The 144,179-nt window shown below is 38.9% G+C and overlaps 2 protein-coding genes and 2 long non-coding RNA genes across 4 annotated transcripts; 2 read left to right on the top strand and 2 right to left on the bottom strand.

Moving 5' to 3' along the window:
- Nucleotides 1–39,856: 39,856 nt before the first annotated feature.
- LOC119780618 lies at nt 39,857–40,857 on the bottom strand. The gene is made up of 3 exons (XR_005280428.1): nt 40,496–40,857; nt 40,116–40,164; nt 39,857–40,022 (listed from the first exon to the last, which is right to left on the bottom strand). It is a non-coding gene; the product is annotated as an uncharacterized LOC119780618 (long non-coding RNA).
- A 5,834-nt stretch (nt 40,858–46,691) lies between these two features.
- LOC119780617 lies at nt 46,692–49,541 on the bottom strand. Its single transcript, XR_005280427.1, has 3 exons — nt 49,412–49,541; nt 49,087–49,160; nt 46,692–47,247 (listed from the first exon to the last, which is right to left on the bottom strand). It is a non-coding gene; the product is annotated as an uncharacterized LOC119780617 (long non-coding RNA).
- Nucleotides 49,542–64,876: 15,335 nt separating this feature from the next.
- gsx2 (GS homeobox 2) lies at nt 64,877–65,912 on the top strand. The gene is made up of 2 exons (XM_038280699.1): nt 64,877–65,400; nt 65,549–65,912. The coding sequence occupies exons 1-2, from the start codon at nt 65,025–65,027 to the stop codon at nt 65,890–65,892; spliced, it is 720 nt and encodes a 239-aa protein (XP_038136627.1). The 5' UTR covers nt 64,877–65,024; the 3' UTR covers nt 65,893–65,912.
- A 6,474-nt stretch (nt 65,913–72,386) lies between these two features.
- On the top strand, nt 72,387–92,749 carry pdgfra (platelet-derived growth factor receptor, alpha polypeptide). Its single transcript, XM_038280693.1, has 29 exons — nt 72,387–72,598; nt 75,015–75,090; nt 75,171–75,422; nt 75,911–76,162; nt 76,808–76,947; nt 77,980–78,142; nt 78,554–78,746; nt 79,210–79,325; nt 79,424–79,714; nt 79,799–80,056; nt 80,172–80,296; nt 80,406–80,574; nt 80,684–80,873; nt 80,981–81,096; nt 81,233–81,359; nt 81,446–81,642; nt 82,373–82,467; nt 82,694–82,826; nt 83,080–83,184; nt 83,951–84,061; nt 84,440–84,593; nt 86,418–86,578; nt 86,851–86,966; nt 87,437–87,559; nt 87,652–87,763; nt 89,037–89,136; nt 89,299–89,404; nt 90,133–90,368; nt 90,473–92,749. Exons 2-29 carry the CDS (start codon nt 75,033–75,035, stop codon nt 90,618–90,620), a joined length of 4,347 nt encoding a protein of 1,448 aa, XP_038136621.1. The 5' UTR covers nt 72,387–72,598; nt 75,015–75,032; the 3' UTR covers nt 90,621–92,749.
- Nucleotides 92,750–144,179: the final 51,430 nt, after the last annotated feature.

Here is a 144,179-nt window from a genome sequence, read left to right on the forward strand (position 1 = left end):
ATTTTTTTCTTATGACTAAATTACAGACTTCATAGTGTTAGATAAAACATAGTTATATATCATAGCTTGGTTTTATGTTTATATTTTTTTCATTGGCTTATCGATATGAGTGCTGATCTAAAAAAAAAAGATAAACACAATGAATCCCTCAGGAATCTGAAGATCCTACAGATACACCTGGCCAGAGCGCAACTAATGGACATAACAGTCAAGTATACCCCACAAAGCAAGAGACAATGGCTGACTCATGACATAATATACAGACATCTGCAGAGTATGCGCCAAAAGGTACTGCTGCAGATTCTTATATATTTTTATGAACTAATGATTCTTTTCTTTTATACAGACAGCAATAAAAAAACAGCTTGTCATCCTTCAGGGCTACACTGGAGAACATCAGCATCATTCATAGTGTCAGTCCTTTCTGCAGAACTTTCAGCTACCATTCTGCATTTTGCTGCAATAATAATGTATTCAAAAAGTAATTAGATTTGTCGACATTAACTTATTCTTTGTCATTTTAACGCAGAAATTTATGGTGGCAAATCAAGCTTGAAATTAACTGCTGTTCTGCCCTCAAAACGACTGAAATAAAAGAGGAAGTAATGGCAAAGCCTGGAAGGAGGCATATTTTTTTGTTGGATCTTTTCTTGAGGAACATTTATTTCACAATGCCAGGAAACTGACAATAACTAGAACCTGATTTAAAGATCAGATACATGTGAAAGTAAAATTAAAGTAAAAAAAGAAAAGCTTTGCTTCATTCATTCTCTGCGGGAAACCGCAGCAGGAATTTTCAAAAGTAGATAAATTCTACTATATGTTAAAGAATATGTCTAAATCACTTCTGCTTTAAGCTGGGAAGTGAATTTTAAAATCTTCATGTTTTGCGTTGGATTCTATTGCATCTTACAAGATAAATAAGAATCAATCTCCATTTTTCTGTAGAAGTTTAATCCTGGCTTAACATGAAAGACTAGAAATCTGTGCAGGTTATGTCACACTCACTGACTACTGCAAATAAGTCCAAGTCCCTCTTGATCATGCAAGGACAAGAGCCTGAAGATATTGCATGAACAGACAAATGGACATTTAACACTGTTTAGTGCAGGGGTCACCAGCACCGTGCCTGCATGCACTAAGGGGCCTTTCAAGACCACATTGGGGCCCTCAGCATCTTCTAAAAATGGATCAACTCACCAATATTCCAAGGTTTAAATTTTATTTTATTCTGTTGCTCATGTGTTTTAATCATTTGTAGAGCATTTCATTATATTAATCTTATAAAGCATTTGTAGAGATTTCAAAATGACATTTAGAAATGAAACAATAAAAAAAAGTTGAATATGCATGAAGTTTGGATAAACGCTGACCCCTCCAGCTCACAGGTCATTTTTGGTGGCCCATCTAATGACTCAGTCACCATGAAGTAGTCCTCAGCCTTATAAAGGTTGATGACTCCTTGTTTAGAGTTTTGGTAGGACTGGAGCCTTCCTAGAAGCAGTTAGTCACGCTTGATCAAGTTTCAAATTCATCACAGGGCAAACAAGGAGGTAGACTAATGGGACATTTGACAAGCATGTAAGAGCTTGCTTGACACAGAGAATTGTCTTTCTAATAAAAAAATGTCCTTACAGTCAGGCTCAAAACAATAGGACCAGTATTCAAGGTGCAAAGAGAGTTAGATTTATTAAAACATTAATTAAAGATGGAACTGCAGTGAACAGTGTATGAGGCAGGAACCTCTGGTCTTATGGTTTAGTCCAAGCTCAGGGGATGAGATTGGTTCCAGCTGGTTGGCTGCCAATGAGACCTGGCGGGTGCGGTCCAGAGGGTCCCAGGTGCTTGTGTCTCAGAGGTCGAAGGATATGCAGAAAATCAGAACCAAGCAGACGAAGAACGGCAGGATAATCTGGAGGGCGAAGCCAAAGCCGGTGTCAAAGACGTGCTCGGTAGTCAGAGCCAGGACATCAGAGGTGCAAATAGGTGAAGAAGGGACATTTGGAACATGGGAAACAGTTCCAGGGTCATTTAACAGACAGGCAGGAATCTGGCAGGAGTCTAAAGACAGGTCAGGCAAACAGATCAGAATGGGGACAGGCAGACTCGGAAGTCCAGAGACAGAACGGGTCATGATCAGGCAATCAGAAAACACTCAGGAATGCCAGAGAACTCTCACCACAGGCTTCAATAATCTAGCACTGATGGCTGTTTAGAGGCTGAAACAGGTAGATCAGATGAGCCATAATGAGAAGTGGTGGGAGCTAGGCAGGTGAATCGAATGAGTAATCAAACCAGACTTCAGCGCCAAGATCATGACACCTTATATTAGAGGAAGACAGAGGTGTGTTAAGCTCAGCTAACTATTCTATCATCTTTAAACAACTCTGAACTTTCTGTGACAGGATGAGATCAGCTGCTGACCCCAACACATTTTAATCATCATTCAGTCCTTCGTTATCCTGTTTTATGATATACTAAATGTTCTTGTTGTTAGGTACTTATTGCTCAACCATAATTTTGTAATCCATAATCCATTTTAAAGTGTTTAAACAAGAAACCATCTGTCCTGAAAAAGAACAGACTTGGATGGTTAGATTGTATGAAGTGTGATTAAACATTAATGTGGCTTTAATAATATGTGAGGCAAAATACTCTCAACTTTTGCAAAAACTGTTTCTTTAAAATGCATAGGATGGCCCATTGGGTCTTTATTGAGAAGGATCTATGTAATTTTCAAGAGGATGTAAATGTTTTAGTAAGCTGACCAGAGGGCAGTCTTTGACACTCCATCTTAAATGAGCTTCAGGTCAGAGAAGGGTGTTTGAGCGTGTTGCGGTTCCTTAATCATGTAGTGCAACTTGTATTTCAAACATACTCTCCCTATGCTTCAACCATGTTAAAAACCTGCTGTTATTCAAACAAATGAGAAACAAATATGTTCTAGAAATGTTTATTTAAAGTTTTTTATAAATACTCTTGGCTTGTGTATTTCTCTACCAAGTTTGGCTAAAGAAAAAGTGACTGAACCGATGTAAACTCTGCTTGCAGACTAATTGAATTATAAATACCTTAATTAGTTACAGTCTGTTGATGTTCATATAACAGATTATGGTTTTAGTTAGCACAGGCTGGAGGAAAAGTCTGACATGAATATCAGAGTAATCTTATACCTTTTCCGAGTTTAACTCATTGTAATTTTGCATGAACTTATTATACAACTGAAAAAAACGCCCAAAACCAGCTCAGGTGCTCTTATTTAATTTATGTAATCATATCAGTGAGTGCTCCTGGTATTTACTCTTTGCTTGAATAAAAGGTAAAAATTGGACACTGCACTCAAAGAAAAGAGCTGGGTAGTCCAAAGAAGATAGAGATCTACACTCCTCAAAAGTTCTTTACAGGTTTAGATTCTGACATAATCCACTATGGTTTATTAAATTCACCCATGCCATCACATTAATAAGGTCAGGATGAAAAACCCATATTTCATCATCAGATTAAAGGAACAAGAAACAAGTATTTAATTAAAAAAAGAAAGAGAGTCATCCTTGAACCTCAACCAAAATGTCCTGTTTCCCAACTTACAATCCAAATGCCTTACAGAGAGACGTTTCTTCAGGAGAGGAGACCGAATGGGACACATTTGTTTCAGAAGATGGAGAAGTCTACGTGACTTTTGAACTGATACATTCTGTCTGTAAAATAGTTATATCAGTGAAAGTGTATAGAGAAACCTGTAAAATGCTTAATGATGTGACTGGACAAAGATTCAATTCCAACAGATAGATTTTAATATGCTGGGGTACCTTAAACACATATCAGTGGTACATCACATAAACATTTGAGGCAGTTTAGTGTGTGACATTGTGAGATATAGACGATTCACAATAAAGGAATAAAACCCCTGTTTAATTTTGCATCTTTAAAAATCACAGCTGAATGTTTTGTTATCATTTTATCCTTTCAATATTTTAAAGAGCAGTGGAGGTTGGATCTATGCTGGAAGTTTTGTTTTAAAACAGAAAGGGAAAAAGAAATATCTCACAACTCACAGCCCTGAAAGATGTAACACACACTCTAGAAACAGACAGATGTAAACAAAAAATGGATTAGTTTAAAGAGAGCACTCACACAAGCTATCTATGTTAATTAGAGAAAAACTCTAATCTAATTTTGGAAAAATCTTCTTTGCTGTTAAATCCCCTGATTAGTAGTGTTTATATTCCCAGTAATGCATAAGGGGGGGTGCTGATAATAATGAGAAGACACCTCAGTTAGCTCCTCATGCACACATCACATGCTGCTGCATGCCTGTAACCGTCAGGGCTGCTGTAGCCCTGCTCCACATGATGTAACAGCTCAGCTGAAATACCATCCCAATAGAAAGCCAGGCAGCAAACAAAGAGCCCCAACCCCAAAACAAACCTTAAATATTGATAGCTTACTTACATAAGGCACCAGTGGGAGAGAAGCAGACACGTGCCTGAAGAGTTTCTAAGACAGTTGCTTGAATAAAGTCTTTATGAATATTTCTATAGTTGAAATGCCAGACTCATTATTATCTCTCATGCATTCTATGATTTCTCTGTTGTGCTCTTGTTGACACGGCTGGGGTGTGGATGGAATTTGACAATTATTTCTACACTGTCAACTCCTTTCATCTTCATTTTTGCTTTTAAAGGAGAAGAAATCTAAACCAAAATCGCTGTTTATTAGGAAGGTGAGGCGGGGTACATATCACAGGAAGCATTTCATTTTGCCAGACGGAAAAGTTACTTCGAATCTGCAGATGTCTTAAATATTTATACAAGGAGCAGTCTTTTTTTTTTTTTTTTTTTCCTGGTTTCCTCTCTTTTAAGCTGTGGAATGGTTTATATCCTTTCTCTAGGGCAAACCATCAGGGACACATTCTGAACAGTTTTATTACAACTATCAGGGTAACCCAAATATTATTTTAAAGGGAAGGGCTAAAACCTGATGTCCCGTTTTTAGGGGGGACCTCCAGAGGGTTCAGATATTAGGCAGACTAGACCAATATTATTGCTGTAATGTACATGTTTTGATTATTGAGTGCATTTTTCTCCAAACATTTGCAAAAGTATTCACTGAATGGCATCCGATGCTTTCAGTTCATGGTCTTAGCAGGGACGGTTAATTGTCAGCAGTTGCATGATTAGCATCTCTTAAGTTTCTTTAGATATTTATGGTTTTTAGAGGAGGAATCCAGTTTCCCTTTGAAACATTTGTGCTTTTGACCAAAATCTCCAAACCCCTATGAATTAGTGTTTTGTGTTCATTCTTTTCTTGTGTGATTGGCTGTAACAGTTCTCACTCCTGAGAGGCTCACTGATGCGCCCCTGAATCTGATCTGTGATTGGACGGTCAAACATGCTGAAATCAGTTACATTAAAAACTACTTGCATCCCCCATACTTCTGAAATCAAAATTTCATCAATGTTTGTGTTCAGTGCTTTTGAAAGTATTCATACATGACGTTTATTTCATATTAATGTTGCTTCTGGAAATATTTAGGCATTGACTAACACAAAGTAGTGTATGAATGTGAAGGGGCTTGAAAATAATGAAGTTATCAAAATATATATCAAAAAAGTCTTAAGTATTAAAAGTGTTTCTCTTTTGTGATTCGTGTCTACTGCTTTTGCTTGGATAAAAACTAAATATTTTAAACATTCTCCTTTGTAAAAATAGCTCATGTTCAGTGTGGATGGACCAAATAGACTTTTTGTGAATACCAACTTTTTGGACTAGCCTTTGACTATGGTATTTAGCTACCTCATGTCTTGCCTGATGAATGATCTACTCTTCTGGTCTGTATGTTTAGCAGCAACTTAACCTTATCTTGCTGGTGTTGCAAATATGCAACACTCATTTAGATTTCCTTCAGATTTCCAAAGTCAGGGATATTATTTTAAAAACAAACAATACTAAAAACGGCACTTTTCTTGTCTGCCCCGGTCTTCAAGAAAGTGTTTGGTATTCTCTAAAAGAAACAACTACAACTCTGAGGTGTTCATATAATAACTTTGTTTGTATTAAGGCTGCAGCATACAAAGGTAGACTCTTCTTACTGTAGTTGTTACATGAATTTTATAGGATATAATGATTTTATCATTTTATCATTTAAAGGCTTTAATAAAAAAAAAAAAAAAATAATATATATACGTATATATATATATATATATATATATATATATATATATATATATATATATATATATATATATATATATATATATATATATATATATATATATATATATATATATATATATATATATATATATATATATTTATTTATTTATTTATTTATTTATTTATTTATTTATTTATATATATATATAAGGTCTTGGTCTGCCTTGAAACTTGCAGCTTAGCTTTATTTATGACCTGCTCCATTTTGTTAACATGATCATCTTCCAAATCATTTATAACAAATATTTTTACTCAATGTCTTTTTTTTTATAACAAATATTTTTACTCGATGTCTTTTTTTACTCAGTGTCTTTTTTTTGTATAGCAACATTGATAACACATTCACTGCAGAACATAACATTTTATAGATTTTACAATAACCATCATATGCACCATTTATAACAGATAGTTTATTTATGTTTGATTAATTTATCAACTGCATCTTAACCTCTTATAAAAGGGCAGTAGATCATGTTATAAGGTATTAAGCCCACTACTGTTAGGTTAGGGTCAGGGTAAGTCGAACATGATAAAAATAAGGGCTAGGTTCAGGTTTAAAGTCAACTATGGTTAGCGCTAAACTAACATGGCAGGCAAATATGATCTATTTACCTTTTTTAAGTTTACTGTTTAGATGCAGTGTATAAATGGGTATCAAACAGCTCCAAACCTTTTCTGCATGAAAGTTCTTTGGCTTTGTCGTTGTGTGAATGTGTCCTCTGAGTTAGTGGTAATTCAGCATCATCAGTTTCTGAACTTCGTTTCCATTTGTTTACCAAGCCCTCGGAAAAAAAAGCCTTCCTGCTGTTAATGAAACACCTCCGTGGCAGTTTTCTTAATCAGTCTCTGATTATTTTATCAACGGCAATCAACCTGCTACTTCCTACACAAAGAGGTGAAAATTAGGAGACTACATATAACGACTGTCTGTGTTTACCAGGTCAGCTGGAGAAAAAGATACACTGCCATCTGCACCTCAGGGATAATTCGATTTGCCCTGACATGCTGAATTACCCTGTGACAGCCTGTCCATTTTATTTGCTAATTAAATTCAGAGTCATTTAACACTCAGGCTTTGATGGCAAAGCACAAAGCGGATGGCTCACCTGACTGAAGGCTCCTCTCTGGGTTACGGTTTGCCGCCGTGTGGACATGACGGGGGTAGGCCATCTTCATATCCTCAGAAAGACTTTGACCATTTAGACCTTGACACATAGAATAACTGCCTGTGGAATAGAAACATATACTGACCACATTTATGGTGTCAATGACACAACAGGACAAGTCGAGTTCAAAAGAAAGGTTTTTATTCAATTGAGTGTAAAAGACATACATAGCCTAAAAGAGTTCGCCCAACCAGTCCACATGTTTTTGTGGATCTGAAGAAGGCATTTGACCATGTCCCTAATGGTGCCCTGTGTAAGGGGGTTATGGGGTCCGGGGCCCTCTGTTAAGGGCTATCTGTTCTCTGTATGGCAACAGCAGGAGCTTGGTTCGCATTGTTGGCAGTAAGTTAGACCTGTTCCCAGTGCATGTTGGTCTCCACCAGGGCTGCCCTTTGTCCCCATTTCTGTTCATTACATTTATGGACAGAATTTCTAGGTGCAGCCAGGGACCGGAGGGTGTCCGGTTTGGCAACCTCAGAATATCATCTCTACTGTTTGCAGATGAAGTTGTCCTGTTGGCTTCATCAAACCAGGACCTTCAGCGTGTAGCAGAGGTCCAGGAGGAACTTGGAGTAGAGTTGTTGCTCCTGCACATCGATAGGAGCCAGCTGAGGTGGCTTAGGCATCTGTTCCGGATGCATCCTTGTCTCCTCCTTCGGGAGGTGTCCCAGGCATGTCCTATTGGGAGGAGGCCTCGTGGAAGGCCCAGGACACAGTGAAGGGACTGTGTCTCTGACCTGGCCTGGTGTCGCCTCAGGGTCCCCTGCAGCAGCTGGAGGAGGTTTGTGTGGATCGGGAAGTCTGGGCATCTCTGCTTAGACTGCTGCTTCTGCGACCCAGTCCTGAAAATAGATGGATGGAAAGATGGATGGATGGATGATTACATTATATAACCTAAGCTTATTATACGGTGATATAATTTTACTCTGGGTCAACAGGACAAAAGAAAAGAGTCAGAGAAAACCAAAAAAAGTCAGGGATGAGGCATTATATTTTAAGCATAAAGACATAAACATAATTTTCTCTACTGAAAGTGTTTATTATTGAACACTGGACTAATGGGTCTCTTGCTCAGTGGAGAGCAACAGATAAAAGGCTTAATTTACCAACATTAGTCTGCCAGATGAAAATATTTTCTTCACATGTGGACTAAATGGCCTCAAAGATAACACTACAGGGTAATGAAACAAAGAATATTTAGATAATAAGTTTGATAAAAATGTTTATAATCTCAGCATAATTAAAACATGTTGCTACAGAGTTTGCTTTCTAAGATTTAAGGTAATAAAATTATATCAGTTTCTTTCTCAGAAATAAAGAACTACAGTTCCTACAGAGTTGAACACTTTAATTAGTCTGTAAAACTTCAAGATGCCATTGGAATAAATAAATAAATTCAGGAGTAATGAGAAATTGTGCCATAAAAAATCAAAACTTCATGTGACCAGGCAACAGACCCCAAATGTTTGAAAACCCTAAAAACATCACTGTAACAGATAATCAACTCTCTGTTGTCCATATAATTTCAAGAGTGAAACTTCCTTTAGCGAAAAAGATCATGCCGGACCATTTGTCACATATATGTATCTTGATCAACAAGCTGTTTGAGTAATAAGAATATAGTGGAAGTCCATTATCATTAATGTCTGTATGCCTGCCTGTCAAGTACAGCCAATTATTATAGACACTATGTATACATTTGAGCTGCTGTGGGACTGAGTTATAAAAATATTTTAATCAGATCCAGGGTTGCAGTGTATCAAACAGAACCACCACATTACCGTCTACGTGGAAGGATGTCAGCTGAGGATATGAGGGGCCGTTTAGCGTGGTTTTTGACCAAACTAAATAATGCAGCTGTGTATAGAGATATTGTTGCATAGGTCATAAACCGCATCCTCATATTTTAGGCTGTATAAATCTTTGATTCATCTGAAAATTTAAAAAGTGCATCCTATATTTTTGCTTGTTTGGTGAAAGATAGTTATATTACATGGATGAAGAGCAACATATATATGAATTCCCTTGGAAATTAAAGATTTGTTCCACTCATAAATCATAAACAATAGTGTGTAACTATACATCTGTCGATAAGGAAGGTCTGAACCTGTTTCAATTGAAACATCTAGGAATTATTTAAATTGACTTCTAGATATCTTATTCATACCAAAAAAATTGCGTTATACCTGCTTTATAAGGTATCATTTATTTCTATTTTTCTAATAAAAGTAAAATTCACTTTAAATTGTCTTACCCCATTTTAGCACAACAGCATTTTGTTGATATGTAAATGAAAATGATTATTACACATTGAAAAAAATTTCAACCTGCTGACATTGATATTCTGATCAAGGCTTTCTTCCTAAAAGTCCCAATTTCCCTTTTCTCCTTATTCACCATTTTTTTTCTGTCCTAGTTGATGTTTTTCAAACCCAAAGCCCCCTCCTCTGAGCTTTCCAGTAGACTAATATTTGTCTTTCCACCTCCTCCTACTCTGCGAACATCTGGTCTCGGGGTATTTGAAGTAACACAAACTTCCTTGGCAAGCCTTCACATCTTTTGATTACTGCGTACATGACCATCAGTAGTTTACCATGACCATAAACAATCTCCTTTGACCACAAACACAGCCTAAGCCTCAGCTGACTGTAGATGATGGTATGCAAAAATATTTGTCAGATGGAGATACTCTTGCTGTTGTGTAGCATCTCCTACCTTGATTGTAAATCTAAACATTTGCAACATGTACAAGACTTAAACACCTTTCTATGTCCTGATTATTTTAAATCACTGAGGCTAACTTTAAATAGTTGTTCCTGAATAAATCCCCTGAGTTTTTTGGATGGTCTACAGGGGGTTGATGTGTCTGCAGCCCTTGGGAATAATTGGACTGATTTGAACGGAGGAGGAAATGAAAAACATACCACATTTTGCAGCCTGTTTTTGTTCATGTTTTGCTTCTGTATCCAAGGTAGCTTTCTGGGAAATGGAACAGGGTAACATGAAATAGATGGTTTAAATTCTGCATTTTACACAGTCAAAGCTTGAATAGCCTTTTTTCTCAAAAGTGATGGAATTCATTACAGCTCTGGCTCACCGCTCTGATTGAAGTCTCTTAGTCGCAATAGGCCTTACCGCCTCTCTCTGAGCCAGGGTCAGAAAAAGCCAGCAAACTAATCAGGTGGCATTGAGGAGGAAAGAAGTGTTCAATCAAGACTCCGTCACGTTACTCTCTGTAGTTCAGGAGACAGTGGATATCATGAGCTTTTATAAAATGTTAGTGTGAATCAAAGGGAGGGAAGCCGGTAGGGGTGTGTTCATGCACAGACATGGAAGTCATGGAAATCTAAAGTTATTGATGCAGTGAAACACAGCTAGGTGAGTTTTAATCGACATCCTATCTCATATCTGCTGTGGGTCCTCGTGGTCTCAATCATGCATTACTTTCCAATGTATCTGATACTGTAGTAAATGCAACCTGACCTTTCTCTAAGTCTGACTGCCATAGTTTTTTTGAATATCCTTTGATTAGAGCATTACAATTTTATTGCACAGAGGGTTCACTGCTAGAATGTATGTTACTTGCATAGATTCCGTTTACTTAAGTTAGAAATAAACTTACTTAATGTTAACCAATGCAGTAACTAGACTTATATTGGTTTGACACTGTTCAAAGAATTCAATTATGAACTCAAATTGGTAAGCAAATTAAAACGTATTAGGGAAAAGAAAACGTTTGGAAAAGTAATGCTCAACAGTAATATTCATTTTATATAATGTTGGTGTGTAAAGTAATTGACAGGATTGTTTCCAAATAGCTGTGCTCCTATAAATGGTTAACAGCTTTTGTAAAGTTTTCCACCAGATACTCTTACTAAAAAAAACTGGTATTTGAATCCAGGTCCCCTGCATCACAGTCACAGACTCAAACCACTAGAACAGTAATGCAACAGGAATTATATCTTTATGTTACAAGCTTTGTGACATTTAAGAAATATTCAGCAAAGTATGCAAAAACCTACATAACGTTTGAACAATAAAGCATAATGTAATTTTGGAAAAGTAAATGTGGTAATAATTTTTTGTATAAACTTTCTCCAATGCTAACTAATAATTTTTGATTTTTCCATTGAAATTTAGACTTAAGATGTTGACATAATATGATAAAACCTACATGAAGTTGTTACATTGTTTAGTATTTTTTTCTATTCATTGATCAGCTCACATATATGATAAGCAGGATGTTGAATAAGCAATAAAGATGTAGTAAGAAGGATGTTTGCTTTATTTGTGATGCTGTAGAAGAAATGTCCCTTTGTCTCTGTAGATGGCAGTGTAGCACAGATTTATGGCTGCACTGTGAGTATGACTCCACAGATCAATCCCTTTGATGGAACAGTTCATTGTTCTAATGGAGTACCAGCATTTATTATAATATGTTTTCTTCACTATGGGATGCATCTTAAATACTGAAATAAAATAAAATGTAGGACTAGTTGGATTTTAGATAATTGGCAGTTTTTATCAATATGTGCCGGAAATACCTTCTGAGCATTTTATATTGGATTGGCAAAGAGCAGCATAGAGTTCCTCAATCGGCGCTCAGGTAAAAAAGCAAGCTCTTTGAGTAAAAATAAACTCTCCTCTGTTTTAATTTGATTCCATGTTCTCTGTACATAAATACCTGTTCATTACAGAGACAGAGGCCTCACTGTGAAGAACTGATGTGCACTCAAACCTAGGTAGAGGCAGAGGGAGAAGGCTGCAGGAAGGGGATGAAACACAGAATAAAGCTGCAGATTAGAGCAAAAATGGTGAGGGGAATTGTAAATTTAGCAGATATAGCGTTGATAAAGTGGAGGTTGGATGAGAGGAATGCTCACAGGAAGGGCTTTGACGGGTTTGCAGTGTTGCAAAGGGAGTGAATGGATTGTATGTTGAAAGAAGGAGACGGATGTGACCCAGCGGTTCCCTGTGGGGTCCATAGGGGCTGAGGGTGTCTTTGCTTGCGTTCTTGCCTGCTGTCAGGCCTCTTGCTCCGTCGCCCTCTGCTCTTTTTCAACATCTGGAGCCTGTTTAGCATCACAAACACTGGAGCCCCAGCCATGACAAGTCTGCTGAGACTGGCTTTTTCTGAACTTTTTTTACAGGGTGAAAGAATTGAAGTTGCAGCATTTCTCTGTGATTTCACACTATTTATGCTGGCCCCTCCCCATCTTCATAGCATTTATTGTAGTAATCATTTTTAATCTTGTTTCTCTAAATCAGCAGGCCTTCCTGTGCTAACCTCAAACTGCTAAATCATGTTTGAGTAAAAGCTTTGGTATTTTCACTGGAAGAAAATTTGCTGCTTTAATGGACAACACTTCCAGGAAGGTATGCATCACTGTGGGGCGCCTTGACGATCTCAATTAACAACCCTGTTGTAATGTTTGCAGATGCTGCAGTGCACAAACTTTAACAGCTTAATGCTGTTTCTGGTTGGTCTTACTGGTTGTCAACATGGATGAGTCAGGTTTTACTCTGAACATTTTACATAAGCTGAAAACCGCAACCAATTTGTAGGTATGCATGTGTTTGTGTTTACCCGCCCCCTGTGGGTAAAGGATTAGAGGTGAGCAAACACCTCTGTTAAAGTCTTTAACACTCTCCCAGTGATGACGGATTTCCATGCTGCTCTGTTGGAAGATGAGCCCGCCATTCATTTTCTGTGGTCAGTGACATGACCTCTGCCTGGCTGGCCTGGTCCATCCCTTAATGGCTCTTCCTGGGAACCAGTCCTTCAGTTCACTGCATTGGTCCAGGGTTTATGGATCTCCTTTAGGTGAAGAAGGGATACAACATGAGCATGGTTTTGAAGGTGAGGAAGGCCAGACAGCTTTGATTGTAGCTTTTACATCTGATCGTGCTGAAAACGGGTATTTTGATATAAATAAATATAAAGCAAACATGTGCTGCTAGTTAAGCTTCTATTTTTTTATGCATTTATGGTAGCTTTTCTAGAGAAATCTTTAGGCAAATTGCCAACAAAGTTTCCATGGTATACATTTTCTGCACGCAGCTGAACTACAGTATGCTTATGTGTATTGTGTGTATACAAACAGAAGGGGGTCTACGTGGGAGAGGGGAGGGAGTTACTGGGCACCAGGCCTGTAACAGTAAAACATTTCAGAGGCCATTCGTCAACATCCTAATGACTTCAGCAGACGAGGTCTGGATTTCGGCTTTTCCCCACCGCCGACACCAACAGCCATAAAACACTACTTGTTTGGAATACAAAACATAGATCCTGAGGATATGAACAGTAACGGTGTGGCTAACAAGCTATTTGGAAGTCTTTCCCCAACATGTTGTCTTAAGATAAAACATTTTTCAGAAATGGCATCAGTGGTTACAACAGGTTACAACAGATATGTATATATATATATACAGATATATATATATATATATATATATATATATATATATATATATATATATATATATATATATATATACAGATATATATATATATATATATATATATATATATATATACATATATAAACTAAATACACTCACCGGCCACTTTATTAGGTACCCCATTTTAGTATAGGGTTGGACCCCCTTTTGCCTTCAGAACTGCCTCAATTCTTTGTGGCATAGATTCAACAAGGTGCTGGAAACATTCCTCAGGGAGTTTGCTCCATATTGACATGATGGCATCACACAGTTGCCGCAGATTTGTCGGCTGCACATCCATGATGCGAATCTCCCGTTCCACCACATCCCAAAGATGCTCTATTGGATTGAGATCTGGTGACTGTGGAGGCCATTTGAGTACAGTTAACTCATTGTCATGTTCAAGAAACCAGTCTGAGATGATTCCAGCTTTGTGACATGGCACATTATCCTGCTGAAAGTAGCCATCAGAAGTTGGGTACATTGTGGTCATAAAGGGATGGACATGGTCAGCAACAATACTCAGGTAGGCTGTGGCGTTGCAACGATGCTCAATTGGTACCAAGGGGCCCAAAGAGTGCCAAGAAAATATTCCCCACACCCTGACACCACCACCACCAGCCTGAACCGTTGATACAAGGCAGGATGGATCCATGCTTTCAAGTTGTAGACGCCAAATTCTGACCCCACCATCCGAATGTCGCAGCAGAAATCAAGACTCATCAGACCAGGCAACGTTTTTCCAATCTTCTATTGTCCAATTTCGATGAGCTTGTGCAAATTGCAGCCTCAGTTTCCTGTTCTTAGCTGAAAGGAGTGGCACCCGGTGTGGTCATCTGCTGCTGTAGCCCATCTGCCTCAAAGTTCGACGTACTGTGCGTTCAGAGTTGCTCTTCTGCCCACCTTGGTTGTAACGGGTGGTTATTTGAGTCACTGTTGCCCTTCTATCAGCTCGAACCAGTCTGGCCATTCTCCTCTGACCTCTGGCATCAACAAGGCATTTCCGCCCACAGAACTGCCGCTCACTGGATGTTTTTTCTTTTTCGGACCATTCTCTGTAAACCCTAGAGATTGTTGTGCGTTAAAATCCCAGTAGATCAGCAGTTTCTGAAATACTCAGACCAGCCCTTCTGGCACCAACAATCATGCCACGTTCAAAGTCACTCAAATCACCTTTCTTCCCCATACTGATGCTCGGTTTGAACTGCAGGAGATTTTCTTGACCATGTCTACATGCCTAAATGCACTGAGTTGCCGCCATGTGATTGGCTGCATAGAAATTAATTGTTAACGAGCAGTTGGACAGGTGTACCTAATAAAGTGGCCGGTGAGTGTATATATATACATATATAAACTAAATATAAAGCCTTAATTAGTGCAACTGAAGAAACCAATCCAAAGCAGAGAGAGGTGGAGAGTGGCATCAAAGCTGGATTGTCGCAAGATCTGAGTAGAATGTAGAACTCAACTCAGTTCATAAACATATCAATCTGGCAACTGCCAGGTTAAAGGGACAGTACTAAGCAACTAAGTGAGGAACTAAACACAAAGGTTTGAACCTATATGACAAGACCCTGAGAATAATAATGCACCACTTTAGTTAAACTTTAGTTTTGCCGCCCATGATAAACTTAGATCATTTGTGGGCATGACGGACAGTTATGTCATCCTAATATTTTTTTCAGTATGCAGATAGTAAGTGCAAGACACTCAATAAACTGTATCCTACAAAATGTTGCATTTACCCAACACTTAATTATTGTGATATTACCGGTACATGTATTTGGTTATTTTGACTGACAAGTGCTTTGTGTCTTTTGATCCCACACACAAGATCATTAACAATTGTTGGGAGCTGGAGAAAATCCCATCTTTCTCCAGCAGAGTCCGCCGTGGATCCTCTTAGGGAGCCTCCTGCACAGGTGCAGCTCATCAAGACCATCAGAGGATCCACTACATAAGCTGTCTTCAGACCTTACCTCAACGCCGCAGTGTTGTTCCAGTTGGTCAGCGCTAAAGCCTTGCTCCTTGTGAATCTCCATGACCTTGAATCCAGAAAGGATTCTAACTTCTCTCTCTGTGTTCCCAGGAAACCCGAGTCTCTTCTGTGAAAGCTCTTGGAGAGCTAACCTGCCGAGCCGACCCTCTGAGCCAAACCCTGAAGACTTTCTGAGAAATCCCAAGCAGCTCAGGACTAGAGCTGGAAGAACCAAACTAAGGTCTGTCCAAGCTAGACGTGAGACGCTGAAGCAGCTACGGACTCTGCTGATGAACTCTTCTCCAGAACCAACAGAAACTCCCCCAAGGAGAATTACTCAAGAACCCTCAAGGTACTATCTAAGCTCACTTGAAAACCAAGCCCTGCCAGCAGTTCATAACAGCTCTGTCTCTCACGCAGACTCCAGTGAAACCAGGACCCAGGCCCGAACCAGATCCCAGTTCATATTGTGTTGTGCTTAATAAACTGTTGAACTTTTATCTTCGTGTCCGCCTTGTGGTGTTCTGCATAACTGGGTCTCCATTTGAGAACCCATCATGACAGAACACTGCGGCCAAACTCAAGGCCCAGCAGAACATCTCCGTCAACTACTGGAGGAGCGGGATGCCCAAATCCACAGACAAGTCCAAACACTGAGTGAGTTAAATGCTCGCATTGATTTCCAGGATCATCTTGTCCATAATTTCTCCAGTCGTTTGAACAATGCTAACGCTATCCCTCCACAACAACCATTTCCGGGTCCAGTCCCTCCCCCGAGGTCACAACCTGTGACGTCATCAGAGTTCCGCCCTAGTCTCCCAGAGAAATTCTCCGGTAACATGAAAGACTGTAAAGGTTTTTTATTCCAATGCCGTTTGATTTTCATGAACTCCCCTGATAGTTTTCCCTCGGACCACAAGAAAATAACTTTTGTTCTCTCTCAGCTGACAGGAAGAGCCTTGGAATGGGCTCAGGCCAGATTTGCCTCCGACGATAGCTTAAACTGCTATTTCTCCGACTTCATTTCAGAATTTAACCAGGTATTCAACCAAGAAACTGACCAAACAATTGATTCCAGAGCTCTTTTCAACTTAAAACAGGGAAATTCTTCGGTGGCTGAATTCTCAGTTAACTTCCGGGTTAAGGCGGCAGCTTCCGGATGGAACCAAAGCGCCCTGAAAGGAGCCTTTTTCATGGCATTAAACGAACAGATCAAAGATAAACTCGCAACCCTCGACGAACCTGCCTCCCTCGAAGATTTAATTCGCCTCTCCATCAGACTAGATAATAGAATTCGAGCCAGAAACAGTTCTAAGAAGCAGAGTAATTTTTCTCCTGCCTCACCTAACGTGACTGTTGGTTCTCCCTCCACAGAGCAGATGCCCACTCAGAGGTCTAAGCCCCAGTCTCTACCATTGCCTGTCCAGGCCTCTCATTCGGGCGAAAGGGTTTTCGAACCTATGCAGATGGGACACACCAGGCTCACTCCAGAGGAGAGACAGAGGCGTTTTCTAAGTAGACTATGTATCTACTGTGGTGAGAGTGGACACTTCATCGCCTCCTGCCCGGCAAGATCAAGTGGCCGGGGCCCGCCAGAGGATCTGAGGAGTCTGGCGGGCCAAATAAACACAAAAAAATCTCCTCGTTTGATGCTTCCAGCCACCCTGTTCTGTGATAACCAGAGTCTTTCTTTTTCCGCCTTCATCGACTCAGGCTGTGAGTGTAATTTAATAGACTCTAACCTCGTCCAGCAACTTCACATAAAGACCGTTCCCCTCTCCCAGCCTCTCAGTGTTTCAGCCATCGACGGAAAAAGACTCCTACGTGTAACCCATCAAACCCAGCCCCTCGAGCTACTTCTATCAGGTAACCACCGAGAGACAATAACCTTCTTTGTTTTTCCCTCTGCATGTTCCCCATTGGTCCTCGGGTTTGAGTGGTTGGAGAAGCATAATCCTCACATTAACTGGACTAAACGTCTCCTGGAATCATGGTCCACTACGTGCCACGAAACATGCCTTCGTTCAGCTGCCCCTATGGTGGGGCCTCCTATTGGTGGGGGGGAGATGGACTCTCCTGACCTTTCTTCAGTTCCCTCTGAGTATCACGACTTAGCCCCTGTCTTCAGCAAGGTCAGTGCTACGTCCCTACCTCCACACAGACCATATGATTGCGCCATTGAGCTTTTACCTGGCGCTCCTCTTCCAAGCAGCAGACTGTATAACATTTCCAAGCCTGAAAGAGAAACTATGGAGAAATACATCAATGAATCATTAGCTGCTGGAATTATTGGTCCTTCTTCCTCTCCGCTGGGTGCAGGGTTCTTCTTCGTGGGCAAGAAGGATGGTTCCCTGAGGCCATGCATTGATTATCGGGGTTTAAACCAGATCACAATTAAAAATAAATACCCTCTGCCTCTTCTTGCTTCTGCTTTTGAACCTGTGCAGGGAGCTACAGTGTTTACTAAGTTGGACTTAAGAAACGCTTATCATCTTCTGAGGATACGAGAGGGCGATGAATGGAAGACTGCCTTTAAGACTCCTTTGGGTCAATTCGAATATCTGGTAATGCCCTTTGGTTTAACCAATGCACCTGCCTGTTTTCAGGCCCTAGTAAACGATGTTCTCAGAGATTTCCTCAACGTGTTTGTTTTTGTGTACATTGATGATATTCTCATTTATTCCAAGGACCTCAATGAACACAAGAGACATGTTCGCCTTGTCTTACAGAGACTACTGGAAAATAAGCTGTTCGTGAAAGCCGAGAAGTGCGAATTCCATCAACCGTCAGTCACCTTTTTGGGGTTTGTGCTCGAGGGCGGTCAGGTAAAACCTTCTGAGGATAAGATCAAAGCTGTTTAAGACTGGCCAGTCCCTGAGAACCGAAAACAGCTACAGAGGTTTCTAGGATTCGCTAACTTCTATCGACGTTTCATAAGAAACTACAGTCAAACCGCCCTTCCATTAACCTCTCTCACCTCCATCAAACGAACTTTTCAGTGGACCCCTGAGGCTCAAGCAGCATTTGAAAAACTAAAATCATTGTTTTCCAGAGCTCCTGTTCTCATCCAACCTGATCCAGCAAAACAGTTCATCCTAGAGGTGGATGCTTCTGACTCCGGAGTTGGAGCAGTTCTCTCCCAGAGGCTCGATTCTGATCAAAAGATTCACCCCTGTGCTTTCTTCTCCCGTAGGCTTTCCTCAGCTGAACAGAATTATGACGTGGGCGACCGTGAGCTCCTGGCTATTAAGCTGGCGTTGGAGGAATGGAGGCATTGGCTGGAGGGAGCTGAGCATCCAGTTCTTGTGTGGACAGACCACAAGAATCTGGCTCACATCCAGTCAACTAAACAGGCAAATCCTCGCCAATCCAGGTGGTCAATCTTCTTCTCACGTTTCAACCTTATCATCTCCTACAGACCCGGATCCAAGAACGTGAAGCCCGATTCTCTCTCTCGTCTCTACTCTGTGGATCATCCTGAGACACCTGAACCCATCCTCCCAGCTTCATGTACCATTGGAGTGGTCAACTGGGAGATATCGAACCTCATCAACTCGGCCCTAGCCACTGAACCAGACCCAGGTACCGGTCCTCCTAACCGCACATATGTCCCATCTTCAGTCAGGTCCCGTCTCATCCAGTGGATGCACGCCGCCAAATTCACCGCTCATCCAGGAGTGAGTAGGACTATAGCTCTCATCTCCAGACGCTTCTGGTGGCCCAAACTCCACAGAGACGTTAAGGAGTATGTGTTGGCTTGCCCCACCTGTGCCCGCAACAAAGCCTCACACCAACCTCCTTCTGGCCTGCTTCAACCACTTCCTGTTCCCTCGCGCCCATGGTCTCATATAGCTATAGATTTTGTCACCGGCCTCCCTGTCTCCCGAGGTATGTCCACTATTTTAACCATTGTTGATCGTTTCTCGAAGTCCTGCCATCTGGTTCCCCTCAGGAAACTTCCCACGGCCTTCCAGACTGCTCAGCTATTAATAAAACATGTTTTCCGGCTTCATGGCATCCCCCAGGAGATCCTATCGGACAGAGGTCCACAATTCATTTCGCAGGTATGGAAGGCCTTCTGTTCTGCTCTCGGCTGCAAACCATCTCTCACTTCAGGTTACCATCCTCAATCAAACGGCCAGACAGAACGCATGAACCAGCAACTGGAATCCACCCTCCGCTGTCTCACTTCCAACAACCCTGTGGATTGGAGTCAATACCTCCCGTGGATAGAATATGCCCATAACTCTCTCCGTTCTGCATCCACTGGACAGTCCCCGTTCCAGGTCAGTCTCGGTTACCAACCACCTCTTTTCCCTGCAGATGAGAGAGAGATATCGGTGCTGTCCGTTAACCATCACATCCGTCGCTGCCAGAGGATATGGAGGGAAACAATCGCCACACTCAACCGGTCAACCGAGTCTGTCAAGCGTTTTGCTGACGCCAAGAGACGTCCCGCCCCTGAGTATTCCGTGGGCCAAGAAGTTTGGCTCTCCACTCGAGAAATCCCCCTCAAGGGGATGTCTCGAAAGCTCTCCCCGAGATTCATTGGTCCTTTCAAGATTTCACGCATCATCAACCCTTCCTCTGTCCGTCTGCAACTTCCCCAGTCCCTCCGTATCCATCCCACTTTCCATGTTTCCCAGATCAAACCTGTTTCCTCGAGCCCCCTGTGCCCTCCGTCCGACTCCCCACCACCCACCCTGGAGGTCGATGGCCATCCGGCCTTCACGGTGCGCCGCATCGTAGACTCCCGTCGACGAGGTCGCGGATGGCAGTACCTCGTCGACTGGGAGGGCTACGGGCCTGAAGATCGTCAGTGGGTCCCAGGCTCGTACATCCTCGATCCCACACTCATTGAGGAGTACGAGCGTTCCTGTCCGTCCACTTCCTCCGGACCGCCAAGGGGCGGTCGTTGAGGGGGGGGTACTGTTGGGAGCTGGAGAAAATCCCATCTTTCTCCAGCAGAGTCCGCCGTGGATCCTCTGAGGGAGCCTCCTGCACAGGTGCAGCTCATCAAGACCATCAGAGGATCCACTACATAAGCTGTCTTCAGACCTTACCTCAACGCCGCAGTGTTGTTCCAGTTGGTCAGCGCTAAAGCCTTGCTCCTTGTGAATCTCCATGACCTTGAATCCAGAAAGGATTCTAACTTCTCTCTCTGTGTTCCCAGGAAACCCGAGTCTCTTCTGTGAAAGCTCTTGGAGAGCTAACCTGCCGAGCCGACCCTCTGAGCCAAACCCTGAAGACTTTCTGAGAAATCCCAAGCAGCTCAGGACTAGAGCTGGAAGAACCAAACTAAGGTCTGTCCAAGCTAGACGTGAGACGCTGAAGCAGCTACGGTCTCTGCTGATGAACTCTTCTCCAGAACCAACAGAAACTCCCCCAAGGAGAATTACTCAAGAACCCTCAAGGTACTATCTAAGCTCACTTGAAAACCAAGCCCTGCCAGCAGTTCATAACAGCTCTGTCTCTCACGCAGACTCCAGTGAAACCAGGACCCAGGCCCGAACCAGATCCCAGTTCATATTGTGTTGTGCTTAATAAACTGTTGAACTTTTATCTTCGTGTCCGCCTTGTGGTGTTCTGCATAACTGGGTCTCCATTTGAGAACCCATCATGACAACAATGTAATATCTAGATCCCCCTTTACTGGTTTGTTAAGCTCTGGCTATTGCATAAGTATTACCCCAATGCATTTACCTCATCTTGACCCATCCCCTTCATTAATTCATTTTTGATAAAGCTTATAGTTAGGGTGGCTCAGGTTATCCTGAGCTATCTCTATAGTTATGCTGCTATAGGCTTAGACTTTTGGAGGACATAGGGACCCCCATTTCATCATTCTGCTTCATTCTCTCTCTGTTCTCCTATTCTGCAGAATCTGTTAGTTCAATCTCTAACCTTCTGCTCTCTCTGCTTTTCCTCAGAGTAGCTTTGCCTCGTCTGTTCCTGTTTGGCTGTGACGTCATCCTGGAAAAAAACATCAGCTGTGCTGCTTCTAACAACACCCTTGTTAATAGATGTTGGAGATCGGCCTGTTTTCCAGTGTGGTCCTGTTTCTCTGACCGTGACTGAGTGGATGTGCTCTCTTCGTCCTCTGACATGGGAGCTGCCTTGGAGCTCGTCTGCCTGGCTGTGTGTTTCCTGGACGGGGCCGCCTTTTACAGCTGCTTTTTGTATCTCTGCTTCTGTCTCCTTGAACCCCAGTCGGCCTCGGCAGATGGCCGCTCACACTGAGCCTGGTTCTGCTGGAGGTTTCTTCCTGTTAAAAGGGAGTTTTTCCTCTCCACTGTCGCTACAAGCATGCTTAGTGTGGGGGATTGTATTTGAGTCAATGAGTCAATGCAATCAACTGGTTTTCCTTAGATAGAAAACTTTGTATCAATTTGACTGTATGATCTGGTTGAACTGTAAAGTGCCTTGAGATGACATGTGTTGTGAATTTGGCGCTATATAAATAAACTGAATTGAATTGAATTGAATTAAGTGTCGAGGTTAGGTTAAATTAGGTTAGGGAAAGACTCCTCCCCATGACAGGAAAGGCGGACACCTTTTCATGACATTCTTCTATTAAGAAGTGCTATCTGCAAGTTATCTAATGTTAAAACTGAGATAAAGCACATGATGGAAAAACTTCAAGGTGAGTTTATAACTACATATCATGAGTGGTCTTCATGAAAACATGAAGAAGAACATGTTTTTTGGCGATTTGAAGAAATTATCATTGACTGATGACAAGTTCTGCCAACTAATGGTTTTAATCAGCTAGCAGAGCAAGAGGTTAAAAGAAATTACAGTCTTTTTTTATAACTATGTGCCTCTGAGGTTAAGGTCATTTATTGCATTTCTCCATCTACCTTTATAGGCCACCACCTCAGGAGCCTTTACAGGCCATGGGCCACAAGGCTTCACCATGGAAACAGCCCTGCAAGAGGGGGTGGGGAGGTGCAGACATGTGAGCACACATCTGAAAATTAAGAAAATGCTTTTCAGCACTGTTGAAAGAGAGAGGGAAAGTAAAAATAGAGCTGAATTTGGGTAATTGAAACGTTCCACAGAAGCTGGATCTTTTGCTTTCTTGTTTCTTGCTCATGTCAGTGTTTTTCTAGATCTTACTTTACATCTAATATCAAGCATCACCTTATTGTTCCTTACTTCTTTGGAATATTTAAAAGTGAGAGAACAAATACTTTAACAATATAATTTTACAGCTTAATTGTTTCCGGTTGATTAGTCCCTTGCAGAGCTACACTAATCTTAACTCCTTAATATAAAGACAAATAATGACATACAGCCATATGTAATTGCAACTGTTGTCAATTACCTTAGTTTGTTACAGAAATCGATGATCAGTGTCACATGATGAAAGCATTCACAGTAAAGTCCAGAGTAATGAAAAGTATAAATCTAAAAAGATTATGCTTGTATGCCTACAGTTAAGTCAACTGTAACATACTGTAGATCCTACCAGATTTACAACTACATTAGGCATGAGTTGTGAAAGCTTATTACCAGCACAGTGAAAACAGTTGCTAGTATTTTTCCCCTGCAGCTAGAAGTCCTGGACTTGATTATTGGGCCTGAGCCACTCTGAGGAGAGTTTCCATGTTCTTCTTGTGAATGACCAGATAAACTCAGTAAACAAATCCCCAAAACATACATGTTTTCATACTGGCCTCTCTGATGTGTGAGTTAGGGGATGGATGTTTGACTGTTTGTCTCTACTCTCATCCAGAGTGTGTAAGTAGATTGCAAATGTGTGTACATCGTCCACTTTTGAGCATCCTTACATTGGAATTGTGAGTGCCTATGTGTGTGCACACATGAGCGTGGAGATGTGTGATTGTAATTTTGTGTATGTTTATCATTTAGTTTGGAGTTGCTCCCTTTCCTGGATTTATTCCAGTCCAGAATCACAGACCAAATTGGATGGAATCTGCAGATGAAGATGCTTTCTCACAGTGCCTATCAAGAACTGCCTATATCCACAGGAGTCACCTAATGTTACACATAAATGTGCACAAATTTATTGTTTTTGTATAACATATGCCAATCTACCATATAAATGTAATGGACTGTTATGTATGAATAGAAGCCTTTCTGTTTAAGACACTTCTGACGGGTTCTCATGACACCTCTTTAACTTCTTTAATGAAATCAAACATGCACCAGGTGATAGGAAAGTGTTGGAATTTGCAGAGTGATGTGATTTCCTTTGTCAAGGGTAGTAAATAAAGACATGGGGGTGAAAAGGAAACACAACAGAAACACCAATGTGTATTAGTTTTAATAGATTTTTCTTTTTATTCTTTATGTTTCTTGGGGCAGAAGAGAACTCCAAACAAATGAAAGGTCACATAGAAACTCAGAAAGCAAAAATCAAAACAATATTTTAGGACTAAAGTTGAAAAAAGAAAAAATCAATATCTTAACACATTAAAAAAAACCATTTAACTCTTTAAAGATTAAGAAAAGAAGTTAGCTGAACCAATGTTTCAGTAAAGGAAATAGCTAACATCAGTATTTTACTATTATTAAGCATTTAAACTAGTATGATGCATTTACATTAAATTAATGAAAGGTCTGTTTATTGATCTGTTAAGTGATATCTTGGTTGGTCGTTAGGGAAAAAACAAATAAGCTAAACTTCAAATGCTGTTTGAAGTTGTGTAATAGTTTGAATTATCCTATTTGGTTTCAGCTGAAAAAGTTTTCTCCAACTTAGTCTGTCAGGGTGGTGGCAGTCGGGCGAAAGGTGGGGTTCACCCTGAATTAGTTGCCAGTCTGACACAGGGCAACAGAGAGACACACAAAGACAACTATGCACACACGCACTCACACCTAAGGATAATTTAGAGAAGCTAATAAACCTACCAGCCATGTTTGGACTGTGGAATGTGGGAGGAAGCCGCAGTAACCTGAGAGAACCCATGCACATACAGGGAGAACATGCAAACTCCAGGCCAGAATCTGAACCAGCTCTTAATTAATGAAAGAGACAGTTGAGAAAAAAATCAGCAGTAGCTATATTTAGCAGACGAACTATTACAACTTCTTCCCCACTGCCATCAGAAAGCTGAACTGTTGAGAAAACTCTCAGTTACGTCACCGACTACGCATCACACTGATAACACCAAACCAAAACATTACATATTTGCACCATATATGTTTAATGCTCTTAACTTCCATATCAATTTTTTTTGCACCATGTTTTTTCTCCTACACTGTTAACATTTAATCACTGCTGCACTTTAAGAAATGGAAATGTCATGGGAGCTGTATACACTCTCATTTTGTATACACTCTGTGTATACAAAGTTGTCTATGTCTCTAAGTCATAATTTAAGAAGTCTAAAACAGGCTACCCTAAATGTATTTATTTTTTTTCCTGATTGCAAATTATTCGTAATACCATGCAAATTTGATAGTACTGTATCGTAAGGGTAATGTGAGAGAGTAGAATTATAATTTGCTCGATCCCTTACACATCCCCTATAGATAATGTGAGTTTTTTTTTTTATTTGCAGTCCAATTTTGGTTTTTCATATCTGTTTTGGAAATCAACAACTACCTTTAAAAACTTTGACTTTTTCCATAGAATAGTGCGCAGTAGCTACTCTAACACACAGATAAGACTGACAGACTCATGGTTGTTGTTTTAGATGCACTCAGTGAATAAACAGTCCCTGAGTTACACCCCTAGGTCAGAGAAAGACATCGTATTGTCACTGAGCTGGTAAATGAAACTCTTTTGCTTTTCTCTCAGAAACAATTTAACGACTCACTGACCACACTTCTCGTCCAGCCAACAAAAGGTGTTGTAGCTCCAGTCCTTCAGCAAAAACAGCAGAGAGGAATGCCATTCATAGGTGTTACTACAAACCCATTCTGCAGTTTTAATTTTGAGTCTGTGTATATATATTAAATTGTTCAGATATGCAAGAACTATTAAATGCATGTTTTTCCACACAACAGAGTTAGAGGGCAGTGTTCGTCTGTTTCAAAGGATCTAGAATTATCAGATGGAATGTGAAAGAAATAAAACTGCATCAGCCCTAGTTTCCAAATCATGTGCTGTTATTAAGAGAGTCACACAAACATAGATTATACCAGAAATTATAACTATCAAAAGCAAACTATAAGATCATTCAAGTTTGGAGCCAAAGGAAGTGTGAACAATACTCTTTTTGGGGTTTGTATCTCGACAGCACTTTGGTGATCCTAAGGGGGATTCTTAGCAGTAATTGGTGCTCTAACACTTTTGTCTCCTCTGAAGAGACACATTGAGAGCATCTTGAGAATAGTCCTAAGTGCATCTGTCTCTCTTGAGGAGTCAAGAATAGCGAACGTCTTGAAAACAGTCTTATTTACCCAGGGAGTTTGGGTCTTCACCAAACTCTCTGCTTTAAGTTCAGGACTTTGGAGCTAAAACACTTTGTACTTTGATCTTAAGAAATATGAAAAAAAAAAAAAAAAAAAAAGTGTGCTGGATGGATAAAAATGCCATTAGTTTAACCTTAATGGTTGCTGTTTCTCTTATTGTTAGACGTGGTTTTTGTTAAAAATCTATGATTTCAGCCGACTTTTAGAACCAAAAAAAACATCAGGTCTCACTTTCTGTTATAATTTTTTGCTGTTGAAGATCTAAATACTCTAATCTAATATTACCTTGTATTTTTCAATCTCGGTAAATTTCTTAACTGTTTTCTATCCTTGCAATAAAATATTGTATTTATTGGATTTTTCCACTTTTGTCAACAACGACAAACAACTCTAACAAATTTATCTGTACTTTATATAGTTAGACCTCCCAACAGTATGATGCCTCCATGTTTTACCATCCGGATGATGATTTAAATGTGATTTGAAATTGTAATTTTGTTACAAACATTGCATTTTGTATGTTATCCAGTAGGTTTGAATGTAGTCCCATCTGCCCAGATCGCCCCTCTGCCCCTTCATGTGCTCTTTATTACTTGCATTCCTTGAAGGCTGATATATGGGCTGCAGACTAACAGTTGTCTTGTCAACAGTTTATGACACCTGAGCTTACTGTATATCTCTTCCGCCTCCAGAAACATGGCATAGCTGCTTCCTAAATGAATTGATTAATAGAATTTCTTCCTGGCAAGGGTTTATTCACTAATTGGTTAACTCATGAATGTAGCTGGTCAAACTATTTTTAATTTGCTGTGACTAAATATTACAGTTGGTTTTGTCTTAGTAAAATAAAATACATTAAAAGCTTTGAATTTAGAGGACAAGGGTTAAACAGCTCGAGGAGTGTGAGTTTACAGGCAGTGTGTATTAAAAATTTAAATTGGCAACCTATTTATTTAAACAAAACAGAAACATTTTCTTTTCCCTCAATCAAACCTACATATATCTTTTAATACCTCACTGAAAAAGTTTACCTTTTGGTGGTCATTTAAACCAACAACAAGAGTGATTTACCAAGATGCTTGGACATGCACTGCAGGCCTTTCTAAAGGCAGACTGGGCAGCAGACAGGACGCTGGCCAGGCCTGTGTTGTCAAAGGCAGCAGACTAAACAGTAAACAGACACCTCACAGGGCAGAGTCAGAGTTTAGTTCAGCTGTCATAGACTCAGAGAAAACAAACAGATAGTCATGTTTTCCACAAAGCAACAACATCATAATCTCTCATAGTTAAGGCAAAATGTACAAAAAAAGGCGCTTGTATGAAGAAGCATTTTTCTGGTTGTTTTAATTACACAGCGATGAATGGCACAATGACAATATCTATAAGACGCATATCTAATTGTGCTCAGTGCTTCTGTGTAATTTGTGAATGTGAGATCTTTCTGTGGAGCCTCTGTGGTGCCGGGTGTACAATAGGAGAATCCGGCTTTATAGCGGGAACCTCTCTTTGGGCTTTGGCCCACTGCCAACACTCGGGCTGTTGGTTTAGCCATTGATCCCTGGAAGTGGCAGTGGAGGCTTGAGGCCACCACATTGGTGTTCATATAAATCACAGGATATGGTTGTTTTTAGTGCGGTTGACCCCCCTCCCTTCCCTATCTCTACAATCCCTGAAAAAGCTGAGACGCTTATTACAAAGGCTGAAAATAATCTTCAGTCTTCAAATAAGGCCAGCAGGCCACAACACAGATCGGCATATTTAATGCTTCTTTGGTCTCTGTAATGTTTGTCAGTCTCAAGCTCGGTGCTGTACAAATAAATTGAGTCCTTTTAACTCTCATCCATTCATCTACAAACCTCCCACACAGTTGCATTTACAGACAGGCAGGCGGGAACAAACGCAGAGGACCTTCAAATAGCTGTTAGGACTCATGTTCTTTAATCAGAGGCAGGCTAATTATTACTAAGACAGCTACTGGGAGAGATCATCAACTGTTGTTCACATATAGTTTTATTAACACTGCTGGCTAAATTAAGGACTGGATTGCATATTGAGGTGCAAAGACAAGTGATTTTACAGTTTTTCAAATATAAAAAATATAAAAATTGTGAAAGTTTTTTTGGAGCACCTTTGTCCTCAGTTACAGCTGTAAGTCTTTATGGAAATGTCTCCACCTGCTTTGCAGATCTATAGACTGAAACACTTCCCCATGTTTCTCTGCTAAATCAAAGCCCAGTTAAACTAAGTGGAGAACAACTTTGAAGTCTTTCAACACCTTCTAAATTGGATATAGGCTTAATTTTTACTTATTCTAACACTTTCTTTTATACCTGAATATCTATTGTATCTCTAGGTGGATAATTTTCCTGCTTGAGGCTGAACCTCCACTGCAGCTTCAAGTCTTTGCAACTTTGGGGAATTTCTTTTTTCTGGACTACGCTGTTTTATGGAAGTCTCCTATAATTTCTGAGCAGCCTCCCATTCTTGCAGATGAAAATCACAAAAGCATGTTTATTCTCGGAGACATATAATACCCAGTCTCATTTAACTATGAAACCTTCTTTCATCCTTTGTTATCTCTCCAACATGGGTTGTGGTAAACTGTTAATCCCAGTAGACATTTTTAAAACAGTTTTCTTCTTGCCAATCTTCCATGAAGACCAGAAATGTGGAGAGCATGACAAATAATCTACCTTCTTTAGTACAGATTACCCTGCTTTAGTTGTGGAAGGGGCCTAAAGGGGAACTTTTAGATTTTGTTATGGTGTATAATTCAAATAAAACACAATAAATTTATGGGGTTGGACAAAATATGAAAAACATCAGTCTGAATACTTTTCCAAGGCATTGAATGCAGACAGTTATACCAAAATGGAATCCTCTATTTCTGGATAATGCTCGGTTAATTATAGTAAGAGCTTTTTCTGTCTTTTAATTAATTAGAAAAGAAGTCTACTGTTGTCAGCCTTTGGCATGTAGGCATTTTGAAAACCCATATTTCCATAATCGGTAAGATGAAAACACTTCAAATTCCAAAGTTAAACACTGAAATTTGTTAGAAGATAAAAAGGAAATTTTGTCTCATGCCCAGAGGCTTATCCTTCTAGCTGTGGAGTTTTCGCTGTGTGAGGGCAACAGATACACCACCCACAGCCCCACCTTCGCTGTAATGAAAAGTGTTATGAATGTATGTGCCCTAATTCTCTTCCACTAATGTCTGTGGGTGGCAAAATTAGGGTGGGCTGTGCTGAGGCCACTTAAATGGGAAACCGTGTCCAGTTTAACTGGTCTACTCTAAGCCGATTTTTTAAGGTCACATTGGCATCAATGGGGGATTAGTTTGGTTCAGATCAATGTCTGATTGGGATCTTTCTCTCTGCCATTGCCTCCCTCTGTCCTGGGAGAATGCAGCCAAAGTCTTGCGATTTGTACTTGGGGAGAAGAAAGGTTCTCCCCTCCCATGGAGGACAAAGACACACATTAGCTCAGTTTTGCAGTTTTTTTCTCCTCCAGCAGCAAAGCTCCTAGTCAATAGGATCAAACGTATGAAGACATGACCGTTGATGGCACCCCATTGCAGCTGCTGCAGCTACTGTTGCACTGCATGTGTGAATGTGTCAGATACATGCATGCATGCGCATACTGTATGTGTCACTGTAAGTAAAGAGGAAAAACAGATGGCTTTACCACTAAGTGTACGCATATGTTGCAAATGTATGGCGGTAAACATTTCTTAGCATGTGTGAGGAACGAGCTCTGGAAAACTGATGACCACATTCGTGAAATGTTTGTCATGTTTCCCACTGGAGTCAAATTAGTTTTATTTCAGTTCCACAAACAAGCATGCAGTTTATACATTTAGAAACGTAGCTTGTTTGTAAAGTACCACTAAACCAGTGTTGTATATAGTTAGAAATAATGAGCGTTTCAATCCCCTTAAACCACTAAATTTGGTATATTTTATTGGGATGTTTAGCTGACACATGTTGAAAGAAGCAATACATTTTTGTTGTTGTTATTTTAAGGCAGGGGGAATATATTAATTTCCCTATTTACTTTGATGCCCCTAAATAAAATCCATCTGAAACTATTGCCATATGTGTAACTGTGTGTAGTAATAAGGTCAGGGGTTTGTTTGGAAACTTTGAGAACAGAAAGCATCATGACAACCAAGAAACACAGAAGGTAGGCAGGGTTTAAGTTGTCAATAAGAAAAACAAAAAAAAATATGGTAATGATACTATATTCAAAGCTTTTTAAATTGCTCTTTTAATAGATCTGTTTTGTCCATCACAAGCAAATACACTACTACATGAAGAATAAACCAGGACACAGTGGATAACTCTGCAGAGATTAACTGTCCCACAAATATGACCTTTATCGGAGAGGGGCAAAATGAAATACATCATGAAGAATGCAACATCAGATATTTATTTTGCAGATTGTCATGAAAGATCAAATAAGTCTTCCAGGCTGTAAAAGTGGCTGAAAAGTTCACTATAATGCATTACTCTGAGGCAACTTTAAAACAAAGTGATGTATGCTGTGTGTATAATTCTCTCTGTAGGTTCAGGAAAGTGGAGTAAAGTCAAGGAGAAGATAGATGGAGCTAAATATTGGGTCATCATGGATCAAAACCCGTTTAGCCAAGTTCACATTGTACAATGACAACATCTTTTATCATGAAAAGTAATCTTTGCTCAAAGATTAAATCTGGGATCAAGTGTTCAAAAATTTTTCTTGATATCCAGACAAAAAATCATCCAAAGAAAAACATTTTTAAGCTCATTCAAACAAATGGAAAGGTATTGACTACAAATGCCATATTGTTGAAAGAAACAGAAAATTATTTTAAAAATCTTTTTTCGAATCTGGTAATTCATCCTGACACAATACAATTCTTTCCAAAAATTTTTGAAAGAAAGTTCTGAAGAAAGTAGTTCCTGTGAAGGCCTTATTAAAGAAGAAGAAATCATGGAAGCTATTAAGTCTTTTCATCCAGGAAAACCCACAGGATTAGATGGAATACCTATTGAGGTTTATCAGGTATTTTATGAGGTTAAGAAACCACTACTGGCTAGTTTTAATTATTCATATAAAACAGTGTTTTTGTCAAACACTCAAACAGAAGGTCTTATTTCCTTGTTATTGAAGCAGGAAGCAAATGGCCAGTATAAAAACCCAGCATATTAAAGAAATTGGTGACCAATAACGCTTCAATGTTATGATGCTAAGATCCCGGCAACGTGTTTCGCTATACAACTTAAGTCTGTTTTACCAAATATTTACCAAGACCAATAAGGTTTCTTACAAGGAAGAAATATAGGAAATAATATTAGACAATTATTGGAAATCATAGAAAATTATAACATGGAAAATAAAAAAGGATTAATTTTTGTTGCTGATTTGGAGAAGGTTTTTGACAAAATTAACTTCGATTTTATATGTAAAAGCTTAGCTTTTTTCAAGTTAGGCGACTTAATATTACACTGGATAAAGACGTTGTATAACAAAACTAACTGTAAAATTATAAATAATGGACACATCTATGGGACAATACCTTTTGCCATGAAATTATTAGCAATTAAAGTCAGACTGAAAAAAAATATTGAAGGGCTCATGAATAATAATATTGAAATTAAAATAATAATGTATTCGGATGATACAAGTTTCTTCATTAGTCACATTCCCTATTGTTTACAGAACCTTATAAATCTTTTGGACATATTTTGAGAGCAATCTGGGCTTAAACTTAACTATGATACATGTAAAATATTAAGGATTGGAAGTTTAAAGAAAACATCCTTTCAAATTAAATTTAAAGTGCCTGTCTAGTGGACAGATGGACCAGTTTACATACAGTACCTGGCGTTGTGATCCCAGAGAATCTGGAAGACGTAAATTCAGTAAATGATGATAATATTCTAAGAAAGCTGGATACATTTTTGCAATTATGGAAAGGGAAATATTTAACCTTGTATGGTAAAATATCTCTTGTTAATTCTTTAATTACTTCTCAATTTGTTCATTTATTTCTGTCTTTACCAGCTCAATCCCACTTTTTCTTAAAGTTTTATTAACAGTAAATCTTTGTTTTATGTGGGAAGGCATGCCAGAAAAGATAAAAAGAAAAGTTTTTTTACAATGAATATAAATATGGGGGTTTGAAACTCCTCAATCTTGAAGCTATGTGTTTGTCTTTGAAAGCATTAATTGTTCCAAAGATGTACACAAACAATAAGTGGTACACAAGTGTCTTATTGGGTCTTGTATAACCTGTATTGTATCATAAGAAATTGTATCCTTTTTTAAAAGTGGTGCCTTCCCATTTTACATATGTAGAGAGGCTGCTGAGAAACATTTCAGGGTTCATAAAGGAAATAATCCATTCATGGTGGTGCTTTCAATTTTATGTACCAGAAAAAAGAGATGAAATTTTACAGCAGATATTATGGATGAATTCCAATATACTAATAGATGGACAGCCTTTATTTTGGAAAAGCATGTTTGAAAGAGGAGTTATCTTTGTTAATGACATTATTAATGAGAATGGTAAAATTATGGAGTATGAGGAATTTAGAATTATATATGGTGATGCTTGTTCAAACTTTTCTTTTAACTCACTAGAGTAACTGGAAAAAATAATTAACAATGGAAGTGCTAAGCTATATGTTTGTAAACCTCCAATAAGAAACTTTAATAGGCAAAAGGGAATCAAAATAAATAGAAACATATAGAAATTCTATTTAATAAAAAAAAAAAAAAATCACTGATGGTTGCCCAATATAACACATTTGGAAAATTGGAGGACTACTTTGACTGCCTGCTACCCTGGGATAAAACATTTAAATTAATTTATAAAACTACTGTTGATGTGCAAAATCTTTATTTTCAAAATTAAAATATACAATTTCTTACCCACTGGAAAAATGTTAAAGCTATGAGAGTCAAATGATTTCCGTTTCTGTTGTCAGGAGTCTGAATCCACCCTGCATTTGTTTTGGTATTGTCATATAGTGTCTCTATTTTGGGTTGAAGTTGAAAAAATGTGTTTAAGGATTGGTCTGTCTATGAAGCTTAATGTGGTTTCTGTTTTCTGGGAGAGTTTATCAACAGTCACGACTTAGTTAATTTAATCATTGTACTTGGTGAAAGGTTTATCTTTAAAGCCAAAAATAGATTTTCACTTGGTACAAATTTCTTGAAAGCATTTATTCAGCATTATTTAATTTTAGAAAGTTATATGGTTGAAACCGATGATGAAGCGAAAATTTAAAAAATGATGGGAAGTTCTCCAATGTTTATTCTGAAAATATAATTTGTGAACGAATGAATGGGTGAATGAATGTGAATGAGTGTGAGGGGAGGGAGTGTGGGAGGGAGGCTTTTGGGTTGGTGTATTATCTCTATAAATGTATGCTGTGTTGGCTCTTTCTATACACAAGGTGACCTAAAAAAGTATCAAACTGTTTCCATAATTTCTGGGAAAATGTAGCCCTGTCATTACTGCTGCAACCGACTTCTGATCCTTGTCACTTTTTGCAGGACCTCACTTACAGATGATTCTTTTCTGTTGTCCTTTTCCTACTGCAATTGGAATTTTAACATATAAAACTTCACCTTATTTTCTTGTTTTCATTTTGCCTAATCTGCTAATGGAAGTCTTTGGTATAATTATGTTGCAGCAATAAGTCTGATGTTTAAGTTTTTTTCCGCTGTGCAGTATGACAGAAGTTTCCATTTTGTCAACCTTACACAGTGGGACATGTTAAGTCTTGTGATTTTATAATTTACACAGTGTGATCCAGAATTTAGAGGCTGCAAAATAAAACAGAACCAGTTAAGATAAAGTAACATGAGCGAGCTGTCTTAATATTATGAGATTGTGATTAATTATTGCATTGCTTATTTAAAATCGCTGCTTAGCTACTGTTTTACCAAAAGTTTAAATCATGAAAAAAATATTCTTGTGACAGTGAAAGACATATATATTTTTGTCTGCTACTTGTTACAGCTCAATGTATCATTATCCAATCAAACAAAAAATCTACTAAGCAAGCAAGGCAGACCATAATTTGTAGAAGCTGTCAAGTGGTCTGTAATTAACCTTTTCTGTTGCCATTATCTTTTAGATATCAAACAAAAACAGAGAATGTTTATCATGACTTTTTTTTTTTGGCACTGTTGATATAGGCAGTGCAGAAGGGCTTAAATTGAAAAAAAAATCCAGCAATAAGATTAAAATAAACATTCTAGACCAAAAAAAAATGAAGTATTTATGAGTGACATATTAATGAAATGCTGAATTTTCTAACATCTCAAAAGCCTTGTAGAAGACCTTTTCCCATGCACATTAGCATGCAATTCTTGTATTTGCTAGCACAACCATCTCAAATTACTGATTCAAGTGTACTACAAGAGTCTTGAGCCCATTTCTGTTACTGCAACACAATGGCCTCCCCTCCTTTTTGGATGAAGTCTATTGAAATCCTAAGCAGCTGAGAGTGTTTTCTGTTCTAAGTACACTGATGATGGTTAGCTGAGTGAGGGTCGCAGGTCAGAGGTCATTCGGAGTCCTGGTGCAGAGGATGCTTAATTGACTTAGGAGCAACAATCTCAAACAGGCACCTTTAACAGCAGTCTCTCTCATCAGCATGTGCGCTTAATCTAAGACACTGAAGTAAGCATAAAAACCAAGGCAGCAGGACTAGGAAACAACAGCAACTTCACTTCTGCAGTTGATGGTAATCCAAAATGTAAAACTGGCAACAGGTGATGGAACTTCCATATCTAAAAGAGAAATAAAATTCAACTTCATCAATTCAATTTAGTTTATTTTTATAACTCCAGTTCACAACACATAATCTCAAGGCACTTTACAGAGACATTTCAAACAAATTATACAGTCAAATTGGTTAAAAGTTTCTATCAAGGAAAACTAGCTGATTGCATTGACTCATTGACTTACAAGACACACTCCATCTTGATAACTTTGCAGCAATGATATCAGATGGTATTTGTTTTGCTAAGCAGCAATCCTTCACACCGAGCATGCATGCAGTGACAGTGGAGAAAAAAATGGCCCTTATAACAGTAAGAAACCTTAAGCAGCACCAGGCTCAGTGTGAGCAGCCATTAGACAGACAGACAGACAGACAGACAGACAGACAGACAGACAGACAGACAGACAGACAGACAGACAGACAGACAGACAGACAGACAGATAGATAGATAGATAGATAGATAGATAGATAGAGATGTCCATTCATGATTGTTCCTTATGTTCCTAACAGAGCACTTCGCTCTCAATCTGAAGGTTTACTAATGGTTCCTAGAATTTCTAAAAGTAGAATGGGAGGCAGATCTTTTAGTTATCAAGCTCCTCTCCTGTGGAACCAACTACCAATTTTAGTCCATGAGGCAGACACCCTGTCTACTTTTAAAGCTAGGCTTAAAACTTTCCTTTTTGATAAAGCTTATAGTTAGGGTGGCTCAGGTTATCCTGAGTTATCTCTATAGTTATGCTGCTATAGGCTTAGACTTCTGGAGGACATAGGGACCCCTTTTTCATCATTCTGCTTCATTCTTTCTCTGTTCTCCTATTCTGCAGAATCTGTTAGTTCAATCTCTAACGTTCTGCTCTCTCTGCTTTTCCTCAGAGTAGCTTTGCCTCGTCTGTTCCTGTTTGGCTGTGACGTCATCCTGGAAAGAAACATCAGTTGTGCTGCTTCCACCAACACCCTTGTTTATAGATGTTGGAGATCGGCCTGTTTTCCAGTGTGGTCCTGTTTCTCTGACCGTGACTGAGTGGATGTGCTCTCTTCGTCCTCTGGCATGGAAGCTCGCTCGGAGCTCATCTGCCTGGCTGTGTGTTTCCAGGACGGGGCCGCCTTTTACAGCTGCTTTTTGTGTCTCTGCTTCTGTCTCCTTGAATCCCAGTCGGCCTCGGCAGATGGCCGCTCGCACTGAGCCTGGTTCTGCTGGAGGTTTCTTCCTGTTAAAAGGGAGTTTTTTTCTCTCCACTGTCGCTACAAGCATGCTTAGTGTGAGGGATTGTATATGAGTCAATGAGTCAATGCAATCAACTGGTTTTCCTTAGATAGAAAACTTTGTATCAATTTGACTGTATGATCTGGTTGAACTGTAAAGTGCCTTGAGATGACATGTGTTGTGAATTTGGCGCTATATAAATAAACTGAATTGAATTGAATGTATGGAGTAACGAAAATAAAACAGTTGGACCACAGCCTGAAACTGATGATACCTCAGTTTAGCTTCAAAGGCAGTTCTCTACAAATGGGTTTTTAACTTTGACTCAAAGAACTCTGGCTTTCAGGGCTTTTCCAGTCTACTGAAAGTTTGTACTAGATCAGTGCTGAATGCTGCTTCTCCATGTTTGGTTCTAGGTCTGGGTGTACAAAGTAGGCTGGAAGTAGAACACCTGAGAAAGTAGAGCACATCACTCCGGTTCTAAAGTCCTTACACTGGCTCCCTGTATCTCAGAGAATAGACTTTAAAATACTTCTGTTAGTCTATAAATCTCTGAATGGCTTAGCACCTAAATGCATCACAGACTTGCTATCAGTGTATCAACCCTCCAGACCACTCAGGTCTTCTGGCTCCAGCCTGCTCTGCATACCTAGAACCAGAACTAAACATGGAGAAGCAGCATTTAGTTCCTATGCTCCACTTATCTGGAACAAACTTCCAGAAAACTGTAAAAGTGCGGAAAGCCTGAGTTCCTTTAAATCAAGACTAAAAACACATTTGTTTAGGATTGCCTTCGACTATTCTAGTTAAACAGTTCAACAAAAACATGTTTTCTTTAATCCAACTGTTTTTAATATTGTTTTTTTGTTTCTGCATTTTTTATTTTATTTATTTATTTATTTCTTTTTTGTTTTTTATTTATTTTTTTTATTTTATTTTTTTTCCTACTTGCTTTGATTCTGTTTTATCTTCCTGTATTTTAATCATGTAAAGCACTTTGCATTGTCTTTGTACTAAATTGTGCTATACAAATAAATTTGCCTTGCCTTGAGTGATCTGAGAGGTTGATACACTAACAACAAATATCTTATGTATTGAGGTGCTGATCCATTCAGTGATTTATAGACTAACTGAAGGATTTTAAAGTCTATTCTCTTATTGAAGATGTAAAACATCCTTGGAAAAAAATATTTAAAAAAATATAAAGTGGAGCTTGTGAAAGTCCATGAATTGAGCTTGTGTCTGTATGTCCAAGTAAGGGTTTGGGGTGGAGTTATTTTTGTTACATGGCAGGGACAGGGTAAGCCTAATGTCCTAGGGAAATCCTAGTTTTGGAGACTTACAGGTAGATTTAGAGACAGATTTATTTTGTCAATTTGTACACACAAGAAATTTCGTTTAAAAAAAACTCTAGACGAGTTCATTTTTTAAAATGCAGCCTTTAAAACAGTAATAAATACATAAAAAAATAGTAATATAAACATATTTCTGTATATTTACAGTTCTAAAATTATTTTTTTTATAAATAAAATAACCAATTTTACACAACATTTTCAGCAGTCTAATGGCAGTGGGGAAGAAACTGAATAGGTACTAATCGGGACTACTTAACTGGTCCAAAGATGATCTTAGTGGGTTTGGTGTTAGGGTTAGGTCTGAGGAGCTCAATTCAAGTTAGGGTTAGGAATATGTTAGTGATGGTTAGGGTGAGGGTCTGGGTTAGGCAATAGAAATGAATGGAAGTCATGGAATGGTGTGTGTGGGGGGTGGTATGTGAAGGTGAGAGTGAATAGCTGCAGGAGGGAGACTGCATGTGTAGTCTCCATGTGTATCTAAGGCCCCGTCCACACGAAGCCAAAACGAACACGAAACGCTGATATTTTCCAAAACGTTTGCCGTAAAGACGGAGACGTAAAATAAATGTGAGCGTCCACACGAATGCATGAAAACGCTGCAAAATGTATGCCAGGCCTGTAAGTGGCGCTGTGGTGCCAAAGCAAAAATAAGCGACGAAATGTTGGGCATGTGCACTAATATTTATACATGGTTGCCCTGCGGCTCCATTTTCGTGGTGAAGTGAAATTCAGGTGCTGAACTATGTCGTCGATATTGCTCTGTTCTTCCTGGAGATATTCCAGAAGAAGAAGATTCTGTTGTAAGCCCGACAGCAGGGTGAGTAGCATTAGCAACGGCGCCATTGTTGTTGTGATACTGGTCGCGCATGCGTGTGTAGAGGCGACGCTATGACGCATGCGTGTAAAAAAAAATATGCGGTTAGGGCGTAAAGATGGAAATGCGAAAACGGCGTTTCAGAATCTTCCCACTCTGAAGGCTGAATAAAAAAATGATCGTTTACAGACCCCCGAAACGCCGGCTTCGTGTGGATGAGAGGCTGGTTTGGTGAAAAATGTGTGCGTTTAGGCCAGGGTTCATCTTCGTGTGGACGGGGCCTAAACCTCACTCCTAGTGGGGGTTGAGGGGGTTGGAGGTGTGAGAGTCTGACAGCAGGGGGGGGACTGTCTTCACAGTTTCAGTGAAAAGAAAGATTTTTAAGTCTCTTTGATTTAAGACATCAGAACCATTTTCCCGGTGAAGGTCAGGCAGTTTATCTTCCTTACAAAATTTTACCTATATCAGTTCTTCTCTCTGAGCTTTGATTTATAATTATTAAAATAAATATTCAAACTTATTTCACAGAAGTAACTAATACATCCAGTGAATGTTATTTCAATGTAACTTTAAAATGTGGCGACAATGTTTATAGTGTTTCGCCGACATTCTCCTGACCCCTGTGTTCTTATCCATCCCTGATCCATCTTCTGTGGCTGAATCATGGAAAAAGTTTTTCTCACCCAACCAGTGTGTTGTATGGCACTCCCAATATAAAGAAGTATTCCTGTACTATCAGTGGTAAAACAAAGACAAAATACAACAGTTTGTATCTGCTTTTCAGGTTGTCTTTGGCTAGAAGCTCAATGTAGAAAGAAAGGAAGACACAATAAAAAACAACATCATGAAAACAGAAATTAGTGCAAACAATTAAATTTGTCAATAATTTGTTGATTATTGTCATAGGCCTACACTAATATGTACTACATGTACATACTGCCCATGATTTATATATCTCTTTAGAAAAAAACTACATAACTGTTTATAAAAAAAAAAAACAATGTCAATTTTCTAGTTAAATAATTTTGTACTTAAACCAAGATGGACAAACATGCTTCAAAAAAAGATATTTTTGAATTAATAGTGAGATATTGTGCTTTCCTTATATGTTAATTATGTAAAAAAAAAAAAAAAAAAAAAAAGAATCTGTTCCTCCCCCACCAGACTCCCTTTTTTCCTCCAAGCTTGGATCCTCTAGGAACAGCAACTTCCAAACAGCCCACCCCGCAAATTAACAAAGACAAGATACCAGAAGCAAAATAATGTTATATTTCAACTTCAAAACCCTTGATAACATTTTTTGAAGCAAAGAGAAAATGCAAAATTACATACAGTGGAGGAAGAAAAAAAATTAAATGGTCATTTTTGATGGGTAAGAGGGGGGTTGGGGTTTCCCCTACACAGAGATATTTCAAAGGATACGCAACAATTAAGGAGAAAAATAAGAGAAATTTTGGTATTTGCCTAAACACAGGAAGGGAACACTATACAATGGAGTAAATGTTGAGGTTGTCAGGGTACGGAGTGGGGCAGTATTCTGCCATGTGCATCCGTCTAACAGTGGATGGTGCTGCAACTGGGGCTCCTTCTTCTTTTGCCATGGCTGCAGGAGCGTAGTTCCTTGTAGCTCTGGCTGTAGCCCCTCAAGTCAGGCCAGCTTCGTCTATAAGGAAGACCTGAACAGAGGGAAAACATGTGTGGCACAAACTTAATAAATGTGGTGGGTGCTCCACTGATTTCACCGTAACTATGTCTGGAGTTTGTGAGACCTCTGCTGCTCCATGGATAATCTGCCTGCAGCCTTTTGTCATCATGATTCTTTTGGAAAACACAGAGAGGTTTAATGTCTACAGCTATGCAGGGGGAAATGACATTTGTATGTACGTAAGTAAAAAACGTATAAATCACTGAAATACAGTGGAGCAAAAGTGTATTTAGTCAGCCACTGATTGCACAACTTTAGAAAAATGAGAGGGTTCTCTAAGTGTTAATCATTCACTTCAACTCCGAGCAGTGATGTTTATGAGCTGTTGCTAGGCAACAAAAATTTCAACTCCCTATACAAATTTTCTATGAGGTCTTTTTAATCACGCTTTGAGGTTAAATGCAAAATACTGGACGTATTGGTCCAAAATATATCACCACTGACCTTTAGAGCACTGGAGGCATGTTCTCTGGAGCAATGAATAATTTCTCCAATCAAATCTCCAATTGAATTCATTTCGTTCAATTTGCATGTTTTCTAAGCCATAATAAGGCTTTGTTGAGCTACTCTATAAAGCCTGGAACTCAATGCTAATGCTCCCGGGGACTCCGGCATTGCGATGGCTGGGGCAACTTCCTCTGGGCTGTCTCTCCTCCTCCCTTGGTTGGGGTTGGATTTCCTGGGTTGGCCCCTCCTTGGTGCCTTTGCTCTTTGGGTCCCTTTGGGCGTCTGGGGCTTTGGGTCTCCCGGCGCTGGACTCAGTGTTCTCAGGGGCGCCTCTTTGGCTCTCCACAACCAATATTGAGCATTTTTCCTTTGGATAAACTTTACATGCACAAGTGCACTCTCACAAATAACTACAGGTGCTTGGTTCTGGGTACTTAGAGATTCAGATCTATACAGAGGCCCATATTCTTATCTTCAGGTAACACAGAGCACATGTCAGATTAAATAATACTACTTATACTTCAGCGATAGTATCTAGGTTTTACTTTATTGTATGTCTCATACCATGTCCGTTAGTTGTGCTGTTCTTTTTACATCTCTTTGCGGGTGATGAAGCAGACTGAAAATGTTTCATCATTATCTCCCTTTTATCTCCTCTTTCTTTCATCATTTCTCCTTTTTTTCTGTTTTTCCTCTACTGTTATACAAAACGTCTTCAAACCAAGTCCAGTGGACTGTTTTTTAAAATTTTACGGAATGACTATGACCTGGATGACTGAGAATCTTCACCAGCATGTGAAACATCTTCAAACATTGAAAACAAAGTCCAGTGGTTGACTTTTCCATTTGTGGAGTTCTCGATGACTAATTTTAACAGACCAAAAGGTTTTTTTTTATCTTAAATGCAAACTGAGGATGTAGGTTTTTATAGTTTTTAAACAATTATGGTACATGACATAATTCCAGTCCTCTTGAGTCAAAACCTAAAAAAAAACAGACAGACAGACAGACAGACAGACAGACAGATAGATTTAACTTCATGTCAGAGCCTGACCTGCAACACAGTGACCGAGCACCAGAGGAGGGAGTCAAAGTTCTTTCTTGGATCAACAGGGTTCAAGTGCAAATCTTAAACCTGCAGCTGAAAAGGTTCATGCCTAAAACGCTGCTGGGACACACCAGATGGAAGTGAAATTAACTCATCCATCTTATACTAGACTTAGCAATATGTGTTAGTGTATTACCTGTACTGTAGATGAAAATCCCATAGAAGACCAGCAAGAAGAGCACAGCCACATCCTTTATGACCTTGTTCAGCACCAGCAGCTGTCTCTGAAGGAAAGAAATAGAATAGGCAAGCCGTCATTAGTAGGAGATAAAAAACTCTTGCTGGAAATTCTGTTTTGCTCTCGCCATTGATTGTCTTCTAATGTTCTGCTTGAAACGGAGATTCCACCTGCAACACAAAATAACAAATTAAAACCCGTAACACGTGTCTTTTATTAATGCTACAACAAATACTAATGAATAGTTTATGATTCATCAATCAAACAAATTAGTATAGACTGTAACAGAGTATGAAACCCTGACATTATTTTAAAAAAGAAATCATGATAATTTCATTTTTAAAATTCATTGAATTAAAATCGTAAAAAAATGTTTTATTATAGGTAATTATTGATTTGATATATTATCTAACACATCATATATGCACTGATCTATTTCCATAATTTGAAATAAATATTATCTATGCAAATAAATCAAAGATTATCAAGTTAATGATTTATCTAATTTAATTGGTTAATAGGTTGTTTTAATTCTTGTGTGATCTTTTGAGATGTTGGGGAGAAACCCAGGGAAATTATATACTCATGAATAACTACCTTTATTGACTGCATATTTTCCAGCAGAGTTAATTTAGCCCAAAGAACGAAGGAGGGTTCTTACTGGGGGATGTTCTCTTCAAAAAAACAGCGACAGTGCAAGTGCCCCCGCCCACAGCTGGATTCCAATGTTGGCAAATGTGTAGAGGATGAACCAAAACACGAAGATGTTTGCAAGCATGGGCAGGATTTTACACAGAATGGACAACTGCCTGCGCATCTCTATTGAGGGAAAAACAACATGGATGGATGGATGGATTTTTCCCCATCTTCATTACCATTTCCATCACGAAATAGGCAAACACACCCAAAGCTGCATTCTGGGTGGAAACAAGGAAAATCACATTTTTACTGAGAGAGAATATAGTTCATGTTTACTTGCGGCTTCAAAACTTCAGACTTCAGCAAAGTCAATCAATAAAACCAGGAGGGAGACACAGTTGAACCAAGTATAAAAAGTTAAGAGTAAAACAGGCTGAATATATAAAGTACAACTGAGTTTTAGGCTCACCCTGTGGATAAAAGTTTGAGAGAGGATTAGTCGGAAAAATTGAGATATAAATTTGACACAGGTCTGACATGAAATTGGTTTTTAGTTACATCATATCTCTACTTAGGATTTGAGCTATATACCAATTTAACACAGAGCTCAGGGAAATCACTGTAAACCAATGTGGACAAGGTCCGTCGATGCTGCTGCTTTCCTTGTCCTGCCGTCTCGTGCACTGCTTAGGCTCTTCCATCCTCTGTCCCAGTCACGGTCACAGACAGCTAAGTAGAAAGGGACTTCACTCTCCTTTAGTAGAAGAAATGTCTTACTGCTTTCGGTGTTCTAAATCTGGTGTTGTTTTAAATGCCATGGGGACACAAATCGATACTGCCGCTTTATTAATCCCACTGCTGCTTTTCTATGATTCATACTCATGATTCTGAAATAAACTCTTGAAGCTTTAATGCTAGTTTTATTAAATATTTGTACTCATGTGCTGATATATCTTAATGCATAAGCCTCTATACAACCACAATACATCTGTAACCATAAAACAAAACAAATACACATTCTTTGGTGTAAGCATAATATGCTTTTTTTAGTTATCTGGACAGACAATTTTAGTTTCTTTAAAAGAAACACAAATTCCTATTGCATCTTGTTACTGAATTGAACTTACTAAATTGAAAATAACTAATAAAATTAAAAACATCTTTGTGCCTTTGTTTTTAAATACTCTGTTCAGAATAAACAATTCTTTGAAAATAGATAATTTCCTACATTAAATGCGGCCTTGGTGAACCCCTCCTTCAGTCCCACGCATACACTGTCACTCAAAATAGTTTTATTTTTTAAAGTCGTAGGGAAACTGTTCCAACCGTTGCATTTCCGAATTCTCCCGAGTGAATAAAGTGAATATGATTGGTCGTTTATCAAGGGGGCGGTATTGTTGTGGTGGAAGGTTTGCAAGCTTTTTGGTTGTGGCTGGTTTGTCGGAAGCGTCTTGCTAACCAGTTAGCAACTTATTGCTAGTAGGTTACCAATGGGAAATTACATTTCAATAAATTTAAATATGACTTCCCTACGACTTTGAATACCAGAGCTATCTAAAGTAAAGCAGTTTTGCACTGCATGTTATTTTTCAATTCTTGAAAAATAAAAGCATTTTCTCCAATGTTATATTTTTAGATCTTCTTCACCTCAGAAATCCTATCTGGACAAAACGTTTGCATATTTAAACATTTTTCCTGCATTAGTTTTATTTTATACTTTATGTAATTTTAAAAATGATAATTTTACACTTTTACTTTAGTAAAATGCTTAATTGGATACTGTAACTTCTAAAAAGCCCGGTAAACAGTAAGAGTTAAACTTCTAGTTGAGTAATATAGATTGATACTTTTGACACCTCTGCTTAGGAGTTGTTATTGGTGAAACGTGAAGGGAACATGAATATGATAACATGAAATACTACTAGAGCCTGAGCTAGAAAATAGAGTGTAAAAGAAGCTTCTACGTCTCTATCACAAACTGAACTACCTAATTTGGTCTGCAATCTGCTGGGATTATTTTACTCAGTGAGGGTAATAATATGTTTGTTTTGCTCATGGGTTTGGTTTGGATACGAAAAGGAAAGACTGACAGTGCACCTGTGGGCTGCTTGTAAAGGGGTGACCCTAAAAAGAAAGAAGGGGAAGAAGAGGGGGGAGCAGCTAGCCGAGAGGTTCCTTAGCTCTGCAAACCACTTCAGTTCTCACTTGAGTGCCTCTCTTTAGGCCTTAACCCAAACGGACCCCAACCTTACCGTTTCAGATTCAAATTCCTCCACTCAGCTAGACCCCGTCCTTCCCCTCCCTCCCCCAGTGCTCGGCACACACCAAGGGGCATTCAAAACGCATTAACACCAAATCAATGGGAAACAGTAAAAAAGCAAAGAAAAAAAAAGGGAAGAAAAGAGAAAAATCTCCTTAGCAACATAATCTAGACGGGCTGACGAGGAGAGAGGTGAAAGAGAAGGGGTGTGTAAAGGGGGGTGGCTTTTAGGAGGGAAAGACGAACTGAACACAAAAGCTGGGCACACATACAGAAACAAAATTGAAAATTAACACAGAAGAAACTGTTCCTTTTTTCATGGGAACACAATCAGCTACATTAAACCCCGGAGCCAGGCCCCTCCTCTCTGCCTGGACTCTCTCTAGGTGGTGGCTGGAAGCTCCTGTGGCTCTCTTCTTTATTTCAGGCCATTCCAGCTTTAGAAAACTTAATGTGATCTGTGGCATTTTATCTGTTTTGACCACATTTGGCTGTGTGTAAAATCTCCAATGCACTGCTAATAAAAAGGAAGCATCAAACATTTTTTTCATGGCAAACTGTTCCACCTCATCAATAAGTGGAAGTAAAAGATGATAATTGCAGTACAAAATATTCACAAACCTTTATTTTTTTTTTAACATTTTGTAACCCTAAAACCACAAACTGCTATACACAAAGTAGTGCATGGTTGTAAATGAGAAGAAAATGCATTTGCAATTTTTGAATATTTTGAAAAAAAAAACAATAGAAAATTGAGGATCAAATTTGTATTCAATTCCTTTACTCCAATACCTCTTAATAAAGGCAAACACAACCCGTTGCATTAAGAAAACACCAAATCAGTACATTAAGTCAGAATATCTGTGTTTCTGTCAAGTGTTAGAAGTCTGATATAGAACAAAAGAGAAAAAGGAATATAAAGGATATAAAACAAGGATATAAACCAGAGGAACCAGTAGATGGGTCTGAAATGAGAGATGATTTAAGGATGATTGTTCAGTCATTATGCAGCCAAGAGGATCTGTAGAACTGTAACAGATTATGTAACAGGTGGAGAGATCAGCATCTCTCGTCTGGAACTCTTTTGACAGCATACCTGGAGTTGCATACTACAAATATTTCCTTTATTGAAGAGAAGAAAGAAGAAATCTATAAAATCTCCTGTTAGCAGATTGCCACAAACCATACAATGAACATTTTCCTGCCACATTTTGTTTTGATGCTACACATCTTGATACATTTTTATTAGAACATTGTGTGTGGTGGTGAGCTTAACTTGTTTTACAAAAGCATTTTAATCAGCTAAGAATCAGCTATAAATTAAATTAGCGTTGTTCGAAACAGCAAACATATGGAGAAGGTGCTTTACTGGGCACCTAAGTTTGAGCAAAACTGTACTGTTCACCCATCCAAACCACTGGATTCAGGTTTCCCAATCAATTCCACACCCACAGCTTACCTCGACCTACTTTGTAAAAGAAGGGGTCGCTAATAGAAACTAAGTGAATACCAGAATGATAGTTATGGGATACCACCTGGACAGATGATACATTCATTAAAATGTCCTTCATATTTAAAGTAAACTAAATATTCCAACAAAGTTAGAGCGATCAAAGAAATTAAGCCACAGAGGTTAGGACTAGTGTTGCCATTTTTTGGCCTCGATACCTGGCTGTGCAGTATTGGCCGATACCGATACCATCTGTTTGAAATTGATGTGTGTGTGTATTTATGAAGAACTGCATACCACTTGGATGTAAAATAATTGCCATTATGACTTTGTCAAGCTGATGCCTACCTTTGTGAAGCAGGAAAAAGACTAATACAAAGTGAATCCAGTAGAACTTTTTATTGCCTACCTGGAATGGGTGACAATAGTTGAATAAACCTTTGGCTCTCAAAATGGAATTGGTGCCCTATTTGTTGGTACTCGCCGATACTGATGCCACCATTTTTGTGCTAGATCGGGGCCCTGCCTTATATTGGTATGGGTGCAATACTGGTTAGACAAAGTCACAGATTGCCACCAAAGGTGCAGAGGCAAGCTTGATGTGTTCTTCAGATTACTTAAAAACTAGTGCAGAGGCAGCATAAATGAATTGGTTTCTCTTACCAAGCTTCTGTATCCAAGCCATATAATAAATGCAATGCAAATCATTTGGGTGCTCTTATGCCTGACTAAAATGTACACTGTGTAAAGTTGCATGACTGCACTCCAGAGCAAAAAGTGACAAGGACAGGGATGAATGAAATTAACTGGTCTGCAATATTGCGAGCTATGCCCCATAAAAGTAATTTTTGATGGATAAAGCAGAGCTTTTAACCGCAAAAATTGGACCTCTAGAATTACATTATGATACGTGACGTGAACACTAACTACTATTTGTTGTGGAAAGCTTTTAGAAAACTAAAGTATATAATTTCTCACGTTGGGATAACATTATACTTAACCTTGAGAATTAAAAATGTCACAATGTGATCTCCCTGGATGAGGTTTGTGTGGATCAGGAAGTCTGGGCATCCCTGCTTAGACTGCTGCCTCCGTGACACAACCGAGGATAAACCTGAAGAAAATGGAAGGGAAATAAACAATCATATGTGAGTAAAAGTAGACAAGGAAGTACATTTAGAAATATAATGCACATTGCAAAAACAATAAGCAAAGAAAATCAGACTGAAATATCATTCAGAGACATACCCCAAAACCCTGTAGCAACTACAGAAATAATCCACAAGGAAACTAGAAAAGGCCTGTTCTTTTATAGAGCCTTTTTTAATTCACAGGACTCCAAAACGCCATATACTGCAATCAGTTATTCAACTATTGATGAAAACATTTTCACACCAATGGTGGATGCTAGCTGCATTTTAGCCACTGCTGCCATGGGGCTCACTGACCGAAGCAAGACTGCCGTGAAGAGGTACCACTGGACCCTCTGACCAGCAGCAGTAAACAATGTGGGTGAAGTTTCTCACCCATGGACACATCATCCGACCCAAAGAGCACTATCTTCTGTATGGATCATTTCCCTTTCGTTTTGTATTCATGTCAAGCTGCTTGTCGGTCTATGACCTAAAATTCTATTAAATTAACATAGATGTACTCTTAAAATGTGACAAAATGTGAAACATTTTCTCAAGGTACTGCAGACACTTTAAAGCTGAAGCTGTTCCTGGGAATCCTCCTGTTAGATTGCACATGTTTGCAGACCACAAACACTAAAAGCTGTCTCTTCCAGCCTCTAGGTAAACACGTAATCTGGTCCTAATGAACTCCACGTCTGGGTTTGTTCAAGAACAATATAGGAGTTCTCAAGAGATAAGGCCAGTCTTTGTTTGCTCTGACAGCTCAAACACTACAGTACTCACTCTTAACTAAACAAGTAAACAAATAAAAAAGATTAAAATGGAGAATTAAATTCCTTTGGAGAAGCAAATGAACTGTTAACGTTACCCAGAGAGATCATGTTGTGATAAACTGTGTATTTTGCAAGGGGCAATTAGCATTGGGCAGGAACTCTGGCCACCGGCAGCCTTGTTAATGACCCCTGACCTTGCCTACATGATCAGCCCACTGAGAGGAGGGCCTGCTTTAATTAGGAGGTCATTAAAACCCAAGCTCAGCTTACCAGAGAACCACACAAAGCCATGCAATTCTCCCACCTGCAAAAAAACTACTATATTTTTTATCAAACAACACAACATCTGAAAATTGTATTTATGTCTATAATGTCTGACTTTGCTGTAAATAACTAATAATAAAGCAAATTTTCTGTTTTGTTGCAATAGTTATGATTTATTGTGTTTTTATCAAATACATTGACAAGTAAAGCTATCTTGCCTTTTCACTACATTTTTCACTGACTGGAACATAATGTGCTCCTGGAGTAAAGCTAAAATACAGCTTGCAACTGTGATTGCATGGATAAAACATTGAAAGAAATGAGTGCTTCATGAAAGAAGAGCTAGAGTTCCCTGGCAAAGGAGAGACTAAAGAGGTGAAACAACAAAGTCGAAAGGACTATGAAGGTGGAGAAAAAAATAGATGACAAGGCAAAGAGTGATTCCAGAGGCCTTTTATTCAAGCCTCTAATTTCACACTCACACAAAGAGCTTTGGGGACGTTTCATCCTTTTCACATTTCTTCTGCGTTTGGTCAGTGTTACGCTGCAGCTCCGTATCTCCAATACGTTTGAGAGAGCACAGCCCTGAGAGAAGTCAGGTCCATTCACAGCTTTATAAATCACCTCAGCATGTGCAGACCATGGCCAATCGGCCAATTACGCCCCCCTGACACCCAGGGGCCGATAAAGAAGGCCTCGGACAATGGGATCACAGGCCAGATAAACGACCCTTTAATGAAGTCGCCCACAAAACAGGCCAAAACCGCGCGCCCGACTTACGTATTCCATCATGCCGTTGCCCTCACATTTCCTCTTGCTCAGTCTCCACGGCAGCCACAGCTGGGGAGAGGTGGCTGCAGAGAAAGAGAGGCAGAGTGAGAGAAAAAGGAGAGAAAAATGACTCTATGCTCTGACACCGCTAAGCCCCCCACCTAAGGCCCCCTTTCAGACTTTTGGCCGAACAAAAGCATCTGTTGCCATACTGTGCCGCTCAAACTCTCTCCCCCCACACCTCCTCCTCACACACTTCTTCTCCTACCAGGAGAGGAGCATAGCTGAAGTTAAAAAAGGCAGCAAAGGGCCGTATGCAGCTGAGGCTGCTCACCTTGTGGCATAAGCTATTGTGCGGCCCATTCCAGGAGCTTCTCCATCCATCTTTGTGTCTTTTAGACAAACAGAGAGAGAGGAAAACTTTGTATGATGGAGTGAGAGAGAGAGGGGCAAAGGACTGCAGCTGTGGGATGAATAGGAGAGGGAATGAAGAGATGAGGTGGGAGCGAAGAGGGGCAGCTGCAGGGTGGTCCCACCCCTCTGTCCCTTCACCTTACGAGAGTTGTTTGGCTTCTTGAGATTCAGTACACAAACAGTAATTTTGCATGAGACTTTAATGTCAGGTCGCTCTTGTAATGCAGCAGACATAACTGTTAGGATGATAGAAACAACCAAAGAATAAAAGATTTGTCTTTAAGTAAATTTCATTGCAAACAACATAAAGATTACATTTCTCACACTCCCGTATACACCCCTAAACAGCACACAGCATCAAGTTGTTCCAGTCATGTGATAGTATAATATTTTCTTCACATTTTATAACTTTGCAACAACAAATTCAAATGTATGTTGTGTGTTAGACCACTGCAAAGTAGCAAATGATAAATGTACAATCAAAGGACATGATTTCATTCTGCAAAGATTTCATTCTGTGTAAAGAAAAACTTTTTGGGTATGACTGTACTACTTACTAAGTATGTCTCATGTTAGCTAAGTATAGCTAGTAAGTATAACTGGAGTTCACTCAGATTTGATTTGAGGAAGATCTTTGAGCATCAGTTTTACAGGGTTGTTAACAAACTCAATGTGTTTTGGGTCAGAAATCTCAATATATCAAACAGATTTGTGAATTTTGGCACCTAGGTTTCCCAAGACCTCAGCTTTGTCTCTGATTAATGTTCTCCTTGACTTGTCTTTCAGTTAGCTTAATGGCCATGCCTTAAAAGATTTGATTTTGTGACATATTCTTTAACATATTGAATGATTATTGAAAAATAACATTTGAAGCATTTTGTAGTTTGATTACCTAATAACCGATGCAAACAATTCCCTCCTTGCCCTGTGTTCCTTGGTCTTCATGATGCTTTTTGTTCTCTGATTTTCCTCTACCACAAAGGAACTGTACTGATTCTGAGACCATGTAAGACAAATATCCACCTTGTTTACTAATAAATTGACTTCTCTAAGCAGGGGTTTCAAACTGGCACCAGAAAGGGCTGTGTGGCTAGTGGTTTACTTTGAAACCAAGCAATAGCACACCAGACTCCAGTCATCTCATCAAGTGAGTCCAGTGTTAACATGAAGACTTGATGAGATGAATAGAGTCTGGTGTGCTACTTTTTGATTGGAAGGAAAAACTGGTCACACTTCACTTTTTTGGAACCAGTTTGAGCAATCAGACAGACAACATCCTGCCAAAAGGTGGCTATCTCCATGGTCCCATTGCAACTTCCCAGGCCACCCCCACTCTGCAAGTCCTGACCAGCTGGCACAGTTACTGCAGTGGGATTTCCTCTTGTACCTGCACTAAGCAATGGCAGGATAGAAAACCACCAAGGTGTGTCAAAGTGAGGCAACTACGAAAAACCTGTGCAAGCCAGGTGAAGTGACCACACCAGCCAGCATCCTAGAACCCAGAGTTCAACAGGGCCAGTCAGAAATGTAGGCATGACACAGGCCTAGCATCAACTACCAGATCTCTGCTGTTCACCCCAACATTCCTAGCTACCTCCCAAGATCCTGTTATCCTATTTTAACTCATTCTAACTATTCTAAGCCATGGGCCATAATCCCATCCACATGCAAATCTCGTTGGCCCATCTATCATTCTGAGGAGACACCCCTCAACTACATATGCATGCTCCTACACAACTTTGAGCCACACCTGGCCTCAACCTGCCCTAGGTCCCTGCTTTGACCTCCCTCCACCAGCCAGGTGTTTAAGGAATCCGGGCTAAAAGGATGCAGAAGCCCACGGCTCACTTCATTATTTTACTTCACCTTACAATGATGCACTGCTGTTTGTGTGCCTTTAATAAAATATCCTAATAAGATACAATTAGGCCTGTACTGGTGACTGATTGTTAAGATCAAAATTGTTCATGACACTGGCAATTTCAGATTTTAAATCATTCTAATCAGACCTAGAGGTTTGTTTCTGAGAGATAATTGGACAAAGCAATAATAGAGCAATGTTGGTATAATACTGAATTGTTATTTCTCCTTCTCCTCATTAATATTAAAAGGGCAAATCGTTTTTCGCTTCTTGCATATAACAACTGATATTGTTTACATTTATCTTTGATATTCCGCTGTTGAGATTAAAAGACAGCTTTGTTATCACCCTAATCTTTAGTTTCCTTCATTAAAGCTTTTTATAATTCTAACTGTATTATTTTACTAAATTGTTTTAATAATTAGACCTTAATAATCCATCAAATCATAAACTTTAACCAAACTGTCTGAATTACAAAATGTTTCAGCAAAATAATGTGGGCAGGTTTTTATATAGATGGGAAAGGAAAGCTGTCCTTCACAATATGCAGAATGCGATGTGTACCAAACACTGTAAACTTTCAATGCCAATAGGTTTATTATTTATCGCGACTTACCCCCGGGTGGTGGGGGTAGCAGCTTCAGTAGGGAGAAGTCCCTCTACCCAGCCACTTGGCCCAGCTCCTCTGGGGAAACCCTAAGGGTAATATTTTGGGTTTGGGAACTGAACATTATTTTTAATACAATCATCCTCAATCCATGAAAGGTTTTACTTTATAACAGGAACAATGAAATAAAAAATAAATAAAACATTTTTTATTGTGTATTTTTTTTCCTAGTACAACCTATTTGCTTCTGATTGTAAAATTATTACTGATGTTCTTCTTGTTATATTCTGATTCTGATATACAGGATCCTACTAAAATACATTTTAATTCGACAATTTTTGGCTTTTATTTTACCACCTTTAATCATCCTTCTTGATGAGTTAATAATCATATTTATTTGCTTGTTTTTCCAGAATGTTGCATAGTTTATTTAGACATACTGACTCCATACTGTGTTTATTCTTAATTTATTTTCATGCATTACATTTGTAAAGGCATTATTCACTCAGTTGTTAGTGACATTTATAAACCCTCTTTAAATATCCTTCCAATCTGCTCTTCACCTTTACTATCTGGGAATCAGTTAACACTCCTTGCTTAAATGTGCTTTTACTTTAAAAAGAAAGTGTTTCTCCTGTTTCTAACTTTTCAGCTGGCAACCATTTATGTTTTCTGTTATTCGCCTAAAAAATTGCTATTTTTTTCAAGCGTTTGAAAGCCTTATATGTAAAGATAAATAGGAAATAAATAGTTAATGTTTACTTTTTTACGTTTTCTTAAATTCTAATTCCTCCTTATGATATTACTCAAATTTATTAATTTATTATCTTCTATCTAACCCGTATTATCTTACTATCTAACCCTACTTTTATTTTTATAAATTTGCAAAAAAACAAGACTACTTACTGACTTAGCGATCTCAGCAACAAATACAACTAATTATATAACAATGGACTTAACTAGGAAAAATGTTGACCTCTTTATTACTCGAAGGAAAAAGCCTTTCTATGTAAATATTTTAAAATCACTACGATTAAAAAAAATCGTTTTTGCTTTGTTAAAATATATATATTTTTTAAATTAAGTTCAGTTGTTTTTAAAAAATAATTGATGTGTATACTTTTATAGTATACTCTGTAAACTTTTCAGAGGTTTGTCTTTTTTGAGGCTTTTGTTATTCAGCCAATCATAAAGACACAATGGGTAATGTTAAAACTGAAATAAAAAAACATTATTTAATATTTTATTCAAGTAACTGCAATATTATTAGTACTTGATCATAACAGTTTTTTTTTTATCTACTTTGCTGATCAAAAAAATAATTTTATCTGGTTTTTAACAAGATTGAAATAGATTCTTCAATTCCTCAGAAATCAAAAGAAAATGATCTTTTAGTCGCATGCTTATCAGAGGATTCTGATGTTTTTTATGTATTTCTTGGAATGAAATTGCGAGAAAAAGATCTCTTAGAGAACTAGTTTATTTTTTTATGGTAAAATTGAAAACTTTACAGTGCTTTTGACTGAATTTGAGATTGAAGTAGCAGGTGCAAAAATGGTCTCAGGGTGAACAAAACCCTCAATTGGTTACCCTTTGCATCCATCTCTCTGAAGTAGACTAACCTCCTTCCACTTTCCTCTCTACTTTGTACGAAACGCACACTCAGGAAATTTATATAAAATCATACATTTCTAATTGGAAAACATGTTTTTTTTTTCAAGGTTACGTTTAATGTACTTAAATTGTCTTCTATTTGTATGCTGTAGATCATAGAATTTATTAGATATCCCATCAGTACAGGAGTGATAACTTTTCTTTGTCCGCACTAGCATCTCTCACACAGCAAAAACAAATTTACTCTCTCGGTTATTGTCCCGCTGCAGAATGACACTTTTAAGAGCGTGTTTAGCATTCAGGATCAGTCATTCATTCTTCCTGTCTGAGCTGGGAAATCTTTGTTTGGTCGATCCTCTTCAAAACACGAAGTGTCAGGAAGGGCGGGGGGATCGATTTGATTCTAATCGGACCATGAAAAGAACATGATCTAACTACTTTCAGAGCGGAGTATATTTAAGTCCACTCCTCTTTACACTTTCCCTCTCTCCATCTCCCCAGCCCTCCTACTTTACTCCAGGAACAATGACCCTGGTCAATTTAAAAAGCTTTGAATGTCTGGTCAATGACTTTGTGAATACAGGGGAGAAAGCTTTGGAAAGGAGAAGAGGCAGAGATGGAGTGAGGAAAATGAGGAGAAAAGAGAGAAATTGAGGGAAAAAAGGCCATAGAGCAGACATAAAAATTCCAAGAGTTGTTTAAGCGTGGGTGGGTTCATTTGCATGACAGCGCCATGTGAATGAGACTGACCTCTTGGACCGCCCCAGTGCTAGGCCGAGCTGCAGCCTGACGTGCAGGCTTTGACCCAGCTCATTGACTCTGAATAGATACTTTGTCAAAAGGGGGGACCTTGCAGCTCTCAGCCGGACGGGCATCTGCAGACCTCCTGTTTGACACCAAACTACCTCTGTTTCAATCATCGCAGTTAACACCGAGACCTGTGCACACACTTAGATGGTTACAAACAAAATTGAGTGATACCTTCCTTACAGACTTTCACTCTGATCATATGGAGGTAAAACTAGTATGTAAAAAAATGGAAAAAACACACCAAGGTCCCTTTATCCACTCTTTATTAATCACATGCATGCAAGCGCTGAATCGACAGGTGCAGCAAAGCTCTTGCACGTGCAGACCCATCAACACGCTTCACTTGATAGCTCCATGATTTACTGCAGCAGGCAGGTGAGAGGACATAGAGTGTACCAGAGGGGGTGCCTGCGCGATGTATTCTGCATACAAATCCTGGTTAGTTGCCCTCAAACTCCCCCTCGACCCCTCTCTAGGTTGTGACTCTGTGCAAACACAAAAAGCTCAGACAACCCGCAAACAGTCTCTCCTTTTATCTGGCTGGCACAGAACTGGGACGGTGGAGACAGAAGATCTTGGCCCTGACCTCAGCTGTCTCAGTGCGCTCAAAGGAAACCCACTCGAGTTGGAAACATAAACAGAGTGAAAGGAGAACTGTTAAACTTATATTAACTTACTTTGGTTCAGACAAGGAGATTGAAAAAATAAATAACAATAATAATAATAAAATAATGTGAAATTATAAGATCCTAGGTTTAAGTTTTAGTTTGAAATGTTTGAACATCGATACTGATTGTGATGACTTTGAAGCTAGAAAAACATTTTCATTCTCTCTCTAGACAACTACATCTGATAAACACATGAGTAAAGCATTTATGGAGACAGTAGCTAAAAATTTGTCATTTCCACTTGCTTCTTGAAGCATGGTAATCCCATAGATATATTTAATCTAATAGAAGTTTTTCTATTATTTCTTTTTGGTTGTTTTTATTTCTAATGCTCTTCTTTTTGTCAGTTGTTGCTATTTTTCTCCTCTTTTGTTTCATAGGTCACTCTGGTTGGTTTTGCTATAATCATTTAAACTTTAAACTCCCACTTTCGTCCCACTATTACCATAACTGTTAACTAATCTTTTACAAAACATTTTTATTTTACTTGGTTAATGATTCCCCCCCCCCAAATTATTTAAATAATCCCAAAACAGCATAGGCAGAGGTAAAAAAAAAAAAAAAAAAAAAGTGAAAATTGTCGAAGCTTTCTTTATACATCCCTGACACAAGCATAACTTGAGACTGGTGGTCTAGATTAAACATGCCAAAGGAAAACGGTTTAAAAAGTCTTAAATGAAGGTGAAATTATCAGTATTTGCATCCTTAACTCTCTTCTAGCCTGTCCAATTTGTTACTTTAATTTAATTAGGTTAGCTGTCCTTGTAGAAAAGAAAACTCAACTATTCTGCAATGGAAAAATGTATTTACTAATTTTCTGAGAAAAATTATTAATTTAGGATTTACCATACATTAGAGTATGGGGCGAGGAAAATAAATGAATAAAAGTCAGAGGAATAATATTGGTTTAAATAATTTCAGTTATTGTGTTAAAGCTGTACACAGTTTAGATAATCTATTTTAAGTTTTATTTTTCTTTTAAATCATTAATTTGTTTGTGTCCTGTACATGGAAAAGATTCCTTAGGTTGTAATCCCTTGTTTGTTCTATGAGGCGTTATTTCTACACAGGGATTGGTGCTACTTACCTCCTGAAAAGGTTTTTGTTTTAGTTACCAAACTACACCAGCAGGCACTGTACTTGCTCTCGCCTGTTAGTGTGATATCTGATGCAACAAAACAGATGTGTCCATTCCACTCAACTAATTAATCTGCAAACTAATGGACCCTAGGCTGAAGTTCAACTGAAGATACTGATTGCTCTCCTACATCTACCCGCGACAAAGCCAGTCAGCTTTGAACTACACCTCCACGAAAGCCAAATCGGCATCCAAAGTTCATAATAAAATGCCTCCAGTCCACAACTTGTCTGCTGCTTGGTACGCAGGCAGTGGTTGCGCTGTGTGACTTCATTAAGATGACCCCGTTTCAACCCACCTCCAGCCCCTCCTCCACCATCATAGCTACAACTTCATTAGAGTTTCAGTTCTCCCGGACTCTTACTGCATTCCACGTCTTATTTCAAAAGGTCTGACAGAAGACCGCCATGTTGAGCCTGGTTCTGCCAAAGGTTTCTTCCCAACGGGGAGTTTTTCTCTCCACTGTCGCTTCATGCTCATCATGGACAGGTTCTCTCAACCTGAGTTATCCAAACTGGACTTCCATCTTACAGGTCCCTGAGTGAATCTCTAGTATCAGCTCATTCAGTCCACTGGATTTCCCCATAAAGCTCAGCATACTGTCTCACTAACCAGCAGTCTACAGACTGACCAACTTAATCTATATCCACTCCACCACCAGTTTTAAGCCTGAGTGCCAAAGACTAACTGTCCTCTCTTCGTGTGAGTTTTTCAGATTGAAATGAAAACACAGAAAGAGGACAGAAAGCATAATATTTCAGAAAGCATGGTAAGATTATTGTATTAATCCACTGCCTAAGGCTTTATCATAAAAATATTAAAAACAAGTAAGTGTTGCTAGTGAAAGGTGGAATAATTAATATTTCATATTTTGCTACAGATAAAAAAGATCCTTTTGTATCATATATGTGCTAGAGAATACCAACTGAGATAAACTGCTTTCATTCTTTTCACCCATGTAATTTTTTTCTTAGATTCTGGGTTTGTTGGATGCTTGGAGTATTATAAATAATATTTTCTTTATATTTATGAAGAATATATGTAGTGTAAACAATAATTGCTTTAAACTTGGTATAAGTATCAATTAACCCCACATCTAATGCTGAAAGTCCATATGCAGTCATACTAAAATAGATCTCTATGGCCACTAAATAATGAGATAAACTTCTGTACAGAAATGGTGCAGCTTTAACATGCTTACTTATGATAGGGGCACTTTATAAATCAAGATTCAATAACATGTTGTTGATTTCTAAAATGAATTCAGATATTTTATCCCAAAACCCGGTTAAACACATGTTTGTTCAAAAATGGATACTAAAAACACTAGTATGCTGCTGCATAATGCATTTGTTCTGTTACAGTAGGTGTCATAATGAAACATCTTGCATTTCTACTTTTCTTATTAAATTGGTTTGATAATAGCACATAAAATGTCAGACTGCAATGTTAGGAGCCCTTTAATAACATCTTATTATTATTATCTAAAGATAAATATTGTAGATCAGAAATGTGAGAAAAATATCCATTTCAAGATATACTTTCTCCTGGTAACCAGAGATCTGAATAAGGTACACACAGAACCCCACAGAACCCCAGACACTAGTTGTTGTCTGTATTTTCTGTTTTTGTTAATCTGATCTATGCAAAATACATTTTTTAGAAATAACCTCAGTTTGATCATTTTTATCTTAAATTAGAAAAATAAAACAAATGAAAGCATTTATTTATGCACCATTCCCAGAATATATATATATATATATATATATATATATATATATATATATATATATATATATATATATATATATATATATATATATATATATATATATATATATATATATATATATTTTTTTTTTTTTTTTTTTTTTTTATTAGACTACATTATTACACCAAAAAATCAAGTATGGGTTTTGTGAACTGAGTCTGCCATGTTTCTTCTAAGATAACCTACTTCACATGATTTTGTAAGCTCATCTTGTTCTCTCAAAATATTGAAAATAAAAGTTTAACAATGTTTAGAACAGCTGCTAGGGAATAATCTGAAATACTGAGCCAGTTTCAAAACAGGCGAACTATAAAAAGAAGAACACAGCACTTTTTAGCAGCCTTTAAGACCAGCTTTTTTTTTTTTACAGTTATAAATATTTAGGAAGAATTAATCATATTCTCCCAAAGGCATTTTCATAGAAAATTTAGAAATAGAGAAAGATTATAATACCAGAAATTGTAACAAAGACCAAAACAGAGAGGTGGATCGATTGTTCAAATGAGATCAAATCAGGCACTGAATGCAGCCTGACAGACAGTCTGGCTTTCTATAAACATTTTTATTGAATGCATAATGGATGAGAAAGCAAGGATAATATCTCAAACAGAAAGTTAATTGGAGTGTTTGTGTGAAAAAATTGTTGGTAGAATGTAAATGCAGCAAGCAAGCACGCAATTCTGGCAAAACATTTAATCCAGATGTGATCCTCATTAAAATTACAGCAACATGTTTTAATGTCCTCTGTGGATATGGTGTCACACTAAAGCTTTCATAACCTTTGCCCTTTTTCATATTTGAGACACAGTCACCACAACTTTATTGTATTTTATTTAGACTTTATATAATCGACCAATACAATTTAATGCCATAAACTATGATTATTTCATTTTAGCCCCCTTTAGTCTGTTTCCTTAGAATAAAGTCCAGTGTCCTAACTGACAGAAATACTACAATTACTTAATTTTATTTTAATTATAATCCAGCTGTTCTGTAAAATACTTTAATCAAAGTTTACCCAAGTGACATTGTAGCTCCAAAGGGATGGCTTAGAACGAAGACTTTTCATAACAGCCCAAAGAACAGATCTAAGTACAGTTGAGCAAATATTACTTTCATGGCACACTCCAAAAGACGTATTGCAAGAAAGGCAACATCATACATTTAATTTCAATTCAATTCAGTTTATTTGTATAGCACTGAATCGCAAAAAAAGGTTATCCTAAGGCACTTTACAGAGGTCATTCAACCAGATCATCCAGTCGGATTGGTTCAAAGTTTTCTCTCTAAGAAACACCAGCTGATTGGATTGACTCATTGACTCGATGGTAATCCCTCGCACCAAGCATGCTTGGTGCATTTACCATGCATTTATAAACCATTGTCAGTTTCCTTCGTTTTAAAATTTGGTGCTGGTTATTAAATACAAATTTTTTAAAACAAGATAAAAAGTAAAACATTTCAGGGATGTAAATGCTGAAGACACATATGCACGAGGATATAAAAGAATACGATTCTGGTACGTTTTCTAAAAAGAAAGGAAACTCCCAGTATTACAACAGAGTGACTGACAGGTGTGAAAAGGTCCAGATGACATACAGATGAAAAACGTTTGGTTTGTTTGCTCTTTCACAGGCTGAAAAACAGAAGACAGAAGATGATTGCGGCCAATGTCCATTCATGGGCCTGGCTGGCGACAAAAGACGCGGCCGGACACCTATTCTAGCCTGCTTCCGCTCCAGCACACAAGCTCAATCCCTGGGATTTCCCAACCCTTTCAAGCAGGAGAAAAAGAGGCTACAATATCACATCTTTTAAAATGAGCTGGGACTGGTGTGCCCAGGGCCTCCTCTCATACCCTTTTCTTAATTTAGGTTTAACTGGAGGTCAGTAGCTCATACAAAGGCTGAAAACATTCCAGGTTTGGCTCAGCATTTACTTTTATGTGAAATAAATTCAGATGATTTTTTGCGGCTTTGGAATACTCTTCTTAAGTTAGCAGGCATCGCCCTAGTTTTCCTAAAAGGCCATTCATTAACAGAAGCAAAACAGCATCTTGATCTTCTTTGAAACCAGTGAGGGGCCCAGTAATGAGCCCTTACAGCTGATAACGAAGATGTACTGCAAAGTAAACAACAATGGGGACGCCTCTTATCTACAATACCGACAGAAACTCAAGACTCTTTGACAATTCAAGCAAGAACAGATTGAAATAAGGGCTGTTCTGAGCCATCCGTCTAATGGCATTTGCTTAGTCTTTTGGAAATAATTGGAGATATGGGGACAAATCAGTTTCAACAATAAGCTTCAATAAAGATGTTTCTCCATGAACTTTAGCATCGCAATCAGTCGGTGTTTATCTCATTTTCGGCACTCCTTGATTGTGTGAGCCATGAAGCGCAGCCTCGTATCCATGCAGCATTGAGTGTGGACGTCCAGACACACTCGTTTGGGCACGGGGGACACACTTCAGTCTGGAGTGTCTGCACTGAACGGCTATGTGAGACTGAGGAGCGTCTCTCTAATTAGAGGGAGCCTGGTGCAGGACATCTCTATAGGCCATCAACGGGGCCCTCATTGGCTTTGTTCAGAAACCTCTTCCTCCACTGACGCTGTCACTTTAGTTTTCTAAAGGGCTGAGGGCCTGGGCTCCTTAATGATGTTGTCTGCGTCCAATCACTGGAGCTGTTTGTAGAAAGATTTAAGGATATATCTGCAACAGAACAGTCCTCTGATACTAAAGAATCTCCTTCCTGATCCATGTTTTCTGCACCTTATTGATCTCAAAATACTATGAAACTCCTGGCAGGAGACATTAAAAAGACTGCTTTGTTTTTCCTTTCTACGCTGTCACAGTCTTTAACATGTAATTATTTTCAACTCAGTTTTGCATACAAACCCAATTATTCATTGTGATATAAATTAAATTCCACATTCATGGACACCGTCAGGTCCCCCAGACTCCTGCAGGATGCCATTCACAAACAAGTCTCTTTTTCTCTGCCCTGCTCTTTTCTCCTGCAGACCCCAAAATGGGGAGAAGCCGCTGCAGCTGCTGTTCACATCAAACAGATAATTGCTAATGAAAAGTCATTGCGTGACATTATGTCATCCATGGGATCATTGTTCATTCCCCCCTTTGCCACTTGAATGTATACAGAGGGTTCCATAGTGTTCTTCAGTATGTGTTGCCTGGAGACTAATAAAGGAGCAAATCATCCTCTGCACAACAATGCTAAGTTTGTAAAAAAGAAGGGCGTTTATACAAGTTAATGACGCTTGTAGAACAAACCTTTAATGGTCTTCTTCACAGTATAATATGGCATGCAATGCAAAGTGAATGGGGGGGCTTCAGCATTGCAATTTGACAACTTTGTTCCTTTTACTTCATCTAGACTCATTAACCCTCTCTGACGTTAAACCAGATACAGTGAAATGATGCCACCGTGTATAAACTCACAAATACTCTAAAAAGAATCAGTGTTTTATCATATTCTTGATCCAATTGAATTTTTTATGTTTCTGAATAGCCCAGTGATTAATTGCCCATCAACAGGGTTTGAAAAGGCGCTGAATAGTGAAGGGGAACTGTTGCACTAAAGGGTGCACAGCAGTGGAGGGGAAAGAACAGGCAAACTGAGAGTATAGGCCTCTCTGTGTTTTTTTGTTTTTTTTTGTTTGTTTTTTTTTTGTTTTATGTTTTGTTTTGTTTTTATGTTTCTGATATTCACCTCTTTTATTATTTAACATTTAAAGAGTGACTGATGGTTTACAAGCCTCATTTGTTGCACAGGCATCTTAACCAAAAGGGGGAAAACTGGAATCCTGTCAACTTGAGCAGAATAAATGGAATCAAAGGGTTTTTTTCCCCTTAAATGGACTAATTTTCTCCTTGAATTATGAAAGTAATGGCTAGGTAACAGTCTGTGCTCAGTACCCGACGGCTTAATGCCTCCTAAATCCTTCCACGTGACTCCACTAGTCTTTGCAATTAGGTCTCATTATACCCTCATAAAGGATCTCATTTGCTGGATTACTTAATAGACAATGAAATTTTATCATGCAGAATTATGAAAAAATAATATCTGAGCTTGCATGGTGTGCTGAGGGCGCGCGCCACACATCATTCCGCTCGGTTTGCTTGCTCTCCTCTCTTCATCCCCATCTGCCCCTCCTCACTTCACTTCACTCTGCAGTTCATATCTTTATCAAAAAAAACTGTGTGTCCTCCCTGTCAAACACCAAATTCACTTTATTAGAGCAATTACTGTCTATGTGACAGATATGCCCGTTTTATCTTTGGGATGGTTGGATTTTAAAGACTTTCTAATCTTTCCAGGAGTGCATCTAAAGCCACACTTGAATAAACGAACCATTGGCCTGTTAGCTCCGTTGCGATCATGAGTTTATTTTCTAATAAGGTCTTATATAATGTGGAAAAAGTATGAAACAAATTGAAATTCAAATTTGGGTTGTTCAAATTATTTTTGCACTTTTGTTCTTTCAGAGCTCAGATAAAAAGAAAAAAAAACACTTAAAGGGGAATTTGGAAGTTATTTTAATCAAATATACAGGCTTATGCATGTAGTGATCATCATGGTTAAGATATTTTTGTCTTGTAAATGCAACTTAAACATTTCATGCACAATCTAAGGGACAATGTTACCTCAGTTGTAGTTTTTCTGTTTGGTTTCTTTTAACCCTGTAGGACAAACATGTTGAAAAGAAAGAGTGGAGGCGGCTGTTTGTCAGTTAAGGAGGACCCAGCAGAGCTATCTTTTGTGAAGCAGCGGGGATCCTCAGCTTTCAGAAAACTGACTTCCCATGCTCATGATTGACGAAACTGTACACTTATTAATCAGGTCTGTTTGATTCTGATTGATCTGAAGTTGTAGGGTTTAAAGAAAGTCGATTTTGGAATAAGCAAAAGTAAATAACCGGCTAGTTTGGTTCAAAACCCAGCAAAACCACAAACATAAACTTTATGCTATAGGGTATGATTTTTGGTCGTTTTAACTCAGTTTACTCATTATGATCACAGCAACTAAATAAGATGTCCTCTATATTAAATAAAAAGTATTAAGATGGTAAAAATCAGGCTATTTGTGAGTTTATTTGAATACCAGTTAGCTGTTTTGCTGACTTTACTTTGTACAGCAACTTTTACCTGCTATGCAGTTAAAACAAGTTACAGAAAGGTAATGTTAACTATGTTCACCATTTCCACTTTGACCAAAGACTTAGTCACAATAACAATTGGGGCAGGCTCTATTTTACTATATAATTAAATCCAATGATAACTCTATATCATTTCTTAAAGCACTATCAATTTAATAATGTTCCCATTCTTAAACTAATAAAGCATAAACCAAATGATACAGAGTGGAGAGGAGATATTTTATTTGGCCTCTTTGTATCATTTTGAAAAAAAGAAAAGAAAATCGACATGTTATGAAAGCCTTGGCTCTATTTTTCAAGTTAAAACCCAAACTCAGAAATATTTAAAATCTACCCAAACGGTGTTGCAACCATTTTGTTCTTAAAACATATATAGCATTTCCATGGCAGAAGACAAATCTGTGAATAGAATCTTTGGTGGCTAAACTTTACAGAATAGCCTGCGATTTTTCAATGGAAATAATTTACTTAACTAAATATGTATTATATAAAAACAATTTTAAAAGTGGTCTGTGTCTGTCTTATTTCAAAGCTGTTTGTTTAAATCCATACATCCATCTTCTCCCACTTATTCCATCAGGATCACTGTGGGGCTGCTGCCTGTCTCCAGGAGTCTATGGGTGAGAGGTACACCTCTCCCCGTTTGTTTATATCTGTAAAATAAAAAAGGCGCAAGCTGTAATGTTTGTACAATTACAATGTCTTTTACAAGTGTAATTCCTGAATTTTGGACCTGGACCTCCTGCATCCTAAAGCCATTACCCTCTCCTCTCCTCTCCTCTCCTCTCCTCTCCTCTCCTCTCCTCTCCTCTCCTCTCCTCTCCTCTCCTCTCCTCTCCTCTCCTCTCCTCTCCTCTCCTCTCCTCTCCTCTCCTCTCCTCTCCTCTCCTCTCCTCTCCTCTCCTGCCCGGTGACCCGCCAGGGGGATTAAACTCGCTAATTATCGTCACAAGATGAGGGATTATCGCATTTCTGAAATAGCTGCCTATGTACCCCCGCACAGAGCCACCATTATAAACACTTTCTAATTGAATCCTAATCGCCGTCAAATAGCCGCGGCCCAGACTCGCCGTCGGTTCATAATTCTTTAATTGCTGGAAATGAAACCTGGACCAACCGGATTGGAAGTGTGATTATGGCTGCTGAGCAAATTAGTCCATTTATCCTTGCTTATTCATTCGATCGCATTTCGGCAAAAAGGGAGAATTGGGGAAAGTATAGATTTTGATCACAGCAGATAATACGAATTTGCCTGCAACAGTTTCATTAATCAAAACATTGTTGTTAGGATTATGTTTATTGTTTATAACAGTCTGTTATAATGTTAAGTGTTTGGATACATTTTCTGATTTAACTTAACACATTGTTCATATTTAAAAACTTTGGATGAACAAGTTTTAAAACTGTACACAGACAGACAGACAGACAGACAGACAGACAGACAGACAGACAGACAGACAGACAGACAGACAGACAGACAGACAGATAGATAGATAGATAGATAGATAGATAGATAGATAGATAGATAGATAGATAGATAGATAGATAGATGAAAAAGTGTTGCAACCTTTGCTAGAAAGTGTAACTTTAAAGTCTTATAAGCTTTTATATTTTAGACAAACGTGCTTAAAAGGTTGATTAAAAGAATGATCCTCAAACTGTGAGTTATGATGGGAGAAGTAGATCAACATCACGTGGTTTGGGTCATTGACAGCACAAACCTTTGGAGTTGGGTGCGCACGTGGGTGACGATGCAGCGCCAACCCCTCTTCGGGGTCCCTTTTGTTGAACCATCAAACATAAGCACCTTTAGAGATCCCGAGGGCTTCACATGAGAAACAGTCTTCATCCTGCGCACTGGGCGATCTCATCTCAGATGTACAGACATGTCGAGGTCTTTCTACGTTGATTCTTTGATTATCAAGGATACGGTGCGAACCGGAGCGACCGAGCATCAGACCCAGGACTTCCTGCTTCCCATCAGCGTGCACTCTCCAAGCGTAATGACGGTCACCACTCCGATGTGCCCCTCCAGGAAGAACGGGACTTTCTGCGTTTGCCCGCTGTGTGTCACATCGCACATCCAGTCTTCTCGCGGTGGTATTCCTATACTGAAGAGTCAGTTTCCAGGTATGGAGACACCGTACTGTCAAAGGCTATCGCAGCAGCAGCCTTCTGCGCTGGCGCATTCTGGACACACACCTGTCTGCACGCCCACCTTTGGCGTCACAGATCCCAGGAGATACCACTGCCTTTCCATCGGTAAGCACTTGTTTGCTTTATGGTCCAGCATACGTTAGATTAATGTATGATACACCTTTACGCAGGGGGATTGACGCGCATTAGTGTGCGTCCTCACAGAAATGACAAGTTGAACTTCCTGCTAAAAACTTTCTTTTTTATATTACAGGAGGCTCCACCGAAAACACCCACCTACAGAACGGCAAAAGGATGCGCACGGCTTTCACAAGCACGCAACTCCTGGAGCTGGAAAGGGAGTTTTCTACAAACATGTACCTGTCAAGACTTAGACGGATTGAGATCGCTACGTATCTGAACCTGTCTGAGAAGCAGGTGAAAATCTGGTTTCAGAACCGCAGAGTAAAGCACAAGAAAGAAGGTAAAGCCACGCAAAGGAGCGCGCACGGCGGCTGTAAGTGCGCCAGCACTCACACGAACTATTCCAGGTCGGAGGATGAAGAATCTTTATCTCCAGTCTCCGCATCAGAGGAGAAAGAAGTTTCACCAATATAAAAAATGAAAAAAAAAAAAAAAAAAAAAAAACTTAACTCTCCATGAGTCCCGTTACAGGCACTTACTCTGCCCCGCATGCTCCTGATGGCATTATGCAACTTCTGAGCCAATGCAAAAAAATATGGCTTCTTTCCTGCATGAAGTATTTACATTTAAAATAATTCCATATCTCAGTGAGATACTATTAACACAACCGCCTGTACTTCAGATGTTCAGTTCTTGTTAATTACCTATAATAAATGTTGTGAGTAATCACAGAACCTGCGGTGCAGCTATTGGATCAGAGAGCCTTTAAAAATAGGCCAGGTTTGAGGTGTGGACCTGTGACCTGCAGCCATTTGGTAAAAGAAAAAAAATGTGTATATCTGTATTTATTGTAATAAACAGTATGAGTTGATGACTGTGTCCGTGTACTGATTTGAAACACTGAGGCTCCACGCCTGGATCTTTTTATTTCACGCCTTCGCAGTTTGGTGCACGAGATGCTTTGGAATGGCTTTTATAGTTCACGCAAAATCTACAAAAAAATGTGGTTTCATAGACAATGACACTGATATGGTATAGGTTTTAGGAAGATCATCCTCGGAGTGGTAGCCTGGGGTTGCTTTGGTTTGGTCGGAAAGTCGAAAACCTTTCAGTTATCATCAATGACCTGGTCAGAAACTAAATAATTATTAGAATAGAATAGAATAGAATAGAATAGAATAGAATAGAATAGAATAGAATAGAATAGAATAGAATAGAATAGAATAGAATCCCTTTATTGTCCCACAATGGGGATTTTTTTTTTACAGCAGACCTTAGAAAAGTGTATAAAACTAACAGAATAAGTGATTTAAGAAAATAAACAAATAAAAATCACTGTAATGTACAGTGTTTTTTTTTTCAATATAAATCGGCCTACTCTGTATATGGAGAATAAATAATCAACAGCTGTGGACATTTTTACAGTGATGGGTATGTGAAAAATAGCAGCAACATCAGAGGTGTGCAAAAAAAGGACAGAAGTTATTTAACTGACTAAGACAGAAACTGTGCAAAAATCAGCATAAATGTAACAACTTAATGAGTTTTTTGGAAACACTGATGGTTATAGAGTCTTAGAGCAGCTGGGAGGAAGGATCTGTCTGTAAGGTAAATCATTAAGAATATAAATTTACATACATGATTTCTTAGCGTTTTCATTATAAACTATCTTTAAAAATACTTAGAAATTATAACCCAATTAAATAGCCTGGTACATACAATTACTTTTTAATAGGAAGGTACCAACAAAGATAGAGAATGAACCGACCAGTTGTTAATAAGTAATTAAGCCTTACAAAATATCCTGAATCACAAATATGCCAAAACGCACACTCTTATTATTGTTCTGTGACATAAGTAAAGAGATGGTTTTAATACAACAGAACATTCTAAATACATTAAAAGCATGTCTTGTTAAAACTCCCCCCAAAATAACTAAATGTTAACATGTTTGATATGTAGGCCAGGTCCAATATGTTCAGTATTGGGTTTTAAAAAGCTCCACGTTTTTGATTAAGCAAGACAGGATGTTAGCACAAGGTTACAGTATCTTTAAACTTTACATATTGATTGGAACAATACTTCTTCAGGTCACTAAAACAAAGACAACACATGAAGAAGAGTGAATAAATCAAACATTTCGCCCCCTTATCCACCCACCCCCACCATCAAAAAAGAAGTTACAAAGTTAATCTAAGATTATTTTCCAGCTATTTAAATTAATTTATGAAATAAATTAAAATCTAAATTGTTCAATTTAAGGATTTGTTCAAGAGTGGGCAACAAATACACTATGATATTTTGTTGAAAAAAATTTAAAATAAAAGAAATAAATGTAACAAAAGAAGAATATACTGTACACATATGTAGTCAGTGTTCTTCCATGGGTGTTTTAGTGTTTTAGCTGTGCAGGAGGGGGGTCCTAGAAATCTTCAGGACACAAACAATAAAAAAAAATTAAAAAAACGAAAAGCAAAAAACCTAAAAGCAAAAATTCCTCCACACATTAACGCATCTAGAATGGAAGGATCCTTCAGGAAGATGTAATTTTTTTTTTAGTTTACATAAGATGAAGGAACCTTTAGGAATATGTGGGGCTTTTTCAGGAATATGTGATATATTTTTATCGCTTCTGAAAAGATTTTGTCTATAGATTACAAATATAAATAAAAAAGAATAATAAAATGGAGTAAAGTAATAAACAGAACACAACTTTTAATATGAAATTAACACCAGACACAAACAAACATGCAAATTTAAAGGGACCCCAAGCTGTCTTTTGCTTGAAATGAAGAACTTTAATGAATCATTTCTTAACAATCAAATCCACATGATCTTTTACAGTGTGTGCATTTATGACTTAAAGTTAAAGCATAACACTGTAAAAAACAACTTTTTTTAAACAATTATATGTATTATTCCATACCATTACCCTTGTTTTTAGAGCATCACATTTAAATGTGCTCATAATGAACAGCTATTCCTATTAAGCTTCCATTATCAGGGTGCTGCATTAAACTGAAGGCTCATTTTATTCAGAAACATCACGCAGGATTCAATTCAAATGATCTTGCCTGTTAAACTCAAAATGGATGGATGGAGAAGGCCTAGTTGTAATTTCTCCTTAGATTTTTTTCATACAAAAGGGTACCCGATAACGCCCCTGGGGAGCAGCCAATCGTCCATTAATGTTTGCCTCTGAAAGGATTTCAGTCGTTCCAAAGCGAGTTTAATTGCGTTTTCGGTCCCACGTTGGTTGACTATGCCGCCAATGGCTGAAGCCCCAAAACGAGGATATATAGAAGTGGGCAAAGGCTTTGACAGGTTAGATTGTCCTGCCTTGGGACCCGCATTTAGCCTGGGACCCCCGACGGCTGCGTGCTCAGAGAGCTTTGAGGGACATCGACAGGGTTCCTTGGAGCCACAGAGGACGATTTAGTCACTGTTTCATTAGGCACTATTTGAACCTTTCAACTTAAAGTGAATTAAAAGGAGGCATGCTTAAATGGACTTGGGGATTACGTGGGAGGGGCCACTGGAAATTAGCGGACGCCTAATTTAACTCGTTTCTGTTGGAGTTTGGGATACATTCCTAATTGAGAGGGGAAGCAGGTGAAGTTTTGGTCCCATGCAGACCCTTTCAGAGTGCAAATAAATGGTTTTCTTTCACATCCCGCTGCTGATCGTATATTATCTGGGGAAAGCCATCTAATGAATATATATTGAACTTCCCATTAACCGAATTAAAGTTCCCTTGCAGGTGTGTTGGACCAATAGAATGGACCCGTTTTAAGATTCGCAGGACGTGACCTGGACTTTAAGGCCACCGTGAACTTAGTTTCCAGTTGGCGCTGCATTAAAATGCGCAACATTACAAAACACAAAATCTCTTTAAAACGGAATGTGCAGCAGATTATATAGAGACTTTAGAGGCAAAATCAAAGAAAAGGGATGGTTTTACCTGCCAATAAACCGAAAAATAAGCACAATATATCTCTAAAGAGGAGATGGGACGCCATAGAAAACGGGGCAATTACGCATGACAAAAGACAATTAATAAGAGCGCTTTTCAGCTGGTTGCAGCTGCTGTCTCATGCGGAGAGATGGAGGCTAGAAGAAGTTGAAGTACTGGATGGGGGGATGAGGGTAATGAGGGGGGCTGCGTTGTCCCTCCCACTACTAAGTAACGTCCATTTCTAATAGTGGGAGTCAGTGCGCTATTCCAGGGTCCAAAAATATCCATCTATCCCAGAAGCAGAATGAGAAGCAAAGGTTTTCATTAGTAGAAACTTGTCCACATATTTGCACAAACTCCAAAAAAGAACACAGTGGAAGCAGCATAATGTTTAGTGTACGAGGTTAACTTTGATTGGTTGATTTGGTTGATTTTTTCTCTCTCTCTCTATATATATATATATATATATATATATATATATATATATATATATATATACATATTTACAATAATAATTATTGTAAATATTGACAGTCTGTTGTTTAAAGTCTCATCCAGTCGGTCCATTTTGATGTGTGGTCTCCCTCTTTGGTTAGCACATCCAACTGTTTGAAGCTTTTGTAACAGTCTGTTTAAAAAAAGATTATCCTGATTATGTCTGTAAGTGGAATCAAATTAAGCTTCCTGATCCTCACACAGCATGTTATATGCGGTTGCAAACTAACACCTTTTGTGCCCCTAAAAACAAAAAGCACAAAGGAAAAAAATCTATATAGGCCTATGTTGTGGCAGTATCATACTGTGGGGTGCTTTTCTTCAGTGCAATGTCTGCTTTCTGCACAAATTCACTAACTAAGTGAATCATAAAAACATTCCCATTCACAATCGAAATGACAAAACACAATCACCTCAGTGAGACATGTTGGTAGCAAAACCACAAGGTAATTTATTTAGGACATGTCTCCACTAAATAAAACCGACCGATTAAATTAGTGCACCACTCAATAACCTAGGTGAGAGCGCTGGAACACCAGCATGACAAAAAAAAAAATAAATAAATAAAGAACAGGAGATATTATGTTTTTGCTGGAAATCAAATTGGGAACATATATTCCAAAAGTCTTCCTATGAGAAACTATCCTGGGTTCAGAACACTTTCAGAATGTCATGCTTTCTCTTCGTCGTTGTCATAATCATGAGTATGGGAAATGGGGATAGGTCTGGCCGTATTTCATAAAAATAGCCCTCTGACTTAAAACACAGGAGCGTAAGATATTTACCTGGTAAATTTTTGTTGCTGAAGTAACAAGCGTGTCATGCCAGCAATGATTGCATTAAAATATCAAGCACCACTTTTTTGTCGGTATGACTTGGACAGAGAGACAAACAGACAAGCAGGCAAGCAGGTAAGAATACTTTTGTTTTGCAGTAAACTGGTTAAGTAGGGGGGGAAAAAAAACATATTTCAGAACCAAGGACAGCTCCCACAGAGGCCCACCGCCCAAAGGTCCCATTATCATTTTATTTGAACTTTAAAACATTCCACCTTGACGCATGAACAAAACAAAATATGGGGCATGAAAAGAATTAGAATACGTTTTCAACTGTTAAAGCGGGGAATTTTTTTCTTTTTGGGTCACAAAATCATAATTTGTTGGTGGCTATTAGAGCATTTCATAATAAAATAAAAAGGCATATCGAATATATAACATCTATGTTGCTGTTAAGTTTGTCTTAAAACACAAATATATATGTATATATTATATCCAACTTTAACAACGTTATTACTGGTGAGAAGGGAGAGAGAGTTTTTTTGTGTGTGTGTGTGGAATGGCATTTGCAAATTGCTTCAAAGCCCCCTGCTGGACCGTTAATGTCATGAAAGGTCGGACACACCACTATTAGGATTTTTGACGTGGGAGCAGGAAGCTATAAATTCAGTGAGCCACGGTGATGTTTCTGGTTAAAAAAGGCACACACAGACACACAAAAAAAAAAAAAAAAAAAAGCAGAAAAGCTAAAATATATATGTATTTCTATGTATATATGTGTTGATTGTTTTGCCTTTTAATGGTTAATTGACATCAAACCACAAGCTTTATTAAGATTTTTAAACCAGGTTACCTGGATGTAATTGCTCTAAAGCGAGAGCCTAAACTTGCTTTGAGGGAAGCTGGGTCTTCCTAAGCTGAGATCCTTTGTTTGGAGAACAAGGACACTGTTCTTTCCCCTAACATGTGGAAGTAATTGCGCCAAGCGGCTGCATGGAGTGAGGTAGAAGAGGAGGAGGGGTACTGCGGAATCTGCCCCGGGGCCCTGTCCACACACACTGGTCTGATGCTCCCATTTTGTGCCAAGAGATAGGTAATTCACAGGGGCCCATTATTCCTCTGATACCCGTCAGGGAGCCCCCCCGGGGTATAGAGGGATAAGGTTTTAGAAATTGACCATACTGATGGATCTGAGCAGTAAATATGGGTCCTATTCATTTTTTGAAGCACAAGAAGAAAGAAAGACTATTCTGATGCTTCGTTTTCTTTTAATAGAAATCGAATGAAATCAATGAGAGAGGTAAGCCATTCTATGGTGGTGTATGAGCGCCCTCTGGACGAGATCAGAACCCAAATTTGGAGACACGAGAAATGTGGCTTTTTGTAACTAATCTGCTATGCAAAAGCAACAAATATGTTCTATTCTTTTCTATAACAGGAGCCAGTTTTATGAAGTCAGAAATTGGAAGAAAAAGTTGACAAAAGTATACATTATTTGTAAAAGAAACAAAAAGAAATACACATTGCAAGGTTTATCAAGACTTTTGTCTAAAAAGGTTTCGCAGACCAAGTTTTTCATAATTTTCTCTCATCTGGATAATTTTCTAGGTTTCCTCTGAAGACTCTTACTTTGAAAAGAAGTTTAGGGCTCAGAGGGGAGACTGAGGGAGAGGGGGGTGCCATTTCCTGAGAGTTATTTACTTTGAGCCAGATGATTACTTTTTTCGGGTGAGGGGGGTGGACTGTAACATTGAATCAGTTACAGGTCGCTGTAGCTGGAGCGCAGTTGTGAAGACGGCCGTGGACGCGAACAGAACAGCGCACATATGCTCTCGCAGCGCAAGATCTCTAAGGATTATAGCCGCTGCAAAGGACCCTCGCTGTGCCTTTTGGAGGAACCAATTCACTGTGGATATACTTACAAGAAAGGAATAAAAAGAGGGGATTAGGAAAGGTAATTGAAAGGTCGTCTTCCTGCACTCTCTTAAAAACTCATCCAGTTTACTTACATTTGTAAAACCTCAAGATAGAACTCTGATTCTAATTATAACATTTTAGAAAATTACTATAAATTCATAATTTGACCTTCTTTATATTTACTAATTAATTCTAAAAATAATTCATTGCAACTTGATGGTACTGCTATTTAGCATTCTGCAGGCAGTGCAAAAGTTTTGCACAGGGTATTTGCGTTAAGGATTTCATTTCAGCTAAGATTTGCGCCATATGGTCTCGCCCCTGGACACCAAGCGGTGAAGTGTCGCTCAACCTTCCGGATAAAAGCGCTCAATGTCGGCATCGCAGCTGGAGGTGTCACCTCGAAGACAGAAGGCACAATTGTTGGATGCTGCTTTGCAGTTTAATGGAAAACAAGCTGGAATTTGGGCATTACTTTTTGATTTCAACTGGTGGAATGCAGAGGAGTCAAAATGGAATACCACTGCTTGCAATGAAGTGGGAATGAGGATTTATAGCTGGATTTGATTTTGAGAAAGGAAAAAGGCCGTTTATGAGGAGACACGGCGCACTCTTCTTTTACAGCCTACTGTGGGACCATAGGTCTTTTTGTTGAATCCTCAACGCATTTGCACTAAGAAAAATCTCCAAAATCCAATCATTTTTGAAGGGGACTGTGTGGTTTTGGTACTAAATGCTGTGATGGAATTCATTTTTGATGGAATTCACTATGAACTGACCTGTTGCACAGTTTACCTTCAGCAGAGGGTACTTTTTTTTATAAGTGCAAACCATTTAGTCGCTTGCAGAGAGATTGAGAGAAACAAACAGAGGGAGATACGAGGATCTTGACCGCCTCTGCAGACGCATTTAAGCGCAATTCATAAAAGTTCCTCACCAAACTTCGCTCATATGACAAACATATATTTTTTTTTACTAAAGCCCTTTAAGATGAGGGGTGCCCATAAAAACGTCAAAGCGCATTAGGCACTTTGTTGTCGGATTCCCACGCAAATATGTCATTTTGCACTGAGTGAATGTCCTAATTATAGAGTTGACGAAGCCGCGCTGCCGATGGATTGTTCAGGCTGTTCCAACTGAGCCAGAGCAGACAACCGCAGGAAACAGTAAGAGGGAGGATAGTTTTACTTTCTGAAGAAGGCACAAAAATAAACCGGGAAAATCATAATTAGTTTATTTCAAATCGAAGTGGCCATAGTAATAGTGGAGAGCTGAAATTAAGTTTTAATGAAAACATATTTGTTGTTTAAAAGCTTCCCCGCCATGCCGACATCGGTCCAGAAACATCCAGATGTAAAAATAATTGTTTCAACACAGGCTAAATTAGGCACCTTTAAAAAAGAAGAAGAAAAAAATGTCCAGATTTATGTTTGAGTCTCTTTAAGAATATAAATGTCAGCATTTCTGTGTTAAGTCAATTGAGAAAAAGTGCAACTTCTGAAATGAAGGAGGGAAACGATAATAGATCTGGTTAAATTAGCATCTTCTCTAAAAGGTGGACTGTGTTGCCCTCTACCGGTTGCGGGAAGGAAGCGCTACGTTCTAAACTCCAATCTCACAAACCGGGGACTCTTAAAATGTTGATGGAAACATGATAAAAACAAAAAACAAAACAAGCGGCAATTAATTATCAGATTAGCTTCACTGAATAAATTCTCAATATTTCTATCATCTGGACAAAAAATATGTAAAAATATTCTCTTTGCTTTACTTTACTCTTTACTTTTTATGGTTAGTTTTGCTCTAATTCTGCTAACTTAATACACTAAACAAAGCTATTTTGTTTCTGTAACTGTCTTTAGACTTAGACAACTTTTGTCATTTTGTATACACAGTGTGTATACAAAACGAGATTTCACTTTGTGCAGATTTCAGAACATTTCCATTCTATGAAGTGCAGTAGTGATCAAATGTAAACAGTGTGGGAGAATAATAAACTGGGAAAATCATAAATATTTTCTTTCACAATTGGAGTGGCCAAAGTAATGATGGAGAGCTGAACCACTGCAACCAAATCCTGCCCTAATCTTTACGGATCTGATGTTTCAATTATGTTTTACAAAACAGATAAATCTGAAATAAAATTCTTACCGGATGACCATATTGTAGGCCTATGGATAAAGCTGTTGGTGTTCCAGGGTTTGGATATGGAATATCTAAGTCTAGGGTCTTTATACGACTGAATAAATTGTCTCCTTTTCGCTTGTCTGTCAAACCAGAGATGTTTAGGAAACACAGATATAGCCTATCTACATATATCAAAAGTTCATATACCTTATTTATTCATTTAGTTGTTAAGAATCTAGTATTGATGTACAGTTAAAGGTACCAAGATCAAGATTCAATACTCTTTATTCACTGGATAGAAATAGTTACTTTTCTTTTCTTCACAGGGGTGAACATCCATAGCCATGGATGGGATGAAGATATACCTGGTGTGTGGTGTTATCTGTGTGGGAATGGTCTCAGGTAAACTTTTATATTAGACATAGAGTAGTCCTCTACATAGTTTTGGACAATAAGTTAACATTCATTGAATTGTCTCTTAGCGATGGCTGATCTGTTCTCATCCATGGGGATGGAAGAACCAACCCGTGAGCTGGAGCCTAATTCCCTCATCAACGTCAGCTGCTCGGCTGACTCGGAAATAGTTTGGGATGCACCAGTTCTGAAAGATGCCATAATTACTTCTGACGGTTTCACCTCAACTCTCCTAATTTACAACGCTACTGTAAATCACACTGGCTATTATGAATGCAAATATGGGAGCGAACAGACGGATATCTATATATATGTCAAAGGTAAAAAAAATGGCTAAATACAAAAGGTCTTTGGATTAACACCACTTACCATGACTGTTGTACATAGCAATAGAATTAACATATTCCCGTAAAATTTAAGAAAGAGAAATTACAACAAGGATTGGAAACATTGTGACAGCCTAGTACAGGTGACATGCTTATATGAAAAAAGAGAGAAGAAAGTAAATAAGACCAAATACTTAAAAATACCAAATACGCTAGAATATAGGAATTATAGGGCTGCTTTAGAATTAGTTGTATAGTTGCGGGATTTAAAAGTGATCAGGCAATAAGAAACAAATTTATATTAAAGGACGGATGACACCAGCCTAACAAACAAGTCCTATTCCAATTAATTTGTTATCTTAGGCTATGTCTATAGAGTGAAACATGCGAAAATAATCAAACAATTAAGTTAAAGATTAAACAGTGTGAAAATTTGCACAAAAAAAACCCAACAAAAACAAAATCTCTCTGCTCATTTCTAGATCCTTCCATCCTGTTTGTCCCAGATGGACCAGAAGACTGGGTTGATGAGGGGGATGATGGTCTCGTTGCGTGCCGTACATCACAGCTGACATATCATGTTGAACTGATAAAAATCCCCAGTAAAGAGAAAATCCCGGGATTTTATGACCCCAGAATGGGGTTTATAGGTGTATCTCCTGGCAAGTATCAGTGTGAAGCCACATTAGATGGCCGGACTTTCACAAGTGCCATCTACACCGTAAGAGAAAAGAGTAAGTCAGAACCAAATCAGACACAGTCTGTCAAAGTATTTCCTACAAATTCAAAGCTTCTAGCCAGACTTTTCTGTGATATTATTAATTCTTACTTAGACAAGATATTTTTAACAATAAATACCATGCCATTGTCATTTTCTATTTATTTTTGCCATTTTGTTCAACCAAGAGCAATCCTTGATGTGCACATTAATAAATTTACAAGATATTACAAGTGTAACTTATCAGAGTTTATTTTAATTCTGCTAAGTTTTGTTTTTATAATTTTTTTTCATGTTTTAATAAAATCTCTCCGTTAAGGAAATTCACATGTATTTCGAATCTGAGCCAGATGTGAGAACACAGAGTGGGGTTTCGAAAAATCTGGCAAAAATAAAGAAAACATGGAGAATCATGGCAAAACAAAACAAGAGCAGAAAGAATACTTCAGATGTTTTTTGGCAATAACCACAATGTGATGTGTGCATTGTATTACGCCACTAAAATGAGCTTAGAATGCTTTGTTCTTCTGCATTGCGTGTCTGAGAATGAAAACAGCCATTACAATATAATAAATTTGGTCACAGTAATCAAGCTGTCGACATCTTGGTTCATGTGAGATGCCGGGTGTTGATAGCCTCTCTGTGGTGGTCCTTCCTGCAGAACCCAGTGAGGCGAATGACTTTGAAATAAAGGTCAGTGCTAGTGAAGAGACGATAAGAGTTGGGCAGCCCTTGAACATCTCCTGCATCATACCCTTGGGCCCATCCTTTCATCAGCAGTGGATCTATCTCAAAACACAGGTAAGAAATAGTTGCTTTCTATCTTTGTTCTGTATTCCTGTTTATTCAAAATTCATATTAATCTTAGTCTCTAGTTTTGTTTCCATTCCACTTGATATATACTGTAATCATTAATACATTTAGGACACATACCTTTATGTTTTCATAGAAATCTTGCTTGTCTCTTCACGGTTGCATATTTGTTAGATAATCTTTTCTTGATTGGGACATTTAAGAAAAACCCACTGTGGCAGTTAACCCAATGCCAAAGAGTCTGACAGGAAGGTTAAAGGTTCATGACTTATGGCTTAAGGAAAGGAAGCCGCTCAAAGGACGGTAAATAAGGCAATAGTTAATCCTTTGAACCTGCAGACCATGAGACCTGTTGGACGGATGCTGTCTCCACATATCATTCAGATAAACACCAGGTTTATTTCAAGGTTTTTTAGAGCATTGCACACTCACACAAAAAAGTGTTCATATCCAGTTAACCTTTTCCATTTAGTAATATTAAAGCTGCAAACTTTAGTGTACTTTAAATCCAAATGTATTTGGTACAGAGGCTCACAGGTGAATAAAGGAACATTCCTGACCTATCTGTTGTAATTCTTAGTCTTCCCGATGCTGTTGATTCTCTTAAAATAAGCTCTGCATCCTTGCATTTGTAATGTGTCAAAATATTACTGTGTTTAGGGTACACCTTTGAAGCCAGTATTTTCATTTATGTTAGTGCTGCCCAGATTCGTAAAACTTTGAGGCACATTGCTAATTCTTCGCTTCTTTTAAGCAATTTTCCAGAAAAATTGAGGTAGAAATGTACAAGGCCTGACTCCTGGCTCTGTCCTCAGGTGCAATTACAAGCTTTAAAAGGGTCAACAATCCTGATTTATCTCCTGCCCTTACAAATGTTTTAGTCATTAGCCTGGTACAGTAACTGTGTGATGGACAAAACACACCAAGCTTAAACAACCAAATATATGTTTAAACCAAATGCTTTTTTCTTGTGATTACCATGTCACTTGAGAGTTGCTTTGCATATATTTTTATCTTTAGGCTGTAAATGCATTCCGGACAGAGTTAACTCTTACGGACAAGGTCATCCACACTTTGAGTATCCCACAAGCCACGGTTAAGGACGGCGGCAGCTATGAGTGCTCGGTCAGGAATGAGGCCAGTGGAAAAGCCAAAGCGGGCAGAGTGGCTGTAACTGTGTTCGGTAAGTCTCCCTCTCCGAAGCATTCTCTAAATATTTTGAATAAGCTTCCAACGAGAGTATAATACTCTGTGCTCCATGTGGTGATTTACAATCCCTAATGTTTGATATCCTCATCATCATTCAGGTGAATTAGCGTATTCACATATGTGCACATTGTGGGTTTAGTTATGTGTGAAAGAGATTTTCTTCAATGCAACAAGAAAGCTTGAGCTCTGTTTTTAACATCATGCAGCGTGTTTTATGGGATGGTTTCAACAGATGTGTGTCAGGCCTTTATTTCACCTCAGCCCTCTCAATCACTCAGTCTCATTTTCTCCTCTGAGCCTTTTTCCATACTGACTCTGTATTGTTAGACATTTTTAGAATCAATAATCATGATTATTTGCAACTTTTTTTGCTTTGCTGTCACAGAGGATAACTCCTTTTTAACCCTGGATCCTAGAGGGATTCTGCAGACAGAGTTTGTCACAATTTTTGAAGAGACACAGTTCACAATCTACATTAATGCATACCCAACTCCTAAAGTTTCATGGATGAAAGATGACCAAGCACTAACAGAGGACTTTTACATTTTCACAAAAATGAGTCGCATTGAGGGGAATCGGTGAGTGCATAGTTTGTTTTTCTTTAATAAAATGTGCACGAGCAAGAAGCTACAAAGCTGAAATACAAAGAATGATCAATATTCCTTGAAATATTTTCACAATTTCTTCCAAAACAACCACAAACTTCTACATATTTCACTGGGGCTATATACAAGAAACCAGGTTGATCATAACTGAGGAGTAGGTTGAATGGGACAGGGGCACTCAATACAAATTTATCTAGTTAAAAAAAATGAAATTAAAATTAGGTGTTCTTTCTCTTACAAGAAAGTACTATATTGATAAAAAAATTGACAAAAGATGGGATTTGTGGTTTTAATGAAATAAAATGTGAAAAAGGTCAAGGTCAATGAATATTTAGTATGGCACTATGGATGAATATACATTCTCATCTGATTAAAATATAAATATTGTATAATTTCGTTCAACATAATTTCATCAGCTCAAATGTTTCTCACATAGGTATCAGAGCACTATAACATTCCGAGTACCTATGGAGAAGGATAATGGAAATTACACAATAACAGCCATAAGTGGCACTCAAACTGCTCACTTCTCATTTATTCTCAAAATGACAGGTAAAATAGGCAGATTGAAAAATAAATATTAGCTGGATTAATGCGTGGTTTACGATTGCTTATTTATGACTGAATTCTCAATACGTGTCCTTTTCCAGCTACCAGACTTGATATCAGACCCTCCTCCGCCCCCCTTCTGCAACCAGACCTGGAAGAAATGGTTGTTCCCCTCCACTCGTCTTTCACTTTAACATGTCGTGGAGGCACAAAACTTGTATGGGACACACCATTCCATAGGGAGGAACAATCACAGGTGGACCGCGGCGTTTTTGTCTCCACCATAACTGTGGACATAGCAACATTAATGCACACTGGTTATTACACTTGCCAATATAGTGGCAACATCACAGAGGAAGCCGAGGCAAGCAGCATTTACATCTATGTACCAGGTATGAATCTTGGATCTCTTTGCGTCTTTTGGGGTAGATTAGCTTTTTTCTCTTGTTTGAAAGACTCATTTTATCCCAACACAGATCCAGACTCTCCCTTCCTGCCAGCATACATATACCATCTGCCGCCTGAGCGAAGTGATGTTGAGATTCCATGTAGGGTGTCTGATCCCGGTGCCATAGTGACACTGGTCAATGTTGACACCAACCAACCTGTGCCTTGTATGTATGATAGTAAACAGGGCGCTTTAGGAACATTTTCTGCAGGAACTTATGTATGCAAGGCCATAATAAATGGAGAGGTGCACACCAGTGAAGAGTACATCGTCCAGGATTCAATAGGTGCGTGTCTTAGGGTTTTTGAGCTTGTAAGTTACATTTATTGTTTTTAAAATGTTCCATGTGGCTTTCTGATATCACACAAAAAAATTCAGCTGTATCAAATGCCCTGTTTCAGATATGTTGCAAGTTAAGCTCTATGCCGAAAGAACTGCTCTGCTCGTTGGAGAAACAATAACTGTCAACTGTCTGGCTCAAGGACCTTACCTACTCGAAGATAACTGGAAATACCCTGGCAAACTGGTGAGCTAATACATAAATATATAAATCCCAGTCCATTCTCCAAATATGTTACATGTTTCATGTTATGTAGGAGATATCTAAAGGTTATATAATTGTTTTTGTGTTACAGGCTAATCGTGGTACAAAAACTGTACGAGAAAGCAGGAAAGATAGAGAGATTCTGTACACCCTGACGATCCCACATGCCTCAACCAAAGACAGCGGCAACTACTCATGTTCCATTACTACTGTGGCGTCTAGAGAGACCCAGACAAAGGAAATAGCTATTCAAGTTTTTGGTATGAGTATTTAGCTTGCCTACTTCGGGTTAATATTTTTTATTTGTTATTCCGTCAAGGCTTTTTCTGAATTGGTATTTAGCATTGCTGACCACCTCTTTTTCAACAGCCGGTGAGTTTTTAACGATCAACCCGGACTTTCAGCACCACGAATCTGCAAGACTGGATGAGGTCCGGGAGTTAAGCGCTACAATATCCTCCTTTCCCGATGCCCATGTTACTTGGTTCAAGGATGGCATTCCACTCAATGATGTGACCGCTGAGTTCTCCACTAATCTGCAGAAGACAAGTGAGACAAGGTTAGTCTTTGCCAATACTAATTTAAAAGTAAACAAAGCGTTATGCAAAAATGTCTTATACTGTTTTGAGCTGCTGTGGTGAGAGACGTTTCTGTTGATTTGCACAGCTACAGAAGCGTTCTCACCCTGATCCGGGTGAGGGAGGAGGACAGTGGGAACTACACCCTGCGAGTGGAGAATGGAAACCAAAGCCATGAAGTCAGCTTACACCTGGTGGTTAAAGGTCAGGAGGAAGATGCCCTCTGACACAATAAATTGGATCTTAATGATCCAACATTAGCCACTGTTAGGGTCAATCAGATTACATCTTTTCATACACACTGATATGCCCAAACCCTGTTTTGCTCATAATTTTACAGTGCCAGCAGTCATTGTGGATCTTATGGACCTCCACCATGGTTCAGCCACAGGACAATCAGCAGTGTGCATTACCAGGGGGCAACCCACTCCCGTTGTAGAGTGGTTCATATGCAAGAACATTAAACAGTAAGAGAATTGCAATTTGTTTCCTTTTTGAATGCATGCGTGTATACCCAATGTAACCTAATAATTATTTCTTTATTTCCCTCAAGATGTGCCAATGACACGTCTTCTTGGGCGCCTCTACCCACCAACTCCACAGAGATCACGATGGAGTCGCACCTGGATGAAAAGAGCAATCTGGAGGCCCAAGTGATGTTTGGTCATCTGGAAAGCACTCTGTCAGTCCGATGCTTTACCAAGAATGAACTGGGTGTAGATAGCAGGGAGATCAAACTGGTGTCCACTGGTAAGAACTCCACTCAGTGGCTGCATACAAATGGTTTTAGATGTTCTTTTTTTGCCATTGAAATGGCCGTTCTACTGAAGAAGACAATGAATTTGTGCTTAGGCAGCTGCTATTGGTCTACAGCAGAGGTCTGCAACTTGTCTCTGCAAAATGGATCAGACAATATGGCTCTTATTAGCCTTCACTAGAATCACTAGCAAGTTGAGCAATGTTTTGAAATGCAGAGCCAATCCAAAAGTGTTTGTTTACTTTTGACTTCTTAATGAAATGTAAATACAATGTTTCCCTCTAAAAATAACACTAATTATAAGTTCATGGATTATTCCCTTTTATATATTTGTAAAGCAAAACAGTAATTAGTTTTTTAAATTAAAAACGTAACTTTTACGGTAAATGTGAACCCATTTTCTACAAGGAAAGGGTTGATAAATATTTTGACAGATAATTACGGGATCATAAACCATAGGATAAAAAAATAATACACCACAGCATGAGTTTTATACCCTTATAATCATTCCCTAATAATGCAAGTCTCTTGACTCCTCCCCGCTCCTTACCAGCATACCTTTTTGAGGGGGTGGTTGTCCAGATTCCCATGTACGGTAGTTTTAAACCCCATTTAAAGGGAATGTTTCATTGCAACACATAAGCTGTGTTTACTTTCAATCATACATGTGATGAAAAGTGTTCAGAATGTAAAAAATGCAATCACTGGCTTTCCTACAAACAGGCCCTCACCCTGAGCTGACGGTAGCTGCCGCTGTGCTGGTTCTACTGGTCATTGTCATCATCTCACTCATTGTCTTGGTTGTTATCTGGAAGCAGGTATTGTTGGAATCATTTGGCACACCTTCACTTCTCGCATGTTTATCCATTCTGTCGCTCATTTTCCATTTTTCAGCCATATGCGGTTACAGTTCAAAACCAAAATATGTTAACATGAGATTTAAATATTGTGCATCTGGTTTTGCTGCTCTGCCTGTTCAAAGATGTTCATATTATGTTTTACTTTAACAGACAATGATGAATTCATGTGTTCTCTGCCATCTAGAAACCACGGTATGAGATCCGCTGGAGGGTCATAGAATCTGTGAGTCCGGACGGCCATGAGTACATCTATGTAGATCCCATGCAGCTTCCCTACGACTCCAGATGGGAATTTCCCCGAGATAGACTTGTGCTTGGTGAGTTTAATGTTTTAGAAACATATGGTTTCCTCTGGAGATGTTGCAACTTCTGAATCTTACTCAGGCTTTGAATTGAGGCTGTGATAAGTAAGCTAGGACTGGTTGGTTACTGATGGCTTGGATTTAATTGAATCTCCCTTTCATCTATGAAAGGGAGATTCAACCACTCCAATGATGATAAAGCAGATTGTCTATGTCCCTTTCACCCTGAATAACTAATCCATACTGTACATCCTCCTGTCATTCTCAGGTCGGATCCTGGGCTCTGGAGCCTTTGGAAAGGTGGTTGAAGGCACCGCCTATGGACTCAGCTGTTCTCAGCCTGTAATGAAGGTGGCAGTGAAAATGCTGAAACGTAAGTTTAACAAACTTTTATTTAAGACATGAGGAATGCCACTGGTAGCCACTGTCTGGTTACTGCCAGCATGCTCTGGCAACAGGATTAGTCTGGAATCTTCAGCTGCTTCTGGTTTTAAGACTCTAAGGTGAACCACATTAACAAAGTAAGATTTAGCATCACTGATGAGACATTAAACAGTCCTAAAAGCAATTTTTTAAAATACTTAGATGAACTACAAATTGCCTACTTGGCTTTTCTTAATTAGCTTTGTCGACGGAGTATGATTGTAAAATACCCAACTAATAGTATTGTCTATACTTTGTGTTTTCTAACTTGATGAATTATGTTCTTTAATGGTGGCAAACTCTCAATTTGGTTACCATGTTTACAGTTCTTTTTTTCGTATCATTGTACAAATTTAAAAGGAAAAGGGAATATTGTGCATATATTCAGATCTATTATGACATATATTTTTTGGGTTTGACTTCTTTGTTAATCTGAAGTTGTCTTAAAAATACATTTTACACAATTAAAAATTTAAAGTTTCCTAGTTTACCACATGACAGTTTTCTGTTAGTCTTGCAGATTAAGTCTGTTATGTCTGTAATTTCTTTTAAGCGTAAAAAAACCCAAGCTTTTCTTAAACAAACAACCAACCAAACAATCAAAGATAAATAGTAAGAAAATTAACTGGAGGATAAGAGATGGCTGATGCATGCTTTGATGAATCCTCTGTGCTCTAACTGTTTTGTGATAGTTATGGTCCTGTGCCTTCTTTCAGCCACAGCTCGCTCCAGTGAAAAGCAGGCTCTGATGTCTGAACTGAAGATCATGACTCACCTTGGACCCCATCTCAACATTGTAAACCTTTTGGGAGCATGCACCAAGTCAGGTGATAAAAGCACACACAAAAACAGAAGTTCTTAATAAACATGCTCACTCATAGCCATAGACGTGCTCAATAATAATAGTGTAGTACAGCCATTGTTGTTTCATTTACATAAACCAGTCATCACTTTGCACAGTTTTTCCCTTAATCACGTGCATGTGCACACAAACACAAACCCATATTTGGCCATAGAAGACATTTACAGCTCTAACAGCCACAGTAAATTGACAGCTCTTGGTGGGCCTGCTATTTTAATTGGCTTTTTATGGGAAAGTAGAAGCTTGCTCTCCTGGCTGTGCTTTTAGCCTTTATGAGCCTCTGATAAGATTAGCCTGCAGACTGACGCCGATGCACGCCTTTATCTTCTGTGTTGTTTCCCAGGCCCTATCTACATTATCACTGAGTACTGCTTCCATGGTGACCTGGTCAACTATCTACACAAGAACAGGGAGAGCTTCCTCAGCTTGAGTCCTGAGAAAAACAAGAAGGAGCTGGATATCTTTGGGATCAATCCTGCAGATGAGAACAGCAGGAGGTATGGCATCCAAAGCGAATGGCCAAAAAGCTCTACATGTTTTGTTCTGACAGATAACCATGTTTAATTCCAACCACATTTACATTTTTGTATTTAATGGAAACATTTCCTAAACAGTAACATAATCACCATTTTCTCAGTGGTAACGGATATTGCCTGGCATCTTCTCCTAATCAGATCAAAGCTCGAAGGGATCTCAGCTTTCAGCCTAATGTTGTTTCTACTGAGCTACCTGTTAATTGTATCCTCCCTAGCATTCAGTGAAACATCAGCCTCGTCTTCTTTTTGAGGAGCATCTGCTGATGGATGACTCACAGTGACCACGCCTCGAAACACCATAACATGATTTAATCTTGGCTACCATGTTGGCCTCAACCACATCGCCCTCTAACCTCAGCCCTAGAAACGGGAGAACAAGTGATTACAAAAACTAATGTATACTTATTATCAGATTGATTACATTGGAAAAATATTCATACCCTTTGACCTTACCACATTTTGTCACTTTGAAACCTTTGATTTAAATATTTTTTTGCAGATTTCATATGACAGACAAAAACAAAGTAATAAATGATTGTGATGAGGAAGATAAATCAAAGATTTTTTTAAAAAGCTTTTTACATATAAAAAGGTCCTTTTTAAGTTACATAGATCCTGCATCCTTTACAATGACATCTGTAAATAAGATCCAGTGAAACCAGTTGCGTTAGATAGACAACCGATTAGTAAAAGAATCCGCTTACGCATTTTTAATCTCATCATAAGGCTACTTGTTCTACTGAGCCTCCAAGGTCTGCAAGAGAAAATGTATTCAAATAACAGAAAAAAAGTCTTGACTGATCTAAAACAGCATTAGGCAAAATAATATGGAAATTTTGTGGGACATTTTCCACCTAAACTAACAAGTCAGGCAAGGAGAACATTTAGCAGAAAATCATCCCCAAAAAGGCTCATGGTAAGTGTGGGGGAACAGCAAACACCCATAGCTCATGTGAGAGTTTCTGTCATGATAATATGTGTTGAGTGATTGAAAATTATGGCTTTCTAGGGGTGTGTAAAGGCTTAAGAACTCATGTTTTCACTTTACCAAAAGCCACATAAAACAGATAAAGCAGAACTCATTGAGGATATGCAAGAACAGTATTTGGTGGAAGAAAAAAAAACTAGCAATACCCTTGAAAACCCCATTAATCAAAGTAATGAGTTAATTTTGCTATTATAATGCTTGAGAAAAGGCTGTGAAAGTCGGGAAGATGGAGGTTGCTAAATCATAGAAGAAAACCTGTAAGAAGCGGCAGAACAATTGAATACTGAGGTGAAGATTCACCTTCCAGCAGGACAACAAACCAAATCCTAAAGAATTTGGCACAGTCTTTGGATTTAGATTAAACCTATTTGATTTGTCACAAAAGTCCAGTCAAAGTCCACAGGAAAATTAAACAAAACATATCTTGCAAGACTGAAACCTGAGATATCCTGCATCTAACATCACTGTGCATGAGCTATTTTGCAAAGACCAATTACCGTACATTTCCATCTTTAATTGACAAGAACTGCTAATGACATTCCAATAATAGACGTACATAAATGTAGTTAAAAGGTTATACCAATTATCCATTTATGCTCAATATATGTGCATACCAAATTGCTCAAATTCTTCCTGGCAAATGTTCTGGAGTCATTTTCAAGTAAAATAAATTAGGTTTGCAGCTGTAATGTAACAAAATGTATCAATATTTCTGTAAGACAATTGTTAATATATTACTTAATATTATTCAAACCTACCATCTCTAACACACCTTCCTCTTTTGTTTTTGCTTTCAGTTATGTGATTCTGTCCTTTGAGAGCAGAGGAGACTACATGGATATGAAACAGGCAGACAACACTCAGTATGTACCAATGCTGGAGATGAGCACAAACTCCAAGTACACAGACATCCATGGTCCGAACTACGACCACCCTCCATCACAGAAAGGCTCTGGCGGTACGCACTGCAGTTCTTCTGTCTCCCTCTGTCCTCAGAGTTATTGGCCTTGGTCTTGCCTTTGAGTCATTGCTGGTTAAAGGGGTACACCCTTGTCAGAATTTAGGCCTGGAAGTGGCCTGTAATTACATGGAGAAGATAATTGTAGCACTCACATAATAATGGCCAGTTTGAGAATGCCATTAAAAGCCAGGTCTTAGAAAAGTGTGCTATATTTACAACACGTAGTGAACATTTACTCATGAGCACTCACTGTGTATTTTCCAAACCAGAATCTGAGATGGACAACCTGCTGTCGGATGACACGAGTGAAGGTCTCACCACCACCGACCTGCTTAGTTTTACCTACCAGGTGGCCAAAGGAATGGAGTTTCTTGCTTCCAAAAATGTAAGCTTGAAGAAGTCAAATATTCTCCCAATCATGAGATTCTTCTCATTCCACAGGCTATAATCGCAGGTTGTTTTTGCTCTATAAGATGACTGCCAAATAAAGCGGGTGGGAACTTAGGAAAGCAGTGGTTGTATGATAAGCAGCTCCATAAAGGTTGTAGAACCCACTCAGGAGAGAGGCCAGACAACCAATATAGCAGCAGCAAAGTAAGAGCTAGAATTACCAAGCCGAGGCAAGTTGCAGCCAGAAGCTACCCGTCCAACTTCATAGTTATTATCCCTAAATATCCCAGCGGTCATGGCCTTCTTTCCAACTGCTCTGCTTGCATAAAGTTTAAACTTTATAAAGGAAAATGAAACAGTATTAAAAATGAAACTGGCTGAAAATGAAACACAGAAGTAGCCTGTGGTTGTGGGAGCAAGATGTGCTGCAGCAAACAGATGACAACAACACCTCCTTTTTGACAGTGTGTGCATCGGGATCTCGCAGCCAGGAACGTCCTTCTCTCTCAGGGCAAAATTGTCAAGATCTGTGACTTTGGGCTGGCCAGAGACATCATGCATGACAACAACTATGTCTCTAAAGGAAGCGTGAGTATCTGTTTATATTCACTACAGTAAGTCATGCAGTACTTTAATGATACCCATCTTTTAACAAAAACATCCCTTCTCTTTTGTGGCAGACCTTTTTGCCAGTGAAGTGGATGGCACCAGAAAGTATTTTTGACAACTTATACACCAGTCTTAGTGATGTTTGGTCATACGGCATACTCCTCTGGGAGATCTTCACCCTTGGTAAGTTTTTCAAGTAATTTTTCTTATAAAAGTTAACTATAGATGACAAGTGTTTTAATATAAAGGTGCTACCGTTTGGCTCCTTCTGAATATCACTGCAAATATATTTCTCAAATCAAACTGTGTTTGTTAAATAATTCCTTAAAGCAACAATATTAGTCTAACTTTCTGCCACAATAGCTTGTAAATCACAAAATAAACCAGGTTTTGCTGTCTCTTTAAAGGAATGCCCTGAATTGATAAAAAAAGAATGAAAACTATAGTAAATGACTTTACTGTTGTTCTTTATGTACAAATTCTGCTTAGTAGTTTTAAAGGCTGAAGATATCAAATAAAAAACATATAAAATTTACTTGGGTTTATTAAAAATTAAATTGGTGTTTTTAATTTATAAAAAGAGATTCAGGTATCTAGTATGGAAATTAGATACATTGGGCATAACTTCGACCACTGTATGGGGCAAAGTGCACCCATTGGTGTGTATTGGATTTGCATCAACATGCACTTCTATATTCAATATTCAAACACTGCCTTTGTTGTGTGATAGTTTGGGATGAACTGTAACGGCATAAAACTATCCCTATGTTTACATTAGGTGCTAATTTGCAAAGAAGATGGAGAGTATTCTGAATTGATGGAGATGGAAGATGGTTACCCACCAATGAACTTCCTCTCTGAACTCTATTGAATACTGTAACCTTTTGAACTTTTCTTACATACTAATGAAATGATATAGAGAATAATAATATGTTAGCAGCAAACATTATAATGACTTTTTACCTTTTTATGTGACAGTGTACTAGTAAGAAAAGAAAGATTACTGTAATGCAACCTACCCTGTCGCTCATTTGTTTTTCCAAGGTATAAATAAGATATGACATAAAAGTTTCTTTTAGCTACTTGTCAAAATAGAAAAGAACAGGAAAACATACTAGTCAATTAAAACAGATTTACATTAAGGTAATAAATAATAAAAGCTGTCAAACAAAATAATGTTCACCAGTCAGAGCCCAAACAAATAAGTTAACCTAAACATGGACAACAACAACTTGATGTGGACTAAAGTCTATTTTTTCAGCTAGATAGGTTAGGTTAGGTTTGTAAGCATGGGAAAAAATCTGCAAAACTCCTGTTGAAATACCCAGATAGTTTTTTAAATAAATCTATTTTCCTGCAATAAAAAATAAGTGAACACCGGCAAAAGTTTAACCTTTTAAAGATACTTGAGAAGAAGAGCTGTTCACACTCGTAAATAACCATGTCTTTCTACAAGGTGGCACACCGTACCCTGGGATGGTGGTAGACTCCAGTTTCTACAACAAGATCAAGAGCGGATACCGAATGTCAAAGCCTGAACATGCACCTCAAGATGTGTAAGTAACCATTCATAGGAATGCCAGTTTATCAAAACCTCCTTCTCATCTTGTAAAATAATGTTATTTCTAAGCTCCCATGTGCAGCAACTGACATGCATCACTGAAAAATGACAAGGCTTAGCTGTGCTGCCTTTTCCAGTAACGTTGTGTTCTTTTCAGGTATGAGATGATGATGAAGTGCTGGAACAGCGAGCCAGAGAAAAGGCCTTCCTTCATGGGTCTGAGTGAGAATATGGCGTCTTTGCTGCCCTCCAGCTACAAGAGAGTGAGTGTTCCTCATGACCTCTCCTATCTCCGGACTCTCAGTAATTGTAACACCTGCTTGTAAATTTTACCTCCTCATTATTTACCTATAAGTTCTGCTCTTCTATCATTTTTTTGGGTCATTTACTGGCCTTGTTACTACCAGTTTGTAGAGCAAAGTACAGGTTAAAATCCTTTTTATACTTTATATCCACTAATAAAGTAGCAGGGTAGTTATAAGCCCTTCCACATCCTCTGTGAGAGCAATGGGAGTGTTTCTGGAGGCTCTCTCCCTCCATTTGTGTAAAAGTGATTAGAGCCTTAATGCTGCAGCTGGATGGTCATAGTGGCTGGCCTCAGTCTGGGTAATGACACAGCCTTGGTTCTCGCCTCCACCACCCAGCCTTAATTAAACTTCCACACCACATATTGTGCGTCAGAACAGCTTTGCCCCTGTCCTACTCCCTCTTTTAATGGCAAGCAGTTCAGGAGCAACTGGTTTTAGCATGTTCGCCTTGGCTAGGATGTTTGGATGATTTCCAGTTTAAGTCACACCAACTGAAAAGATGATGAAATAAATAAAAATCCTCACACACCTCTCTCCTTCTTAGAACCTTATTTTCCTAATCATATGTGTACATCCCTACATCCTGTATGTGTACCGGTACATCTCTACTCTGCACCGTTTGAGATGTGATATATATTTTTTTAGTTTTGCCAACATAAGGCGTTTACTTCTTTTCTATCCAGCATTACGAGAAAGTGAACCTTGAGTTCCTGAAGAGTGACCACCCTGCTGTCACCAGAGTATGCATGGAGACTGACTCAGGCTACGTTGACATACCGTACAAGAACCAGGGCAAGCTAAAGGACAGGGAAAGCGGCTTCGACGAACAGCGACTGAGCTCAGACAGTGGCTACATTATTCCCCTCCCCGATCTGGACCCTATATCCGATGACGAGTATGGAAAAAGGAACAGACACAGGTATGCATAGTATAAAAGTTTTTAAAATATACTGATTTTTTATGGAAGTTATGTGACAAAATATTGAAAAGCTACAAATCATGTGTTGTCCTTTCCTGGTTTAGCTCTCAAACATCTGAGGAGAGCGCAATTGAGACTGGCTCAAGTAGCTCCACTTATGCTAAGCGTGAGGGTGAGAGCCTGGAGGACATCACTCTGCTGGACGAGATGTGTCTGGACTGTAACGATCTGGTGGAGGACAGCTTTCTGTGACAGCTGCCGAACCAAAGGGTGGCAATGGGTAGAGCTGCAAGGACATGGGACAGCAGAGCGAGACCTGTAAATCAGCCAAAAACTCTAGCCATGCCACTCCTTCTACAAGGACAGAACAAAACCACTTGCCAGTCTCTGTGAGTCACAGGTGACGTAAGGTACGCCCATCACTTCTCCGCGGACAAAGACCCTTTTTGGGCTGGAGATGTGGACGAGCAATAATGAAAATGGGACTGAAAGAAGGGAGGAGGCTAACGTTTGTGTTTGACCCATCCAGATCAAACAGTTTAAAAAAAAAACATCTTCATTTTATAAAGCTTTATTGTGTTGGGCATTTTTTAACTACAGTATAAGCAAGAAGGAACAAATCAAGAACTTCACAACTCTTACAATATACCACTACAAATGCACTATTATTGCTATACGATTCCATTACCAGGAACTGTATTATGAGGAAGTAAGACCTTTTACAGTTGAAGCACCTGATGCTGGCACAATCAGTAGCAAAACCTTGAGTTTAAGCACAACATTTGGACTGAGTGCATCTTTTTCTCTGTGACTACATAATGTTTTAAATAGCTAAGTACATGCAGTAGTTCAAATTTATTTTTTTACCTCACTGGTGTAAGAACATGTATTATTGTGAAACAAGCAGTTAGTAACCAATCATATCTGTCTGAATGGGCGTGAGAAGAGCTTCTTAGTTGCATTAGTCTTTGTATTGCCTGTCCACTTTGGCCCCAAAAACAAAAAAAGATCCCAGGTAAAGATCTAGCTCATATTTGACATGTGGGCATTTTTTAAATGAAGTGTGATTGTAATGTAAATAGCTCCAGAGTTGTTTTATATGAGGGAATTACTAGTTGTCTAGTATTGTATGTGAGTATAAAATAAGCTTCTATAGCGTCTTCTATGCGTCCTATAAAGTTACTGCTTTCTAGAAACACGTGTTATAGTGATGGTCCATAAAAAAACAAATTAATGTCAAAATGAAATATAAATAGGTTAGAACAAGATATGGGCTGGTTAACTCGGGGTATTTATTTCAAGCTGAAATAGATAGCATGACCTAATGGAATATGTTTAAAACAGAAAAGCAAAATTTATTTAATGTTGTTTTGATAAGTAGACATATGCCCTCCAAAAAATATCATGCCTAATTTTGTAGTAGTTTTATGCTCTTTATTGCAAAATGTCTGACAGAAAGGTATTTGGATTTAATTTAAATAATACCCACAGCTTGGAATATTTCTAAACAGACACATTACCTTACAAATCCTTTTTTTTTTGTAAGTCCGAGGAAAGTGCATTTTTCTTCCTTTAGCTTGTCGGCCTGTATTATGCAGTATTGGTTGGATAGAGGCAGTGCTGTGTTAGTAAATTCTCCAAACAACTGAGAAAACTTTTCAACACGAGCACTGTGGGCTTTAAGTTGTGGGAATTTTAACGATTGGGGAAATTTAATCTTGATATGGATAACCAGCCCATATCTTGTTAGAACATGGCTACAAAAAAAACTATATAACCTTCGTTATTTTAATGAGATGGGATAAAGTATCAGTTGCAGGCCATGCAACTGCATTTCTGGGAGCTTTACAATAAAATGGATGAAATCCAAGCGAGTGTTGGAACAAGTAAATGACGGCCAAAGACCTTTTATAATCTTTCATGTTGTTTTTTTACCTGTCTAACCATTTTGACCTTCGGCAGACTCACTCTCACCATCATGAGGCTTTACTATTAAACAGTTATTAGCTGATGTGTTGTGGTACATCTGTTACTTATACATGTGTTGCGCCGCCCCTATCTTCTCGCTTTAGAAGCTGTACTTCTGCCTCCTCTTACTGACTGTGATATAAAGTACAATCATTGATGCACTTTGCTTTTTCTTACGTGTTGCAGATGAATATGCAGGCAGAGCCTAAAATACTGTAATCTCTCTCCTAGCCTCAGATGTATAGAGCGGTGTGGATGTGATTGGCTGTGAGTGATGTGTCGGTGGGTGATGGTACTCTATCTGTAGTTAAAGATAATCACACCAAGTACGATGTTTCAATACGTTTCATTATTTGAAGTTATGTACATTCAGATGATTTATATTTCAATAAATGATTTATAATGTAAACAAATGCCATGTATTGCTTCTCTTATTATTATTAATAAATCCTATAATGTGAAATAAACAAATAGGGGTTCAGGTGTATTCGGGAGAGATAAATGTTCACTTTTATTCTCAACAATTTTTTTGCAGAAAGTGAACATTTATTGCATAGATAGATGGTTCTCATTTTTTTTTTTTTCCACAGTTTGACATTTTGTTATAGCAATATGCAGATTGATGATGGCAGAAACAGACAACCCTTGCCCATTTTTATAATCTCCTGAAAATATTAAATTTTAACACATGAATACAAATGAAGGAGACAAGCATTTTTACACTGGGGCAAAATGAATTAGTACCTGCAAAAGGTACATTCGGCATTCAAAGTAGTGGACCTTTCTGTTTGAAAATGTCTTTCAACAGTTGGAGTGTACAGTTGCAGCAGGGATTTCTATCTAACATTAATAATATGACGGACACGTTTTTTTGTTTTTGTTTTACAACTTAGAAGATTACATCCACAAGCATCATGGTCATGGACATGAACATTGACTCAAATCATGCTTTTAAAATGTTCTTTTGGAGAGGGTAAAATGAATATACATTGTGGAGCTTTAAGGACTGAAAACAAAAAGTCTTAGTGGTGTTAGCTCAAAGTTGAGCAAAATTTAGATATAGGTGCTTAAACTCTGAATTATACAGGTAAACATACCTCTGCAAGTTGCACCTTAAACAGAGAAGTTTTATAAAATGAGCAACAAGCTTTTAGGGATCATTCAAGTCTCTTGAATGAGGCATTTAGTATGACTCATTGTCCTGTTATGCACTCAACTATCTAGTAAAGTAAACAAACATTTATCAGATTAAATGCCAGAGTCATTCTAGAATGTAATCCCTCTACCAGCAGTTTTGGGATTTGTTTGCATTAATTTTCCTCTTTGAGCCTCCCGCTAAGTCCACATCTCAACCAACTGACTCAAACTGTCCCTCTCACATCAAAGGAAATTAATTACTGTAAAATGGAAGATGGTAGAATATCACTCTCCACGGTGAAGCTAGTTTGACATCAACATATTGGCTGACTGGAGCTGAGTAGGCAGTGAGTGAAAATGACATTCCTGTTTAAAAAATCACTTTGTTTGAAATTGCATCAGCAGAGGCCCCTGTTCACAATCTAGCCTTTAACTGGAGAAAGGTTTACTAATCAGATGAGACAAATATTGAGCTGTTTGACCTTAAAGACACAATTAATGAAGAGTCCATATGAGGCTTTCAAACGGTCAATATCTGACAGTAGCCTTGTAGCTACTGTCAGATATGGGGTGGTAATGTGATTCGATGTCTGTTTTACTGCTGCCGCTGAGAAAAAGCCGTTTGAAATGAAGAAGGATTAGCACCAGATACTGGAGGTGGGAAACAAAAGGATCCTAACTAAATTAACATCTCTGTTGGATAATGTCTCCCACCCCATGCATGAAGTTGTTGTAGATCTGGAGAGCTCCTTCAGTGATAGACTACTGCACTCTAAATGCACCACGGTATTTAGGGATCCTTCCTCCCAACACCTGTAAGACTCTAGAACCACCACTGTTCCCAACAACCTCAATAGGTTGTTACATTCATGCTGATTTTGCACAGTTTCTACCTTAGTCAGTTAAATAACATGCTGCTGTCATTTTGCACATCTGTGAGGTTGCTACTATTTTTTAAATATCCTTTACTGTAAAAATGTCAATAGCTGTATATTGGTTATTTATTCTCCAGGTGTACAGTATTTATATTATTAAAACTCTGTACGTCATCCTGGAAAAAAAAACATCAGCTGTGCTGCTTCTATCAACACCCTTGTTAATAGATGTTGGAGATCGGCCTGTTTTCCAGTGTGGTCCTGTTTCTCTGACCGTGACTGAGTGGATGTGCTCTCTTCGTCCTCTGGCATGGGAGCTGCCTTGGAGCTCGTCTGCCTGGCTGTGTGTTTCCTGGACGGGGCCGCCTTTTACAGCTGCTTTTTGTATCTCTGCTTCTGTCTCCTTGAACCCCAGTCGGCCTCAGCAGATGGCCGCTCACACTGAGCCTGGTTCTGCTGGAGGTTTCTTCCTGTTAAAAGGGAGTTTTTCCTCTCCACTGTCGCTACAAGCATGCTTAGTGTGGGGGATTGTATTTGAGTCAATGAGTCAATGCAATCAACCGGTTTTCCTTAGATAGAAAACTTTGTATCAATTTGACTGTATGATCTGGTTGAACTGTAAAGTGCCTTGAGATGACATGTGTTGTGAATTTGGCGCTATATAAATAAACTGAATTGAATTGAATTGAATTACAGTACAGTATTTCATTTGTGCATTTTTTTAACTCTTCACTATTATGTGATTATAGGCTATATTCTTCTATAATCTTATTGCTATTGTAAACACCAGAATTTACCCATTGTGGGACAATAAAGGGTTTTTCTTTTCTTTTTCTATTTTATTCTATGTTCAACCAGGACTGTATTTGGAGTGAATAACGTCAACAATCCTATTCTCAGCCCTACCAAAATATATAAAGCATGCACAAATGCCAGACCTCTTCCATGAAACCAACTGGATAAAGTAAACTTCAGCAATTCTGATAATAAGAGTGATCAAATAGTCAGCATTCTGGATTGTCTTCACTCTGTATTGATCAGCCTTGGTTTGAATGAATAAATGATTATATCTTTAAGAAATTCATGTCATAGAAAGGTATACGTAAACTTATGACAGAGACTTTACGCGTTTCTTTATTATGAAAGAAAAGAGGCCTTTTTTTTGGAGTAAAAACTACCTTTGATAGTTAATGCAGTTAATGCCTTATAGAGAGTTAATGCCTCACACCCGCAGAAAACAATACTTGTTATTTTCTGCTACCTCCACTAGAGGGAGGTAGCATGCAGATAATGCTTACTGTTGCTTAGAAAACCACTATGATGTTGGCAAGACACAAAGTCGAGATGAAGGAAGCAGGCATCATGGTACCTGATTCATTAAGAAAGCCCTCTTTACTTTGACTCAGCTTGCTTTGATGTGGATGCAGCAGGAGGAGGTGAACACATGAATGGGATGTAGATAGACTAACATTATACTGGCTGCTGATGTTTTCCAATATTTCAGAGCCAGAGCATGCTAGCAAGACAAATAAATATGTCTGCTTCGTTTATAAGGGATTTTTTTTTAACATAAAAAATCCTCATATATTTAATCACTCCTGCAGGTATATTTCAGCCAATTTCATTCTGTTTGAACCAGCTCTGCAATCCTAAAATTAAAACCTGTAATGATCCCACAAACATAAAAGCATCCTTTAAAACCAGATGGAACTCTTTAAAAAAGTAAATAACCAGCTTTGGCTAGAGAAACAAGTGATAATAATCGGTGGAGATCTGCCTTTAGGGTATATTTAAATGCTTTTGCTTCTGAACAAAGCAGATGAGAAGCATTAATAAATATGGAAAAGGAGGCTACGGTTTGTCTTTTATGTTTCAATACAAAAGATTGAGACATGGGTTAGAAATGGTACAACAATCTTCTCATCAGGCATCTAAGTACAAAACAAAGAAAAGTGTCTGTTCAAAAGAAACTTACTTTATTTGCTAGGGCAAAAAGAAAAGAAGTATTTTTCATCAGAATTACTGAGAAAGAAGGCGTTTCTTCTCAGAGGCATCCATAGCTGTTGGGGGGGTCCCCTCCCCTATGATGCCCCCTCCCCTATGATGTTAACAAATGTGGTATTTACTGACTTTGCTTAATGCGAGACATGCATGCAAAGTATTCCAGAGCATGCAGCAATAAAATAACCGAAACTTTTCAGAATGTTTAAGGATATATACTGTTTTCCTGCACATATACCTGATCAAATAGTTCCCATGCTTTTTCAGGAAAAACATTATTTGATTTTTGAAAAGCAGAAGTGGGGATTTCTTTTAAAAAGCTTAACTTGCATCATATAAAAGCACCTCTGTGAGCTCACAGGAAAAGCAAAATTGCTGTGGTAACATGTTTATATTAGCAATGAAAACAAAAATTATGATGTGTTTTAAACTAGAACCCTCATAATTACTGCAAAAAGTGAACAGAATTCAAGTAAATAACATATTTAAATAATTATTTTGGAACTTGATTTCCAATGATATATGATTTTTGTATCTATATATATAAGTTCTATTGTAGTATCTATTATTGTCTTATTTCAGGGGGCAAAATAATAGTTCTATGGGACAGACAACTTTTATTATTTGTTTAGATAAAGAACAAACAAAACTAAATATTTTTTGTTTTACTTATTTTTAGATTAAATGTTGCATTAATTCCGTATTCACCACTTCAGTCATACATTTAGATCAAATCCTCAATGTTAAGGATTCTATATTAATTTCTAATGGTCAGCTTTTTTGTGTATGCATGGATTTATATGTATTTTTTTTTCACCTACCAAAGCTAGAAGTACAGGCTCAAATAAACATACTTTGTATAATTCCCCATATGTACTTTTAAATAATTGTTCTTTGGGAAGTTTAAGCAAAACCACATGAGGTTTGGAGCCCTTTGCCACACCTGACTGGATATTTCTCTTGTTTTACCAGAAACAGTAGGCTTTATTGAGATTAATGCAGAAGAATCAAATTGAAGTCAGGGCCATTCCAAAAGCATAATGTTTAATCTACCGTGTCCATTCCAACACTAGTTTTTATAAGCTTTCTGGGATCATTATCCTGTCCTGAACATCAAGGTTTTACTCAGCAGTTTACCAAACTGTCTCTTTTTGATAAAAGAGAGAGATTTTCCAGCTTTTATTGTCTTTACATAGCAACAAAATGAACTCTCTGCATTTAACCCATTCCCATTGGGGAGCAGTGTGCTGCCATTGTGTGGCACCTGAGGAGCAGTTTCGGGTTAAGGGTCTTGCTTAGGGAACCCAGAGTGACAGTATGTGGGAGTGGGGCTCAAACCCAGAACCTACGGATTCCAAGCTCTATGCCCACTCCCCTCTGTCTCACAATAAACTAGTAGCAACTCATGGTTATAATAAACTGGAAATTCCCAGTCTCTGCAGAATCAATATTCATCTTGGTAAAGTTTTTTTGTGGACAGAGAGGCAAAAAATCCTATCCTGCTCCATCATGTTTGGACATTGATGAAATTTACATTACAGAGTGATGACTATCAGGCTATCCAACCTAAGCCTCGTTTGAACTTTCCAGTGTTTTGGCTGAAAATTTAATGTAATTGAATTTTCTAACAGTATAATGATCTCAAGCACTCATTAAAACTGGATCTAAAATAGAAAAGGTTGAGATCAGGAATCTGATTTGGCCCTGGCCTCAGCCCTTATGACAGACTGTGTTTGAAAACCACTCATGTGCTGGGAAACACGCATATCCAAGTTATCTCTGTTTTGATCGTTTGTATTGCAGAGCCAAATCTAATCTCTACATAAAACTGTAGCTTGAGTTCAATTTTACACTTTAAACCATTTCTTTTCAGTGGTGAATTCTTCAGTTGCCTTTCGTTGCAGTATTGAAATCAATACGTTCTTGAAATTGCAGCACAGCTCTTTATATTTGAGACATTTCTGATCAAGCAGAGAATGGTGTGCTTGAAGAAGACATCTATTCGATGTCGATAATTACTAAGAAGAATTTAGAGAAGCCAATTAACCTAGCAGTCATGTTTTTGGACTGTGGGAGGAAGCCAGAGTACCCGGTGAAAACCCACATATGCTCAGGGAGAACATGAAAACTCAATGCAGAAAGATCCCGGGCCAGGAATCGACCCTGCGACCTACTTGCTGCAAGACAGCAGTGCTACCCACTGCACGTTTTGCAGTTACACTTTTGCATATTTCTGCACGATTTCCGTTTAGGTTTTGCCAAAAGGTGAGTGTTTGTTTGAAATTTGCATTTCATGGTTTGAGACACCCCAGCTCAAAGTCCTCTTGGACTACTATTTTTAGATCTAAAACATTTTATAAATGTATACAAAGAGCTGTGTATATCAACGATTCAAATCATCAGTTCCAGCCTCACTCCTCATTGCTGTTTCCACGGAATTCAGTGGCATATGTTAAAGCTAAGCAAATCTATCCAACATCCAAACCTAGCTTGACCAATGTCCTTTAAAAGAGACCCATCTTTGTGAGAGGAGACGGACACAGCACAAAGACACACATTGTTGACTGTGTCAATATTTGTTTATTCATTAGGCTGGTGATGCACTTCACACTGTTCCCTTTATTTCCCAAGCAAATTCATAGAGCTTCTAAGGGCTCGTAAAGCCCTCCAGCAAAATGCTCTCTGCCATTGCATGTCGAAAGAACCTTATGCTCTTAAAAACAGACTATTGAGCATGTTAATGGGCTGGAACAGTTTATACAACGCAAAGATTTTTGATTGATCCTACTTTTCCACATGTTTTCTTTTAGTAAATCTTTTACCGCCATGAAAACTTAAAAAATTTTCTGACAATGTTGTCAGGAAGGTTAGGGAGCTTTTCCAGGAAAATACACAGGAGAACATTTCAAAGGTCAGGCACTGCTGGATGAGATCTTTGCAGTCTGGTTTAATTAATTCAAAATGAGTAGAACAAAACATAATTGCTATCGGGATAAGTTAATGACTATTCAGGTTCTTCCACATTAAAGTCTTGCATGCATCTTGCTCTTGAACAGGAGGCGCTGATCTCTTTCCAAAGAGTTGGTAGCATGATATTTTCTAAAAATACTTTGGTGTGCAACATTATACAATTTAACAAAAGCAAGTGGTGGTTTTGCTTCAGTATGTAAGTAAGCAAGAGTAAGACCATGTGTGGAACATATGGTACACTTTGAGAACCCCAAGGAATTTGATATGATATGACAAATAAAGATCCCTTGAACAATTTGGGAAGGCTCACCAAGACCTTACCAGAACTTAAGTCGCAAAAGAGATTGAGAGAAATTTGATTTTATAATGTTTTACTTTGCAAGAGTGAGAGGGAATCTGATTTTGTTATATTTGGCTGCAAGAGTGAGTGTGAGACAATCAAATTAGCAATCCCTTTGGTTTGTTTGATATGTAACATCAGTCTCCTTCGTGAAACCCAATGCCCTGTTGCTGTCAGTGTGGTCTCCATCCACTGCTCCTCTGGGAGATCAGGTCCAGGAGCAGTTCAAGGTTTGGACATGTCTCTTGTAAAAGATATTTACCTCTTGGCCGCCGTTTGTCCTGAATGCTGGTGTCTTGTTTCAAGTTCTCAGAGGAGCTTGCCTTGTTTGTGCTCCCCAAGCTTTTTGTTTAACAGGGGAGCATCATATCCAGATTAAAACAACATCACTGTAACAGATATAGGCATTGATCTGTCTATGTGGGACCGGACAAAAAAACAGCAGTCATGAGTTAATCGTTTTTTAAGCCAAAAGGCATTTCATATCTAACTTAGACATATAGATCATATATACTACTCACAAACCAAATACATATTGATCTCCTGGCCTCAAATTTATAGCATTGATCACATAGGCCTTGTTGTTGGGAAATTGCTGCAAGCCAGGAAAACATGTTAACTCATGACTATGAGAAGTATTTGTCTTAGGAATCATATGAGCTCCCTCCAGGCTAGGATATTTCAAGATCCCAAACAGCATTTTTAAGAATCCCTTTTGTATTTATTCTTTCAAGACAAATTCTGGTAAAATGTTTCAGCCTCAATATAATAGTCTAATACTGTCTAATACTATAACCTTATCAGATTATAAAGCTTTTAACTGACATCAAATTCCACAATCTTTAACTGCATAAAGGAGAATATCCTCTGCTTAATAAAAGCCTGAGATGTTATCCATATTTTGTGTGTATTAATATTTCCTCTTTTATCTTGGCAGCAAATATTTCCTGAGTTGATACACTCGAGGGGAAATCCAGTAAGCATAGCCCACAAGTTAATACCTGCTATTTGCCTGACACCTGGATTTAAGTTTGTTTTGTTAGTGAATCTGACCGTAAAAAAGAACTTTCACATTGTGAAAGAAATTAAGTTTAGAGTAATACACGAAACAAAATACTGCTTAACACGTTCAGTGGAATATATTAATATTTTCTTTAGCAATACAGTTCTGTGGACAGGTTTTGGGTAGTTAGCAATGTAATGCTATAAGTAGCTACAGTACTTAAAGAACTTGGAGAAAGAAAAAGATAAAGTCAGACTACTGACATGATCAAAATACAAAAGTGAGAAAGGTTGCAGCTATATGTTAAAGGTAAGATTTTATAGGTAGAGAGAGACTAAAATATTTATATGGACTTATTTGTAAATACATGGATTTATTTAGCTAGTCTTTCTGGCCAACAAAAAGTAACACTACACATTACTATCACATTCACCCAATCACACTCACTAATCCCTTCAATATATGCACAGATCCTTTTGATACGATTGAGACTCATTGCTGCAATCAAACTCACTCCCTCCTTCAACAGGGTTCCTCCACCCTCAAATCCACTGTACAATGCAATTTGATGATCTATTATAAAGATTTCAATGAAAAAGCTGACATGCACCTGTGAGACTTTTTAAAGATTATTATACAAGATAAGAAAACCTTGCTGGCCCTGGCTCCATTCTAAAGAGGTTTGAACAGCCTGGGAAAAGGTATTTCTGTTTGTCTTGGCTGAAGATGTTATTGGGTGTCATCTACTTTAGATAAGATTAAAAGAAAGTCCATTATTGTTTTTAATGCATATCATTTTAGGAATCATGATAACAAACTAAAATTTTTTTGCATGAGGACATGGAAACTGAAAAAATACTCAAAGATCATTTCAAAATTTGCATCTTTGCTTTGTCCCAAATATGTATGTCACTTTGAAATTCTGAGAATATTCCAAATGAATAAAAATGCAATATTAAATTCAGAGTAATTTGATTAGCATAAATTAAAAAATATTTCTAAATGGACTTTTTATGTAGAATGGAGATCATTGGAAGATATCTGCAGAATACACAGCATTTTAAAACTTGGTAAATCACATTCCAAGGGAGGCTCAAATTAGAACAATAAAAGGTTTCAAAATATCTTAGAAGTAAACAGCTATTAATCTCTTCCAAACACATGCTGGATGAGAGCTATCAACCGCGCTGGAGGAAACATGGCTTCATTTTGTTGGGATAAAGTCATAAAGGATTCTGAAACTTAAATCTGAGTTTGTAAGCCTACCTTACCATTTCCATACCTTTTGAAAAAATGTCCTCATCTAACCCACATAAATGGAAGACTCTGGAGACAAATGGATAAAAAGATAATAAGGTTTATTGAATATTGTACAGGTGAAGATGATCCAGTTAGAAGCAAATCGGCCCAGGATACTCTGCAGGGACAGACGGAGTAAAGTGGTGCTTGGGGTGCACTGAATGTTGATAGTAATAGTTAGCTAATGTAGTGTTGGAGACGAACCACCAGGGAGAGGTGAACTGATCCATGGATAAAGCTGTGTTTGGTAATGAAACAGAAAATCCAGATGGAGGTTTCTGTGAGGATTGGGAGGGCTGCCTGTGGATGGGGTCAGCAGAGGAAATTGAGTAACCAATTTCGGGGAACTGAACAGATTTAATGGAAGACTTAAACAAGAGATCGGCATGCGAGGAAAGTGGTGAAAACAAGAGCCTCGAAGAGAGAACCAGGAAGTAGTTAGCACTGAAGTGATTTAGCTTCTGGAAGAACTTTAGGTTAGCATACACATAATAAGGTTTATAGGTACAGGACCAGAGACCACAAAGATGCAAGTTTTCTTACAAGGAAACAATGTTTGCTGGCATCCACCATGATACCGTGGATGGTCAAAACTCATGCAAAAAAGGACAGATGATGTGCTCCTCTTAAAGCCGGAGATGATCAGATGATCAGATCCACCAGCGCAGGGCAGCAGGTGGGGGAAAATGAGGCAAGGAGCCCAACCTTGGTCTCAGGATGTCCCCTAGTGGAAACTTGTAGAGATCGTACAAACACTACCTACACCATACAATAAAGTGCCTCACATTTTTCATCAGGTAACCATTTATGGCGGTTCAATAGTTTCAATATTCTCTCAAAAGAAGTTTGTAGGGTTGTCCCTTTGATAGTCCTGGCCATCACTGCACAGACAATCCCCCTCAGGCAGGAGGCATTTCAACAGCAACATATCCACATTGCAGGCTGAGGCATTTACAGGTGCTGGTCATAAAATTAGAATATCATGAAAAGGTAGATTGATTTCAGTAATTCCATTTAAAAAGTGAAACTTGTATATTATATTCATACATTACATACAAACTCATATATTTCAGATGTTTATTTTGTTTAATTTTGATGATTACAAATGACAACAAATGAAAATCTCAAATTCATCATATCAGAAAATTAGAATATTACTGAAGACCAATAAAAACAAAGGATTTATAGAAATGTTGGCCAACTGAAAAGTATGAAAATGAAAAGTATGAGCATGTACAGCACTCAGTATTTAGTTGGGCCTCCTTTGGCCTGTATTACTGCAGCAATGCGGCGTGGCATGGAGTCGATCAGTCTGTGGCACTGCTCAGGTGTTATGATAGCCCAGGTTGCTCTAATAGTGGCTTTTAGCTCTTCTGAATTGTTGGGTCTGGTGTATTGCATCTTCTTCTTCACAATACCCCATAGATTTTCTATGGGGTTAAGGTCAGGAGAGTTTGCTGGCCAATTAAGAACAGGGATACCATGGTCCTTCAACCAGGTACTGGTAGCTTTGGCACTGTGTGCAGGTGCCAAGTCCTGTTGGAAAATGAAATCTGCATCTCCAAAAAGTTGGTCAGCTGCAGGAAGCATGAAGTGCTCTAAAACTTCCTGGTATGTGGCTGCGTTGACCCTGGACCTCAGAAAACACAATGGACCAACACCAGCAGATGACATGGCACCCCAAACCATCACTGACTGTGGAAACTTTACACTGGACTTCAAGCAACGTGGATGAAGTGCTTCTCTTCTTTTCCTATAGACTCTGGGACCTTGATTTCCAAAGGAAATGCAAAATTTACTTTCATCAGAGAACATGACTTTGGACCACTCACCAGCAGTCCAGTCCTGTTTCTCTTTAGCCCAGGCAAGACGCTTCTGACGCTGTCTGTGGTTCAAGAGTGGCTTGACACAAGGAATGCGACAGCAGAAACCCATGTCTTTCATACGTCTGTGTGTGGTGGTTCTTGAAGCACTCACTCCAGCTGCAGTCCACTCTTTGTGAATCTCCCCCACATTTTTGAATGGGTTTTGTTTCACAATCCTCTCCAGGGTGCGGTTATCTCTCTTGCTTGTACACTTTTTTCGACCACATCTTTTCCTTCCCTTCGCCTCTCTATTAATGTGCTTGGACACTGAGCTCTGTGAACAGCCAGCCTCTTTAGCGATGACCTTTTGTGTCTTGCCCTCTTTGTGCAAGGTGTCGATGGTCGTCTTTTGGACAACTGTCAAGTCAGCAGTCTTCCCCATGATTGTGTAGCCTATAGAACTAGACTGAAAGACCATTTAAAGGCTTTTGCAGGTGGTTTGAGTTAATTAGCTGATTAGAGTGTGGCACCAGGGGCCATCAATTTTGAACCTTTTCACAATATTCTAATTTTCTGATATGATGAATTTGAGATTTTCATTTGTTGTCATTTGTAATCATCAAAATTAAACAAAATAAACATCTGAAATATATGAGTTTGTATGTAATGTATGAATATAATATACAAGTTTCACTTTTTAAATGGAATTACTGAAATCAATCTACTTTTTCATGATATTCTAATTTTATGACCAGCACCTGTAATGCTCTGCATTTGCATTAACTTGCATTAGATCTTCATGTAGTCTCCTCTGCTCTACTGTTTTGAAAACATCTCCAAGGGAACCTTTTCATACCAGTAAAGTTCAAAGCCATTGAAACCACAGATACTAATATTTTATTCATCCCAGAACAAATATAGCTTTCACCTTTCAATGTCCCATACTTGTTGTTCCTTCACCAAGAACAAATGGGCATAGAGACACAAATAATGCACTGTTGTTAAATATTTTAATTTTGATGTGTCTTAGTGATCTGACTTTGGGTTAAAATAAAAAAAATCTTAAAAATAACGAGAGAAAAAAAACTTTTTTTGTCAAATACTTTGTTAAAATTAGTGTGGTTGAAAAGTTGGTATTGTAGCTTTAAAGGGCAGTAAAATAACACTGTACCTTTTAACATTATCATACATGAGTATATATCAAAAGTTGTTTTTAAAGAATAATTCTATTTGTTAAGGGAAAATAACTTTCACAACCAATCAAGGAGTAACTTACTGTATATTGATGAACTCTTCTTTGAATAATTTCTTTAACTAAGCCACACTGCAGTTTTTTTTTTTAACCTTTCTAAAAAACAACCTTTTTTTTTTAGCCATTCAGAGAGATTTAGATCACTGCTCTGCACATAACGGAAATGCATTTCAGCCAAAGGTCTTACATTGATGCTAGGGTGTTTCTTTTCAGAGTTTTCTGCGAGAGACCAGATTTCAGAATTCCACTAAACACAGCAAGTAAGTCACATATGAAGCAACAAAGCTGCGCACACCTTCATAAAGGTTTCATTTTTTTTTTTGTCTCTAGGATATTTTTACCAAATGCTTTGAGGATAGCTAGGAAGTGTTTTAGGAAATCACAAGACTTTGTAGTTTTTAACGGCCAACTTTTGTTTTTGTCTAAATTAACTTAATTCCAAAATATTTAATTTGTCCCAAAGGGAAATTAAACATATTATGTTTATGCCTATGTGTTTGATTTTCACTGCTGTTGTTAAGGATATGCTCTTTTTCGATATTTTTGCCTACTTATTGTTGTCAGAAAAGTTCTCTTTAAAGGATTGCTCAATTTGTTAAGCCTAGATGTAGCTAGTGAGATTATCCAGCTTCACCAAAACTGTACTTAATTTCACTTTAATATAAAAAGACATGCAATCAACCAAATTTTACCCCTTTTAACTTACGCTTTACCCTTTGATAAGGCACATTAAAAAGAATAAAAAGTTAAATACCACACATTTAACACATTTTCCTGATAACACATCTCTGTTGGTTCCATTTCTATCTGTCTGTTTAGCAATGGTAAGCAAATCGGGCTTAAAAACTGGTTCCTAAACCACAAACATCAGATGTGGGTTTTGAGCTGCAGATCACTGCTGTTGTTGCACATATAAATGTGGCTCTGGGCTGTCTCAGTGCTCAGCCTTGTTTGCTCCTCGACCATTTATAGCAAACAAAAAATCTATTGATGCCTCTTGCCTCCGTACTTTTACAAAAGAACATGTCCCGCGGTCTCTGTATTAACCCCATCTCCTTCCCATCAACCCCTAAAACACTCAAGTATTTTGGAAATTATGAACAGAGTGATGATTGTTTCAGTTTTTTTGTTGACTTGTTCTTAGGTCCTTGCTTTTCCCTGTTTTATACCATTTAGTCTAGAACATTATGCCTCTTTTTCCCTCTTGGCGTTTTGACCTGGATAGATCAATGTTTACTCAAAGCAATGAATATGTGTGTATGTGTTTTTTTTCCCCCATCTTGAAATCTTCTTTGTAAACAAAAGAGTTGTTGTATTTTACAGTATCTTGTGTGTCTAGTAACCGTTCATGTGGATCATGGTGCACTTGCATGCTACCCGATGACAGTAGTAGTCATGTGCTTACTGACTTATGCCCCTGGCCTGCGGATGATATCCTTCTCTTCATGTGATCAGCAATGGGCTGTAGTGAGATGTGTTTCCAGATTGTGGGCCTTAGTGGGACAGACATTATTCTTTTCATATGCCTTACTGACTAAAGCACAGTCGCCACATTATCTGATAGTGCCTTCACAAACAAGTGTAAAAGCAGAATTACTCTCAATTTTAATGCAATGCAGCAATGATTACCCTGTTGGGGGACCTAGTCTTTGCTTGCCTTCTGTCTTTCAAGCTAAACCATATTATATTTAAACTACTACTTTTGGTATTTTCCAAAATAAAAAATAATTATTTATTAAAATTGATGTATCTTGTCAGAGGCTTTTCCGTCAGCCAAAGCTTGAAAAAACAAGATTTATTACTCTGATAATGGTTAAATAACGGAATGTAGGAGAACAGAGACAAGAGCTTAAACAGGGAGATTAAATTGTAAAGAGTAGTTAAGAAAAAGTCTGATTGTTTTCGGAAAATTTTGATTTCTCTTTTAATTATATATTAATTTATCCTATTTACTCACTATAAAAGTTTTCACTTAGTTTCACTTTCAAGGCCACACAATCCTCTGTGGGTGGTGTTTGTAGACCAGACATAGCTTCTTCCCATAACAAACCAGATTATTTCTCAAGGTTTATTCAGAACATGTTACTGTTAACATAAGTGTCTGTATTTTGTTTTGACTACTTTTCCATTGTTGTAAGTAAGGGGGAACGAATGCTGCTCATGCAGAGCAGGGCAGAATGCTGTGCCATAAGGGCTGTATGATAAACTGTTCTCTCTTTGCAAAGATATGAATAAATGTGCTGACTGAGTGAAATCCATCTATCTCGGTTTATTTAACTAGGGTGAATACTTTTTTTCCCACGACACTGGTCTAAAGTGGTGATTGAAAACATTTGCACAGTTTCAAAAACTTAGCTTTATCAAGAGCACAAGTCTAAGCCAGGAGTAGATCGGCTCAATTAGCACGATCTAAACCAAAAAACCTATTAACCAAAAAACATAAATAAAATTAATAAACAGTGAACTTTGCTCACTCTTTTCAGAAAAAAACTGAAACTGTTACATAATACATGTATTTAAAGATAAATCGAATCTACCGGTATGATAAAGATGATATTGAAGTTAAATGTTCTCTCATTTTTTTCTTCTAATTTAGCTAGCACAGTGTTTAGCGCACACGATCCATGTACGGAGGCCTTATTCCTTGTTGTTGCCGACCAGGGTTCAAATTTGACCTAGGTTCTTTGCCGCATGTCTCTCCCCTTCTCTCCTACCACCTTTCCTGTCAGCCTACTGTCCAAAAAAGAGCCACTAATGCTGTAAAAACTCAAAAAAAAAAAAAAAAATCAGCTAAAGAACATTTATTGACATAAGAATTTAAATAACATGGTAGTTAGCAGCATAGGATCGAATGTAAACATTTACTTCTTGTTCTTTACAGCAGAATGGTTCCTGTCATATGCAGAAATACTCTAATGAATCTGTAGTCATGGAATGCATCAGAAATGGATAAGAAGGTATGTATGGAGAGCTGACGAACCACTTTGTGGCATGATGAAGAAACAGCCCTCTCAATCTGAATGCAAATAAAATGGGGGTGGGTTTGGTTTTAGATTTCAGAAGAAACAGGAAGAGGGAACAGAGACAAGTCAAACACGTAAATGTTGGCAAAAGACTTGACTAGAGACATAACAGTGAAGCAGTCTACAAGAAGGGTTAGAAAAAACTGTACTTTTTCAGGATGCTTGGCGTACTTTAGTGTTTGCAACTAGTTGCTGCATATCTTCAATTCATGTCTGTTTTTAGAGTGTCTCTCTTCTGCCATTATCTGTTGGAGTAGCAAAACCAGAGAAATTGATTCAAAGAGGCCCACAAGCTAATAAAGAAAACTGGCTTTATACTGGGATCTCCTCTTGAACGTCTGGAGTCTATTTTACAAAAAAACAATTCTTCATAAAATGAAAAGCATTATGGGTAATCCTGAGCATCTTCTTCATTGGACTGTTGTACAACAACCGTGACTTCAGTCACAGGCCTCTCCAGATCTACTGTAAGACCGACTACTACAGGAGATGTTTTTAGTCCAACACAGTTCATAATAAACTCTAGTTAGGATCTGTCTTAAAGAATTGTATCAAAGACCTTTAGTCACCCACTGCAATCAACAAGATACAATCACAGTAAAGAGGCCCATGAAATTGTGAGGACATCAATGTTATGAATTTCATTTAGTTGCAGTCAAGGTCCATCATGAATGTAACAGATTAACCTTTTTTTTTCTTTCTTTGTGCTTTTTGTTCAGCTATTGATTTATTTCTCCTGAGCCACTATCATCCTGTTTAAGGCTGTGAGAGGTTGGCGTACACTTTCAGCTATGCAGGCACCCTTGACAGATGTAAAAAAGTAAAAGAAAAATATGATTTGAAGCAATGCAGAGCTGTACATCTGATAATGATACAAATAATGATTTAAAGTATACTTTGGTCCAATAGCATCAAATGCTGCATTCAGACCTAACATAACTAGGATACTGGCAAGGTTGTTATTGAAAAAACATAGATATGTTATTTCTGTCCATAACCAGGTGCTCTGGTGTTTTGTAAAAGAAAATTTAAACCTTCTCGTGTCATTTATAGGTCATTGGTAAATTCTATTTAAATACATTGAGGTGAAGACTTGGAAAAGTTTGGTTTAAGAATACATCTCACAGAAGGTACCCCATAACCAGCGCCACATTTATCACAAGATTTAAAAAAAAAAAAAAAAAAAAAAAAAACTGAATAAAAGTAAAGTCTTCTGAAAACATTTAGTTGGAATAAAACCCAGCAAAAAGATAAAAGATTTAAAGTTGAACGGAATAAATCAAAGTGTAACTGAAAACTCAACAAGAAAACCTAAAGTTGTACGGAAGCGGCTGTTCCAGTCGTTGCATTTCTGAATTCTCCCGATTGGTGCCCGACTTTACACAAGTGAATAAAGTAAATGTGATTGGTCGATTATAAAGGGGTTTATAAAGGGATTGCTGTGGCGGAAGAGTCCCAAACCGAGACATCATTGCAACAGTTGCAAAGATTAGATAAAAGCTGGCATGATAAGCGTTTATGATTTATACTGGATGCTAATGTAGTTGCACCAACCTCAAATAAATACAGGTCTCCAGCAAGCATTACTTTTCTTATTTGTGTTAACTAATCCATGTGCTTTCAATTGAATAAAACTAATATGTAAAATGAATGAAAATATTAGATAATCTGTTTTTTTTTTTTATCAAGTAAACAGAATTCGATAATAAAATGAAGCATATTGCAATTGTTAGTCACACATGAAAACCATGACCAGAAAGTCACTCTGGATAACAAGAGCAGAGCTGATATTCTGATCTAAGGAGACAGATAACTTTATGTGCTCAGTCTTGTTCTTGTTGGGGGAGACCATAATGAACTGAATCACAACAGAACTGTTGCACAATTGCTTAGAATGAGCCTATGGAGATTTTTTTGCTACACTGTCCTGAAGCTGAGTCCAAAGTGTGGAGAACCATTATTGGTAGCATTTTACTTGGTCTCTTTGCCAGAATGATTTTCCCCTTCATAAAGATGGTTTTAAAACACAGTTGTACATAAAATGCACAAAGAAACAATCTCATTATTTCTTACTTTCTAAGATTAAATCAAACTGAAATTTCCCTTTTCAGGTCAGTTAAGTCAAATCAAATAACAAAACAAAAAAGATTTGCTTAATGTCATAATAGACATTTTCTTCTGGAAATCAGTATTTCCAGAATACTGATTTCACTGCAGGTAATGACAGCATGTTTGAAGGGTTGCTTTAAAATACATACAAAGAAGTGAATCAACAGAGGTTTAAAAAGCGTTGAGGTAATATTCAAGGATTTGTTATGTTGTTTAAAGAGCAAACCTCTGAATTTAAAAAATGAAATAAAAAATGCCATGCAGAAATAATCTCTCTTGCTTTTCAGGCCTTTTGCATGTTGAAGTATATTCAGTATGGATAACAGATCAAAAAGAGGACAGGATTTGTTTAATCAATTTTTACAGGTTTAGAACAAAAGGGTCTTTATGTGTTTTTCTGAGATATTCACTGTAAATATTTGCAATCCATCTGATGTCAGCAGGAAATTCACCACCTGCTGTTTATCCTTTTATTTCTGTTTTCTGTGCAAAAGCAACCTGCAATTATTTTAACTGTTAATCGTCCATAGCCCACTTGTCAGCTCTAAGGGCTAAAGGGGCCTCTGGGTTTTAGTTGAGGCTGATTGTTAACAGGCCCCCAAATCTAAACCACAACAAATTAAAGCAGATGCATCCAGATGAGGCTGCACATGAGGCTGCATTTGAGAAATTGACCTCTGCATTTAACCCATCCCCTTGGGGAGCAGTGGGCAGCCCACTGCTAACCGTCCACAGAGCAGAGTGGGGTTAAGGATCTTGATTAGGGACCCAGAGTGCAGGCTGTGGTGATCAAATCGGGTACTTGCAACCTTCTCAGAGCGCAAGCGCACTGCTATAACCACTACGCCATTCCTCCCCACAAAAAAGAATAAAAAGAGAAAAAAAAGAAAGAAGGAATGAATAAAGTTTATTTTGTCTTAATTCATAAATTTAATTGCATAAAGTGTGTATAACTACTATTATTAGTTATTTTGAAGATATTTTGTGGTGACAAAACTGTCTCATCACTTTAAATTAAACATCCAGGTGATGCCTACATTGTAAATTTGTCAGAACACAAGCCCCTCTCCCTGGGAAAATAGGTTTTTAATATTTGTATGGTGAACAAGCATGACAGCTGTGTCCTTGTATAAAGTAGACAGTATTGAGGTATATAGCTGTGTCAAGCATGCAACTTCCTCTCTTGTGACTCTTAGAGGCTCAGCCTGTTGATAGTTTTATAGGCCTAACAAACACAGTAATATATGTGGCAGAGACTGAAACATTTTCATGTCAACATATGAAACTGAGGGAGTGGTAAAGTACACTTAACAGGAATAAGTGAGAAAAGAGTGCTTAACATTTACCTATAAACATTTTTGAATGCAGTCATTAATTTAATCAAAGTTGGGAACTTTATCTATAGAAATTAAGAAGAAGAAAGAAAGCAATCACGCAAGCTGAAGTTGTGAGGCTGTACTAACAGAACAATATTCTGAAATACAACGATGTGTTGGGATCTGGAGAAGTTCTACCTTTCTCCAGCAGAGTCCGCCGTGGATCCTCCTGAGCTGAGCCTTCGACACACCTGAGGCACATCTCATCATCAGAGGATCCTCCAGTATATAACCTGCCTTCAGACCTTGCCTCAACACCGCAGTGTTTATCCAGTTTGGTTAGCACCTGAGCCTAGCTTCTTCTGAGAACCTTTGTTGCTCCTGATTCCTGATTGGATTCTAATCCCTCTTTGTCTCTGCTTTCAGGAATCCAGTTTTCCCTTGTAAGCTCTGGATGAGCTTAACCTGCCGAGCCTGCCCTCTGAGCCAAACCTGAAGACTCTTTTCTGGATTCCCATGCTGCTCTGGACTAAGAGCTGGAAACCCAAAGCCAAGGTCTGCCCTCACGCTAGAAGTAAGACGCTGAAGCGGTTATCGGACTCTGCTGAACTAAACAGTCTCTGGACCCAACAGTTCCTCTCTCAAAGCCAAACCCGGACTCCTCAAGGTATAAATCAGAAACTCTCAAACTCATCTGCGCCCAAGCTAACTGAACTGTCATCCTCACAGAGTCCAGTGAACCTGCCCCCAGGCCTGAACCAGTTCCTGTGTTTATTCCATGTGCTTGTGCTCAATAAAACTTGTTAAACTTTTCATCCGTTTCCGTGGTGTTCTGCATACTGGGCTTTTCTGAAAACCATCATGACACGATGCCTAAGTTACTTCATAACGACACAATCAAAATGTCTACAGTCTAACAGCTGACTGGTAAAAAGACAAAGAAATCTTTCAGAATTGTGCCTCAATTTGAGGTAAATTAAGCTATTGTCATAAGGCTTTCTCAAATTTCACTAGTTAGTGATGGGAAAGCAGCTCTTATGAGTGAACTGAATGGGTAGAATCCGCTCTTCAGCACAATTTGTTCATGAACCATTCAGTTCATGTAACTTTGGGGATTATTATTAAAATGGGAATTGAGGATATCTGTACTGCAGACATGGCTATGGTAGACTCCATGTTCTGCTATATAAACCTGACCGCAGCGACTGTGGTCCCATTCTATATAACTACATTTTCTGCTTGTTAGCATTTAGTCAATAGACAATAAGCATACTTTTAGTTACAAAGTTTGTTAATCTTTGAAGAATAACAGCCTTTTATGTTCCTTTATATAAAGTGCGTAATAAACATCAGAAAGAATTTACAGGCTTTTACCTTATTTTGAATTCATGGCAACTAGAAAAAAGGCGGCGTAAATGAGAAAAGGACTAATACCATTGGAAAAAAAAATCAAAAATTACCTATAAAAAAGGCTCATTCACAGATTATGTTCTGAACCTTTATTGAATAAGTCACTGCCCATTAGAGATAGTACTGACTCAATTATAGATTGAGTCAGTGATTTAAGACATGAATAGATGTATGATTGGATTACACTGTGATTTGTTCATGCAGCAATCAATACTAGTGCGAAAGAATCACCTCCTGATTTGTACACTAGGTGAATAAGGAAACATCACCATGAGAGTCCTAAACGAATTGTACTTTAGCCACTGGACTGGACTAACCAATGTCATTGTACTAAAATTAATTAACTAAAATTAGTAAGTAACAAATCAGTTAATTAATATAATTGGTTTCAGTTTATTTACAGAAGTTATTAGTTTGTTTGAAAATGTCCTTTGACACAAAAAAACAATTCTCAATATGTGTAAAGGTGGGAAACAAAAGGATCCTAACTAAATTAACATCTCTGTTGGATAATGTTTCTCTCCCCATGCATAAAACTGGTGCTGGACTGGAGAGCTCCTTCAGTGACATACTGCTACACCCTAAATGCACCAGGGAGTGTTATCACAGATCCTTCCTCCCAGTAGCTGTAAGACTCTCTAAACACCACTGTTCCCAGACCTCAATAATTTGTTACATTCATGCTGATTTTGCACAGTTTCTACCTTAGTTAATAAGTTGGGGATGGGTAGGGGTGGGGGGTGGTTGCAGGGTTTGGGGAGGGGTGGAGGATTTAGTGTTCTTGCCCTTGTACTTGCGCTAAAGGGTTTGTCTGTGAACCAGGATGTGTTGGTGCACTTACAAAAAACTTCCATGATTTATTTTTGCTCAAACATTTACAGCTCTGACACCCAAATGGCCAAAAGTTGACATTTTTTGACGACCGGAATGCTCCCTTGTCAGTCTGTGGGAACTCATAGGAAACTCATGGGAAAATCATAACATGATTCAAAATATAAAACTGTGCACAATGGAAATGTTTATTTCTTTTGTTTCCACCTTTAAAGGAGCCCGAACACTCTGTTTGGACTTACATCCCTCTTTTGTAAAGCATATTCGATGCAGTACATATCAGATGCATCCAGACATTCTGTAAAATTCAGTTTATTTATTGAGTACCAGCTTAGAGTAGTAGCCATCTAAGTTATTTTACTTGAAAATATTAGGTATTTTCAGAATATCAATTAATAAACTCTATCTTACCACTGAAGTCGTTTTTCTACTAACCATAAGAAAGATTTTATTGTGCTATTGCCGATTTTCTAAAATGCCTGGATGAAGAAACAAATTGCTTCTGTTGAATTAAAAATATCCTATAATGAAGCAACTTGTGTTGCTAGTTACGGAAATAAATTAATAGCAGTTTTCCTATTAGTTTTTCACATCAGGAAATTACTACTACAACTTTTCTTTATTGTTCTGTCCTGACTCTCGACGGAGGCGGTCGCATTTTCCTGCTGTTCTGCAACTCCCTGATCTGTCCCTGCTTTGCTGTGTCTTTTCTGAGCCCACTCTTCATATCACCTGAATTAAAACAATGGATCTGGTCCTTTTCTGATCTGTTATGGGTTAGAGTTTTCAATATATTTCGAATGCTTGTCCCTTCAGGGGTTTTAAATAATTAACACAATATTTTAAATGACTAGCTAGCTAAAATATACATTGTCAGACCAACATATTTAGAGCATTAGAAGTAAAGTAACTACAGATAATAAATACGCAAAAAAATATAAAAAAAACATGAAGAAATATATTGTATGTCCAGTATGACTAGCATCACGACACAAGGAGTTCATAAGGGCAGCTTTGTCTTATTTTTTTAGCCAGCTCTTAATCTTTGTGTCACTATAACTTGGCAAATTAGGTACATGCATTGTTAATGCTTTTGGTGATGATCTCATAAAATAAAGATTCTCTTTAATTTTTCAGTTGTAGGTTATATCTGTAGTGTTTCTCATTATAGATGTTGGGTTGGTTGCTGCCTTAGGCCAACAGGAAAATTTAAAAGATAGATCAAATCCTCCGATGACTGGCATCGCCAAGTGGGAATTCGGCGTTCCTCTAGAAAGAGAGATCCCGGACAAGCCCCCACATTCTTACAATGGAATGAGTACAGAAAATCATTTTTACCTGTGGTCATCAATCTCTATAACGCCTCCCTCAAGTGATTCAGACCCCCCCCCCACCCCCGTAATTTACATTTATGCACTATTTTTGCATGCCACGTATGACTTTACTTGGATTTATCACTTTACTCGGATTTTCACTTTACTTGGATTTAGTATTTACATATGAATATAGCCATATAGATGTACATATATATATATATATATATATATACACTATATTGCCAAAAGTATTTGCTCACCTGCCTTGACTCACATATGAGCTTAAGTGACATCCCGTTCCTAATCCATAGGGTTCAATATGACGTCGGTCCACCCTTTGCAGCTAGAACAGCTTCAACTCTTCTGGGAAGGCTGTCCACAAGGTTTAGGAGTGTGTTTATGGGAATTTTTGACCATTCTTCCAGAAGCGCATTTGTGAGGTCGCACACTGATGTTGGACGAGAAGGCCTGGCTCTCAGTCTCCGCTCTAATTCATCCCAAAGGTGTTCTATCGGGTTGAGGTCAGGACTCTGTGCAGGCCAGTCAAGTTCATCCACACCAGACTCTGTCATCCATGTCTTTATGGACCTTGCTTTGTGCACTGGTGCACAGTCATGTTGGAAGAGGAAGGGGCCAGCTCCAAACTGTTCCCACAAAGTTGGGAGCATGGAATTGTCCAAAATGTCTTGGTATGCTGAAGCATTCAGAGTTCCTTTCACTGGAACTAAGGGGCCAAGCCCAGCTCCTGAAAAACAACCCCACACCATAATCCCCCCTCCACCAAACTTTACACTTGGCACAATGCAGTCAGACAAGTACCGTTCTCCTGGCAACCGCCAAACCCAGACCCGTCCATCAGATTGCCAGATGGAGAAGCGCGATTCGTCACTCCAGAGAACGCGTCTCCACTGCTCTAGAGTCCAGTGGCGGCGTGCTTTACACCACCGCATCCGACGCTTAGCATTGCACTTGGTGATGTATGGCTTGGATGCAGCTGCTCGACCATGGAAACCCATTCCATGAAGCTCTCTGCGCACTGTTCTTGAGCTAATCTGAAGGCCACATGAAGTTTGGAGGTCTGTAGTGATTGACTCTGCAGAAAGTTGGCGACCTCTTCGCACTATGCGCGTCAGCATCCGCTGACCCCGCTCCGTCAGTTTACGTGGCCTACCACTTCGTGGCTGAGTTGCTGTCGTTCCCAAACACTTCCATTTTCTTATAATACAGCTGACAGTTGACTGTGGAATATTTAGGAGCGAGGAAATTTCACGACTGGATTTGTTGCACAGGTGGCATCCTATCACAGTTCCACGCTGGAATTCACTGAGCTCCTGAGAGCGACCCATTCTTTCACAAATGTTTGTAAAAACAGTCTGCATGCCTAGGTGCTTGAATTTATACACCTGTGGCCATGGAAGTGATTGGAACACCTGATTCCAATAATTTGGATGGGTGAGCAAATACTTTTGGCAATATAGTGTATATATATATATAAACTGTAACTGGAGCATGTAACAAAATTAATTTCCCTCTGGGATTATTAAAGTATTTCTGATTCTGATGATGGACTTTAATTAGCTTCGTCCAAATTCCAAATCTCTTGGTTTTATAGGGGTGCTCACATTCCTTGATGGAAACTGCAAGTGTTTTCCCCTAACTGTTTTGGCAATCACAGAAACTTTCATTATCCTTTGACTGTAGGATCATAGGATCCTTGTATCCTGTGAAAAATGACAGTGACACCTGGAGGCATGTCATCAGGCTGGGACCCAGGGATAACCCAGGACATCCTGGAGGGACTATGTCTCTCTGCTGGCCTGCGTTGCCCCCTGGGCCTCCTCCAGGTGGGACGTACCAGGAACACCTCCCGAGGGACACGTCCAGAGTACATCCAAAAAAAAGTCAGAGCAACTTTAGCTGAGTCCTCTTGAGGTGGAGGATAAGTAGCTCTACTCTGAGCTTCTCCGGCATAACCAGGTTCCTCCTCTCATCCTATATTAGCCCAGCCACCCTGCACAGAAGCTAATTTCAGCTGCTTGTATCCAGGATCCAGAGCGCATCAGACTTTCCTCAGTAGAGATGAAGGAGAGGAAGGAAAGGCTGCATGTCAATTGAGAATGCTACCCTTCAAGACCTGGTCCCAGATTAAGCGGAAGACAATGAGTACGACTATGAGTTTTCATTATTTCTGATTGCCAAATATATCATTACAGCTATCCTCTGCTACTTTTCAATCATTACAATGTCTGATTGGGTTTTCATTACTATATTGGCTGTTTGTTTCTGGAAGTTTGGATCTTAGATCTATCATTCTCCAAAACTTTCTGAGATTTTTCTTATTTTGACCTGTAGGTGTTTAGTGTGCGTTTTGAACAGATGTTTCAGTAAACTATGCTAGCCATTTGTTTATAGGACTCCAGGAATGCCTTTCTTTTTAGTATCTTACACCCTGCTGTAAGATGCTGGATTGTTTCTGGGGCCTCTTTGCATAGTCAGCATCTGGAATCCTGCAGATACAGTAGATCTTAGCCTCTTCTTTGCTGTCTTGATGCATAGGTGCTGTCCCCAAGTTTGGTCCTCTCAAGCAATTTTTAAGATTTGGTTATATCATTCTTCATCAATATGTCAGGCATGGATCCCATACAGGGTTGTTTTTTTTCTTCTCCCATGCACCCATGATGGGTGCTCCAGTATCTTCTCTTCAAGCTTCCATTGTCTGGGGTGTTCACTTAGCTTTTCATCCCATGGGCCCATCTTCCTGACATGTCTTGGAGCATGGGTGTTTCATCTTTAGTGGTGACTCTGATGCACCTGGTGTACAAACTGTGGATACCAGATTTATAGTTGAATTCAACATACATGGTGAGCAGCTTTGAATTTTAACATCTGTGGCCTGAATGTCCTCCTTTGGCCAATATATCTAATTACTAGCAAGACATAACTGTTGTTTATCCAGACCTTGTTCATTCCATTGAGCTGACTTCTCAGAACTTGGCTTACTCATTGCAGTTTGCTATTTTTATGTGGTTTTTTGGGTTAAAGCAACCTATTGAAAAGCTATTAAAAAAACAATAAACCTTTTTAATAATATAATAAATCAAAACAGAAAATGCTCCCAGTTTTTTCTAAATTTTATATGCAGAGATGTCCAAACCAAGATAATTTATAGTTTTAATGCTCCTTAAACAGTCAGTTTCAATACTGAATGATTACTTCAAATCTTCATTTTAGCAATTTACAACATTCAACAAAATACCCATATCCAGTTCATTGCAACATATATAGAATTGTATGCTTTCTTATTGTAACTATACATTTGCTTAATTTTACTGTTTTTTCTGTAATGCACTCCTGTAGCCTTTAATGTTTTAGTTTTTTCTCTTAGACTGAGTTTAAAAATTAACATTTCATACTTCACCTATACTGTTTGTTATCCTCAGCAATAGCTTCATAACTTCAGATAGGAATTTAAAACATCTTTCATTGCAAACATAGAGCAAGATCTAGAGTTGTACTGTTTACTAAGTGTGTGCACTGAGAGCAGCTAATACACCATGGGTTTTTCATATGATCTCTTTATGTCAGTTTACAAACTATTAAAACTGAGAAAGCATCTTGTTAAAGCACTGCAGAGATTGAGCACACCATTTAACTGCGGCAACCTAAGTTATCGACAAAGCTGTCACAGTTCGAGTGCTTGCCCCTTGACTTTAGACACATGTCTTTCCTACTCTCTCAGTCCCATTCCCTTTCGGCAAAAATAACATAAATAAAGGCCACTACTGCCTGAAAAAAATGTAATCTGTCTATTAAAATAAACTTCATTTTTTAAATAGGAACAAACAGCAAAAAAATTCAGTAACAGACACATTTTTTTCTACTGTCAAGAAATTAAGCAACATTTTAAAGCTGTTTAAAATTTGAACGTAAAGCTAGAAAACTTGGTTTATCTTTCCCAAAACTTACATATTCACCCAGAGGTTATACCGGAAATTAGATCAAAACAGTGCCAGAGGTCTTAGAGTGGTTAGGAATAAGGGTGAGCTAAAAAAAAGAGGACTTTCTGTGAAGAACCTGCAGGCATGTGATGAGCTACATGGAAGTGTTCAGCTAGCCAGAGGTCTAACCTAGAGCTTGACAAAAGCTGTTCTTTTTTTATGTGTTTGAGAGCTTGCAGGAGGGGCATCAGTCTTTCCACAAATAAACAGGCTCTGTACAGACTGTTTCTGTTTTATTTATTTTTTGTCTGTTGTTTTTGTTTTTCGACAGGAAACACATTCTGTTGTCAGAATGCTTTAGGGAAAACTTTCTATCATTTCCTGGTTTGATGAATCCCTCTTTGTTAAACATGCAAAAGTGCCTCTCTGAGGTTTTGACTTTAATATGGGCAAACATACTAAACCGTTCTACAACTTACAGTTGTTAAAGTCAAAAAGAGTCACATAAATGTTAAGTATTATTTAAAGATTATGTACTTTTTGTCCTCACTAGTGGGTTGAAAAACATTAAGGTTTTGTCATTTCTAAGTACATTAAAGCCATTATTTAACAATCACAAATGTATAAAACAAATCAATCAATCATGATAAGTCAGGTTAAAAGATGATGTGGCAAGTCTGCAGTTTTTGTAGAAAAAGTATGTGGGCAAAAAGAAATTGAATAAACAAAAACTTCAGAAGAACTAAAAACATTAATGTGGAATTTCAAAACTAGCTTAAGGTCAATGAGATTGGGTAGAGTGGATCTACATACATATTTAAATCTCAGCTTTGTAAGTACATCCCACTTTAAACTTCTTTTGTTATTTTTTCATCTTAATGAGGTTAATGCTCAGCGATTCTCTCACACATCTAGCAATAAACATCTAAAGGCCTTAACAGATCAGCTGGATTTTTTTGAAGATCATCATACATCAATCTGGACTCTACAGTATTTGTGATTTAGGTGACTTCTACAGTAATAATAAACTGTAGTGTTCAATTTAAATGGAGCTTAGAAAAATATGACACCATAATTTAAAAAAGCTTTAACTTTACAGTTATGTTCTAGTTTGTGTTGGTCAAGAAAACAATAAAAATGTATGTAATATGACAAAATGTAAAACATTCAAGGCAGGGAAAGTTTATCTATTGCATGAATTAAACAATGAAATGAAGGAAAAACAAAAGTAAAAATAAAAACGTGATAAAAGCATGTGGTAAATTAGCTAAAACAGTTGGACCACAAACTTATACCAACAATACCGCAGTTAAAAGTTTAACTTTAACAATCAAAGGTAGTTCTAAACTTCTACAGTAATAATAAACTGTAGTGTTCAATTTAAATGGAGCTTGGAAAAATATGACACCATAATTTAAAAAAGCTTTAACTTTACAGTTATGTTCTAGTTTGTGTTGGTCAAAAAAACAATAAAAATGTATGTAATATGACAAAATGTAAAACATTCAAGGCAGGGAAAGTTTATCTATTGCATGAATTAAACAATGAAATGAAGGAAAAACAAAAGTAAAAATAAAAACGTGATAAAAGCATGTGGTAAATTAGCTAAAACAGTTGGACCACAAACTTATACCAACAATACCGCAGTTAAAAGTTTAACTTTAACAATCAAAGGTAGTTCTAAACTTCTACAGTAATAATAAACTGTAGTGTTCAATTTAAATGGAGCTTAGAAAAATATGACACCATAATTTAAAAAAGCTTTAACTTTACAGTTATGTTCTAGTTTGTGTTGGTCAAAAAAACAATAAAAATGTATGTAATATGACAAAATGTAAAACATTCAAGGCAAGGAAAGTTTATCTATTGCATGAATTAAACAATGAAATGAAAGAAAAACAAAAGTAAAAATAAAAACGTGATAAAAGCATGTGGTAAATTAGCTAAAACAGTTGGACCACAAACTTAAACCAACAATACTGCAGTTAAAAGTTTAACTTTAACAATCAAAGGTAGTTCTAAACAAATTGGTTTTAATTTTGAATAAAAAGAACTCAGGCTTTCATTTTTATTTGTACAGTCTTTTGGGAGTTTGTTTCAGATAAAGGGACATAGGAGGTGAAGGCTCTCGGGTTCTCGTACTGGGTGTACAGAGTGGGCTTGAACTACTGTAAGCCTCATTTACCCTACCCTCTAAAAACCGATTCATGCCGAGCTTGGTTCCTTACGCCCATTTACACATCACGCTAGCACGGTTTCTCACCTCCTAGTGACGATCTATGAAACTACAGCTCTCTGTAGGTAAACAATAAACCAACATGGCGGCGCCAGTAACATTCAGTAAGTTTGCGGAGGGTCCGGCGAAAAAGGCAGCCTTTGGTGAATTTACTTGACTCATACAGTATGCACTTCCCAAAAGCCGACTCTGGCTTTTGGGAAGCCAGAGTCTAATCAGGGCTTACATACACAAGAAACAATAACAGACATTCAGGTTCATTACACTACTAAGCAGAATCCTCACTGGAAATCGTGTTGCACGGTTGGGAAGCTAGTATTTTTAGAAATGTCTGAAATTTCACGATTATGGAGGCTGACTGTAAGGAGATAATGCTGTCTGCTCATGAGCTCTTTGTTATCTGAGAACCGTGCCAGAACTGAACTGCGCCGAGCTTACTGATGAACTATTACCAGTTTAGCACGATTCGGTTGTGTCTGTCACAGTCCGGTACAGTTTTGTGTGTCATTTACACTCAACATTTATCTTGGTAACCTTGCTCAGACAATCTTGGCACAGTTTTAAAAGGAGAGTGTAAATGGGCTCTAGAAGAGTGGTCTGCGAGGTTAATAAAGAAAATAAGTGTTTAGGTGCTCATCCGTACATTAATTTATATACTAAAATAATCATTTTAAAGTCCATTCTTTGAGCTACAGGGAGCCAGTGTAATACTTCAGAACTAGACCGATGGGTTGTACTTTTCTTAGTTCTAGTAAAAACAAGGACAGCAGCATTTTGGATCAACTACAGCTGTCTGATGGACTTAGGCATATGATTTATTGCTGCACACTGTTGCAGCAATAAATTCTACTGAAGATAGGTAAATGCTTTTTTGAGATCCTGCTTGGAATTTAGTCCTTTAATCCTTGAAATGTTCAACAGAAATTAAAAGGCTGACTTAGTAACTGCCTTTATGTGCCTCTGAAGGTTCATGGCTGAGTCCATCATGAAACCAAGATTTCACTGGAGCCCTCCTCCTTTGGTCCAAAGATTGTTAGTTTTTATTAATTTGGACAAAATTAAGTATCTAGCCAACATGCTAATGGGTCCATAGTCACCTGGTGACATTGTGATGTAAAGCTGTGTCATCTACATGCTAATGGTCACTGATCTTGCTGTTTGCTATAATCTGAGCAAAGAGATGTGTGTAGATACTGGATAGGAGGGGCCCTAGAATGGAGCTCTGAGAAACCATGGATGTGATTTTCTGATCTCTGATTTTAAGTTCCCTACTGTCACATGTAGGATTTAAGCAACACAAGTGCTGTTCCAGAGAGGTTTGAAACAGCACATGTTGGTGCTGTTCCTTTTAAGGCCTGGGGAAAAATGATTTGACTTAAATGATGGGTTAATGATTTTAATAAAATAAAACTCTAAACATGTAAAACCTTCTTAATAAAACCTGTTATGGCCCGGTAAATGGCCTGTACTTATCTAGTGCTTTGTCAAGTCGGAGGGCTTGAACAAAGCAATTTATATGGTCAATCACCCATTCACACACAAGCTGATGGCTGCAAGCTAAATTATTGGCCACAGCTGCCCTGAGGCTAACTGACAGAAGCGATACTACTGTATACAGGTGCCATCGGGCCTCTGCCGAGATCAGCAAAATTTCATATCAGCATACCCCTTCAGATCAGCATACCCAGAGTAATACGCATGTGTACGTATGCAGAAAGGAACACTTAAACAACTCTTGTTACGCTGGCAGATCAGCCTTTAAGATCAGCATACACTTAACCACTGTATGACAATCTGACAGGTTAGCTGGGTGTGCTACTTCAGGGTATGAAGAAGCGGACAAAGAAAGCAAGGCTGTGTGTGTTTAAAGCAGTTTAGATTTCAATATTGTTTACCTCAGACTTGTTTATTAGATCACGCATAATGACACGTATGAACGTATGCCTTTCTGGTAGTTTGTGTGTTTACTTTCAACTACATCTTTTTGTTTATCATATCACGCATAGCATTGCCCAGTAATTCAATTCAATTCAGTTTATTTATATAGCGCCAAATTCACAACACATGTCATCTCAAGGCACTTTACAGTTCAACCAGATCATACAGTCAAATTGATACAAAGTTTTCTATCTAAGGAAAACCAGTTGATTGCATGGACTCATTGACTCAAATACAATCCCCCACACTAAGCATGCTTGTAGCGACAGTGGAGAGGAAAAACTCCCTTTTAACAGGAAGAAACCTCCAGCAGAACCAGGCTCAGTGTGAGCGGCCATCTGCCGAGGCCGACTGGGGTTCAAGGAGACAGAAGCAGAGATACAAAAAGCAGCTGTAAAAGGCGGCCCCGTCCAGGAAACACACAGCCAGGCAGACGAGCTCCAAGGCAGCTCCCATGTCAGAGGACGAAGAGAGCACATCCACTCAGTCACGGTCAGAGAAACAGGACCACACTGGAAAACAGGCCGATCTCCAACATCTATAAACAAGGGTGTTGATAGAAGCAGCACAGCTGATGTTTCTTTCCAGGATGACGTCACAGCCAAACAGGAGCAGACGAGGCAAAGCTACTCTGAGGAAAAGCAGAGAGAGCAGAAGGTTAGAGATTGAACTAACAGATTCTGCAGAATAGGAGAACAGAGAGAGAATGAAGCAGAATGATGAAATGGGGGTCCCTATGTCCTCCAAAAGTCTAAGCCTATAGCAACATAACTATAGAGATAGCTCAGGATAACCTGAGCCACCCTAACTATAAGCTTTATCAAAAAGGAAAGTTTTAAGCCTAGCCTTAAAAGTAGACAGGGTGTCTGCCTCACGGACTAAAACTGGTAGTTGGTTCCACAGGAGAGGAGCCTGATAACTAAAAGATCTGCCTCCCATTCTACTTTTAGAAATTCTAGGAACCACTAGTAAACCTGCAGATTGAGAGCGAAGTGCTCTGTTAGGAACATAAGGAACAATCAGATCTCTGATATAAGATGGAGCTTGGCCATTTAAGGCTTTATATGTGAGAAGGAGGATTTTAAATTCTATTCTTGATTTAACAGGAAGCCAATGAAGAGAAGCCAGGATAGGCGAGATATGATCTCTCTTTTTAATTTTCATTAGAACTCTGGCTGCAGCATTTTGGATCAGCTGAAGGCTTTTAACTACAGTTTGTGGACTTCCTGATAGTAAAGAATTACAATAGTCCAGCCTTGAAGTAACAAATGCATGGACTAGTTTCTCAGCATCACCCCTGGACAGGATATTTCTAATTTTTGCAATGTTCCTCAGATGAAAGAAGGAAATTCTAGAAACCTCTTTGATATGGGATTTAAATGACAGGTCCTGATCAAAAATAACACCAAGATTTTTTACTTTATTATCTGAAATCAGTTTAATCCCATCCAAATGAAGTGACTGGCTAATCAGTTTCTTTTTCAGAGACTCTGGTCCAAAGACTATAATTTCTGTTTTGTCTGCGTTCAGAAGCAGAAAGTTAAGAGTCATCCAGGTTTTTATGTCTTCAAGACATGCCTGTAATCTATGTAATGGGTTAGCTTCATCTGGATTTATAGACAGATATAGCTGGGTATCATCAGCATAACAGTGGAAATTAATCCCATGCTGTCTAATAATTCTACCAATTGGGAGCATGTATAAAGTAAAGAGAATTGGTCCTAGCACTGATCCCTGTGGTACTCCACAGGTAACCTTTGAGCGTGTTGAAGATCTATCATTAACATGAACAAACTGAATTCGATCAGATAGATAAGATTTAAACCAGTCTAGTGCTGTTCCTTTAATTTCAACAAAATATTCAAGTCTTTCTAAAAGAATATTATGGTCAACTGTATCAAATGCAGCACTAAGATCCAACAGGACGAGCACAGATACAAGTCCATTATCTGAGGCCATGAGAATATCGTTAGTGACTTTCACCAGAGCTGTTTCAGTGCTATGATGAGCTCTAAAGCCACACTGAAACTCTTCAAAAAGTTCATTATGGTGGAAGTGATCGCAAACTTGTTTGGCAACTACTTTCTCAAGAATTTTGGATAAGAAAGGAAGATTGGATATAGGTCTATAATTGACCAAGTCATCTGGGTCAAGAGACGGTTTCTTAAGCAGAGGTTTAATTACAGCAACCTTAAAAGCTTTAGGTACATATCCCTGTAACAGAGAAAGATTAATCACATCTAAAATGGAGGAGGAGATCAAAGGGAATACCTCATTAAATAACCTGGTTGGAACTGGATCTAACATACAAGTTGAAGGCTTAGATGAAGACAATAATTTTGCTAATTCAGAGAGTTCAACTGGATCAAAGCAGTCTAAACCCGGTTCAGATTCCATGACTACCTCAGGTACAATCGCGGATAGAGGAGTGCTTAGACTTCCTTCCACTTATAGTGTCAGACGTATGCAAAACTGACATCTTGCGCATGCGTATTTACTATGGGTATGCTAGTCTGACAGAGTATGCTGATCTGACAGAACACCAGGGCTTATATGGGGCTTGATGCATTTCTCTCATAGAGGATCTTGGTGGACAACTTGAGTATTCTACACAGGTGAAGCTCAACAGTCTCATCAGAGCGCTGGGCTTTAAATAGCAGTGGAGCCTTCACTCAGTGCTGGTTTGTTTTTGTTGTTTCCTCGTCTCTTGCTTCCCTCGAGTATTTTCCCTAATGTTTTTGGATTTTGTTTGGTTTTCAGTATTTTTGGATTTTGCCTCAGTTGCCATTTAGCCCTTATTAAATCAGCAAAACTCACCTCGGCCTCCTCATCTCTGCTTTTGAGTCATCAAAGCCTCCACCCAACCAGACACATAGAGATTGATAAAAGACTCTATGCACATCAAAGGGAACTTGTTTCTTTCAAAAACTTCTTGCAGAGACACAATGTGGCCAGTAGCACTGCTTCCTGGCGAGCTCGCACTCTGTTGAGTATGATGCTTGCCACTATTGAATTTATGTTTGGCACTATTTTGTAGAGCGGAAGGTTACGCTTGTGTTCATAAAAAGCAATAAAGGCGGAGCCTCCTGGTTCTCTGCGTTCAGTCAGAGCTGGGCAGTGTGGCTACCAGTTAACCATATTAATGTTTCCTGTCTCCTATTTTATCTGGGAAGTAAGTAAAAGCAGTGATGCAATCCGGTGCAGATGATGCAGAAGAACCCAGAGGTTCCTGTGGAAACGGTGGGAGAACCGCTGCAGAAGAACCAACAGGTTATGGGCCCAGACAAGTTCCGAGTATGCCAGTACACGGAAGGGGATTGCCATCGCGGTTTGACGGAGACGAAGCCCGCTACCACATTTGGGAAGCAAGGTTTTTAGCATACTTAAAAACAATCGGTCTCAAAGAAGCTATCCTTGGAAGTGAGCCAACAGCGGGAGCCGATCAACAAGAGGCTACAGAGATCGGTAGGAGAAATGAACTGGCGTATGCAGAACTGTGTGGTTGTTTGGACGATAAAACGTTAACGCTCATCCTGTATGAGGCACCAGATGACGGCAAGAAAAGCCTAGAAATATTGAGACGCCATTTTGAGTCAGAAGAAAAGCCGCGAATTGTCGGGCTATACACAGAGCTCACCAATGTGCTAATGGCTGAAGGGGAAGCATTAGCGGACTATCTAGCCCGTGTTGAAAAGATAGTGGCCGCATTAAACAGAGCTAAAGAGACCCTTAGTGATGCACTTCTGACAGCGATGGTGTTAAAAGGTCTCACGGATGAGTACAACCCATTTTCTGTGCATGTTACTCAGACAAAAGAAACGCTAACTTTCAACGAGTTCAAGGCGAGACTGAGGAGCTTTGAATGCACACTGCGTTACCGCAGCAGGCCCCGAACAGATGAAGTGATGACTGCAAATTATAAAGCGTCCAAGCCTAAGTTTAAAGAGAAGAAATATTTCAATGGAGAATGCTTTATTTGTGAGAAAATGGGACATAAAGCAAAAGACTGCAGAAATAAAGAGAAGAAAACTCATCGCAGGGGAACAAACGAACATAACAGTAACAAGGTGGCCGCCGTTACAGACACTGGACAACGGGCTGTTCGTGTCAAGGACAGACATAAAACCACGAATGAAGAAGAGGTGTTTGTGCTTCGGGTGAGTGAATGGCAACCCCACAACACGCAGCAGCAAGGTCTACTGGTGGACAGCGGTGCATCTGCACACATCATGACTGATGAGAGTGTTTTCATCAATTTCGATGAGACTTTCCAGCCCAAGAACCACATCATGCAGCTGGCAGATGGGACCCGGATCACCGGCAGTGTCCTGAGGAAAGGAGATGCACAGATTAAGCTGACCGACTGCGACGGGGAAATAGTGAGTGTAAAACTGACAGGTGCACTCCTGATTCCAGGATACCCACAAAACATCTTATCGGTGGATGCAGCAACTTCAAAAGGAGCAAGATTCAACTTTGAGAAGAACAACAACAAAATGATCCTTCCTGATGGAACAATGTGTAAAATGAAGGTAAAAGACAGATTGTACTACTTAGACGTTATCACAGAGGAATGATGAGGACTCCTGCAATGTATCTTTAGATCTAAAAACATGGCATGAGATTATGGGTCATTGCAACTATGATGATATTGTGAAACTTGAAACAGTTGTAAATGGTATGAAAATCAAAGACAAGACCTCCAAACCCAACCAATGTGAAATTTGTCTACAGGGAAAATTTTCACAAAGCAGAAACAGGCAGAGTGATGTGAGGGCCAAAGAGCCATTAGAGCTAGTTCATAGAGACCTGGGTGGACCTATTTCACCAGAGTCATTTGAAGGCTACAAGTATGCCATCACTTTTACTGATGATTTTTCTGGGGCTACTTATGTGTATTTTCTTAGGAACAAAAACAAGGTAGTTGAGGCAACTAAGCAGTTCTTTGCAGACACGGCGCCTTACGGTAAAGTAAAACGCCTCAGATCTGACAACGGGACAGAATTTGTGTCAGAGGAGTACCAGTCATTGTTGAGGGACAATGCTATCAAACATGAGAGGTCAGCCCCATACTCTCCCCACCAAAATGGGACTGCAGAGAGGAATTGGCGCACACTATTTGAAATGGTCCGATGCATGCTGATTGAGTCAGGTTTACCCAAAGAGCTGTGGCCTTATGCCGCCAGGACAGCTACAGTCATAAGGAACAGGTGCTACTGTAAGAGAACCGGGGAAACGCCTTATTTTCTTTTCACCAGAAAGAGGCCAGATCTGTCAAAGATGAAAAAGTTTGGTTCTGAATGTATGGTGTATGAGCAAAACAGAAAGAAGCTTGATCCTAAAGGCAAAATGGGAATTTTTGTTGGTTTTGATCGTCATTCACCTGCTTATTTGGTTTATTTTCCAGAAACGAAAAAGGTTCAGAAACACAGACTGGTTCACTTTATGGAAAAGAATGTGGCTGAGGGGCAGACACAGACTGACTGGGACCAACCGGAGGACAACTACATAGAGTGGGTAAATACACCTATTGAAAACAGTCAACCACTGACTGGAGCAACAGGACAGATGGACACAGACATTGAGAAAGAATCAGAAATGGACACAGGACCAACTACTGACACACAGACTACACGTACTACAGGTAGAGTCAGAAAGAAACCTAAGTACTTGGAGGACTATGAATGTACAGTACAGAACAGGGACTTAACCATTGACTACTGTTACAGAGTTACAGTTGGGTTACCACAGACCTATAAAGAAGCTTTGGAATCACCAAAATCTAAAATGTGGAAAAATGCGATGAAAGAAGAAATGACTTCATTTAAAGAAAACAACACCTTCTCACTTGTACCATTACCAGAGGGTAGACAGACAGTGGGGGGAAGGTGGGTATATGCTCTCAAGGAAGATGATAAAGGGAATGAGACATATAAAGCTAGATATGTAGCGAAGGGATACAGCCAGGTAGAAGGACTTGACTATTCAGAGACATTCTCTCCGACTGCCAACTTGACGTCACTACGTGTGTTGATGCAATTAGCTGCACAACATGACCTTACACTGAACCAGATGGACGTTAAAGCGGCATACTTACATGCACCCATTGACCATGAAATATACATGGATCAACCCGAAGGTTTCCAGGTGGAATCACAGAATGGTGTGCGACTTGTGTGTAAGTTGAACAAATCTATCTATGGACTCAAACAATCTGGGAGGAACTGGAACATGATGCTCCATGAGTTTCTGATATTGAATGAGTTTGTACAGAGCCAAGCTGACCATTGTATCTACACTAATTTTTCTGACAAAGGAAAAGTGATTTTATTAGTGTGGGTTGATGATATAGTTGTGGCTGCCAGCAATGAAATGTGTTTAAGAGAGGTCAAAGAGAAACTAAAAGGAAAGTTTAAAATGAAAGATCTTGGCCATCTCACACATTTTATCGGGATCGATTTCCTACAAAAGGAAGGCTTTATAAAAATGAAACAGTCCAAATATATTGAGAAGATACTGGAAAGGTTTGGTATGGCTGAGTGTAAACCCAGAGCCACTCCTAGTGAAATCAAATGTGATCTGGTTCCAGAAGGTGAACAAACTGATGCAAGAAAATACAGAGAAATGCTGGTCAGCCTCATCTACATCATGACCTGTACCAGGCCTGATATAAGCTGGATTGTAAGCAAACTGTCGCAACATATGTCTGATCCTAGAGAGAAACATATGACAGCTCTAAAACATGTGTACAGATACTTACAAGGGACTAAGAACTATGAGTTGTGTTATAAAAGGAGTGACACTGAACTAAAGCTGATAGGGTACTCTGATGCCGACTGGGCCAACGATGTTCTTGACAGAAAGAGCACTACAGGCTACTGTTTTAGTCTGAGCTCAAGTGGAGCTGTTATTTCATGGAAAACAAAGAAACAGCAAACAGTCTCATTATCAACATGTGAAGCTGAGTATGTAGCATTAGCTGCTACCATCCAAGAAGCGCTCTATCTATCCCAACTACTAAAGGACATGGACCACAGTTTTGAGCAAACTGTAAAGGTGTTTGAAGACAACCAAGGGAACCCTGTGAATCGCCAGAGGAGCAAGCACGTGGACATTAAATATCACTTCATAAGGTCAAATGTTTTGCTTGGTAAAATTGTTTTGGCTTATTGTCCAACAGAAAACATGGTTGCAGATGTGTTCACTAAATCTGCCACAAGAGCCAAGATTGAAAAGTTTTGTTATTATATGTTTGGAGAACAGTGTTATGGCTGAAATCTGTGGCGCCATCAAGTGGGGGTGTTGAGTATGATGCTTGCCACTATTGAATTTATGTTTGGCACTATTTTGTAGAGCGGAAGGTTACGCTTGTGTTCATAAAAAGCAATAAAGGCGGAGCCTCCTGGTTCTCTGCGTTCAGTCAGAGCTGGGCAGTGTGGCTACCAGTTAACCATATTAATGTTTCCTGTCTCCTATTTTATCTGGGAAGTAAGTAAAAGCAGAGATGCAATCCGGTGCAGATGATGCAGAAGAACCCAGAGGTTCCCGTGGAAACGGTGGGAGAACCTCTGCAGAAGAACCAACACACTCCAGTGTTTTCTCCCCCTTAGTCCTCTTGTGCATCTGTTTCATCAGGAGGTACCCATGAAACTCCTGAGGAAAGTTTGCACATCTTACAATATTATTCTCCACTTCTGAAAAGAATGTTGAAAAGAAAGTTCTTATTGACTGTGGTCCTGATGCTAACCTCATGGATGTTTGCTTTGCAGAACAAATAATAAAGTTTGTCCCACTGGAGGAACCTCTGCAGGCCACATCTCTGGGTAGACATCATTTGTGCTCAGTATCCAATCACGCTCAACCTGTTGAGATTACATTCCCTGATCATCATTCTAAGATGAACAAGTTTCATCTAGCCGACTTCCCTGTGCATCCAGTAACCTAAGGTCATCCCTGGCTAGTTCAGCATAATCCAAACAATAATTGGACTACAGGTTATATTATGTCTTGAAACTGACTGTCTTGTGTTTTCCCCTTCATTAGTCCGATCTCCCTCAAAAGATATAGATTCAGATTATCCTGATCCACCACAGTTCCCACCTGTTACCATGACCTTAAAGAAGTGTTCAAGAAGTCACTCGCAACTTTGATGCTCCCTCATCGGCCATATGGCTGTGACATTGCTTTACCGTCTGGAAATGCATCCCCCAAGGGACCTCTTTATTCATTGTTCCTACCAGAACAGCAGGCCATGAAAGATTACATTGATGCTGCTCTCAAGTCTGGCATAATTCTGCCATCTTCATCTCCTGCAGGTTCTGGGTTCTTCTTTGTGGCCAAAAAGGACAAATCCCTGTGACCAAGAATCAGAGTAATGAACAGGTACCCTCTCCCTGTGATCTCTTATCCTTTTGAAATTTTCCAAGGTGCAAAGTTTTAAGAATTGCTTATATCCTGGTGAGAATTAGAGAAGAAGATGTTTGGAAGACAGCTTTATATACCCCTAGTGGATATTATGAGTATCTTGTGATGCCTTTTGGACTCACCAATACCCAGCTGTTTCTCAGGCTCTAATTAATGATGTGCTCTGAGACATACTTAACAAATCCATTCGTGTGTACTTGATTGGCATTCTTCCCCCTTGTCCCTTTATTGAGTGCATGTATAGTTATGTGGGTGTTTAAAGGTAGGATTTTGTTCAAATGTCTCAATTCCAATGAACATATCTCTGTCTCCTTGTCAGGTTGAGTGCTTGGCTCCCTCCCTACCTACTGGACCATCCTAGGCCCAAAGCATTGGTGGTGCCTGTCTCGTTTCCTTCTTATGCTACCTGCCAGTACTGTAAGTAGTGCTTCTGTCCACTGATTCTTTAATAGTTCTCAAAATACTGGGTCCTTCTTTAGGCACATTTACATTGGCTACAGGTTGGAGTACAAGGGAGCCACAAAGAGAAGACAACATTTACAACCCCATTAGAAGATTGGGATTCCACAAAGAAATAGATCCTCTAAAACCTGCAGGACAGCAACCCTTGAGGACCGGCTTTGTACATGTCTGCTATTGAACTATGCTGCTATAGGTTTGGCTCCTAGAGAACATATGAACTATTTTTCATCACTATGCCACATTTTACATATAATCTGTAATTTTTAATTATTTTGCTCTTTTCTGGCCATAGTAGCTGCATCTGGCCTGTTTCTAATCATCTGTGACACCATCCTGCAGTGAGGCCATTGGTGGGCTGCTACTGTCACCATCTTCAGTTATACGTGGCAGAGATTGTGTCAGCGATGGGTGGTGAACTTAATATGTTAAACAAACCAAAAACCATGGAGACATCAGGGGAAGATGAGCATGAGGAGCCTGGGAGAGACAAGCTGAGAGGACAACTTGAGCAACGACAAGGAACCAGCACTGAGTGACTGCAGAGGTCAAGTATTTAAGGGGAACAGAACAAAGGATGGACTAATGAGCTGAATAAGGAGCAGGTGTGGGTGGAACCGGCCAGAAAGGAATCCAAGGGGTAAGAAAACAAGCACAAGGGGGCAACAGAGAGTAACTAAAGAATGCTTGAATATAATGGAAAATAAATCAAAGAACAAAACAGAACAACTGATAACAGAAAACTGAAAACTCAGAGTCTCAACAAATAGTAAGGACCATAACAGATTGGCAGATTTTATGTGTTTGGACCAGTTTCCCACCTAGGTATAACTAAAGGCTCAGCTTTGATTGTAAATAGCTATATATTTTTCTTTCCTTCTATTGACTTGAAACCCAACTTGGAGTTCTACTGCTTAGCTGTTTATTTTCTAAACTGAGCGGGTTAACCAATTCTTTCTCTAGCATAGAAACGAATTACGGATCAGTGGTTATTTTCCTTTTTTGTTTGTCTCCTTATGTTGTCTCAAACCCTGAGTAAACTGTGCAAAAGGCTGCTTACAACAAGCTTTGGGTCTGCTGGAGATTTCTTCCTTTTAAAAGACAGTTTTTTTTTCCTCTCGACACTGTGCCTCCATGCATGGTCTGTGTGAACATTTACTGCAAAAAAAAAAAGGAATCGTTGAGTATTTAGAAATAGAAGTATCTGTCCCGTATTTAGTGGAAAAGGAACACACTTTGTCCTGTATTAGAGTATGAGAGTAAACCAGTAGTCAGTAAAAAGCTAATGGCAAATGAAGAACAAGGTCACATTAGATACAAAACTTACAGAAAATATGTTCCTAACCCCTGTCCTGCATTGTGACCAATGAGCTGACAACATATATGTAATGATCCAGAATACCCTCATCCCATGGAACTGAGGAGAGCGTGAATGATCAAATGTTAGCCTATATGAAGAAAGAGAGAAATCGGGATGGATGGATGGATGGATGGATGGATGGATGGATGGATGGATGGATGGATGGATGGATGGATGGATGGATGGATGGATGGATGGATGGATGGATGGATGGATGGATGGATGGATGGATGGATGGATGGATGGATGGATGGATGGATGGATATGGATAGATGACATCCCCAGTTATTAATTTCATACACTCACCAGATCTGCATGCCCAGTTATACAACTTTACGACCATGAGTAGAGGTAATGCAGCCTGATGATATTTATACCACATCAGATACCGTTCCCCCATGTTAAGAAGAGGGGAACGCTATCTGACAAGGTTTAGAAGCCCATCAGATACGGTTCCCCCCATGTTAAGAAGAGTGGAACGCTATCTGACGGGGTTTAGAAGCCCATCAGATACCGTTCCCCCATGTTAAGCAGGGGGAACGCTATCTGACGGGGTTTATAGGCCTGTCAGATAGCGTTCCCCCAATGTTAAGAAGAGGGGAACGCTATCTGACAAGGTTTAGAAGCCCATCAGATACGGTTCCCCCCATGTTAAGAAGAGGGGAACGCTATATGACGGGGTTTAGAAGCCCATCAGATACCGTTCCCCCCATGTTAAGCAGGGGGAACGCTATCTGACGGGGTTTATAGGCCTGTCAGATACCGTTCCCCCAATGTTAAGAAGAGGGGAACGCTATCTGACAAGGTTTAAAAGCCCATCAGATACGATTCCCCCATGTTAAGAAGAGGGGAACGCTATCTGACGGGCCTATAAACCCCATCAGATAGCGTTCCCCCCTGATGTAATTTACGTTGAGTTGCAGTAAATGCAAAACTCTCTGCAGGTACTTGTCTTTGTCATACACTCTATTCAGCTGGCTTTTGAAACACACGGTGAGATGGTGGGGGCCGGGTGGTGAGGGTTACGGGGGTGAGAAACACAAAAGTAACGTAATAGTTACTTTTACTAGTAACCTGTTACTTGATTGTGAAGTAACTCAGTTACTTTTTGGGAGAAGTAACTAGTAACTATAACTAATTACTTTTTAAAAGTAACGTGCCCAACACTGAATATATATGTATGTGGCAGAGCTAAGGAAGAGAAGGCATGCAGTACACATATATTTGCAATCATTATTCTAACTTTCAAAATAACATTCAGCATTCAAGAAAAATGAAACTAAAATTATTTTTTATAAGCAGCAAGTATGCATAGATTCTTACAAACATCTCTGTTTAGCATGATGCATTGCCAGCTGGAGTAAACACCTGTAGTTTCTTTCTTAATTGTTTTTAGCTATTTTAAGCAGTTATAGAACTAGAACAAGATTTAGGATTATTTGTTGCTGTTTTAAAAGTAATCTCAAAAATACTATGTATCAGTGCTTCTCAAAATAACCTCTGCTCTATTTTATATTTTTTAGGCATTTAGTCTGTGCATTTAAAAACAAAATCTGGATTATCACATTTTCTCCAATCAAATTCATCACCTACAGTTTTGTGTTTGAACATTTGTGATAAACAATCCGTTTTTTTTATTATTCCCCAGGGCTTTATGTATGTTAAAATATATAACTGTGTAATAATTGATGGGTCATTCCTAGGAGCTAAAGTGAAGGAAGTGAAATTGGAGATTTGGTTTCAGTGCGTCAGCCATTTGAGACTGTGGTGCCCAACAAGCACAAATGCTATTGAATAACAACGGAACCTATACAGGCTCCAGTTTAGAGCTCCTAAAAGGTTCAAGCTGTGGCATTCTGATAAAAAACAAAATTAGAAACAGGAGCATATTTTGTGCAGCACACCAAGAAGAGCACTACTGTGAACACAAAGGCTTTAAATACAACAGACATTGAGGCACCTTTTTTTTAAACCCTAGGCAACATGGAAAATTACAGCATTCAGAAGCTGTATTTTAAAAAGCCACAGGTTTGCATTTTGATACACTTGAATAGTATAGCATAGCAGGTGTGTTTGAGTTTGCTTTGACATTTGTGGGTTAGGTCAAAACCAAATCTGGAAAAGCTGTTGTATAATGTTATTCACAAACTAACAAGGTCACCACTGTTACAAGAAAGTAAAGATATGATTAAACATATGTATAGTATCAAATTGCTCTCAAATTCAATCATTCAGGTTGATGTAATCGATACAAAAATGTTCTCACTTTTAAATTTAAAATTATATTAATTGGAGTTTTATGAGTATGATTAAAAATATTTATGAATTCCTTGTATCATACATCAACTTTTAACTAAAATGAAAATATATCGTCCATGTGCTCAAATGGAGCTTAGCATTATTTCAGAAATTACAACTTTGAAACAACTTTCAGCTGTTCATTAAGCAGATGGGCCGTGTGGTTAGAAGCTTGTCTAACACTAACAGCACCACAAAGTTTTGTTGTGTCACTTTAGTGGTGCTGCAGTACTAACAGATGGCTAGAAACAAAATTGTTCTCTGCATGAATCACTTGTGTGTACAGCATCTTTCAACAAATTTAGAGGACAGATTGCAAGTCTTGTTTAAAAAGAAATTTCTGTTCTCTCCTTTTGCTACTGCTTCACTGTTGCAGTCGGACTCCCTTCTGCTGTCGGATTTATCTGTTAATGACTTTCGTCACCTCACTAAGAATGGAAAAACTTTTGACCTTTTTCATTTTTGTAAAAATGGAACTTATCTCTTTTGTCAACATTCTGTCCACTGCTGATACCAGGGTATATTCATAATGAATGTTTTTTTTTTTCATAACAAACAACTTTAAAAGTTTCATGTGACCCATATCCCCTCCAGTTGGCTATTTGAAAATATCACTCCTTTGCTTTAGTAATAATTTGAAAAACATACAGTTTTAACAGGGGTGTAACTTTGCAATAAAAGTTGGTGGAGACGCTGGGACGAAGGGTGGTGGCTGAAGGACCTACTGTTTACTCAACCCGAACACTTTCAAAGGGGTTTATATTTTCCAAAAATAAGCTCAAACATATATTTATTGAATGCTTTCCTATTGTTGATATCTGATGCCAACATCAATATATCATGCATCCCTATTATGGACACAACTTCAATTACATCCATCCATCTTCCCTTTAAGCTGCCTCAGTGATCATCCTCCTTCACAAGCAGCAAAATCAAATTTAGAAATTTGTCCCATATGTCATTGACAGCCAAAGTCTATGTATTGAACCTATGTTTTGAAAAATAATTTTCAAGATATCTAGAAGCTCTGCAGTCTGATTCTCTGTTCAATAAGAAAACAGATATGTATTAATTTTAATTTGTAAGTCTGAGTTAAGGTCTTCTGAGAAGCCCAGATTTTTTTTACCTTATCTAAATTTACACTCTGTTGCCATTTTAATTGAAAAAGCTCCGCATGTGTAACAAACGGATTTTTCGGTCGCATCTCTAATTTTTTTTAACCTAACTTTTACTGAAAAATATATTGAAGTAGCTGCCGGGTAAATTCGCTGAGTGCTGCTGTGTCTCTCCTCCTCCATGTAGCTACTGTGTACACAGTGAATAACAACCCCAAATAATATTATGTCCCAAAGCTACAGATCCGATGATATTTCACCGAGAGGTGGGACTTGAGAGCAGCAGGAGAGCGAGGAAAAAATGGACTGAAAATGCTCTGATAGAGACAGCTGCACCCAACCCCAGTTACTGTTGGCTGAAGTAAATCAGCGGAAAGGGGGAAAAACGTGGAAATTATTAGTGGCGACATGTTCACACCACTCCTTAAGAAAGTTTCGCCAGTGAGTTTAAAGGACAAAATTCCAAATTTCCAGGCTAAAATAATTAAAATATGTACTTCAGCCAGCTTAGGGCCATACTGTCCTGATTGGCCCTCTGGTGCTCGTTAGTGGCAGGTGTGCTGTTGGCAATTGTTTGGTGAGTGTGTTGTGGGTGAGTCCTGAGTTTTCTCTGTTTCTTTCCTTCCTTTTTCTTCTCTCTATGCTTTGTTTTTCTTTCTATTTTGTTTAGATTTAGTATGTTTTTTTGTTTGTGTATGTCTGGTAAGAATTATTTAGTGGTTGATAGGCCTGGAGCACATGGTGTGAAAAATAAGAAGGAAGCACAGGGTGTTAACATCATGAACATGAATTCAGAAAAATATTAACAAGATTTAACAGTGAAAGTTTCAATTGAAGGTGAGGAGGTGATTCCAGCTTTGACAATTATGAAAACAGTCAGTTTATTTGTGTGGTGCGGTGGTGGGTTGTAGGCAGGTGGGGTCAAAACAGTTTGAGTTCACAGTTTCAAAGCCAAGGAGAGGCTTTTAGATGGGTTTGTTAATTCTCTGGCTAATGATAAACTGGTCGTTTCTTTTCTGAATCTCCCTGTTTACACCACTGATAAGGAGATCCTGGATAAGCAGGGGGGCTGGGGTGTGTCTGCCATTTCTGAGATCAGGAGGCGAGTTTGGCCAGGGACATTCGTTGTGGATGGGACCCGCTTTGTTAAGGTAAAATTTACTGAAAAAATACAGTCACTACCTTGCTTGGCAACATTTCAAACGGCTGAAGGAGTGCAATTTTGCAGGGTAAATAACGACAGGCAAGCCAAGATCTGGAGACTTTTTCTGCAGCCGAGGCACATCCTGCATGACTGCCCTGAAATTTGCTGTAACAAGTGTGGTGCACAGGGGAACTATGCTATGAGTGTGGCGGGGAAAGAGCGAGGTGCCCTGTCTGCAGCGGCCCCATCTCTGACTGTAATTGCCTTAGCGGCTGTGTAGGCCTGGACACTCTGCTAGTAAAGAACTTAGCAGTGAGAGCGAGCCTGAGCTGGTCCAGAGTGGACAGCTTGAGCAGGGGGAGAGCTTGGCTGTAGAGTCCAGCTCTGTTGAGGACACCACTCCTAAACTGCTTTGGGACCTGCAAAATGGGGAAATTCCATTGGAGCCTCTACCGTGGAGAAGGCTGGGGGGCTATAAAACCTGGCCCTACCCTGTTCAGGTCTGGCCATGCTGGTAAGCCCAGAGAAGGCAAGCCTGTCTCGCTGAGGCAGAAGCCTGAAGAGGACAGCATCTTTCAAGATGGACTTGGACTTCATCAAGAGTCGCTCAGGATCGCGCTCCAGGACCAGAGAGAAAAAAGCAAAAAAAAGGTGAAGATCACAGACTAATGGAGGTCCTCTTTTTTTTTTTTTCTGCTGCTTGTGGTGTCCCGCGGAGTTTTGCCTTTGCTGGGCGGGTTTCGTCTACTTTTGGGTTCTTTGGTCGGCTTGCTCTCCTGTTTTGATCTCAGGTGGGGGATTGCCTAATCGCTTGGCGAGTCCTGCAAAGGCCTCCGGTTTGATCGGTGGTGTAAACTGCGATTTTCCTTCAACATCTCCATTTAATGATCAACTGTTTTGGGTCCACCTTTAGGTAGGTATACACTTTAGGGTTCACTGGGGGGGCATTGGTTGTTGGGTTATGTATGTGTGTGTTGTTGGTGTGCATGGGTGTTTTACTTTTTGTTTCAGGAATTGCGGATGGCTTCGGCTGGTTCCTCCTATCTTAGCGTGGTTGCGGGGGTTTTAGAGAACGGAGTTGTGGATGGTCTGTGTTCCTGCTGGGGAGTGTCCAATGGGGAAGGGCTGTTGTGTTCCTGTGCCGGTGACCTATGGATGGTGTTCGGAGGAGAAGGAGAGGACGCATCTGGCTGTGTTCGCCCCTGGTGCTGGAAGGTGGATGTGTGCCTCGGCATCGGTCTGCTGGTTCCTGACGGATCGGTCTTGATGGGCTTTGGCGATGCCGGAGAGAAGGCTGACGGAGAGGAACTTCTCTTTACTGGCCGAATGGGGGACACCTGCGGGTTCCTTTACTGGAGGGATCCTTGCGGGGTCCTTGTTAGCAGGTCCTCCATGGAGCACCTCTAAGATCTTCTGTCATCTTGACCAAGTCCGTGCAAAGTCTGTGTCTCAAGGTACTTGATTCTCATCGCTGCCTACATGTACTGCTTCTGATGGCAGGTCTAACAGTTAGTCGCCTCCCTAAATGCAAGGGGATTAAGGGACCCCTGCAAGAAACACACTGGACTACTGATATGGAGTCAAAAGTATCTGCAATGTGGAAAGGTCCTGTATTTTGTATCTCAGGTGGAGTCGCCATTCTCCTTAATTCTGATTTCATTTTGACAATAAGTAACTTTTCAGGGATTACGTGGGACGTTGTGTCGCCATAGATTTTTGTTTAAGCTCCATTAATTTTCGTTTGATAAATGTCCACCTTCCGAATGTGGAGACGGATGGGAGAGATTTTCTTTTGAACCTTAAATCCTTGTGTTGATAGCAATATGTGGATATTGGGTGATTTCAATATCTGGAGAACTTTGCTTGTTGCCCCTCACGCTGAGTATCTTAGATAGGATAGATCGAGGGATATCTTTGAGGACCTGAATACTGATTTTAATCTGGTGCATGTGTGGAAAGCCTTACACCAGGATGACAGAAGGGTCTTGTGACGGGGCAACGCGGTCCCTCCCGCTGATACGCATGCACGCACACATACATACACAGAGAAATGCACGTGCGCACACACCCATTCAACTGCGAGTCCCTTCCCGTGTATGATAGTTACAGATCAATCGCTTTACTCACTTACATTTGCCTCTTGTGTGATGTGGCACGACCAAGGGTGCACACTTGGTGATGCTCATTAATCGGAACTCATACATTTACACTTAAACACATACACACGTTTGCACTTACCCATGGAGCGTTGTTTGAGAGAAAGTGGGCGGGGCATTTTCAGGGTTTTTCTTTCCTGTTTGTTTTTCCTCATAAAGGAAGTCAGTGATTTCCGCTGGCAAATTTAATTGTATTTTTTTTTAAGATAGTAACTTCAGAATGGAAACAGAAAATTATTATTTTTTTTTTTTCCCTAGGAATAAATGTTTTTTTATTTTTATTTTTTATTTTTTTCCCTTATTATTAAAACCAATACTCAATTGTTTGCTGATCTAATTGTAGGGCGGGGCTTAGGATTTATAAGGAGAGCTGCTGACCTTACTGAGTCAGTCTGGCCTGGTTACAGAGAAGGTAACATTGCTGTGCAGCACAAAAGGTATTTTTGTCTCAAATGATGGAAATACTACATTTGTTTCCATATAATTTTTTTTTGCATTTTCCCCTGCTACTCTGCTCTTATTTTTGGGAGGTGTGAAATAAATATGATAAACTGAAGACGTCGACATGCCCTCCATGATGTTTTTTCTCATGATTTTGGAGTCAAGTTGACCGTATCGAGGTCTAACACAGAGGCTGTTAGGAAGAACCCACGACAGATGGTGTCAGGAGTGGGATGGCATGTCGAAGGAAAACCATCCGCCTCCCAAAGCAGAGGACTGGACTGCGCTCTCAGCAGCAAGAGGAAGCTTCCACAGAAACAGCATGGGAAACTCAACAGTCTACATCTGCAGATGAGAAGATGGAGCAGCCACAGACTCAATTTGGTGAGTCAGGGAAGGAAATCGTGTCTCTGCTGCAAAACTTCATGGAAGCACAGCAGAAAAAGGAGGACTCATTGATAAACATTCTTCAAGACCTGAAAAGATCTATTCAGCCAGCAGTACAGAAACCTCCATCGAGTACTGGCTCAGTAAGTAGTCCAAGATATCATCTGCCAACTCCAGCCTCACGTCGACCGCTTGATTCAAGCTCATCATCATCATCCTCCTCCTCCTCTTCTTCAACCCCAATTGAGTCCAGAAATAGTCGGTCAAGACAAAGGTTTCTTTGGGAGGGTCATTCGGATCCAAAGATGCTCCCATACGCAGCTGGTGAGGATATAGAGGACTATTTAATGCGGTTTGAACGTATTGCCAAAACCTGGAAATGGCCAGAGACAGAATGGGCATGCCGACTTGTTCCATTGCTTTCTGGTAAGGCGTTAGCAGCCTACACAGCAATGGATGAAGACAGGGCCCACTGCTATAATGAACTGAAAGCAGCATTATTGGCAAAATTTGACATATCTCCAGAGACCTACAGGCAGCGGTTCCGGTCAACTGTGGTTCCACCTGATGAGAGCCCGGCAGAAACCTACTCCCGACTGAAGGGGCTTTTCCGACGCTGGATTCGACCTACACAGCACACTAAGGAGCAGATTGGAGAGGCCATCATTCTGGAGCAGTTCCTGCGAGTTCTACCGCCTGAGATGAGGACATGGGTGAAGGAACACGAGCCGAAAGATGGACAGCATGCAGCAAAACTGGCGACACAGTTCCTGAATGCCCACAAGGGAGGCGGCGGTTCAAACTTCATCAACAGGAACCGCAGGGTTACAGCGCAGCCGGTCCAACTGAAAGCTACAATAGAACGAAGCAACCGGGACTTTCCAGGTAACTTCTCCAGGGAACCAGACCACCACCAGCTGGGTAAGAACCTTGTTTGTTATTATTGCCAACAACCGGGCCACAAAGCTTCTGTGTGTCCAGTGCGCAAAGCTAAGGTCAGCGGGGCCTGTTATCCACCCCGGCTTGAAGAGGGGATTGTTGGGACTGAAAATATTGGCAGACACTATCAACAAATAACTGTTAATGGACAAAATGTGACTGCTCTTTTGGACACTGGAAGTTTCATCTCGCTCATAAAGCAGAGTCTGGTACCAGTGGGCCAGACAGATTATGGAAGAAAAGGGGACATTTTGTGTGTCCATGGTGACAAACATACATACCCAAAAGCAGACTTAACAGTTGTTATTGATGAACAACCATATCTGTTGACATTTGGTGTTACTGAAAACTTGCCAGTAGATGTAACTTTCGGTCGGGATTTACCAGTGCTTTTTGACTTGTTGAAGGAAAAGCAGTCCAATCAGATGGATTTTGATAAGGAGGGCAATACCCAAGTAAATGTTAAAATCTCTTGTCCGGTGGTCACCAGAGCCCAAGTAAAGGCCGGTGTCCAACCATTACCAGACCTAGACAGTAGTTTATGTGAGGGTGGCACAAAAGGGCCAAGAAAAACTCGAAGCCAACGGCGTTTTGAAAAAAAGCTAAGGTTAAAAGAACCTGATCAGATAGATGCATTGTGGGACATACCAGAAAACATTTCTCTGTTACAACAAGAGGATGAGAGTTTGAAACCACTATTCCTTAAGGCTCAAAAAGAAAAAACTGGAAATTGTGTGGTTGAACCAAGGTATGTTGTTGAACGTGATGTGTTGCATAACATTGAAAATAAGCACAAACGTTTGGTAATCCCCGCTAGATGTAGACCTCTCATTATGTATTTGGCACACACATTGCCATGGGCGGGACATCTGGGTCGCCATAAAACATATCTACGTGCAGGTGCGCGCTTTTACTGGCCAACAATGTACACCGATATTCAGACTTATTGCGCCACCTGCCCGGTATGTCAAAAAACATGTGCCACCCACAAAGCTGATAGGGCATTTCTTCAACCCCTGCCTGTCATTTCTACACCATTTCGCAGGATTGCCATGGACATTGTGGGCCCACTAATAAAAAGCAGCAGCGGCCATCAGTACATCTTGGTTGTGTCGGATTATGCTACGCGGTTTCCTGAGGCTTTTCCACTTCGTACCATCTCTGCTCCCATGGTTCTGCGGGCTTTAATGCAGCTGTTTTCTAGGGTTGGGATCCCAGATGAAATCATAACCGACCAAGGTACAAACTTTACCTCCAAGCTTATGCAACTGTTTTACAAACAGCTTGGTATTTCTCCAATAAAAACCACACCATATCACCCACAAACTGACGGTCTTGTTGAAAGATTTAATCAAACATTAAAAAGGATGCTCCAGAAGTTTGTGGATGACACTGGTAAGGACTGGGACCGGTGGCTGCCTTACCTTCTGTTTGCTTACAGAGAGGTTCCCCAGGCATCAACTGGCTTCTCACCCTTCGAATTGCTGTATGGCTGGGATATCCAGGGGCCTTTGGATTTGCTCCGAAAAGGCTGGGAGTCACCATCTGCAGGTGAAGACAATAAAGGGATTGTCCAGTTTGTGCTGGAGATGCGGGAACGACTTTCCAGGTACCAGGAAGAAGCAGGACTCAACTTACGGGAGGCACAGAAGAACCAAAAGGCTTGGTATGACAAGTATGCCCGTCATCGTGAGTTCCAACCTGGGCAGAAGGTTTTGTTGCTTCTTCCTACCTCCAGCAATAAACTTCTAGCAAGGTGGCAGGGACCATACACAATCAGCCGGAAGATGGGTCCTGTTACCTATGAGGTACACCATCCAGACAAGAAAAAGAATCACCAGACTTACCATGTCAACTTATTGAAAGAATGGAAGGAGTCCCCATTTCACCACAGTACCAAAGTTCTGATGGTCCATAAAGTTGACCTAGAGGACGATGAGGACACCGATCCAGAAGGTCTGATGACAACTGCTCCTCCTAAACTGGCACATCTGCAAGCAGAACAAGTCATACAGCTCCAAGGTGTGTTTAAAGAAGTTTCCTCTCTTTTTTCACCCATTCCAGGCAAAACCACCCTGGCTCAACATGACATCAGGCTGAAGGATAAAACACCTGTTCGCCAGCGCCCTTACAGGGTTCCCCAGCAACTGGTGGGAAAATTGCAACTTGAAATAAAAGAAATGTTAAAACTTGGAGTGATTGAGCCTTCTAATTCAGAATGGTGCAGCCCAGTTGTCATTACCTTTAAGAAGGATGGGTCACTGCGTATATGTATCGACTTCAGAAAAATCAACGCAATTTCCGAGTTTGATGCTTATCCA

The sequence above is a fragment of the Cyprinodon tularosa genome, unplaced genomic scaffold (assembly GCF_016077235.1).
Source record: "Cyprinodon tularosa strain WSP-4 unplaced genomic scaffold, ASM1607723v1 ctg163, whole genome shotgun sequence".
Lineage (NCBI taxonomy): Eukaryota > Metazoa > Chordata > Actinopteri > Cyprinodontiformes > Cyprinodontidae > Cyprinodon > Cyprinodon tularosa.

Coding starts and splice junctions, on each gene's coding strand:
- gsx2 (XM_038280699.1), top strand. CDS start 65,025: ATGTCGAGGTCTTTCTACGTTGATTCTTTGATTATCAAGGATACGGTG. Junction 65,401..65,548: donor ATACCACTGCCTTTCCATCG/GTAAGCACTTGT, acceptor TTTATATTACAG/GAGGCTCCACCGAAAACACC.
- pdgfra (XM_038280693.1), top strand. CDS start 75,033: ATGGATGGGATGAAGATATACCTGGTGTGTGGTGTTATCTGTGTGGGA. Junction 79,715..79,798: donor CATTTACATCTATGTACCAG/GTATGAATCTTG, acceptor ATCCCAACACAG/ATCCAGACTCTCCCTTCCTG. Junction 90,369..90,472: donor GGAAAAAGGAACAGACACAG/GTATGCATAGTA, acceptor TTCCTGGTTTAG/CTCTCAAACATCTGAGGAGA.